This window comes from Falco punctatus, assembly GCF_963210335.1.
Source record: "Falco punctatus genome assembly, chromosome: 2".
NCBI classification, from domain to species: Eukaryota; Metazoa; Chordata; class Aves; order Falconiformes; family Falconidae; genus Falco; species Falco punctatus.
Window position 1 is genome coordinate 51,146,245 of NC_137581.1, and position 144,179 is coordinate 51,290,423.

Here is a 144,179-nt window from a genome sequence, read left to right on the forward strand (position 1 = left end):
CAGCAAGGGCTTCTGGTGAACTAGGGACCAGAGGAAAATGAAGTGGAATTTTAGTGGATAAAGAAGCAACTTATTTGGTGCTAAACCTTAGTAAGAAAATAATTTGTTAGCATTTTACAGTTGTGGGAGCTGCTGGCCACCAGGAAAAAAAAAAACATCCTGAAAATTTAAAGTACAAATTAAGAAAACAAATAGGAATGCCAAATTCACCAAAATCTTTGATGGGATGAGATTTATTAGAACATCTAGACGTTTAAAGAAGGAGAAATGAAACTAAAATTTAAAGATGATCAATTAATTGAAATATTGAGCTTATCTAGTTCAACAGAAAAGTGGGAAAGAGGACCTCCTGAAGTAAAGGAAATCTTTAACCAGTGTATCTGGGGAAAATTCCAGGTAAGGGAAAAAATGCTTTGCCTGTTACAGTAAAAATGAAAAGCGGGAGCCCTGCCTAGTTTGGATAACTTGGTCAGCAGGGCTGTGGGGGATATTCGCACAAAACCTGAAATAAAATACACTCTGTAGTAGTTCTACTAATGTAAATCTGTGTGTTTTGCCATGACAGTGACTTGTTATGGAATGCGCAGATGAAACTCTGCATTGACAACGAAGTACAAGGAATAAGGCTGGTCAGGTGCCTCCTACCGTAGTCAAGCGCAAGACTGGGTTGGCTTCTGTGTTTGCCACCAAGAAGAATCTTGAGCTCTGCTGTTGGCTGCAACCCAGTAGGTGCTGAGCGGTGCGAATATATGCCATGCTAGACCCTGATGTGAGGAATGACCCCCCTCTGTTATAAGAGGGTCATCCAGGAAGGAAGACCCATTGGGGCACTGACTCATAGTATAAATAGATTGACAAAATTGTAGGGAGAACATGAATCAAACTGGGACAACTGGAAAAGGAAATTAACCAGGAGCAAAGCCAGTGGCCAAGAAACAATATCCATTGAAGTTAGAAGACAGAAAGGGAACCGAACCAATAATTGAAAACTTCTTGAAATTGGGACTTATAATAGAATGTGAATCAGACTTTAACACCCCAATTCTCCCGGTCAAAAAAAACAACCCCAAAACAAATGGAACTTATAGACTAGTCCAAGATTTAAGGGCAGTAAATGAAGTAACTAAAACTTTGCACCCCGTAGTAGCAAACCTGTATACACTTTTAACAAAACTAAGGCATAACTTGATTTGGTTTACAGTGTTAGACTTAAAAGATGCCTTTTTTTCTGTCTACCCCTAGCTCAGGAAACTCTATAGATTTTTGCTTTTGAATGGGAATCTGTCAATAGAGGGAGAAAGATGCAACTAAGATGGACAGTTTTACCACAGGGGTTTAAAAATAGTCCCATCTTGTTTGGTAACCAACTAGTCAAAGAATCGGAACAATGGCAACAGCCACTGGGAGGTGGCGTTCTTCTACAATATGTAGATGATTTATTAATAGCAACCAAAACAGAAGAAGAATGTGTGCAATGGACAGTCTCTCTTTTAAACTTCTTGGGTTTAAGGGGTTATAGAGTCTCCCAACAGAAAGCACAACTGGTGCAATAAAAAGTGGTATACTTGGGATATGAAGTCTCCGGTGGACAACATTCCCTGGGAACGACAAGGAGGAAGCTATCTGCCAGACACCCAGACCGTAAATGGTGAGAGATCTATGAACCTTTCTGGGAATGACAGGTTGGTGTCGTTTATGGATATATCAGTATGGACTACTTGCAAAGCCCTTGTATGATCTACTGAAAACAACCAGAAACAACATAACATGGACTCCCAAGACATCAAGGAATGGCTTTAGGAGTCCTGGCTCAGCAATTAGGACCATACAGAAGAGCTGTAGCATACTTCTCCAAGCAGTTGGATGAAGTAAGCAAAGGATGGCCTACCTGCCTGAAGGGCAGTGGCTGCAGTAGTAATGAATATAGAAGAAGACAGGGAACTTACAGTGGGACAGAAAATGACTGTGTTTGTATCCCATAGTGTATCAGCAGTATTGGAGCAAAAAGTCAACCACCGGTTATCACCTTCCTGGTTCCTAAAATACCAGGAAATCCTAGCTGAATCAGATGACGTGACCATACTGTAACTCAGCTTGTCAATCCAGCTTCATTCCTAAAAGGAAGAATTCCAGCTAAACCGGTTGTCCACGACTGCTTGGAGACCATCAAAGCAGTATACTCCAGCTGCCCAGACCTTGAAGAAGAACCATTCAAAGATACAGACAACTGGTTCTCGGATGGCAGCAGCTTTGTAAGACAAGGTATAAGGATGGGTGGCTATGCCATAACCACCACCGAACAGGTAATTGAATCAAATCCTTTGCCTCCTGGGACTTCAGCCCAGAAAGTAGAACTGATAGCCCTCACCGGAGCTTTTGAATTGGCAAAGGGAAGACAAATAAATATATGGAGTGATTCCAAGTATGCCTTCGCTATCGTCCATGCCCATGGAGCAGCCTGGAAAGAACAAAGACTATTAACTGCCCAAGGAAAAGCTATAAAACATGCAAAGGAAATCCTACAATTTTTAGAAGCCGTCCAACTCCCGACAAAAGTGGCTATAATGCATTGTAAGGGACACCTGAAGGGTAACACCATTCAATAAATAGGTAACAGGAATGCTGATGCAAAAGCTAAATTAGCTGCTGCAAGAAGCAAAGAATTATCAATAGCAGCTCTAGTACCAGAAAAACTAGACACAAACTTCCAGAAATAGACACACAAGCCAGAATATCAACAAACAGACTATAAGTGGATACATGAAAATGAAGGTAAGTTATTGGACAATGGATGGGGTCAATGGAAAACGAGACAATTTGTATTGCCAGAAAAACTAGTATGCCAATTTGTAAAAGCAGAACACAATAAGACTCATTGGGGCTTAGACCCACTTTATCATCATTTAAGAGTCAGAGTGGCAGGACCAAACTTACTTACCACACACTTAAATGGTCACATCTCAATGCGAACTCTGTCTAAAAAATAACCCAAATACTGGAACCAAAATACAGCAAGGGGCTCACACTTTTGTGCATTAGTCATACAAGCAATAAGTAAAGCATTAAAAATCAATTGGCAACTGCGTACACCCTACAGACCCCAAGCAAGTGGGCAAGTAGAAAAAATGAACCATCTTATTAAACAACAAATTGCCAGAATATGCCAAGAAACAAATTTATATTGGTATCAAGCTTTACATATTGCTCTAATCAGACTGAGGCTCAAACCAAGGTCAAAAGAGAATCTGAGCCCATTTGAAATCTTGTATGGCAGACCCTACGCGATACAAGTTATAAACAGCAAAGCTCTAGATCATATAGGTAACCAGTATATGTGTATGATTATGTTGTAACTGTACGGAAACAATTAAAAAAAATGCTACTGTAGTATTAGAACACTAGCCTAAGCAACCTGATTATAAAATACATTTGTTTAATCCTGGTGATTTGGTATATGTTAAGAATTTATCAGGAGACCCTCTGCAAGAAAAGTGGGATGGACCCTTCCAGGTGTCACTGACTACCTTCACAGCAGTACGGATAAAAGAGCGACCCACTTGGATTCACTACACCTGAGTCAAGAAGGCTCCTGAGAAAGCTCCTGAGAAACCATGGACTTCCGAATGAGAAGCACCTGCTCTCAAGCCTTCCCAATGCTGGTTATTGGACTTTAGATAAGTATAACTTCATCTCAAGCTCCCATTTTAGAATGACCATGGTCCGATGCACAAATTATCAGATCACTTCCATGGGTTGGCACACTGCTGTCAATGAACCTAGAGCCTAACCCAGGTCTAGCCATTTATGTTTTAACTTAGTGCTGTCACATCTGACCTGGGAAAGCTTAAAGTTCCCTTGAGATCATCTATGCTCACATTAGCAGAAACTCAATCATTGGCAATCAGATTATTAACATTAGTAACTGATCCAGACAAATATATCTCGCGTACAACAGGATTGCCAACCCTACATACAACAAAGTCTTAAAAGATGGAATGCATGGCTGGCAACTGGGTCTCATCACACTAGAACTTGAAGAAATATACTGGGATGGATTGGCACAGGATTAGGTGTGGTAAATACCATAGACCAAGAAGTACTAATCAACAGAACATCAGGAACGCTATCTCAAGAAATAAGGGAAATAATAGCCAAAACCAGCCTCACCACTCAGTTTGAAAAAGATCACCAGGCCTGGTGGGAACTTCACCTACAACCCACAACATTAACAAATTGAAGAATATGTGCTCACAATTAGTGCAACAAAAGAACAGACAATCTTTCCTGTATTGACATTAGGAGCCATACACCAAAAAGTCATTGTCAGACCCAGGGACCATAATGTTTGAGCAAGTTATGGGATACATCTGTGAAAATGCAGTAATAGAGAATGAAGATCTATGTCTAGATATTAAAAAGGGTACGTGTACTTTTGAAATGTTTCCATACATTGAAGCCAAATCACAAGTGTTTTATGTAGGAAATGGATGTGCATGTGTTAGAACTTCCTGTGTTAACATTACTATTGATAATTGTCATGAAAAAGCCAAATGTACTAATTTTTTTATATGTAATTTTACTAGAATTGTAGGCTGTGACTTTGATTATGTTGTTCCTGTAACTACTAGACAGTTAATTGAAGCTGATTATACCCTGTATCACAATGTACCTACATTACAGATAGGCATGAACATTAGTCTCTTTAAAGCAATGCTCAGACACCCCGACATAGAAAAACTGGTCCAAGAAGTAAACAGAACAGCCCAGCACATGCTTTGGCAGGTAAAACATGACTCTGAAAATAAAAAAATCTATCTTGGCCAATGCAGAACAAGTAGGAGAACATTATTGGTGGAACATCTTTGCAGGACATTTCCCTGAAGCAACACAAGTATTCCACCATTTAATACATCCCATACTAATCGCGTTGGGAGGAATGATCCTGTTATACCTCTTGAAGGTCTGTCTGTGGTATAAACTAAATGCCATAGTTAAAAGAACACAAATAATATGGACAATGATACATACCTACCAACGCCCTTTGTCTTTGAAACTTGATGAAAGAATTCGTAAATCTTAAGAAAAGGGGGGAATGAAACAGAAAAAGGTCTTAAAAAAAAATAGGATGAGTTTGGTACAATGCTCTGGGTGATGCTCTGTTTGTGTTGAGAAAGGAATGTACTCTGAATAATTAGAAAAGGTTCCACTGAATATACTTTGAATAATTAGAAAAGATAAGGTGAGCATCTGAAGGAGATAAGGAGACCATCAAGTCAGGAAATCTTTGAATAAAGAAAACTGAAAGTTCTACTCCACCTATATCCCACCTATTGTGAATGGAATGATTGGGTGTCAAAATCAAATGAGTATGTATGTAAAGATGTTGTGTAACCTCTCACAAAAACTGTATAAAATACCTAACTTTTCACTGAAAACTTGGGAGCTAGTTTGTCCGGTGCGAATTGGCTAGCTCCTCAACTTTGCATGAATTAAATGCCTTTGTGGCTTAAAGACAAAATTGGTCTCTGAGCAGTTACTCTGTGCCGTTTTGGCATCAGGTCAGAGAAGAAAGAGGGAGAGGAGGTGCTCCAACTGCCAGAGCAAAGATTCCGCAGCAGCCCACAGAAGACGACAAAGATGATGATGGTGGAGCAGGTATCCATGCTACAGCCCATGGAGAGGACAATATTAGATCAGTTAACCACACTGCAGCCCATGCTGGAGAAGGTGCATATTCTTTGAAAGACTGCAGTCCATAAAAGAACTCATGCTGGAGCAGGTTTAAAGTGTGAGGAGGAATCAGAAGCAAAGAAAAACTTATGGACTGACCACAACTCCAATTCCTCAACCCCTTACATCACTTGGGGTGAGGAAGAGGTGGAAGAAACAGGACTGAAGGAATAAAGGTGAGCATGGCATCAAGTAGAAGAAGATGCTTTCATTTTTGTCTTTGTTTCTCACCATCCCACTGGTTGTAATTTTTAATTTAATTAGTTCTCCCCAAGTCAAGCCTGTTCTACCCATCATAAGTGATGTCCCTGTTTCTGTCTCAACCCATGAACTTTCTTTCATCTTATTTTCTCCCTTGTCTTGTTGAGGAAGAGGAGTGAGAGAATGTCTGTGTGGAGGTCTGGCAGCCAGTCGGAGTCAGCTCACTGCAATTTTTTCCTCCCAAACTGACCAATATTTCCAATTTGTGTGTGTTAGAAGTTTTTGTCTTTTGCTTAGAGATAGACTGATAGCCTTCTCAGAATCCCTATGGCTTTGCATTGTTTCAGTAAAAAAATGAAATGGCATCGTGGAGTCTACATGGACACCAAGAAGATCCATGGTTACATAAATGTTGGCTATACAGACAACGGGATCAGAAAATTAAGGTGGCATCTTTCATGATTTTCTGCCTCTTATCTCTGCAAAGATTTAGAGCTGTCCTTTAAGATTTTACACAATACCTTTGGTGGTGACAACTAAAAATCTGCTAAATCTCATAAAGTTTAAAAAAAAATCTGCCATTTGTCTAAAGCTTCAACATATTTTTTTTTTTTTTATTCATAAGCCTAGATCTGTTTAATCAAGACTTTTTTCTAGTACAGAAATAAAATAATTTGAACCCGTACCTTCATTGTCTTTTCTTTGTTTAGTTTCTTTTAAATAACATTTTCAAAATGCTTTAATTCTGTATGAACATATCTTTTATTGACAATTATCCCATTTTGGTACAGTACAAATAAACAAGAAAAAGTTTTATTCGGCATTTGAAGACCACATGCTTCTCAAATTCAGCCTCCTTAGCATACTTTTCCCCCTCAAAATAGGAAAGAACTGTTAATTACACTTTGTCTTTCTTAGGAGTTTAAGAATATATTATTCTGGTTTTGCAAGGAGATAATTGTCTTCTATCATCTAAAAGTAAGGTCATGATCATTACACAATTAAGTTTCTTTGAGCTCTCTCTATGTCCTGATCTCTCAATACTGACCTGACAGACAAAATAAAATGTTATAAAAGTTTAGGTGCTCAGTGATGATAGCAGTACCAAATGATGGAGGTTGAAAAGAGGTAGGAATAATTATAAGGAAAGACAACAAAGTTTGGCTTCCAGAGCTGTCTGGAGATAACTTTTCTGGATAACTGGTGCTGTTTCACTATTATATCTGTTTAAGGACATTACCATATAATTCTGACTTTTTTGTAAGGAAGATACTCAGGAGTGTACCTTTCTGTCAGAAATGCCTATCTAAGAGTATGGGAAGAATAATGTCTAGGGCTCAAACAAAACTACTTATCTGTTAATCAGATAAATAATTGTCATACATTATGAACAATTCTGAGCTCCTTAGCAAATTATTCCATGTTGCTGCAGTGGGAAACTCATTCCTACACCTCTGTGGGGAGAGCCATGGGCCCAGGTACTGGGGGGGGTGGGGGATGGTGTGTGTGTGTGTGTGGGTGGGTGGGTGGGTGGGTGTGTGGGTGTGGGTGTGGGTGTGGGTGGGTGGGTGTGGGTGTGTGTGGTGGGAGTGGGGGCTGGGGTGTTGTGTAGCAGAGATGGGCCCCAACATAGGTTCACCTGGGAATATCTGCAGAGATCTCAAACACCCTACTGCTCATTCCAGAGTTAAAATCAATAACCAAGATCACTCCTTTGCTTTGGTCACCCAAGCTAGTGGTGTTTGAAAGGTGATTCCATTCATTATGTGGTCAGCTCTGAGGAAAAGGACAGATAAGAACAATACTTAATAACTTATATTTAGAAGCACAAGAAATTAATTGGTTTGCTTTCTCTTTAAGCAATAGTTCTGACAAAAAAGTCCATATCTAGGTAGAGAGTTGTGTCCCCATATGGACATAGACATGACAGTATACCTTTACTAAAGCCATGACTTTTTTTATTCTTTTCTTTTTTCTTTTTTCTTTTTTTTTTTCAGATTAGCAGTGGTAAATAACTGTGATAAGAATTATTAAGATGATAAAAAATGTTGACAGCTTTGTCCTATTAAAAAAAAGATATTTTTTTTATTTTCTTGTTAAAACATACACACAGAGAGAACTCTTCAGGTGCATACAGGTACTATTTTAGTTCAGACCAGCAGTGTGCTTTTAAACAGAAACTCTTGATTGTCCCCATTTGCTATACATTGACTCACATCATGGAATGATGACTAAACATCCAAAGGCTTTTTTGGTTTGGGTTTTCTCACTTTTTATTATTATTATTTATTTTTTTAGGTGAAAATGCACAAAAAGATACACTCCTGTAGCATATGTTAACATTCTCCAGTCAGTAATTTATGTTCATCTTACAGTACTAAACCAGAGATGATTTGAGGAAACCCCCTCAGACATTGAATGGGCGTTGAGCCTTATGCATAAGCTGTCAATTTCTACAGATTTGCTATTATTTCTCCTTACTATTTGCTAGTGCAGATAAAACCTTTTCATTTTCTTTTCCATATTATTATTTTCTAAATCACCTTGCTAATGTTGTTACCCATCTTCTTTTGCTGTAGGATATGTTCACTTGAATATTTGTGAAGATGAAGAAAACAAGAAAATGCAGAAAGCTGAAAAAAACCTCCAAAAGTTCTGAGAGATCTAGGATTTACTGGTTGATGTAGCCATATCCAAACTAACTAATTTAGATATAGCCTGGATAATTTTAAAGCATATTTTAAACACAATTTTACTTTCTGCAAACAAAAATATACAGCATTCAAAATTCAGTTTGTATTAAATTTGAATTGAATCATAGAATTTTCCTTACATCGAGTCTGAATCTACCCTCTTTTAGTTTAAAACCATTGTGCCTTGTTCTTTCACAACAGGTCCTATTAAAAATGTGTCCCTATCTTTCCTATAAGCCTCTTTCAAGTGTTGAAATGTGTTGTGGTTTAACCACGGCTGGTAATTAAGTGCCACACAGCTGCTCACTCACTCCCCTTCACCCAGAGGGATGGGGAGGAGAATTGTAAAGGAATGTAAAACTCAAAGGCTGAGATAAGAACAATTTAATAATTGAAATAGAATAAAAACAAAAGAACAATAGTATCAACGATGACAATAACATTTATAATGAAAAAGGGAAGGTGAAAGAATGACATCCAGAGGGAAAGGAAGAAAGGAACACATGGTGCACAATGCAACTGCTCACCACCCACCTACTGATGTCCAGCCAGTCCTGGAGCAATGATCTGCCCGCCCTGGCCAACCCCCCAGGCATATAAACCAAACATGACATCCCATGTTATGGAATACCTCTTTGGCAGGTTTAGGTCAGCTGACCTGGCTCTGTCCCCTCCCAATTTCTTGTGCCCCTCCAGCCTTTTCGCTAGCAAGGCCTGCGAAACTGAAAAGTCTCACATCAAAGACAAAACACAGCACCTCAGTAGCTCCTAAGAAGATAATTAACTCCATCACAGCTGAAACAAGGACAAAATGTCACAATAAGGTCTCCCCAGAGCCTTCTCTTCTCCAGGCTAGACAGACCCAACTCTGTCAGACTTTCCTTATAGGAGAGGTGTTCCAGCCCTCTGATCAGGCTTCAACAGGTCCATGTCTTTATTGTACTCAGAATTCCAAGCATTTAAATTATTTTATAAGTTTATATAGTCATAGGGTTAAAACTCAACAAAAACACTGGGAATTATGATCTTTGTTTCAGAGTGAAAAGGGTGTATGTAGTATAATTTTTATGCGGATAAAATTTAGTATTGAGTGGAGTAAAATTCTAACCAATGTCTTTTGTACAGTGAAACTGACTTAAAACAAAGAGTTGCAAAGCATCTGAAGATGAGCGACAGATTTCAGCACAGTGAAGATGTCTGTCCAAAGGTGGTCTATCTATTTATTAAGGTAAAATACTGTCTTAGTCAAGGAAAAGAAAACCAAATATGCAGCATCCTGGCCACTGTTCTTCAACTGACAGGTAATTTTTAATCTTAACTTTTAGAAAATAAAATCTAATCTCATTTGTCATGGTTTAACCCAGGCTGGTAAATAAGTGGCACACAGCCACTCATTCACTCCCCCTCACTCAGAGGATGGGAAGGAGAATCAGAAAGGAATGTAAAACTTGAGGGTTGAGATAAGAACAATTTAAAAATTCAAATACAATTAAAATGACAGAACAATAATAGTAATAATAATAACTAACAGTTATGATGAAAAGGAAGGAGAGGAGAGAAGGAATGAAATCCAAAGGGAAGGGAGGAAAGAAAACAAGTGATGCACAGTACAGCTGCTCACCACTTGCTGATGGGTGCTCAGCCGGTCCCCAAGCAACAATCAGCAGGCCCCAGCCAACCCCACACACTCAGTTTATATACCAACCATGACATCCTATGGTATGGAATACCTCTTTGGCTAGTTTGGGTCACCTGTCCTGGCTGTGTGTCCCCCCCCAATTTCCCGTGCCCCTCCAGCCCTCTGGCTGACAGGACCCGAGAAACTGGAAAGTCCTTGACTGGGTATAAACATTACCCAGCAGCAACCAAACCCATCAACATTGTTCTCACACCAAATCCAAAACACAGCACTGCACTAGCTACTAAGAAGAAAATTAATCTATCCCATCTGAAACCAGGACATACAGATACTCCTGAAGGACATACTTGCTACTGATCTCCATTTGAACATTGAGACATTGACTATAAATCTTCAAATGCAGCCATCCAGACAGTTTCTTACCCATCTACTAAACTATCCATCAGATCCATACCTCTTCAATTTAGAGACAAGGTTGTTGTGTGGGGTCATGTCAAAGGCTTTACAGAAGTCCAGGCAGATGACATCCTTAGATCTTCCCTTGTCCGCTGATGTAGTCGTTGCACTGTGGAAGGACACTAGGTTAGTCAGGCACGATTTGCCCTGGGTGAAGCCATGTTGGCTGTCTCTATTCACCTCTCTTCTATATGTTTTGACATGTCTTCCGGAAGGATCTGTTCCATGATTATACTGGGCCAAAGACAAGGCTAACTGGTCAGTAGTTCCCAGGGTCCTCCTTTTTACCCTTTTTAAAATGGGGATGATGTTTCTTTTTTTCCAGTACCTATGGACTTTGCCTGACTGCCATGACTTTTCAAATATGATGGAGAGTGGCTTAGCAGCTACATTTGCCAGTTTCCTCAGGACCTTGGGATGCATCTTATCAGGTTCCATGGACTTATGCATGTTCAGGTTCCTCAGCTGGTGTTGAGCTTGGTCTTCTCTTACAGTGGGTGGAACTTCATTCCCCTAGTCCCTGCCTTGACACTGAGGGGCTGGAGAGATGTGGGAAGAGCAATTGCCAGTGAAAGCTGGGCAAAAAAGTTGCTGAGTACGTCAGATTTCTCCATCTTGTTTGTCACCACATCCCGTCTCATTTCTTGGCGGGGGGGGGGGGGGGGGGGGGAACAATTTCTTTTGTTTTCCTTTTCTGGCTAACATACCTGTAGAAACTCATTATTTTAATTCAGGCTCCCCAAGAGTCTCTTGGACTGCTTACAGCTTGCTGTGCTGCTTTTCCAGATTATTTCAGGTTGATTGAAATACCCCAGCAAGACTGAAGCCCGCAAGCATTAGGCTTCATGTAGTTGAAGTAAGAATACTTTGTCTACAGGCTCCCCTTGCCCAAGCAGCCTGTGGTGATGTCCTGGTTTCAGCTGGGATAGAGTTAATTTTCTTCCTACTAGCTGGTACAGTGCTGTGTTTTGGATTTAGCATGAAAATAATGTTGATAACACACTGATGTTTTAGTTGTTGCTAGGCAGTGCTTACCCTAAATCAAGGACTTTTCAAGTTTCCCATGCTCTGCCAGTGAGCAGGTGCACAAGAAGCTGGGATGGAGCATAGCCAGGAGAGCCAAACCAAACTAGCCAAAGGGATATTCCATACCACAGAATGTCATGCTCAGCATGGGGAGAGTGGGCTGGGAGGCACTAACTGCTGCTCAGGGACTGGCTGGGCATCAGTCAGCTAGTCTTGAGCAATTGTATTGTACATCACTTGCTTGGTTTTTTTCCCCCCTTGGGTTTTATCACTTTCTATCCCTCTTCTCTTCATTACAATTATTATTGCTATTGTTATTATTATTGTTTACAATTTCTTTACCTTTTTTCCAGTTCTCCTCCCCATCCTACAGAGCGGGGGCTTGGAGTGAGCAAGTGGCTGCGTGGTACTTTTAGTTGCTGGCTGGGGTTAAACCATGATAAGTAAACACCAACAAAGAGGTCTTCTTTGTTGGCTTGGACCCTAATATTTACCCATAAGCTCTCAACCTATTCATCACTATTTTTCAAAGACAGCTCTTTGCAGTCTATCCTTTTTTTTTTTTTTTTCACATATGGGGCAACGCCCCACCCCTCCCTCTTTCCCTGTCTCTTCTGAATAGTTTATAGCTGAGTATAGCACTCCAGTCATTTGATTCATATTACTAATTTCCAGTGATAGTGATAGTGGCTTTTCTAGCTGCACTATGCTTTCCAGTTCCTCCTGTTTGTTCCTCATGCTGTGTGCATTGGTACAGAGGCACTTCAGCTGGGCTATTGACCTTGACACCTTCTTAGGAGAATACAACCTAATTCCTTTGAGGTATTTCACAGGTTATTTCCTGTTGGTTCCTACAACAACAGCAGCCCATGGCTCTTCCCTGTTGCTCAGAACTCACTAGGTCAGATGAATTCCATCAGCTCATAGGAGATCTTCTCAAAGGTAGATTCATGATCATTTAAGCCAAAACCTTGAGTATGGCACTAGCCATGCATTGACCTGTTCAATTTGTCTCTTTCTTCCCGAACCCCTTCCTCTGACTAGAAGGATAGCAGAAAATACCACCTGTGCCTTTCAATGTTATTCCAAGGGACTTACAGTCCCCTGTGATAGTTCTAAGTTTCCTTGTCATTGTATCATTAGACCCTATGTGGAATAGTGGAATCAGATGATAGTCTGTAGGGTTCACCAGGTTTGTCAGCCTCTCAGTGATATCACAAATGTGAATAGGCAGCAAACTTTTCTAGAAAAAAAATCTAGATGTCAAATGAGTGCTTCGGTGCCTCTCAGTAAGGAATCTATAATTAGTAATATTTCATGTGTTCTTCTGATGGCACTGTTTCTGATATAGGTGGGTGGTTGGATCAGCTTTGCATGGTCAGGTTTTCTTGGATCTTGTCTTTTATTCACATACTCTTTGTTTTATATCCCCAGAGTGTTGTATCTGCTAAATAGGGACAATTTAGGGGAAGTGAGAAGGTTCTTCTGTCTCCTTAAGAAGAAACAAGAGTCCAGTCTCCTTCATCTCATAAGTTACTTGTGTCAGTCAACTGGAGGCTGAATTCAGGCTTACCTTCCCCCTGTGCAGCCTTAAGGCAGGGCTGTTGCTCAGCCTGGGACAGCACATACCATGTATCCATCTGCTCACATTCCCAGATACTACACTACTCGTTGAGCTCCTCTTCTAACATAGCTACTTGTTTGAGGAGTCCTTCTACCTGGGCACGCTTGCAGCTATGGCATCCACCGCTGCCTTCCACAGATGATTTCCAGGTGAGAAGCTCCATGCTGCCTAAGGTGTGGACAGCTATTTTAGTCCTTCAGAGATCTGCTTGGGTGGAGACATCAGCATATGTAGGCTGTAGTGCTTCTGTTTGAGTTTCAGCATCAGTCAAGAAGATGTGCTGTGAAAGTATAACATCTTAATTAATTTAGATTAATTAAAACATTTTTCTCTAAAGATTACTTGGCTCCCATCTGTCCTGAATTAGGGACAGATGCTGTCTTTCCTTGGGGGGGGGGGGGCAGGGAAGCCCCCTGACAAGTACCTCTTTGAAGCTTGGTAGACTTGATCTGGCATAGAATTATTCAGCAACTACTAATTTTATTTATTTATTTATTTATTTATTTTTTTTTTGTGAGATGTTCAGCTAACCATGACTGTTGCAAATCAATTGCCTTGTTTGTTTTAACATGAATAAACAAAATAAACAGTTTTCTGTGTTAACCAGAAGATCAAAATGGGGGATGGGGGTGGGCCTTTGCTGAGGTTCCAGTCCTATTTTCTCGAGAAGGACCAACAATTTATTTTTTTTTTCCTTTCCAAAACTGCCCTGATTAATGTTTCAAATTGTTTGTTGGTTACTAGGTAGCATATCTGTCACTGACACCTACAAGACAGCCTTAACTATGGCTTAGTATCTGTTGGGTAACAGAGAATACCAATTAGAAAAATATAAGCAAAGAAGAGATCATTATGCAAGCTGCATCTATCTCTCTGGTTGTGTCCACATGTTAAACTGAAAACAGATCAGTGGTTTGTAAGTAAAACTGATTGTCTTACATCTATGTCTGGAAAGATTAGTCCCATACCTATAAATTTATTTTGAATAAAACATTTTTGTTCAACAGGCCAAAAAGGAGGTGAGCTAATTAAGGAGTGACCTGAGAATAAAGTATTTAAAATAATCTAAGTTCTTGAATATTTGTGGTTGTGCACACCCTCAATCTTCTTTATATAGTAGTGCAGATGCACTGTCCAAGTCAAATAGGTTTAGATAGGTTCTGTGACACGAAATTTCCACATATTGTTATTGGTAGGGGAAAGGAGATGGAGAAAGGAAAAATATGATGAAGGAACAATTGAAAGAAGAAAAGAAGGGGGAGGAGATAACAATAAGAAGCATTTAGTTACTTTTTTTTACAGTTCTAGAGAGTTAAGTATTTTCTGTAATATAATTAAAACCTAAAATAAAGAATTAATTTATATATACTTCATTTTATCATTATTTTAGTCTATTCTTTGTTAATCTAAATGGAAGAACACTGAATATTGAAAGCACTATGCAGTTAAGATTAACTGGTATGCTGTATAAAAAGCATACTTGGGGCCAAAAAGATTATTGTTGCTGTAAGTATTGATAATGACATCTGATGTTTATAATTACAGAAGCTAATGCTAGGCTTCCAACGATGAATAGAAAACCACCGCTAGACCAGAAAACTCATAAAACTCATCATTACTTTACAGCTTACCTGCAACAGTTTTCTTTATTATAATGGTTAAGATATAAGGGAGATTAGATAAAGGTCAAAAGCACTCCAAATTTAATTATCTGGCTCAAATGTCACTGGTTTTAAAAGGATCAATGACCTTATTCCTTGTTGGATGTTATATATCATGCTACTTGGATAATCCCATCTAATTTTATACACTCGGTTTAGGTGTTTGAGACAGGATACAAAGAGCACTATATGCTCCTTTTATTGAAAGAGGTTTCTTGAGGGAATTATTCAGTCCCCTTGAAATCTGAACTTTTCTCTGGCAGTATGTGTCCAGTCACTACAAAGGACTGCAGATGCTACCCCAGTATTAAGTGGAGGACAGAGCTGTGAGGTGATTCGATTTTATCTGTATCAGATGGCACTGGATATGACACACCAGTCAGTGTCCACAAATGGAAGGAAAAGTGGGGACACTCCCCTCTTAGTGAATTCTCCACCTGGAGATAGCCATGGACAGACTGGTTCCTACTTTAAGGGAATTGCTGGACTGGAAAAATTAGCTGAAATGAAGTCAGGCCCAGGGTTTTAAAAATACAGTTCAATCTGACCTGGGATCACAAGCATTAAAGTGCCGTACCTATAAACCCAGTCTACAGTATGGAAGAAGAATTAGGTAGGCTGATTGCTTTGCTTAGTTCACCTGTTTGTGCTTCCTTTGTGGGTAAACTTAATGCTGAATTTCCTATATTTGTAATATATTCAGGAAAAATGCAATATCCATATAATGTTTATTTTATTTTTTACAGCCATGAGAGCTGACATATGCTTTCAGTCTTAATGTCAATATAATAAATTTTTGTGCTTGGATTATATTTAAATATGTACCAATACATTTATTTTAAAAATATCTTTCCCCTACATTACAAATTTTTCAGTTTCTCAAGAAATACTGCACCAGGCACTGACTTTCAGTGGGGTAAATAAAGATAAATAGAATTGTTGTATAAATCTGGATGATATAAAAGCTGTGTAAGAGAAACCTGTCATAAAAGTGGGTAAAATCTAAGTGGAAAAAGAAAAGTTTCAGTTACAGTATTAAGAGATGGGTGAATAATGCACATCAATGTGACACATAATTAACTAATTAATTGTATATGGAAAGTTTAATATAATAATCAAGGATATTATGTCAAAGTCATTCTTTTTATCCTTGTCTTTAAATATAACATTTTTTTTGAAGTAATAACTAACTGTCCAGAAATCAACTACATAATACTGACAGATAAACTTTCCTATATTTGTTGGTTTATGAAGAGATATTTTCTATTACATTTTAAGTAAAAATCTTCAGGACTACCTTTGACACACAAGAAAACACATATACAAGAAAGACATGGAGTTATGAGAAGGACTGCAGTGTTTTAGGCTACACAGCTGAATGCTAGTCATACTAAACACAAATATCTGTGAAAATCAGAGAAATAATTCTGGGCAGAGGAACTCCAGCAAAATCTTCAGGGGAAACAGAGCACCTGACTTGGTTGGCCCTAAAACTGTCTATGCTCACAACTTATGAGGGAAGGTAAAGTGCAAAAATTAGGTGAGACGAATTCAGATCCGGGATTTAGAAACCAATGTGACTTGGACTCACAAGCATTGAAATGCCTTAACAATAAATGCAGTCCTCTGCAGGAGGATGGTCGGCCCTGGTCTCACCCTGAGAGAAGGTGACGGGAGAGGCTCTCTCCACAGATCACCTTGCAGACTGAAGGGGTTACTGCCCAAAGGAGTATGTGACATCCTACTTCTCTGGGATGCCAGGGAAAAGAATTTAGGCACCGTGCAAATATTCTTATGGGATGTCTTAAGGGGACTGTGGAAATACGCAGGGCTTATTCTGGAGTGTTTAGGGGAAGGCCAAAGGCAGGGAAAGGGGGGGATTGAGGTGGATCAGGAATGAGTGTCGGGGAAAAGATGGAGAAAGGTATAAACGTGGCCAGCTAGGCATAAATGGATTGCTGGTCTGTAAGCTTGTCTCACTGGGCCCTGTGCTGGACCACTGCAGCCTGCACTATATTCTTATTAAATCCCATTTCTAACTATCTTACCTTCTTTGTGGGCGCACTCCTGTTCTGAGTGGTGAGGGACTGCGAACCTGAGGGGCTTGTAGATCCAGAAGCCAACAGTTGGAGTGGGGCAAGACCTGGGGCCAACACCTGGATAGCTTGAATGTCTAAGTTATTTCCGTGAAGACTAGCCACCTTCAGTGCTCATCAGCTGGAGGGGAAGAAGAGGATAAGGTTGAATGAGCTGCTGACTTCCTATGAGTGCTATGTAGGTGCCAGTAAAGGCAATGTTTCCCATCTGTGTGGCTGGTCATCTGTGCATTGTGTGTGCGCGCATCTATTGGGAGGCACAATCTCTGGTTCGCTTACTGGCTGGAGCTGGGAATAGGGAACCACAACATCCTTGCTTCTCCTGGGCTGGGAAAGGAGGAACACCCTCTGGCTCACCAAATTCAGCAGCCTCTAATGCGTTTCTAGAGGATATCTGTGAGTTAAATCTAGTCTTTTTTTCTTAAAAATAAACATGCTGCTTTGAAAACAAAATGTTTCTACTTGGCACAAAATGCTTGCCATACAGACACTAACAGTCCCCGTCCATAGAAATGTTGCCATTAGAAAAAGAGACTGTTGGAGTAATGGCTTGTACAACTGCTGTGTGAGCCCACTGCAAAAAATGCTTAGTAACCAAACATTAATATTTCTGTTCTTACTTACCCACAGACTGAAATGCATCCTCTGTTTTTACAATATTCTACCAGACTACCTATCATGGAGTTGTTTTCAGAGATACATGACATTTATTTTTTTACTCAACATTTTATTTGTACTATTACCATAATAAAAATGGGAAGAACCAAAAATGCATTTCTTCTCAGAATACTGGAAACAACAAAACAAGCCTCAAAATATAAAGGCTACAGGGTGAAGATCCCATATCCAGTAACTTTTGCTTCAGAGAGTTCAGTGACTTTCAAAGTAATAGAATAACACAACTGATTCTGAAAGCTGTTTTCCCGTTCCATTTCAAATCCCCATCAATCACACCCAAGAACTGGTGCTGTAGTGACAGTCTTTATTTATTTAAATTAGTTTAAGCTGACTATATGGTAAATGGCAATTAATGTACATACATAGCATTTGTACTGTATTACTGTTAGCATGGCTCTTAATACAATTTTGTCCTGAACAAACTAGCGTTCTTCCAAATAATTCCAGGTATGACTCAGGAGATACTATGAGCTAAAGACCTTTCTAGCAGGTAATTTACACTGGTCACACTGTTTCAGATGGGTGCAATCCAATACCAGTTGTTATCAGTGCCAGAGAATAGTCCCAAGCATGTTGATTTGACTAGTATAAATTTTGCCCTTAGCTTTATCACATTCCACTCTGCTGTCTCCTTCAGATCAATGCAGCACACCAACCTTTGTTTCCAAACACACAAGGGTGCAGCATTCTCAGATCATTTTCTTCTGGAAGTGCACACAGTGGGAAAGAGACAGTACTGCCACATCCTGAATCTCATCAGTAGCTAGGACAGTTCTACTGAGACTTGGCTGTGCATGACATGGTGATTTGTGTGGAGGGGAGGACATCTTAACAAGCACAAGAGTGTCACAAGACATTGCAGTACAAGGTTTCACTAAGCTCTTAGTGTCTCCGCTGATGTCTTAATAAATGATTGGACATCTTATTACTAGATTTCAAGCTAGCCTTAATAACCTAGTTTCAGTGGCTAGATTCATGTAAAAAGTATCATCAGATGGAAGCACAAGGGAAGAATGGAAAAGTAACTAACGTAGGATAAAATAGGTGAGGACAAAATTAAATCTAGAAATTTTATGCGATGGTACATCAGAAGGAGTGGTAAAATAAAGAATACATACAGTGGAATTAAATTTTTGCCACAATGAAATGAATGGAGATTTTACAACAGACTTCAGTAATTGCATGCTTCTACTAGGACCACATTATTTCAGAGTATAGGGAAGACTTTGCTGTGTGTTCTTATAATAATAAGAGGTATGGATTTCCATTCTTGCATGTATGCAAATCTGTACTATGTGTGTGTGTGTCACAGAAATGCATTCACTGTTTAAAATAGTATTTCATACAAAAAGAAAATTGTGAAGACCACAGTAAGCTACTCACAAATATAAGCTGGTTCTTCTAATGCAGATCAGAATAAATGGTTTGCAGATCTTGTGACATATAATTTCAGGAGGATGATCTTTCCTTAGTCGTCTATTAATATATTCCATTGCTTTAATCAAGGTACATTAACCTACCATAACCTCTAGCATCAAATTACCTTATATGGCTTATTTTTCTCCTACTCTGCCATTATAATGGAGTTATAAAATTACAGCAGAACACTTTGTGGCTTAGATGTGTGGGAAGAGGTACTTGCACAGAAAAAAACAGGTTCTAGTGTATTGGAACAGAGCAATTAATCATAATTCACTGTACTTTTTTATGCATAATTTCAAACTGCCAGACTCAATCAAATGCCATGACCACCCACCCCAGGAGATATTGACAATTAGGAAATAGCAATAAGAAAACTAAGAGGGATTTAGTAAAAAAAAAAAAAAAAAAAAAAGAGAGAATAGAATAGAACATAACAGAACAGAATAATTACAGTTGGAAGGGACCTACAATGATCATCTATTCTAACTGCCTGACCACTTCAGGGATGACAAAAGTAAAAGCATTTTATCAAGGGCATTGTCCACCCTGTCTGTAAAGAAATGCTTCCTAATGTCCAGTGTAAATCTCCCCTGACACAGCTTTGAACTATTTCCATGTACCCTATCACTGGATACCAGGTAATACCCTAAATAAATAAATAAATAAATATTTTTTTTCCCTTCTCCTACAATAATTATATTTGAATTCTAAGCATGAAATATGAAGAAAATTTTCCAAGAGATGGAATGGAAAAATGCACTTCAGCAAAGCAAAAAATTAATCTAGAGATATCTTTTCTAGCTTCCACATTGTGTTACTTCCTTGGCAGTAAGCTTTCAGAACAGTTTACCTTAGAGGCATTTGACTTCTTTTTATATTTATGCATTTATCTTTCTACCATGTCAAAAAAAGGGGAGAATTTCAGAAACGGAAATAAACACTACAGCTGGAACATTACTTAAGTCTGTCTAGGGGATTAAGAATGAAGTTACCATATACCTGCAGAACTTTTTATTTTAAGATTTCATGCATTTAATTTCCCTGACTTCTAAATTTTCATTACATAGCTCTGCTACAAAGTAGTTTTCTAAATATGACCCCCTATCTTCTTGAGTGAAATGTGCAAATTTTAAACTGTTTCAGAGATTCCTTTTATATTAATCTCAGTAACTGGAGAAGTTTGGAAAGACATTAGATGCTAATGATAATAAAAGTAGTGAAGCAGAAAATTACTGTCACCCTGACGAAAGCAATACATGAAACTTGGTATCCTACAATATCTTTTTCATTATTTATGCAACCCTATATGCATATGCAACATGTCATAGGCAAATAGAAATGACAGCAGCATTAGCAACACACAAAGAATGTAAGTAGAGAGCAGAAGGCTGTCATCTGTTTCTTCAGGCACTGACAAAGGCCCCTAATGATCTAATTCTACATCTCCATGTCTTGCTATCCCTTGAAGTCACTGACAGCTTGGTAGGCAAAACAGCTAAAAAACAATCAATCAGGTTAATACTAAGATTGGGGTTTAGATTTTTGATTATTTGTTTAAAACTTTTCTTAAATACTCTTTAAGACTGCTTTGAATAGTTTTGCAGCAGTGCTCTTTATCTCCGTCTCTGTCTGGAGATGATGACTTCAGTCCTCCTGAATGGGGAAGACTGTATTCAGAACAGAAGTTCCAACCACTGAACTAGGGGCTGAATCAGTTATAAAATGTGGACATATGAATATGGCAAATTTTGAAAAGAAAACAATTCTGATAACATTTAGTGATCCTCCTAGTAACTGGACTGGTTCTTCTTTCTGTCTAAAGAGCAAACCTGAGAAAAGCCCTCATTAGAATTTGAAAACACCTCCACTTAATTCTTTGATCTTGGCATAAACACTAGGTATATCCCCCTTAAGCCGAAGCTTACCTTCATTAGGTAACAGAGAACAGGTAACTCAGAGAACTGGGTCTAGTCAAACAAGGGATAGTCAAAAGCACTGCTACGAGCACCTTCAGGTTCTTAATTCCATTTTGGAATTAAAACCTAACAACTTATTACATTTCTTTATTGGAGCTGTCTCTAGTTAAAATAGTTTGCAGTAGTGGAGAGGCATATATCTGTACTTATGCTCATGATTGTATTTCAGCGTCTGTGGGTCTGTGTGTGTATGCGTCTACGTATATAGAACCATAGAATCCTTTAGGTTGGAAAAGACCTTTCAGATCATCAGGTCCAGCCACTAACCTAGCACTGCCAAGTCCAGCACTAAAACATGTCCCTAAGCACCACATCTACACATCTTTTAAATACCTCCAGGAATGGTGACTCAACCACTTCCCTGGGCAGCCTTTTTCAGTGCTTGACAACCCTTTCAGTGAATAACTGTTTGCTAATACCCAATCTAAACCTCCCCTGGTACAACTTGAGGCCATTTCCTTTTGTCCTATTGCTTTTTACTTGGGAGACTAGACTGACACACACCTCACTACAATCTTCTTTTGGGCAGTTACAGAGAGTGATAAGGTCCCCATTGAGCCTCCTCAATGAGGACAAGGGTTAGCAATAGTGAGACTTCCCCCAGCTGCTTATTGAATAATTAATTTTCTACTTTATCCCAGCCAGGTGGTCTATAACACAGTCTCACCAAGACACCTTCTTGGCCTTACCCCTGATTCTTGCCCATAAACACTCAACCCTATTGTCACCATTACCAAGCTCTAGACAGTCAAAACACTCCAAGATACAGGGCTACCCCACTGCCTATCTACTTCCTTGCCTATCCCTTCTGAAAAGTTTATAGCCATCCATTTCAGCAGTATAGCTGTGCAAGTCATCCCACCATGGTTCTGTGATGGCAACTATGTCATACTTTTCCAGCTGCACAATGATTTCCAGCTCCTGTTTGTTGCCCATGCTGTGTGCATTGGTGTAGATGCATTTCAGTTAGGCTATTGAACCTGCCACCTTTTTGGAAGAAGAAATCCTAATTCTTACATCACCGTTCTGAGGCAGTTCTGCATTTTCTAACACATCAATAACCCTTGTGTCTTTGCTGTCACATGGATCTCCATCCCCTACCTCCACTGAAGCGACAGACCAAAGGACCTCACTAGCACGCTGTCCTCAAACATTGGCATGCCACCCTCAAGCTTATGTATATTTAGCAAGCCTGGTTTTAAGCTTTTCCCCCTTCAAATCTAGTTTAAAGCTCTTTCAGTGAGCCCTGCTAACTCCTATGCAAAGATCCTTTTCCCGCTTTGAGACAGATGTACACCATCTGTTGCCAGCAGGCTTGATGTCATGTAAACCGACCTATGATCAAAAACCCCAAAATTCTGCTGGTGACACCAGACTCGGAGCCACGTATTAATCTGCTGGGCCTTCCTGCTTCTTTCCTCAATAATATATATGCATATATATATATATATATATATATATATATATATAATGCAATATATATATATATAATGCAATATATATATATATATGTGTATATATATATATATGTAATGTAAGTAATTTCTGATTTAACTCTGCTTATGTTGATATGCCTCAGTTGTGGATACTTCTATTCATTTAAAAAAAAAAACCCAACCAAATATTAAGATTAAATTCTTAAAAGCTTGAGATTGTTTCTATTTATGCAGCATGTAGAAATAACACCTGAAAGGTTAGGACTTGTAGTCTGCAAACTTGAAAAACTTGCAAATAATTGTCTTGGTAGTTGTAAGCATGACTGCTGGCATGTCAAAACTATTTTTTCAGAAATATGTTGCCTTTCTTAAACGTAAGCTGATTTACAAGACTACAGGAAGTATTTTTTCTTGAATTATTGCAAAAAGTCACATTTATGTAACACATACGGAACAGATAGACAATATCTATTAGTTTTGCTACTGAATGTACAGCTTTTGTTAAGTTGTGTAAGTGAACTGAAAGAGTAGTTTTCCTCTGCTGTATTAAAAAATATTTTGTATTTTTTTTGTAATGGAAGCCGCTGTTCTATACAGTTGTAAGAATGAGTATGAAAGAGGAAAATTAAACTGATAGCCCCTAAGAAGGACAAAACTGTATGGGTGAATAATTTATAAACATTTTCTGAAATGAAATATTAGCATTTGCTGTTTTGCTGAGGCAGTGATTAATATGAGCTTTTCTGAGTATGGGGTTTGCCCTGAACTGCTTGGAAAATGCTGACGCTATAAGACTACAAGAAACAAGTGATTAAATACAGAACTCAGAAAAAACTTAGATTGCTTTTAAAATGTTCAGCTTACCATAGTTTCAGTCTGCTTAGTTTTCCATTTGTTTGACTGCATGTTTTTTACTTAACATTGTATTGATCAACTTTTAACCAAAGCAATCTATTCTTACTCCAGTAATTAATGGGACAAAGAAAAGTTGAAAGTCTGTGTTGATTAGTGCTCATCTGTTTTGTTAACCTTCAAGAAAGAGTTTTAAGTAGTCATACTCCTTCTAAGCAAGGCTTTATAAAATCATGTTCTTTAATTGGGCTTTCTAAATAAAAGTTTCTTTTGAATAAACAATTTAATGTTTCAATTCTGTTTATACTTCTACGTTTACTAGATCACAGGATCTTTCAGGTTTTGCTTATTTATAGACTAGCAAATAAACATACCCTCTATTCTTAAACAAAAAATGAGTATTTTTGATAGCTAAATACACTTAGTAATCATAAAAAGTACTTCTGTGAGTAATGAAATTACATAAATGTAACAACACAGAATCCCTATGCAAAACAGCTTTTATCAAAACAATCAATAATGCTCAGAAACAGGTAACTTTCCTGAAAACACACACCCTCAGATGTATATACTTGCATATTTATTTGTGCTTTTGATAATGATCACTATCAGTGGGAAATAAATCAGCTAGATGTATGAAAAGCTAAATCAAGTCACAATCAATCCTTCTTTTTGAGAAAAACAAAATCAAAGTGCATGAAGTATGCATTTCTTTGGCAATGACATCTACTTGCAAGAGTGTTGAATATAACTTTAAAACCACCTTTTCTTTAAGGGTTGACCACACAGTATAAATACTAGAAATATTATGATAACAAATAAATCATTGAAACCCCAAAGGAAACCTATGGCATACCAAAAATATCTTATTTTGATTCCAGATTTTTGATTCAGATTTTTAAATCACCAAAATATTACTAAACTCTGGGGTTTTTCCAGTATGAGGAACAGAATCTCTCCTTTCCTTTTTCTTTTCCTTTCCTTGCCTCACCTTGCCTTGCCTTGCCTGACCTCACCATACCTTGACGTGCCTCGCCTCACATTCCAGTACCTTGCCTTGTCTTGCCTTGTCTCTTGCCTTTTGTTGCCTTCCATTACCCTGCCTTACCTTGCCCCTCCCACACCCAGGATCATTCCACCCCCATGATATTTCCCATCAGAAGTCAAAGTCTGTAAATCAACATTTCTCTGTAGAAAAGTATACTCCTACATGGAGCTTTATGGGTTTGGAGTAGAATGGGCATTGTGGCTCTCTTTCCCTGCAAAAAGGTTGTCCATGACTTAAGTGACTAGATCCTGTGAAACTATAGGCTGGTCAGTCTCACCTCAATGCTTACCAAGATCATGAAGCAGATCTCCCTGGAAACTAAGTTAAGGCACATGTAAAATAAGGAGGTGATTGGTGACAGCCAACATGGCTTTACTAAGGGCAAATCATTCCTGACAAATTTGGTGGCCTTCTATGATGGGGTTACAGTGCTGACAGATCAAGGAAGACGGACAGATACCATCTATCTGGACACGTGCAAAGCTTTTGACACTGTCCTGCATAACATCTTTGTCTCTAAACTGGAGAGGCATGGATTTGACAGGTGGACCACTTGGTGGATAAAGAATTGACTGGATAGTCACACTCAAACAGTTGTGGTTGATAGCTCAATGTCCAAGTGAAGACCAGTGATGAGTGGTGTTCCTCAGGGGTTGGTACTGGGACCAGTGCTGTTCCACGTCTTTGTCAGCAACATGGGCAGTGGAATCGAGTGCACCCTCAGCAAGTCTGCCAGTGACACAAAGGTGAGTGGTGCTGTTGACACACTGGCAGGAAGTGATGCCATACACAGGCACCTTGACAGGCTTGAGAGTGGGCCAGGGCGAACCTCATGAAGTTCAACAAAGCCAAGTGAAAGGTCCTGCACCTGGGTCAGGGCAACCCCCAGTATTAGTACAGGCTGGGAGACGAATGGATTGAGAGCAGTACTGAGGAGAAGGACTTAAGGGTGGTGCTGGACAAAAAGTTCAACATGGCTCAACAGTGTGTGCTTGCAGCTCAGAAAACCAACCAAATCCTGGGTTGTATCAAAAGACATGTGACCAACAGGTTGAGAGAGGTGATTCTCCCCCTCTACTCTGCTCTCATGAGACCCCACCTGTGCTGAGCTGTGGAGTTCCCAATATAAGAAGGACATGGACCTGTTGGACTAAGTCCAGAGGAGGGCCACAAAGATGATCAGAGGGCTGGAGCACATCTCTGAAGAAAATCTGAGAGAGCTGGGGTTGTTCAACGTGGAGAAGGGAAGGCTCTAGGGAGACCTTACAGCAGCCTTCCAGTACCTAAAGGGGTCCTACGAGAAAGATGTGGACAGACTTTTCAGTAGGGCATGTAGCAACAGGACAAGGGGTAACGGTTTTAAATTAAAAGACATTACAGCTAGATTAGGTATTAGGAAGAAATTCTTTACTGTGAGGGTGGTGAGACACTGGAAGATGTTGCCCAGAGAAGCTGTGGATGCCTCATCTGTGGGAGTGTTCAAGGCCAGGTTGGATGGGGCTTTAATCAACCTGTTATAATGGAAGGTGTCCCTGCCCATGTCAGGGGGATTGGAACTAGATGATCTTTAAAGTCCCTTCCAACCCAAATCATTCTGTGATTCTATGTAAAAGAAGCAACAAGTAATAGAATGAAGAATTAATCATACTCATTAAGTTTACTCCAATCTGTTAAGAATGCAATTAAAACCTATTGCTAGGATCATCAACTGGTAATTTGGGTTACTGTAGAGAGATTAAGCATCCTCACAACTTGCCTGTAGATCTGGAAAGTAAAATTATTTTCTCTAGTATCAATTAATAATGAACTTCTACATTTTAAACTAGGTGAAGGGAATTAAAGTTTTAGGAACTTGATATTGGTTATTGTTTATTAACCAGTGAGATATGATAAGCCATCTGACTTTCTATACCACTAAGTAATCAAGGGACAGATTCTCAAGCCAGTTGGTTTATATCCCTAATTCAGAGGGATAGATCCCCCTCACACAAACTAGCTGTCCATATTACATCGTTCTTGGGCTTGTTTCTCATCTGGTGAGGGAATCAAGGCTAAATTCACATTTCACATGAATGTCTTTTTCTAAAAAATATTTTTTCCTATGTTAAAAGTATCTGAAATAATCTGAAGGCTTTGTGATAGCTATCAGAGTAGTGTTCTATTGTATGAAATGGAGGGCATGTGTTTTATGTTTTGAAGTGTGGTATGAGTCTGTGTAAGGATGCTGCCATTTCAAAGTACAATGATAAGATGCAAGCTAGCTGAGCTGACAGAGAAAGGAAAGTTTGGTGCTTGTGTATGCAGGTTTTGGGGAGTAATCCATTAAGTGAGCTATTCCTAGAACCATGCCATATCATTATATTAGACAAAAGTAGTTGGTGTCACTCAAAAGACATTGAAGGAACACTGGAGTCAAGTTTCAGACAAATCTTAGGGTGAGATTCAGCACCAAATGAAAGACTCATCAGTTTAGGTGTGTACCTGTCTAGATGTGTAAGATGCCATTAAAGGCATCCTCTGTGAAGTTACCAAATGACAGATGTCTTGCATGATCTGAGAAGTCCCAGAGAATTTGACATGACTGTAGGAGGCAAGAAAATAAGGCAAAAGATCTATGGGACATAAATGCCTTTCTAGAGGGGTGCTGGGACTGGAAGGGATATCATAAAACACTTCAAATGCAATGGACAACTGTTTTTATGAAAGCAAATTATAGCCCTGCCTGCCATTTTCTGTGATAAAGCTTAGACATTTAGGTCATGTATAAAAAGCTGTATTCAGGAATTCAGGAAGTGTCAATGGACAATGAAAATAATATTAAGAGACTCTTCAGAGCTCCTTCACTGGAAACTTAAGTACCATAGAGGATTGTCAATGAGATCTAACTGGAGCTGAGTTTTATACACTTCTGCACTGTGCAAGTTCCCAGGGTGATGCCATAGCTACTAGTGTCAGGGGATCAGATATACTCTGTGGGGTCCTCCCTTTGTTCCTCTGCTTTCTTTGTGAGTACTTAGTTTTGTACTGAAGAACTTCATGATTTGTTTTGCTAAAGTTTATGAGCTATGTTGTCCAGCATTAATTTTCTATGTAGCCTGTGGTGGTGTGCTCACCCTGACCCCATCCTGACCTAACAATGAACCAACAACATTTGTAAGAATGACTCAAAGTGGATTCATGAGCACCATGCTCATCTCACAAAACAGATAACGGATAAGATCTAACAAGCAAACTGACTGAGTGATGCCTGGGGTGAGGTGGGGGCCTCACAGCCTGGTGTTGCCTCTGTAAAAGCCAGGAAAACCCCTGCACATCTGTAACTGTAAATCTGTACCTAAATCTATGTGTATTTAATCCCTCCCTCTCCACACTGAAGCATTAGGCCTTCCTGACCTTCCAGAACTGATAATCCTTGTTAAAAGCCAATTGGCACAAAATAATTGACTTAGTCTCACCTCACCATAAGTATAAATCTGGTATTTTAAAATCCTCTATTTTGAAAATGAGAACTCCAACTACTGGGTGGGTTGACAGGCCTAGACCTCTCTCCTTCCCAAGTAGGGCCTCCCCTTTGGTAAGATTTGTGCCTCTGACTACGTGGGATTTTACCCAGGACGGTATTGTTAACAAAACTTACTTACTTTGCTGAACGCTTAACTCGAGCTCAATTTCTGCAGTAAGTGCATTTATGAACAGCAATTCCAAACTTGTATCTGTTTCTGTTGCCTTAATAAATCATCTATTTTTTTCAACTTTGCGAAACTCTTTCAATGAAAGTTCTTAGACTGGACTCTGACAGGCCAGTGTTGACTCTGATGAGTAGTTGTACATATAAACCTTTAGAATTAAACACCGTGACCAAGTCTGAGACCAGGATTGGATCTAGACATACCTAGATTTGTCTCTGAGAAGGAGTTTAGTAAGCAAGGGGATCTTTTCTGAAGCTTGTGGCTCTGCAGAAGGTCTTTCTTCCCCCGGCCATGCATCAGACTCATAACACAACGTATCCATCTTCTAATTATTTCATTGTTTTGGAATAAAATGCTCTTTTCCTCTACCTATTTATAAAACAGTCAAGAACATGATTTTTTTTTTTTTTTCTGAGAACCTCTTCACTCCTAAAGGAGGAGATTACTCCTTTGATATAAACAAATGCCTAAATACACAGCGTACAGATTGTGTCTATTTACAAAAAATTCTTTGTAAATTATGATGTCTCTACTAAGCATTCTTCCGTATATTTTTAAACCTTGTTCCTAACATTGCAAGATTCATTGATACTGAGAATAATAAGAGGGATTTTTCTCTGATGAGACAAGGGAGAAGCAATATGCAGATGATCTGAAGGATGCTGATGCTGAAAGAGACCTTGTTTTTCAGAGGCCTTGCAAACTGTGTCCAGGAAGCTGACAGAGATGAACAGGCACTGATTGCAGGTGTGGGGTATGCCCAGGGGCTTGGCATGGACACAGGCCTGTGTAATGTCTTTTAGTTAAAGAGAAAGGACAAAGCAGATGCTCATCATCCATATAGCTGAGCACAACGCACTCGGAGACTTCATGGGGATACAAATGAGCAGCTCCCTTAAGGACTTCGTTAAGTTGACAGGACCTTGACATAACAAAGACTGTTGATGAGACTTGGAGGATTGCTTTCACCTACAGTATATGAGTGAGCATGGCTACATCTGAACAACTTTTGTTTAGATCCTTTTCGATTTAAAGTGGAGAAATAGGGAATTTCAGAACACGTATTTCACTGATATATTTTAGACATCAAAAGAAGGAACTCTTTTGTAGATATTCTTATCTTTCTTCACTAACTAGATAGCAAGCTCAAATATAGATGTCTACATTATAAAAACCTACACTTGTTTAGTTGAGTTTCACCTTAGAAATGGACAGCAGTCAGTTTGCTCAGACCAGATGCTATTGCCATAAGAAAAAATGCTGCTGTTTCTGTAAAAGTTGCCATCTAGAAATGTAGAAGCTTTCTGACTCATCTTTTTTGGCTTGAGCAGTCCATACCTGGAGTTGGACAGGAAATAATATTTCATCAATATTGTGATCATATATAAGGGCCTTCAATAAGTCATGAAATAATCTGATACTCTCCAGGAAACACAAATCTTATCTACTTGGCTTTGTTAAAGCATGGATAAAAAACCCCAAATAAATTGAGGGAACTGTGCTTTCCTTTGCACTGTCCAAGTGGTAGTCACTCTGCTTTACTGTTTCCTCTCGACATGTTTCCAGCATATCTTGTGACCTTTTTTTCCTCCCAGTCTTTGTTATATCTTTGTTCTAAAATGTGTTTTAATGGACCTCATCAGAATTCAGCATAGAACAGCTATAGCATCACTGCTTTTCCTCATAACATCTATGAAAATCATGATCTAATACAACTGTTTTAGGATGTATCTATACCGCAAAATAAGAAAGCATCATAGTCATACCCTCCCCCATGACTAAGTGGCACAGACTGATTGTGCTCACAATGCTTTGGGATGGACACTTGTAATATAGATTTCTCTTGGACAAATATACTTGGGAACAATCCAAGATAAACATAAGGAGTGACCTAACATCTAAACAACTTTGATGAGATAAGGGAACTAATGCTTAAACTCATTCCCTAATTCCGGTTACTCAGCAGTACAAACACACCCAAAAAGTAATTTGGAAAGGGATAATACGTACAATGGTCTAGTACTCACCTTGAGAAGTTTGATGTATTTTAATTCTGTTAAAGCATGTCAAATATTTCTTTGTTCTATTTTTTTTTTTTTTTTTTAATCATTTTAACTCCTGGAATATACTCCTTTTATCCACAAATAACTGCTTGGAGTAGCATATGGAAAAAAAATAATAAAAGACAACTATTTGTTAATGCTTCTCAGTGGGAAGTTACAACTCCACAGCCAAACCACTGCAAGAGAGTTTGCTTGTGTTCCTAGTCAGCTTCCAATCAAAGTAAACAAGTTAACTACAGAAGTAATTTATGTCATTTTCAGTCTTGATATTAAGCAAATTAAAATTGTAATGAGCAACCAGTTCATAATTTTTTAGATAGTCACAACTTAAGTTACATATAATCTTCAATTTAAACAAAAGCAATTGTCACTTGTCATCTGTTCTGTCACAGTTTCATATACACAGATTAACCTATTAATCTACAAAACCTATAGAAACCTATACACATTAGCCACTTTAGTATTTTATAACTGAAGAGTCTAAGAAGCTAAGATATGAATAAAATTAAATAAGATGCTAATAGTAGTTTACTGAGTTATATATTTTTCCTTAGAAGTACTTTCTGTGAAGAACAGGATGCAAAAATGTATAGTTCTATTATTAATAAATTTATTTATCTAAAAATACGATTTCTGTAAACAACATAAGTAGCCTTTTCATTTTTTACTATTGGCAATAGTATAAATGAAAAAATGAATGTGTATAGAAATATGTGTTTTGAAGCTGTATAAATATAGAACTGTGCAAATTTGTTGTTAAAATGTTTATTTTGCCAGATTGGTTGAGAGCTTTTACTGCTGAATGGACATAAGACACAATTATGAAATGAACATGTCAAGAAAGACATTTTTTAGCTGCCTGAATGCATTCATACTGACTGTAGTCAGTGTTTATGTGTTTGAGAAGATAAATAGATTAATTTGTTGGAAGCCAGTTTTTCCTTTGAGTTTAATATATGAAAAAACTTTGAATGAACAGATCTGTTAGATGCAGTACACTATATTAAAGATATTTCAAAACACTTTCAGAAAAAAAAAAAGTTGAAAAAGTTTATTTTAAAAGCAATTATCATCTGTTAAGGATTCCTTAAGCTTGCATCTTCTCTCGCAAAACACAGAATAGTTGCTCACATTTATTGTGAAAAAATATCTACATATTGTCATTTTTAATCAAGTAAACACACTTTGTAGTTTATTCAGGTACCTATTTTGTAAAGGATGGAATGGCATTTAGCAATGACTGAAAATCACCTTATTGTTTCTTAATGAATGTTTTCATTATCTACCCAGATTGAAATCTATTGATACATAGCTTTTAGTTTATCTATTGATATACAGGTTTTAGTTTGCATGGCCAGCTCCCATATTGTAGATTATATCATGGCATATTTTCAGTGAAATTATGATTTTTACTCTTTTGACAAGCAATCTACAAATTTCTGTGAATTACACTTGCATTTATGAATCAGTATAATATAATTTTCTTTTTTTTATATATTTAATGCTACTTTTCATTACAAAACACTGCTGTTGTGTGTTTATATATTATTATTATTTTCTTTGAAACTAAAATGTCAATCACTGATCCCTGCAGTTCTAGATGGTTTTGAAAGATTTAGAAATACCTGCTCACTGGTCTGTAAGTGTTATAAAGTTTGGATGTTTAAAACATCTGGCTCTCCACTCTCTCATCAACATAGAAAAATGAACTGCAATAAATAAGCTGTTCCCTGGAAGAAATGTGTTGAATTCATTAAGGAGTTCTCATGCTTATTTCAAAAATGCATAAATACAAATGGGAATAGAATTTAACTCTAAAGGCTGAATGGCACAAAACTAATAATAAAAAAAAAAAGCTTCCTTGTCTATATGACTCTTGTTGCCCACGGAATCATCAGCAACCTAGGAGAAATATAGATGTCTCGATCTGGCATCAGTGCCACTTAATATCTCTGCTCAGTGAGTAATATGAGAATAAAGAAAGCACGTTGAGGTTTTTACCTACATCTCACCATATTTTGTTTACTGTTTTTCAGGATCACAAGGGTCCAGTCTGCTGACTGAGTCTCAGAGTCTATCTAGATTAGGTATAACGAAGTGCCAAGAAAAGCTTTATGCTGTTTGGAAAATCCCTCCTAAATCTTATCTTTGTCCCTTATTTTTACCTGCATTGGTAGGTGATTCTTCTGTTTACTTCTCTGGGACTCTCATCTTTCTCTATTTTATGCCAGAGAAACTCTTATCGGTTCTGACTGACTGAATTCTAATTTAAACCTGAGTGAAGCAAATGTCTCATCTGACATAACTGCCACCAACAAAGTAGCTACTGAATGCAGAAAGATTTCATTGAAATCTTTATGTACAGAAGTCTATGTAAGTAGTGCATTACCAGATTTCCAAGGACAACATACATAAAAATTCAGTGTAAAAATTACCAAAACTTCCAAATGCTGAAAGATTTCAATGCATAAAGGCTCTTGACTATATTTTTCTGTATTAAATTATCTTAAAAGGCAAACTCTTGAAGCTGTATAATCTACTATGGCACTATTACTCAGTAATTACCCCCATCCAAACATCTTTCCTTTAATACCAACTATAAGCAATAAGAAATTAAAAAGCTGAAGAGTAAAAATAAAAAAATTAACACCCAAATTCATACAACAGAAAACCACGGGGAACCTCAACCTCGGGATCTATATAGAGTAGATTAAAGTAAAATTCTTCCAAGAACAGATAGTTCATGTAAGAGGTAATTACCGCAGTGCACTAGAAAAAGCTACTTATTGAACCATTCAGCTATGAAGCCCAGACCTGGCTACCTCTAGGATTTAAGCCCATCTAAATTCCAATCCAATAGAAAGCAAGGGCTCAAGTTCTCATTGTTCCTTTGTCTTTCCAAAACAGTATAATCTCAAAAAGTAGTAGCTGGTGTCAGCTGCTTTGTTCTTTGGGGAAGAGTAGAGGAGGAAATGTAGGAGGAAGTATTGTGCACCCAAATTTATCTTATTTCAAAATTACAAAAGTAGCTAAACACTTCAAAGTTGGGAATGGAATAAACATTCCCAATTCAAGACCATCAAGACTGTATTACAAATATATATTTATTAGTTTAATCTTTTAAATTTTCAATGTAACATACTGTGCATCTTACTGCAGACATCTTGAAAGTGCCTTTGTGAGTTAAGAGCACTAATTTCAAAGATTTTCAAATAGTTTGCCATTTTTGAAAGAGAAGGAAACATTAGCAGTATAATTATGCCTAATACTTGGAATAATTTCATTTAAATTGCCTTTCTTTTTTTTTTACCTTACTCTACCCTCCACATTTATCTGTAACACATCATACAGTGTTTACTGACCTTTATTTAAATTTTTCAATAGAAATTTCAACCTTACTTACATTGTTGATGACTCACTTATGCAATAGCCCCTTTGAAAGAAACATATGCAATAGCCCCTTTGAAAGAAACATAAGCCTGTTTCATATGAACATGAGCAGGCAAATCAGGGGTCCTCAAACTACGGCCCGCAGGCCGGATACGGCCCCCCAGGGTCCTCAATCCGGCCCCCGGTATTTACAGACACACACACACACACCCCCGCCAGGGGTTGGGAGGGGAAACCAAGCAGCCGCAGATGACTGCCTGCCACTTAATCTGCACACCAGCCCCCTGTTTAAAAAGTTTGAGGACCCCTGAGGTAAATGATACTGCCTGCACCTTCAACTTTGCTCTGTATGTGAAAAATAAATACATTTGGAAGTATTACCACAGTCTTCCTTCCTTCCTTTGTCACCATGTGTACTGTAGTTAGTCTGAAGCAAACAATTGCATACCGTGGTCAAATCTTGAGTTACATACAATTTCCATTCAACATGGGAACAAAAACGTGTAATGAAGTAGAGCTATCAAGTAGAATAATAAAGTCTAAACTATACCAAAGTGCATGGAAATCATCAGTAAATGGGGAATAAAGAGCAGAAGATGGAAAGGTCATGGGGATATCACACTTCTCAGACTGTAGAATTACTGTGTTTGAACTGATGAAAAATTATGGTCAGAATACAGTGCTGCAAATTACAGTTCAAGTAACCTCTGCTATAGGCAACAGATGACTTTGGGAAGGTGTGAATCATATATAAAATAAAGAAATCATGCTGTGCTAGAACACAGTCAAGAAAATTATCATGAATGCTAAAGATGATAGGAAACTGGAATTAATATTTGCCAGCATGTAGAAAATATGAAGGAAGTGAACTCTTTCAAGACTTGCAGATCACTCTGGTCTTGATTTTACTGATTTTTATTTTTGTTGCTGGTTCTTCTTCCTACATTAATGCAAATACAAGAAATCTCACATAATACAGAAAGCACAAAAAACACCTAAGAGCAAAACACCGCTGTGTTTCTAGATTCTTTTAGAAATATTTTTGTGGAAGGTATTAACTTTTAATTGTAGGAAAGAGCTGAGTTGTTTGGCTTTCATAAGTATTCAAGGGAAATACAGCACAGGTAAGGACCAAGAGCCAGAGCCTGACCTGGAACGCAGCTTCTGAGCACAGACATGGAAGGCCCAAATAAAACTTCACTCATATTTTCATCACGACTGCAAACTGATCCCAGGTCACCCAGCTGCCCCTTGTCAGAGACAGCCTTGGGCACTAGCAGCCGAACACTTCAGGGTCAGGGATGCTTAAGGCTGTTTCATCTTGTCCTGGCACTTCTTATCTGAGAAGAGACCTACCCCTACCTATCTACAGCCTCCATACAAGTAGTTGTAGAGAGCAATAGGGTCCCTCCTGAGTTTCCTCCAGGCTAAACAACTATAGTTCCTTCAGCCACTCCTCATACGACTTGGGCTCCTGACCATTCACCAGCTTTGTTGCCCTTCTCTGGACAAGCTCCTCTACATCCCTCTTGAAATGAGGGACCCAAAATTAAAAACAGTATTTGAGGTGCAGCCTCACCAGTGCCAAGTACAGGGAGGTGATCCCTTCCCTTGCCTTGCTGGTCACACTGTTTCTGATACAAGCCAGGGTGCTGTTGGCCCTCTTGGCCACCTGGGCACACTACTGACTCATGTTCAGCTGGTGGTCAAGCAGCACCTACAGGTCTTTTTCTGCCAGGCAGCTTTCCAGCCACTCTTCCCCAAGCCTGTAGCATTGCATGGCCTTGTTGTGATTCAAGTGCAGGACCCAGCACTGAGCCTTGTTGAACCTCATACAAACAACCTCAGACCATTGATCCAGCCTTTCCAGACCCCTCTGTAGAGCCTTCCTACCCTCAAGCAGATCAACACTCCTGCCCAACTTGGTGTCATCTACAAACTTACTGAGGGTGCACTCAATCCCCTTCTCCAGATCACTGATAAAGATATTAAATAGAACTGGCTTGAATACTGAGCCCACCTGTGACTGGGTGCCAGCTGGATGCAACTCCATTCACCACCACTCTTTGGGCTTGGCCATCCAGACAGTTTTTTACCCATTGTACAGTGCACCCGTTCAAGCCATGAGCAACCATATTGTCCAGGAAAATGCTGTGCGGAATGGTGTCAAAGGCTTTACTGAGATCCAGGCAGACAACATCCACAGCCTTTCCCTCATCCGCTGGGAGGGTCACCTTGTCATAGAAGGAGATCAGGATTGTCAAGCAGGATCTGCTTTTCATAAACCCCTGCTGGATGGGCCTGATCTCCTAGTCATCCTGCACATGCTGTGTGACAGCACTCAAGATGATCTGTTCATAATCCTCCCTGGCACTGAAGTCAGGCTGGCCTGTAGATTCCCAGATCCTCCCTTCTTGTCATTCTTGTATGTGGGCATCACACTAGCTAATCTCCAGTCAACTGGGACGTTCCCAGATACCCCTATACAATAGGTATGCGGCTTTGGAACCTGAAGGTCAGGAAAAAGATGATGTGGACGAAAGCCTGTCCAGGTTGGAGGAGTTGCCTAGGGAGAGTCAGTCAACCCCATACATCAAGACCAGCTCTGCTAGGAAGAAAAGAAAGGTGGTTGTCATCAGTAACTCCACTCTGAGAGGAACAGAGTACCTGATATGCTGACCAGACCCAATCCACTGGGAAGTCTGCTGCCTCCCTGGGGGCTGGGTAAGGGATGTTACTAGAAAACCCCCTTGTGTGGTACAGCCCTCTCGTTACTATCCATTACTGGTCCTCCAAGTGGGCAATGATGAAGTCAAAATGACAAGAAGTCTGAGGGCAATCAAGAGACCTCACGGCCTTGGGGCAACTGGTTGAGGGATCAGGAGCACAAATAGTGTTTTATTCTGTCCTGCCAGTTGCAAGGAGTAAAGGAGCATGTAACTGAAGGGTCGCATAGATCAATAGCTGGCTCCGTGCTTGGTGTCAACAGCTAAATTTCAGGGGTTTTGATCATGGGTCAGTTTACATGGCAGCAGGCCTGCTGGCAACAAATGAGGTTCATCTGTCTCAAAGGATCCTAAGTCAGGAGTCAGCAGGGTTCATTGAGAGAGCTTTAAACTAGATGTGAAGGGGGAAGGAAATAAACCCAAGCTCCTTAGAGATGTGCCTGTGAGTGACATACCAGGGTTGGAGGTGAGCTTGATAGCACAGCTGATGTGCATCTATGCTAATGTCCGAAGCATGGGCAACAAACAGGAGGAACAGGAAACCATCGTGCAGTAGGAAGACTATGACCTGTTTTCATTCATTCCCATCACTGTCACTTACAACCCCTCTATCTGTCCGCTGGTGAGCACATAGGGGAGTCTCCACTTCTTGCAATGCATCCATCCAGTGCATTTATCTCAGTGATGGTAGAGAGTGGCTCCACCAGTCTGTCTCCTTCTCACTCCCTGATAGTCCTTAACCCTTCTACTTCCCCTTTCAGCTGTGCCACCAGGCTGAGCAGATCGCCCACCTGATCATACCTCACACAGTTGTTAGCCCTGCTGCCCTCCTGTAGCAGGGACAGCCTCAGGCACCCCCTGCAGCCCGTGACCTGGACAGCATCATGTTCACACGGGAGCTCCATCTGGGTCAACACATGTCTCCTGGCACTGGCGTTTGGCTGAGTGGAAACCATGACTAGGGTTCTCTGGTGTGGGGGCGATGACCACTCCTGGTGCCCACCTCTTACAGCTGTTGCAGGGATGATGCCTTTACCACACACCCACCCTGTGCCAACTGCCACGCCGCACCCTGTTCCTGCCCTGCTCGATGAGGCCCGGGCTGCTTTGGTATGTGTGGGGGTTCGAGTGCCTTCACTCCCGGCCCCACCTGTGCTGGGTCAGTACTGCCACCTGTCAGGGCCTCAAGGCTTCGTGCTTGGGGGGCTGGGGCACACACCCCTCCACCCCCTCTGCCCTCACTTCTTGGTTTCGCTGGTTCACAGAAAGCTCGCCATGGTCCCACCATGTGATCATCTACTTCAGAGCACCTCTGCTGAAGTAGCACGCCTCAGAGACTTCACTGAAATGGCAGATGTATAGGAGAGCCATGGGGTGGCTGGCAGCCCCAGCTCTGAAGCAGCCTCTCTGGTGTTTCTTGTCCTCCAGGGCATGGCATATGTTGTGAAAAAAAATTAACACTGCAGTAAAGATTCTAGTTGCTGCCACTTGGAAATGCAGAAAGCATATGAGAAAACCCTCAAGAGAGCAAAACCAATCTTGTAGGTAAGTTAAGTGACCTAGGCATAACAGAATAGCGTGTAATGAAATAATTAGAGATGTATTTATGAAGAATCAATTTACTGGGAATTCTCTTTGAGTCATCCTTGTGGATGAGAAATGCATTCATTACTGTTTGAAGAATGACTAATAGTTGGAAAAGATACATTAATTGTAATATATATTTTTTAAGTGTTTATTCAATTAACTTCATTGACAAAGTAAGACACTTAATGTTTTTGTTTATTCAGACCTGGGATTTATATGCAATTTTATAAAAAGTGAGTGATGTGGAAATGATTATTATAAATAGTGTAAATATTATAAAAATGTCCTAACAACACTAAGAAAACATATTTGCTAAGAACATTATGAATTGAATTATACATAAAAAGGTAAAAAGGACTAATCTGAGTCAGTTCAAAGGTCTAGGCAGTCAACCAACCCCCTGTCTGACAGTTGCAAAAAAGCTTGGCTAAGGGATAATTCTAAAAAATAAGCTAAAAAATTAAAGTAAAAGAAAAAAAAATATATTCGTGTATCCTCAGATATTCCAGCAATTTAGAGGTTAGGGAATTCTGGAGCTGGAGGTTTCACTCACACCATTGTACTTACTAACTTTTGATGGATCTACTTTCCATTAATTTATCCTGTTCTTTTTTTAACACATTTATGCTTTTGGGCTCTATGCTATCTGGTGGTAAAGAGTTCCCTAATTTAAGTGCAGTGTGTAAAACTTGCTTCCCTTCATTTATTTCAAGCAAGGTATCTGGGAATTGTATCAGAAAGTTTTACATTAGGAGAAACAGTAAAACATAGAGTTGTTTAAGTTGGAAAAGACCTTTAAGATCATCATGTCCAACTGTAAGATCAAGTCCAACTTCCCTATTCATTTTCTCTGTATTCATATGCCATAACCCACCTTATTTAGCTCTTTTTCAAGTTGAGAGTTTTAGTTTATTTCTTAGTCCTTAGTCCTTAATATGGAAACCAAGTGGCAACAACTAAATTTGAAATCTTCCTTGTAAGTTATATTTTTCACTACTCATTAACTTTTGCTGGTCAGCATTGAATTTCATCTTTCACTGTTAACATGTGCATTCAAAATAATTACATCCTTCTGTATTTCATTGTGTTTTGTTTTACTTTTGACTGCCCTAAATAATTTTTTATCAACTGCAAGTTTTGTCTTTTTTATATTTGAATACTCTAAATGGTCCAGAAATTTGTTTATATCTTTGTAGAGGCCTATGAATTTCTGTTTCCATTGAGAAACCTGAGCCTTTATTTGTGTAATTTATTTCCTAGAACCTTAACTTTTCTTTTTCAAGACCTTGTTTGGAAACTGATACCACCTTGACTGAGTCACTATGATTAGCATAGTTATTGACTGCTTCAAAAGACCCACGTATGTCCTAATCTGACTGTCCTCTAAAAAAGAAAACAAAAACAGTGGGTCATCCCTACGACAGCATATTTATCATTGGCTCTACTAAATTTATGACAGTATAATTTAAACAAGGGCTTTTTTGTAGTTGTCTGATCACACTTAACACAAAAATAAAAAACAGTTCTGTCTCCAATCCTTTTGAGACTGAGGCTAATTAAATAATAAATCAAATGTGGTGACTCAGCAATTTCTTATTTTAGTTTCTTTGTGTAACATGTGAATACCATCTCATAGTGGTTTTGACTGTTCTTTTTAATATAAACAAAAGCCTTGAGAAATGTCATTCCAAGTTATAAAGAATGTATCTCTTCATCTTTATATAAATATGCATACTAGTAGTCCTCACGCAGCTATAAAGAGCTCATTCTTTTAGATGGTAAATTGAATGGAAAAATTGAGTTTTAACACCAGAAAAGGGAAGAAAAGGCAAATGTGATGAAAGCATTAATATACCTTGACTTCCATCAGGAATGTTTTTTGTTGTTTTTTGTTGGTTTTGGGGTTGTTTTTTTTTGTTTGTTTATCAACATGATGGCATTTCAGAAATATAGGCACATGTAGTCAAAGGTCTCTGGACTGAAGTGTTCAATAGAGGGAACAATATTTCATTGGTGTGGAACAATTGTTACATTTCCTGCTTTGTTCACTACAGAAAACAAATGTTTTACTGTTTCCTGTTATTTATTGCTGAAATCTGTTAAAATTATAATGATTCATGTGAAAGGGAAGTCATTGTTGTGACAAGGGATGTCTTGAATGGACTTAGCTGTCTAGAATTCTCCTCTGAGAAAGTGAACAAAGCATTTAACTGGTCACCTTCAAAAGTTTCAAATAGCTTCTGTTTCTCCCTCTCTTCAGTACAGAAAATACATGTATTGATCATCCAAGGAAAGTTCTGTAAACTAAGAACCGACAGCAATGGAAAGCACACTACTCAATAAATAAACAAAATGGCTAAAATTATCAGCTTCATTAATTCAATTGGCAGTATTGATAATACAAATGAATGGGGTTCTTTGTATATTACAAGAGATGGCTTTGCTTATGTACAAGTTATAGGCTGAATCACTGTCCTCATAGAAGACTTTCTAACAATAATTCTGTAGTATGCCTGTAAAATTAATCCTTTTGACAGAAGAACTTGTAATATAAATAACTAATCAATGCACAGGGAATAACACAGGAGGAACAATGCAACCTGAAGAACTGTCATATCTGTAACTGTTTTCCTTCTTCATCCAGTACTTTTTTTTCCTCTTTCGTGTGAATTTAGTAGGTAAGCTTTAGAATTCACATAGCTTCTGTTCCCCTGTTAAAGAGAAGGTGACCTATTCATAAAGAGAAATGAATCAGTTTAGCCCAGAATAAGCAGAATGATTTGAGGATTCAGTTAGCATATACATGAAACAAAAGCAAATACTGATCTTCTGAATTTCTTGCATAGTACTCATATTTAACAGTGTCTATTTTTCATGTGATAAGCCATTACAGAGAGTAGTCCAAAATGCATGAGCCTAGAATAATATTTTTGTCATCTCTAGATAAAAACAACATCAGTTTTCTCAAAGCTATTTACAATACCCTTCTTGTCACCTTTTTTCTACTCTCTAATTTATTTACCTTCTCCTAGTGAAGATGGAAGTATCATTATCATGGTTCAGAATTAAACCATCTAACCAAAATCACAAGGAAATTTAGCAACAAAACTAGTTTTTTTGTAAAATCTTACACCTTGTAAGATGGTAATATCACCTAAATATCTGGTTTAATTAAATTATCATTGCAAAAGAAGCAACACTTCTCTTTTCAAGGGTGTTAATAAAGTAAAACAGAGAAAGCTAATGTTAAAATCACATCCTGTAAAATATGTGATCAGTAGGAGTCAGAAATATGCTACAATGTAATATCTCACTCTTTATCACATTATTAACCTAACTCTGACTTTCAGAAGAGTTCATTTGGACTAGGAAATTGCAAAAGTCTACCTCTTCTTCAAATCCTGAAGTTGATCTGATTATAACTATCTTCCCATCTTGACTTTGGTAGTGGTTTTGACAAATATATTTTTCACTATACTTATATTTTTTAGATGTATATGTAATACCAGATAACATGGTTGACTGAGCTCCTTTAAAATGTATTAAAATTCTTTTTCATGAAGACATAAACGTTAACTTCTACATGCTACAGAAAATTGGCTTTACATCTCTCTGACTCACAGAATGGTTCATTTCACAGAGGTGCTTATATATGCAAAGCTTACATTAATTTAACAGATGGAAAACATTCTGTGGTTTGAGGAGTAAACATCAGAGCAGGAGATGCACTCTGTAGGCTTCTTAAGCAAGCAGACAGTATGTCAGCTATGAATAATATACTTGAATGTTAGGCAGACTGTACAGCTCTGTTAATGGCCTAAGAAATGTTATTACCATGCTTGAATAAAGCATCAGCCCAAACTGCTAAGGTTTCTGTCTTAGTCAAACATCTAAAACTACTTCTCTATTGTTGAGGAGCTATAAATAAAGCAGCAAGAAGAAAGCTCAGAAAAATTTTGAGGTAGAAAGTCCTGAATCATAAGTCAAACTTGCGAAGGAGACACTCATTTTTGGGAGCCATGAAGAAAGTAAAATGAACAACCTTGACTTAAATCTTGAGGAATGAAGAACTGGTGACCCTGTGAGGACCACAAAATGCTAACTTTGGCAGCCTGCTTTCCTACATCCATATTTTTTTTTTTTTTCTGATACAGCCCTGTTGAGCCCCATGGTCTTACAGGACCAAGGCATTTGCTTGACCAAAACACCTTTGGCTTCAAATACCTACAGTATAGATGATGTTTATCAGGACTAATACAGTTCTGATTTTCTCCTCTCCCATTCCCATTTTCCAGGGATTGGGTAATATACTTTAAGATTTTACCAGAAATCAAGCATTCAGGATTCTGGCTTCCCTCTTCACCCTGAAGTAAATGTCCTTGCCAAGACCCGAGACCTAGACTTGGACTCTGGCTTGATGGGCAGACTCTGTCATTTAGACTTTTCCTGCCCCTCCCTGCCAACATTTCATGGAAGATAATGTACTTTAGTTGATGTTGTGAATGAAAAAAAGGACACTATTAGAAGAAAGTGAATAATTCTTTCAGGTTTACTGATCTATTTTTGGTTTCGTTTTATTTTAATTTTTTTTTTTTTTTTTTAATATTAGCAATAAGAATCCTACCAATATGTTCTGAATTAGTTTGACAGATCTTTGATAGCTGAAGTTCATTATTCACTGATCTTCACATGACACATACAATGAAAGAGAGAGAGAGAGAGGAGGGTGTTTACGGTGAACTTTCCAAATTGTTAACCAAATCTTATCAAAGAAGTTTAAGGCAAAAGTGTTTAAATTTCAGTAATATGGATAAAGTTATTTAATAATAGTTTTTTTCAAAATCCTTTTGCTTTTTATGTTCTAAGTTGCTGAACAGGAAATTACATCAATTCGGTCCCGTTTTGTAGCATCAGATTCTGAGAAAACATTAAAAAAAAGACAATTGCATTCTTGTAAATTTTTTTCACCATAGAGGACAGCCATTTCATATAGTTTTTCTAACTTTTGATTTAAAAAAAGGAATAAGGCAATTAACTTTTGTGAAATTTCAAATGCTAGGTAAACACTTCCATTGTCATTATTTGAAGTCATTATGCCTTTTCTAGTCATGAAAAAAACCCAACAACAAAAACCCAAACCAAATCCAAAAAAATATTACAGAATAAAAATCAGCTAACAAAAGAAATCATACTTTTTTTCCCCCTAATTTTACAATTTTCAAAATCCTTCCACGTAAAAATTTTACGTAAGATAATTTAATGTCATCTTATACACAGAAATTTTCAGGAAAAGAAGTTTCTATTTAGAAGACAACTGCAAGTAAATGTAAAAGAAAATTTCAAGACATGCATCTCAGCAGAACATGCCACCTTGCTATTCTTACTCCTGATTGTTACATTTGTTGTTTAAAGGCAAGCATAATCACTACACAGTCTATAAAAAATAACACAGCCAAAAAATAATTCTGTCTAGAACATTTTATTATAACAGGTGTCTGAGCTATAAATATGTTGATGAAGCTGTTTCATTAGGGAGAAAAAAAGAATGGTTGTGCATCGTATCTGGTTTTGATTTGTATAACAGGCTGAAGAGTAAAGCACAGGAAAGACTCCTCTCTGTGGAAAGGTAAAACCCTGAAATCTTTGTTCGTTGTAACACTTTTGTATAAACAAGACTTCTTGAAATTGCATCTTTGAAAGTGAGAAGGAATGGGGAAGTCTTTCTTTTACGTTCTGTAATGTGAGTGGGTTTATTTTTTTCCCATGTTCAACAGATGAAACAGAGGGCTACAAGATTGTTCAGCTGGGTATTCAGCTGGGTGCAAGTGGCTCACACAGGAATGAGAGAAGCTGCAAGTACAGTGCCTCAGCAGAGACCCAAAGACTCAGTGCTAGCTTAAAGATGTGATAGAAACACAATGGCATGTCCTGAGGACCCAGGGAGGGCTAAATGGAGTTTGTTGTGAACAAGAAGACAGTGAAAGCTGGTGGACTAAAATCAAGTCTGCTCTTGTGTATAGACTGCAGGAAAGGGGAAGATTTGTTTACAAATTATTTTTTAAAATAGGTATCAGATAGGTAATTTGAATTGTCACTATATCAAAAGTCACCTTATTCAAATTCAAACTCTGATAAATGTCTGTAGAAATCCAATGATTTGTTGATATTACTGGACTACTCACTGTAAGGAAAATAGGCAGGTAGATCCACCTCAAACATTTCACTGCTTAGGGAACTGCCACTCTATCTATAGAGATTTCCTTCCCTGTGTAGTTTGCTACATCTTTTCATTCCAGCTTGAGCTCTAGGCAAACAGATGGTGTAATGCAAAACATTATTTGTAAACACTTAACCATTTACAAATCTGTCTTAGTTCATTTAGTGAAAGATTGAAGGTATTCATGTAAGAAAGCTGGAGAAGGGAGTGAGAAGGAAGACAGTGGTTTCTAGATGAAGGTGCAGAGGAAACCAGTGGTAATTGTGACATTTATCTGTCTTTTCAAGTAAAAAAGTTTAAAAGCCTTACTAGCTGCAACTAGGGTAAAGCAGCAGACAAGCTGCATGTATGATCATCTTGAGGATTGTATAAGATCTCCAAAATCCTGTTGGACTAATGTCTCAAGGAAATGGGTAGCAAAGTTCCTAATTTAGGAACAATTGGAGTTTAGAAAAATGTAAATGCTGAGCTACACGGATTGTCATTACTCCATCACTTTATATGTGGAAACAGATACGTACTTGCCTGGAGGAGTCTGATTTTGAAAACTGAACTATCTGTAAAGTACAGGTACCTAAATTTCACTCTGTGTTCTTGAATACCACTTGACTCAAACACATTGATTCCTGCTTCTTTACTACAATGTATAGATGCTTTTGAAACCTTGCCTTATGCTAAACAGTTATTAGCAACTATACAGTCTTTTTTTGATGGTCCCCTCAGCAGTACTTGACATTGTTTCCTTAATTATATAATTAAAAAAAAATGTTTATTTTACCAGAGACAAAGGCATAAATCAAGGTACATGGAAGTTTCTAAGCATAGCTTCAGGCGTATTTTGTTGTTCAAGTCTGGAAATTTCAAAGCTTATATAGCTGTAACTGAACTAATGAAATCTCAGTAATTGTCCATATTAATTGGCCTTCAGCATTCTTACATTGAAAGCAATTATATAGAACTATAAAACTAAAGTACAGTGTGAGCCTTGAATTATCTGTCTGTATAATTATATACAGAAATATGCTGAATATCCACTCACTTGTAAGTGAAGTGCTGCGGAAAAAGAGCTAATCAAAGGCACATATAGTGCAGTTGTAGTTCTACTTTAGCGAAGAGCACACATTTAATATTAGGAGTTCAAGAGCAGCTTGTGTACGTGTATGTCAACCAATGAACTAAAGGATAATCCAGGACTGAGGAAGTGACCCAAACGTAAAGTGACTACATTCGTATACCAGAGCACAAAATTACAGCTCATTCTTAAGGGGCTATGGCATATTTTATTTTATTTTTTCTATAGCATATGAAATTTATCTAGCATCACAATGGTTGAACATGGTATGCTGTAACAGCCAACAGATTTTTTATGCCATAAGGAATACATTTGTATGTGTGTCTGTGTGTATATATATAAATACATATAAAACAAACAACCCCCGCCTTGAAATGAAAAAAAGTAGTCTAGGTGGTTCAGTGAACTATATTATCACGGTTCGTGAAAGATTTGGATAGAAATAATTAATGCCACAGACTCTGATCTCAACAGATAGGTCTCCTTTTACAAACCTGTTTGGATTAGCTATTTCTGTTCATTGCAGTCAGAGGTAGAAGTCCAGTGAGGTATAATCGTTAAGGAAAAGATTCTTGACAGATTTGGGGTAATAAAAGTGAGGAATGAAAACTCTTGATCAGTCCAGCATGGTCCAAGACTCCAGTTCATAATTTTTTCAGTTGCACTGATTTCTTTAACTTGGAAACAGATACTCAGGTATATGTAGAATCACAGAATGCTTAAGTGTGAAGAGAGCTCTGAGATCTTTTTGTCCAACTTTACGTCAGCTAGAGCATGTTGCTCAGGATTGTGTCTGCTTGTGTTGAGTACCTCCAAGGATGGAGACTCCACAACCAGCTAAAATAGTCTCTTTAGTCATCTTTAACATACTCAGAGGAACAACCAAAGGGAGTTCTAAGACACAGCCTAGAAATAACCATTCTCATAGGTTTTCTGCAGTTGCATTGAGTAGGCTCCTCATAGAACCTTGGCTGCTCCATCTACTACATCTAACAAGTAAAACCTGGTAGCAACTACTCAGGACTTGGGTTTGGGACATTAAAGGTAGAAAAGTACACTTTATGGGCTCTGACAGGAAGTTCATTTGTTGAAGTTTTGATTATTGTGAGGAAAAGATTCTAAAGAAGGTCTCCTAGGACGAATATGCAGACACAAACAAACCAGGATTGAAGCTGTGACTACTGTAATAGTTATTAATAATTTTGCTTATATATGTGATGTTCTGCAACAGACAGAACAGTCTTTTTTTCATTTTTCTCCCTCCCCCATAAATCTAAAAAACAAAAGGAATTGATAAATTGAGTGGTAGGGTCCAATGTACCAGAATTTTCTTTAGTCACCTCTAAAATATAAGACTGATTATCTTCTAAACCTTCTGTCCTTTATGCCACTATTCTAGCCTTTCATCTATATTTTTTTCTCTTATTGTTCAGAAGAATTCAAACTCAATATACAATGTCAATAGGATACATTGATATTTCCAGTAGTACTGAATTCTCAGTGAGAAAATCAAAATTTCATCTGCTATATTTCCTTTCTTTGTAGCATCTGAAACTGGGAAAAAGAGTAAGCTTTGCTAAGCCAGCATCTTCTTAATAAAGGACTACAAGAAGTTGTTGGTGCTCCTGTTTTCTCCTGTTCTTGTGAAACTCCTTGTCATGGTTTAACTCCAGCCATCAACTAAGTGCCACACAGGTACTCACTCATTCCTTGTCTCCACAGTGGGATGAGGTTGAGATAAGAACAGTTTAATAACTGAAATAAAGTAAAATATAATAGTAATACCTATACTACTACTAATAATAATTGTAATGAAAAAGGAGGTACAAAAAGAGAAAGAGAAAATTCAAGGCACAAAACAAAACAAAACAAGTGATGCACAATATCATTGCTCACCACCTGCTGACTGATGCCCAGCCAGTCCCCAAGTAATGATCCTCCTGTGCCCCGGCTATCTTCCCGTAGTTTATCTACTGAGCATGATGTCATATGGTATGGAATACCCCTTTAGCCAGTTTGGGTCAACTGTACTGCCTGTGTCCCCCCCCAATTTCTTGTGTCCATCCAGTCTTCTTGCTGGCAGGGCATGAGAAGCTGAAAAGTCCTTGACTTGGTATAAACACTACTTGGCAACAACCAAAACCATCAATGTGTTATCAACGTTGTTCTCACACCAAATCCAAAACACAGCACTGCACCAGCTACTGAAAAGAAAATTAACTCTATCCCAGCTGAAACCAGGATGTTTCCCTTATGTTTCCAATCCAGATCCACTTGAGCCTCTGCAGTCTTAGCAGCCTCATCTACCTGCTGATTGTTTTGATATTCTTCAGTGGCCTGACTCTAAGGTACATGAGCATCCACATGACAGATCTTAACAACCAGCTTCTCCACCTGGGCAGCGATACCTTGCTGCAATGCACCAGCTCAGATGGGTTTACCTTTGCACTGCTAGTTACTCTCCTTGCTGCAGCCACCCTCACAGAGCATTTGCCACCATCTGTGAGTCAGTATAGAGGTGAAATATTTTCCATTTTTATCATTCAGCAGTGTCCAGAACCAACTAGATAGCTTTCACCTCTGCAAACTGACTCAATTCACGTTCTCCTTCAGCAGTTTCTGCAACTTGTCATAGGGGGCTCCATACAGCTGCCTTCTATCTCCAATACTTTCCTAAAATACGGCAGGATCCATCAGTAAACAAGGCATATTGCTTCCTACTTTCTGGTTATTTATTGTACAATGGGGGTTCTTCAGCATGTCACTTCCTCCTCTGGTGACATTCTGAAATCTTTGCCTTCTGGCCAGTCTATGATCACTTCCAAAATTCCTGGATGACTGGGTTTTCATATTTGAGCTCATTGTGTGACCCACTTACTCCATGTAGCATCAGCTGCATGATGTGTTGAGGGGACCCACACCCTGAGCACCAGCAATGGGCATGCCAGGAGGAGCTATGTTTCAGTACTAATCACTTCCAAAGCAGGTTGAACCCCTTTATAAGCTGCCAGTACCTGTCTTTCAGCTGAAATATCGGAAGCCTCACATACCATGTATCCCTAACTCCAAAAGCCTGGGAACTGACCTTGAGTCTCCCCTGATGCTTTCTACCAGAGGCTCCAAGTAGGGCCATTCTCCTCTGCTGCCGTGCAGAGCATATTTTTCACATCTTGCCCCATCCAGACTGGCCCGAGAGCTATTGCATGCTTCTGGGTGTTCACATTAAGAAAAAGATGGAGACAATCCATCTCAAAGATCTGGAAAACTTTAAGTACTCTTAGGCATATAATGAAGCTTTTAGTTTTTATGACAACTTTTGTTTGCTGTTGATGCATTAAAATTGTCTTCTTACCTGCGATGAGGAGCATTATATTAAAAATTGTTTTGTAAATGGTTCTGAATGGTGTATTTAGAGGATGTTTCTGCAACAGTAGAAAGCTGAACTTAAAGTTATTAGTCCCTTTCAGCTCTGTGTTCTCTTGCTATGAAACTCCTTGGAACAGTTTGGACCTTAATGCCAATTACTTCCCAAACCTTTTTACTAATGTTAATTCTCCATATTTTCAAGCATTTCTAGTCACAGTTAAGTTTATCTGTTACAATGCTGCCCACTAAATTCAAAGAGATGATATGAATGCCCAAATCACAAGTTTCCTGTATTTCTGTGACAATATACACATTGTTAATTGCCGTGATACCTAGACACTTGGAAAGGATTTTCCTTGGGGTTTGTGCTGTTTGAAAGCTAGTTCTCTAATCTAAGCATATCATACAGACTCCCTGTGTACTCAGTGGAGATACACAAGACATATGCAAAAGTATATGACCACGTGTGATTTAGTCATAAACAAATTCACCACTATACTTTGCTAAATTGATTGATCTGTACATGCTACCACAGACAGAATTATCTTGGCAGATTAAATTGGAGTAAAGCTGGTCTCATTCAAGTAATGCTTCCAAATACAGATGGGTATTGGTATCTTTTCCCATCAACGTTACAAATTGACTTCTTTACATAGTAATGAACTCGGCAATTCGCAAGCTCTGTAATCAAAATCCTAATTCCATGGAAAGCTTCATATATACTTGAAAAAATACAAATGTTCTGAGCTTTGGAAAGAGAAATCAGCCTTGATTTTAACTCCATTTTCATATTATTGCCACAGCAGAATAAATTATTTGGAAGTCCTTCTTCAAGCATATCTAAATAAATATTATTTACTTATTTACTGCCTGTGATCTCTCCTACAATTTCAATGGCTTTGTCTTCTGCAAAAATTATGTGATGATTTTAAGATCAAGACAGACCTTTCTTGGTTAAAAAATATAATTGATGCACTGGGAATTCATTAGAATAAGGTGTTTATTCTCTGTATCACTCAGCAACTAATTCAGCTCTGCATAGTTTAGGAAAGGTGTTTGGGCTTTTTTGTTGGGTTTGGGTGGGGTTTTTTTTCGTTTGTTCTGTTTGGTTTTCTCTTCAGTTTATGTTACAATAATGTTAGATCCTAAATAAAGATTGTGAATGTGCCATATGAAGAGACAGCTCTTGCTCTCAAAAGTTGTTAAACAATTTATAATCCTAAGAAGCCTTTCCTTACACCTAGCTGCCAAGGGAAAAGTGTGTTTTAGGCAAGCCATTTCATGACATATAGTGCCTGGTGAATAGCTAAAATAGCTAAAAGCTCATTACTTCATAGCTTTCTTGATTTTAACTTCTACAACCTCCATTTCTGCGCCTGTTTTGGCAGTACTTGTTGTATTTGTAATACTCTGCCTGTATCAAAGAATAGTTGTATTGCTAATAAAATGGGAGCAAACTGTACATGGGCAAAATTAATGAAAAAAAGATTAAGTTCAACTTTACTATATTATCAGCTCTTATGAGTTATGTCAAGTCTATTGCATCCTGTACTGAAAACCTTTCCAACATAAAACATTGATGAGCACATTAATTTAAGAAACACAAAGGTTTGGCTTCACATAAAATGATATTAAGCAGTAACTATAATACAGTAACAAAGTGAGAATACTTAATTCTGTGTACTGATCTGGCTGTGCAGGTCTAAATGTCTAGTCCTGTCATCACTGCCGTTATTGGCAAATGAAAATCCCCCTCCCCAGAAGGAAGGAAGACAGATGTCATAGCAAGCACAAGTTGTAACTCACCTTTCCAGTGTGCTTTATGATCTTCTTAGGATGGGTGCTATTTTGGTTTTGTTTTGTTTGTCTTTCCTGCTCCCTCCACCCACCCACATTTTTTTATTTTTTTTTTTCCTTGGAAACATTTACCAGATAAAAATAGTGATGAGAGTTTGTGAATGTTAAAGATTAACTTTAAAAAGACTGCATGTACACATTCAAGCCAGGTTACATTCTATTTTATAGAAGTGTTAAGTGTCATTTCATATGTTTTTACATGTATGCTGCAAATGTATATCAGATATGGGTATTTTTTATCAGGACTGCATTCAACACACACACCAGAACCTCCAGACCATGAACTCTGGACCTTTAGCTTGCTCTGTGTGCTAACACACAGTGAGATTAAATACAGGTTTAACTTAAACTTTCGTGAGGTTAAATATGCAACTTTTACTTTCTTTTTCCTTACTGTAGCTTTTTTATTATTATACTTCCATAACTGTCTAATTATAAAATAGAAGCAACCATAATGGTAAAAGAGAGCAAAATGAAAGTCAGCTGCCATCAGCTATCTCAAAATGTATTCAAAAGAGCTGAAATTATAGTCCTGTCATCTCCTTTCCATTCCCCCAGTTTCTGCTGTGCATCTTCACTATTTGTCTTGTGCTATCTCTAGTATTTTTCAGACCTCAATGTAAAATCACTAATGCAGCAGAACACAATCTAAAGGGCAAAAGTGAACAAAAAATAAACAAAGGGATAGGTTTGCACAATTATGACTTGGATCAGCTTCGGAGTGTCTGATGAGAGTTCCCTTTCCCTGTAAACAAAAAAAAAAAAAAAAAAAAGGAACTTGTCGCTGGAAAGAATAGGCAGGGAAGGGACGAATAAAAGGAGGGAAAGCTCAGGGACACAGAAAGCTTAGGCCATAGAAAGCTTAGGCAAAGAAAGGTTGTAAAGCCACCTCCTTACCTCTCTCTCTCCAGCTCATACATCAGATCATTTGTCTTACAGACATGGTTTTGAGTATGATAAATCATTATTCAAAGCACTTATCCTTTGTTTTGTCTGTGAAGAATGCTTAGATGACTTGTTAAAACTAGAGAAATAACTTTAAAAAAATTATCTTAGATACAGTAGATCCCACCTGGAGCCCCCTGTTACCCATTTGATTTGCTTCTCAGTATGCTCTTTGGGTTGTACCCACTCGTCATATGCTAGAATTCTTATGTACTGAAATTTCAGTAATAAATACTTAGGAATAGTAACTTCCAGAGCTTGATTACCCACTCATCATTTCATGCATATCTTCAGCAAACTTATGGATATTGCAGTAGAGAGACTGTTTTAGACGGTTATTTCAGACAACTGGAATCAAAGCTGTTCTGTTGCATTTGCAGTTCTCAATTGTTAGAATAAATATACACTTTGTGAGATAAAAAATCCTTCCTTTGGCAAGCAGCTGCAACAGTCACAAAATCATAAGGGCCAATATAAATGAAATGAACAAGTAAGATGTACTAAAACTGTGAATTCATCAGAAGTGTAAGAAGCAACTGGTAAAGAGAATGTGGTTTTGTAGTGTCAGGCATTTAACAACTGCTTGAAATGAGTGTAAGTTACACATTAGGAAGAAAATTAAAGTATAGCAAGAAAACAAACAGAATTTGTAGATTGGTAGTTACATTTATTATTTTGTACAGAATTTTCCATAGAATGGCAATTCTGGTTTAGGTCATTAATGGTATTTTAACAACATTAATTTTACAGAGAGCAGTGCGGTAAAATTCCAGACATAGATTTGAAATCTGGTAGCCACATCCAAAGAGTTGCAGTCGCTGGCTCAATATCTAAGTGGAAGCAAGTATAGGTGGCTGAGGTGTCCATATTGGGGCTGGTACTGTTTGGTATCTTTATTAATTACATATATAGTAGGACTGAGTGCACCCTCAGCAAGTTTGCAGTGACACCATGCTGAGTGGTGCAGTTGATATGTCTGAGGGAAGGGACGCGCTCCAGAAGGACCTTGACAACCTTGAGGAGCGGGCCTGTATGAACCTCATGAAGTTCAACAAAGCTAAGTGCAAGGTCCTGCACCTGGGTCACATCAATCCCCAGTATCATTACAGACTGGGGGGATGAATAGATTGAGAGCAGCCGGTTAGTGAAACACAGGATACTGGTGGATGAAAAATTGGACACGAGCCCAGCAGTGAGTGCTTGCAGCCCAGAAAGCCAACCATATCCTGGAATGCATAAAATGAAGCATGGCCAGCAGGTTGAGAGGTGATTCTCCCCCTCTACTCTGCTCTCATGAGACCTCACCTGGAGTACTGCATCCAGCTCTGGCATATCCAGCACAAAAAGGCCATAGACCTGTTTGAGCAGGTTCAGAGGAGGGCCATGAAAATGATCAGAGAATTGGAACTCTTTTCCTATGAGGAAAAGCTGAGACAGTTGGAGTTGTCTAGGTTTGAGAAGAGAAGGCTCTTAGGAGACCTTATTTTGGCCTTCCAATAATAAAAGGGGGCTTATAAGAAAGGTGGAGAAAGACTTTTTACCAGAGACTGCAGCAATAGGACAAGAGGCAAGGTTTTTAAACTGAAAAAGGGTAGATTTAACTAGGCTAGAAGGAAGTACTTTTTTATGATGAGGGTGGTGAGGCACCGGAAAAGGCTGCCCAGAGAAGCTGTGGATGCCCCATCATTGGAAATGTTCAAGGTCAGGTAGGATGGAACTTTAAGCAAGCTGTTCTAGTGGAAGGTGTCCCTGCCCATGGCATTGGAACTATATGATCGTTCAAGATTCCTTCCAACCCATATCGTGCTCTGATTCTATGATTCTGTAGCCTAGACTGCAACTTAATTGCCTCTTGAACACTCACTTAGGTTTTCCTGAGAATTCTGAACCCTTCTTTATATATATATATATATATTCCAGAAGGTCTTCTGTTCCTGCTTCTTTTGACTTACTGTTCTACAGTGATTGATTTTGACATTGGTGAAGTTCCATAGACAGCCTCTAGAGTCCTCTAGTTGTACCAACACTATCATTTGTAGGGCATTCTCTGGCATGAGGAGCAGCTCAGGAGCCTTAGAACTCCTTCTGCATCCCTATAATAAAGTGGAAAAAAGCATAAGCATTGCAATGAAGCAGCATGGTGATGCCCAACTACAGGCACTTTCACAGGAAAATGCCTGTGAAAAAAGGTATAAAAATAGTGGAAAACTACACATTTCCTTTAGAAAAACTGTATTTCAATCTCAGGACTCTTATAATATTAAAAAAAATCTCAATAAATCACAAAAAAGTCGGCTGCCATCAGCTATCTCAAAATGTATTCAAAAGAGCTGAAATTATAGTGATGCCCAACTACAGGCACTTACACAGGAAAATGCCTGTGAAAAAAGGTATAAAAATAGTGGAAAACTACACATTTCCTTTAGAAAAACTGTATTTCAATCTCAGGACTCTTATAATATTAAAAAAAATCCTCAATAAATCACAAAAAATAAGAAATAAAAAATGTCTTAATTTAAAACTTTCTAACTACAAAATCTGTTATTCACTTTGAAAATAATTATTAAATTAAACATTTGATCACAATAACAATGTAAAAATGTTTAATACTGTCATTTCCTGTAATTTTCAAGTAATTTATAAGCAGATTAAAATTTCAGAATGTATACATTTCACTAATCATTAGGAACAGATCACATAATAAGATAAATACAAAACAATTAAGGAAGACATAATTCCAAGCAATCAGAGAATCATGGAATCATTTAGGTTGGAAAAAACCTTTAAGCTGATCAGGCCCAACTGTAAACCTAACACTACCAAATCCACCACTAAACCATGTCCCTAAGTGCCACATCTAGGGGTGGTGACTCAACCACTAACTTGGGCAGCTGGTTCAGTGAAACTAGCTTGATAATCCTTTCAGTGAAGAACTTTTTCCTAATGCCCAATCTAAACTTCTCCTGGTCAAACTTGAGGCTGTTTCTGCTCATCCTATCGTTTGCTACTTGGGAAAGACTGACACTCACCTGTCTACAATCTTCTTTCCAGTAGTTGTAGAGAGCAGGTCCCCCCTGAGCCTCCTTTTCTCCAGGCTGAACAACCCCAGTTCCCTCAGCTGCTTCTCATAAGACTTGTGCTCCAGACCCTTCACCAGCTTCGTTGCCCTTCTCTGGACTTGATCCAGCACGTCAATGTCTTTCTTGTACTGAGGGAACTGAAAACTGAACTTTTTCCAAAACTGAACAAAGTAATTGAGGTGCGGCCTCACCAGTGCTGAGCCCAGGGAGATGATCATTGCCCTTGTCCTGCCGGCCACACTGTTTTGGATATGAGCCAGGATGCTGTTGGCCTTTTTGGACATCTGGGCACCCTGCTGGCTTATGTCCAGCTGGCCATCAACCAGCATCCACAGGTCCCTTTCTGCCAGGCACCTTTTCAGCCACTCTTCTCCAAACCTGTAGGGTTGCGTGGAATTGTTGTGACTCAAGCACAGGATATGGCACTTAGCCTTGTTGATCTCATACAATTGACATTGGCCCATCGATCCATACTGTCCAGATCCCTTTTAGAGCCTTTCTACCCTCAATCAGATCAACAGTCCTGCCCAGCTTGGTGTCATCTGCAGGCTTACTGAGGGTGCACTTGATCCCCTTGTCCAGATCATTGATAAAAATATTAAACAGAGCTGGTCCCCAGGAACACCACTTGTGATTGACCACCAGTTGGATCTTTCAGTAACTTCATTCACCACCACTCTTTGGGCTTGGCCATCTAGCCATCTTTTTACTCATCAAAGACTATACCCATCCAAGCCATGAATATCCAGTTTCTCCAGAAGAATGCTATGGGTGACAGCATCAAAGGCTTTACTTTTACATCCACAGCCTTTCCCTCATCCACTAGGGAAGGTCACCTTGTCACAGAAGAAGATCAGGTTTGTCAAGCAGGAACTGCCCTTCATAAACCCTTGCTGGCCAGGTCTGATACTCCAGCTGTCCTGCATATGCTGTGTGATGGTGCTCAGGATGATCTGTTCCATAACCTTCCCCAGCACCAAGGTCAGGCTGAGAGGTCTGTAGTTTCCCAGATCCTCCCTCTTGCCCTTCGATGGGCATCACAATGGTGAACCTCCAGTTAACTGGGACCTCCCCAGTTATCCAGGACTGAAGCACATATGAACATGTGAAGTTAAGTATTAAATGTAAATGTAAAAGACATGTAAAAAAAGACCAGGAAAGTTTCTAAGATTATCAAAGAAACTAAAGTTTCTGAAATTAATTTAAAGTCAGTGATCAGCAGTTTCTGCTGTTCTTATTTCTATCCTTCACAAGAATGGCCTAGAAAAGCTGCAGCCTGGTATTACACCAGGGGACACTGTATACTTCTCATCCTTCTCTTCCCTCCAAGGCTTCTTCTATTTTTCCTATTTTTCCTCTCATTCCACTGGCATTAGTTTTTTCCTCTTCCACTCCTTGGCTTCCATATTTTCTTTCTTCTCTACAGCTCCTCTGCCAGTCCCATGGGAATAATATTATGATACCAGTCTTGGAATATTATTACTCTTTTTACTTTTTCTGTTTTCAGTCATATTTCAAATAATTTACCTGTATATGATTACAGAATAAGGGGTATACATGCTCTGTTATATGACAGGGAAACAACAACAAAACCACACACAACCCCCCCTTGTATGAAATAACTAGCAGGTGTCAGTAGAAGAAAAAAAAACAACAAGGAAGTACTCAAGCAATCAACTCTCTCCCTCCTCTACCACAGAATTTACCAAGAAGTAGACTCTGAGATTGTTTGGAATCTGGGGGTGGGAGTGGTGGGGGGTTTTTCGTCTCTTTAGTAGTTTGTCTTTAGTTATACACAGAATGACTTTCCTCTTGGATATATTCTTATTAAAACCCTAATGAATTAATGGACATTTCTGTTAATAAACAATCAGACTATGATGCTTTTCAAATCATTTTTCCACCTGGATTTTCCATCTACATGGATCAGTCAGCACAACTTTGCTGATAAATGCATAACAGGTATAGATTTGATTCAGACTGCTTTCCTCCCCAAAGAGAGAGGGTATGGATATAAAAGGTAGGAACTGGGCTCTGACTCATAAAAATTTTCCATGATTTGCCACAGGGTCTTGTGCCAATATGTTGTTCTTTGTACAGCTAAGCTCAGTTTAGGCAGCAGATGGGTCCAGCCATTTTTATATGTCTTCAGCAATTTGAAGATTTATGGTTCTAGACAGAAAACTTACACAAGCTCATTAAGCATAAAATGTGAATTGAATTCCCTTCAGAACTTCAGTATATATATAAAATAGATTTCTCTCTAAGAAAACTCAAAATTAACCAGGATTTTAACATTGTGGTTCATCACTAAATAAGCCTGTGAAATATTCTTATTTAAGAAGGTATTGAGTAGTATTTCTCCTAGATATTTTACAAGTGAAGATTATTTTTTTTAAATTCTGTACATTTCCGTGGGTGAGAAAGAAATGAGATCTATTTATCAAATAGACTTAAATTAAGCTCCTTACATCTGCTTCTCATCAATCATATCTCCATCATAGGTAATGCTGCAAAATTCAATAACTCTTTCTTCGTCGTTGAAGACTGCTTGAGGCAATCAAGAGACATTTCTAAATCTACCAATACATATCCTGCATAACACAACAGGGCAAAATAGACAATCCCAGAGATATCAATTTTCTGTAAAACAGCTCAGCTGGAATTTGTTTAACCAGCTGAACTTTGTGACAGGAAGAAAATGAAGGGGAAAACCCCACAAAAAATTCCAACCCTCACACTCTCTTCAAGAAAGCTGAGACACAAATTATGAGAAATACAGGCTTTTCCTGTTAGGTTTTTTATTTGGTTTGTTTTTCTGGAAAATAAGCACTTTTCAGCTGTAGCTAAAGCAGAACCCTATAACAGAAGTACATTAACTGGCATGCCTTGAACTTAAATATAAACAAATATACTAAAATAGTGTAGCTGAAAACAGTATATAAGTGTCTCATAATACTGTGATGACATAGCTACACAGAACATCTAAGTGTTTTAGGTAACTATGTGAACAATATAACCACCAAAGAGCAAAGACTCCAGTAGTATGGAAAAGTACGAGAGGAGTAACAGAATTTTCAAGATGATGAAGAACAAAATAACAAGGGACTCCAAATGGGCAGAGCATCCTGCTAAACACTCTGGAGCTGGTAGCTGGGAAAATCATTAACAAACAGTATTGGAAACAGATTAACTCCTCCCCGCTTTTGATAGCAAGTGAAAAGCACAAAAACATGAAGCATGTAGAGGAACGATGGAGAAAAAAACATCCATTTCTCTTGTTGATGAGCTTCCAAGACTTGTTAGTCCAAACCTAATAATTATAGAAAAAGAACTAAAGAAAGCAAATATTGAAACAGAAAACTGTCTCAAGCAGTAACACTGCAGTTAAACTTGGTGTAAACATACTTCCTAGTATATACCCAGTTTCTGCTGATATGTCTATGCTTCCACCGCACCTTGGAATACTAATAGGTCTTCAATATTGGGATGGTGAGTCATCAGCATCCTGAATCCTTTGTCATGGCGGAATATCAGGCTGATGGTGATGATGAGCTTTTTTTCTCTAAAATTCATAGTTGAGTGGAAACATTTCTGCCACCACCACAGCAGAAGATTGCCACCTTCAGAAATAAATATAGAAGTTACAACATCAGTGTATGTAAAGCTTCCACACTGTTCTGGTAGGGCAGGACGATTGACTAGATTTCCATAAGACAATTTTGGGCAGCTATATCCCTTTCATGTTAAAATAGTAGTAATCCACAAGGACCCAAAACCTAGACATTTTCCATGAAGGTTTTAATATAGAGTTATTTTTAATTGAAAAGTGTTAGGAGTCTGTTTCCTGTTTTTCCAGATAACACTAACTCTATGGACGTACCAGAAAGGGCTCATCTGATTTTTATCCTCATGTATGTATTTCAGGTGTATTAATCAAAAGATTATCAACATGCACGACCATTATTCAGCAGATTGTGGAAAAAGAATGCTTAAACATTATTAAAGGGAAAACAAACCATCTCAAGGAATATTGGTCTGTTTCAAGGTCTTCTACTTAGCTTTATATAAATCCTCATGTCTTAGTTGAAGTTAATGACATTTTACACCAACCAATAAATTACCCTTTTATTATAGTCTCAAACAAAATGAAAAATGTTCTCTTTCAAATTGGATTTTGTGACTGCCATGTAAGTCTTTACTGAATGATGAAGGATTGGAAAAGTCCACCCAAGAAAATTATTTTTTCCTATGTATTTTAAGAGCATGATTTTTTTTTATGTGCACTTGCTTTCTTGCTTTGGTCTCCTAACAACACTAACGCTAATAGTGAAGTCTTATACATGGAGTGCCTTGCCTAGGGCAACTCATACTGTTATATGTTGCTAAATGTACAGTGCAAAAATGGTTAAATTTTTATTTCATGGGTGACCCTAATATGCACAGAAAGTAGTTAAAGCTACCAGATACATCTTTTTAGTGACCTTCAGGCAGCCTACAGCTTTTCTTTGCTATTTGAGAGTTATTATGTCAGAAATGTTCTGTCATTGTTTCTGGAGAGTATGAGGTAGAGTTATGGATTGTATTAAGAATTGTTCTATCCTGAAAGATCAGGCATACTGCAAGAACACTGGGAACAACATCTCCACTATTACTTCAAGGAAAGCTACAGGATCAAGAGTAAAAACTTAAACTGTGTAAATAAATAGGGAAATTGATCTATTTTCATTTGGCAAAAGAGAAAATTAAACTGCCACTATTACAGAACTCAAAGTATGCTTAAAAATTATAAGGAAATTCAGATATAAAATATGATTATATGTGAATATAATTATAAATGTTGTGGTTTAACCCTGCTGACAACTAAGCCCCACACAGCTACTCAGTCACTCCCCCACAGAGTATCAAGGGGAGAATCAGAAAAGTAGAAGGAAGAAAACTCATGAGTTGAGAAAAAGTTTAATAATTAATTGAAAGAGGAAAAAATCAAAAATTGTAAGGAAAACAACAAACAACAACAAAACAAAACAAAAACAAAAACAAAAAAAAAACCAGAGAGGACAATAAAATCCAAGAAAAGCAAATTATGCAAAAGGAAACAACTGCTTACCACCAACCAACCTATGAACAGCTAGTCCCTGAGCAATGACAGCCCCTGTCAGCTTCCACCCCCACAATTTTTATTGCTGAGCACGACATTAATTGATATGGGATATCCCTTTCATCAGTTGGGGTCAGCTGTCCTGGCTGTGTCCCCTCTCAACCTTTTGCCCACCCTCAGCCTACTCGCTGTCAGGGCAGCGTGAGGAGCAGAAAAGACCTTGACACTGTGTAAGTGCTGCTCAGGAATAACTAAAAAATCAGTCTGTTATCAACACTATTTTAAGCAAAGATCTAAAATGTAGCCCCATACAAGCTACTATGAAGAATTTTAACTCTATCCTAGCCATAAATAGTACAATAAGAAATGGAGAAGAAGGGGACATGTGGACCTTTTGTTCCCTATTACACATCTAAAAGAGCAACTTCAGAACAAGTAAGTCATGAAGGCTACTCAGTAGAGTTCAAATCCAAGGTAGAAGAATAGGAGCTAGTCTATGTGCTACTGGGGATGGGTCAAAGTTTCTCAGAGATTATGCTTGAATGTCTAATAATGTCACAATGGCCCCAAATGGACTATAATTAATGGACAGGATTTCTCTCCAGAGTCTGTTTCAGTTGCAGATATTTTCTTTCTTTGGATATTCATTAGGCACTCAAACATTTTAATGCAAGTTGAATGTCTATTTGATGGAAGCAATTTATAATAGGAAGCATTTCCATAATAAAAAGAACTGTCTCATTAGTTTATTCACCACAGAATCTCATACATATTTTCACACACACAGATACAGAACCAGGTTCTGTAGAACATGGAGACTGAATTTACCTTTTATTTACAGTTTGACAACTGCATTACTCTCTTTTACAAAGCAGAGGTAGAATTCTCCACATTACTATGTAAGTACAATTCCTCTGTCTCCCTACTGCCAAAACTCTGGCTTCTGTGATAGAGGGCCTCCAGATGTCTCTCATGTGTAGTACCTCTCTACAGAGATATCCGTTCTTGCTAGCCAGTCACTGACAGACATGTTTTTGCCTATTTTGATTAACAAACATCTCAGATGAAATTAGCCATCCAAAAACTAGTTGCTTACTTCAAGTTAAAAACGGTGTTTTCACTATTGTCAATGGCGAGATATTGGTACCTTCAAGTTGCAAGCCATTCACTCTCTTTTAGAAAACTCTTTTAAGGTAGGATGAATTGCTCTGGAAGTGTCTGTCTCTTTCTATTGATAAAAAAGCAACCAAACCGTGAGCTCAGATTCTGAGTGTGACTCAATTACCTAAATATAGATGTCTACTACCATTTCAGAAAACTCTTGCACAACTTTCTTAGCCTCTAGCTGCTGCCCCAGAAGAATTCAGGTGTCTCTTGTGTTCCTGCCTCTTTAAGTTATAAACAGCTGGAAAGACAGGTAAATTAATTTTTAACATGGTACTGGACATGCCTTGAACTAAAATTTCTGAACTAAATTCTCTGTATTGGATATAAGTATTGGCTTCAGCACATCTTGGTACTGTGAAATAAACCTCTGTGTCTGAACTAAGATGTAGAAAAAGCAGGCTCTAATCTTTCAGTATCCAGGGCATACTCATGCTGCTCATGTAATTAATTATGGAATGAAAGTTCAAGTTGTAATAAAATTTGAAGTAGCATGAATTAATTCAACAAAATTGAAACTGAGTGACCCTGCTGATATTAGTGAAATGCAGACAGTTGGTTTTAATATTTGTGTGATTCAGCAGAGAGATTTTCATTACCTGCAATTCCACAGTATTAATCCATTTGAAAGAGGCAGACTACTGGAAATTCACAACAGGAAACTTATGTAGGGGAATTTAAAAAAAGATGCCTCTTCAGTCATGCCAGTCCAATGTCAGAATTTAGTAATGCTTATTGACTGCAACAAGAACAAGACCAATTTTTACACAAATGCAAAATGCACAAAATAGAAGAAATATAATTATGAAGTGTGGGATTGATCTGACTGCTCAATGTGATATATGTCTAACTAAATGGAGAAGTCTACAATGCAAATACCATAACCCGAGACATCTCTGAACTACTTTTATGGAGATAGATTCATCTTACAATGGCACAAGTCAGAACGCAGGTTAGTCTAGTTCAAAAAGTATCTGTTTCCATTTTCTGACTAGAAAGCGACTGACAGTATTAAAATTATATGTAAACAAGCAGATTAGCCATTTAAACTTAGGGTACATGAAACCTATCACAGCAATTTAATATAATCTATTTTTTCCTATTATTATATGCATACAGATTTCACTATCTCAGACAGTCATGTAATATATCATAAAACCATAGCATATTTCATATTGATAATTGTATACATAATTTATTTTTTACTGTATTGTTATGTATAAAACATGAGATGATATACTATAAATAATACTCTTTCTAGTGATTGCTATTTGGGGAAGTGACCTTTAGTCAAAAAAAGTTGATTTTTTCCCCCGCTGTTATTCCTTTTCTTGCTTTTGCAGTGCTTTGCAGGTGTTTACATAAGGACAGGAGGACAAGCTTCTAATAAAGAAATCAAAAACCTTGGGTTTTGTAATGGTACATTACATTTTATTTAAGATTAAATGACCTAAAAGAAAATTATATTTTCAAAGTGATTTGAGAACCTAAATACAGATACTTTGTGCCATGTTAGAGGCTTTACTTCATCCTATCTGTCCTCCAGCTGCCATTCTAGAAATAACTATCTCTTGTATGACTGGTGTCATACCTATCAGCCCCAAGGAGATTTGTTGAGTAACAAAAACATTTAGCATGGTGATGGATGTTCAGATATTCAGTTTTGATGTTGATTTCAACCCTGTTACATATTTTGCTATGATTTTCCTATCATAGAATAGCAGACATGAAAAGTTTGTGTCACATTTATGGAATTTGGATTAAAAATACCTCAGACTAACAAGATGTATTGAGGCAAAATTATATTTTGTATCTATATGCTTCTGTAAAGCATAGATTTGGCTACTCAGGTGCTTCCTAAGCTGTGGAGAACTGTCTTTGATCTAATGTGCTTGTAACAAATTCAATCCATGTATGAGATTTTCATCCAAATCAAAATTATTGATGAGATTTTCTAAAGCCCCATGGCTACCTTTTCACCAGTGGAAATTAATGAGTTTTCTCACAGTGTCAGTTACAGTGGCAATCGGTGAAGGACATAATTTCAAGTTAGGTCCAGGGTCAAGAAAGCAGAAATGTATTTTAGAGTCTTGTTTTCTCACTGCTTTTCTTAGGATCCAGACAAGAAATTATTCAGGATATGGCTTTATTTCAAAAGGATTAAACGCTAGTGTAAAGGAAAAAGATAGTGATGCTCACAGTCTATGCTTGAACTACTGCTTAAGCGTCCCTCTACTTTGTGAGGTACTTTGTATTATCAAACTTTAGTTTTGGAAAGGGTTTTGGGCCATTAGAGGCAATCTTCTGCTGTGACAGATAACCGTATTTATTTTTTTTAATTCACTTACAGATCTGCATTTGTAAAGAAACTTATTTTTAGGTCTCAAAAGTCCTTTCACCAGGCTGCTCCAGAACTTCTTTAATGAGAAAGAACCTTTTGATAATCTTTTTTTTTGTTTGTTTTTCACATAATTTATTTCTATATGTACCAAAGCTGTCCTTCAGTTTAAACAGTATTTGTATATAGCTATAGATAACAATCGCCTTCTTGCTTAGCATTTGTTTTTCAGAACTGAACAAGCCAAATTATTTTATTTTGTTTGCAAAACTCCATTTCAATCTATTAATATTTCTCTGTACTAGTGAAGTTTGAGTTCGTCCTTCATGAACTGGATGACTAAAACTATACACTTATTCTATAGAAAGGTTCAGACAGACTTGAACAGAGGCAACAACCTCAGCTATCTGTTTAAATTATATTGCTGGGAAAAAAAAAAACAAAAACAAAAAACAACCAGGTTCCAGATGATTTCCTCACTCCTGAATTGACCTCTTTGTCACACTGTGATGAAATTACTACAGCAAGACAATTTTCCTCCCTAGTAATTTTCTAATAAAAAGGTCTTAGTTTGTATCAGACATTTTTTTTATTAGTTCCTTGGTCAACAATTTTACTACCTACATTGTTTCATTTAATTCTATCACCCATATTTACAAAGTTCTTTAGATGTGGTATCTCCGTCTTCTCTATTGACAAGTATTGACAATGAGATTCAAGTCTGTCTCAGCAGCAACTTTCATTGGCACATATCCAGTTGTTATACCAATGTAATTCAGGGACATACCTGTTAATTTTTACTGGTTATTTCACTTCAGGCTTATATTTCTCCTTTCAGTATTGCCTGTTTCTATCTTCCTATGAGGCAGCTGTCATTCACTCTGCAAGCTATCTTTTCCTATCCCATGCAACACTATAGCAAACATTTTACTGTGTTGGGGGAAGAAGTGATATAGCGCCTTTCCTGCAGCTAGAAATAAGTTTTCTTATCACAGAAACAAATCATGTTAGTCCATTATGATCTACCTCTGATAAACTCAACAGAATATTATAACCAATTCTATTTCTTAGACATCTGCCTTAGAGTTTGGTTGTTTTAGGTGTTTGTTTTTTTTTTTTTTTTTTTTCTTAAATATTAATGCTTAAAGTTTACACTTTACTAAAATGAGCAGAAATTTTTCCTGGTTTTATTTATTATTGTTTCTGATACTTTTGAATCATGTGGCACTACTCAGCTTTACAGCTGGGTTTAAATTTTGCTTTTGAACTTGTAAACGATGAAGATAGAAGGCACAGTGCTACCCCATTATCGTTATACTCCATTTTGATCTGATCTAGCTCACATTCAACTCCTTTGAGCTTTTGCACTGTGCTTACCACCCATTTGTTACTCACTTTCATGCTGTTACACAACCAGTGACACTGAACCTATTTCACAGACATGTGTAATGTCTCCGTTAAGAGTTCCCTAGACACCAAATCTGCTAAAGATCAAGGGTAGATATACCTAACTCTTCTCTTCTCAATGGGTTCCCTTAACAAAGGTCAAAGGCCTTAAAAAAAAAAACAAAAACAACAAAACAACAACAAACAAAACAAACAAAAAAACCCCAACCAACCAGACAATGAAAGTGGATGACAGACCAATTTGTGGGTCTAAAGCCAAGTAGTTCATATCAGTATTGCTTAGTGCTATTCCTCTTTATAGGACACCTGTCTTGGAGAGTGGTAGATGCAGTGGTCCAAAATATAAGCAAGAATTGCAGTAATATTAAAGTAATGGAAAAATGAGTCCTAGTGCTTGAGATTGCTTCCTGGACCTCTTTTATTTAGCAGTAGAAAGTACAATAAATAAGGGTAATTGGAACATAGTATTATATCTGCATGACTGATCAAAAGACTTTGAGTTGAGGCTGAGATTTTGGAATTGAGTTTAAATGCCTAAGAATGGTGACTGGGGCTGCTAAAATTGCAAGAAGGTGATTAGGACAACTCAGAGAAAGGAGCAAGGCTGTGTTTCAATGACCAGAATATAAAGTGTTAAGCTTCCAGAAAATGGCTAGAAAATGGAGTCCCTCTTTAGCACACTGCTCCAGAGCCCTGGACTGAAATTAATTTACTGATTTTTATTATTTTTAAGATAAAAAAAAATAATGAAATCACAAAAATGAAAGCAATATATGTGTTGATTATGCATTTTTAGAAAGATTAATCACACTTCCAGTTGGTGGTCCATGAAGTAGATGACAACATACTGCTTCCAAGTGTTGCTAAGTGTTGCTCTTTTAGCCCATTTAGCAACATAAAGAAATGTTCTAACAATTAGCAAGTACTTACAGAGGAACAATTTGCTTGACTGTATTTATGAAATATTTTCTAATGAATATTTTCTAATTTTATCATCCTATACTTCCTTCCTTTATAGGAAACTGCCATATTAGAGAATGGGCTGGCGGCACCCTGGGCCTGTGTCATTGGAAGTGTCAGGGGCTCTCCTTGGGGGTCCATCACGCAGGACCTGGCAGCCAGGGCCCATCCCACCACCCTAGCCAAGAGCAGGGCTGCCAATGGGTAGCGGCACAGCCCCAGTCCAGGCCATCGGTATCTCCTGGAGCTGGGAACAGGCGAAGGACAGGCTGGGGGTGGGCCCATGTGGCCAGGCAGGGCAGGGCTGTGTAGAGCTGGAGACTGGCCCTGTTGCGGTGCTGCTGGGGCAGGGGCTGACAGCCCCAGGGACTGAAATAGGGTTGGGGGGTGGTTCCAGTGGGCTGGGCAGGGACAGCAGGACCCTAACAGAACAAAAATTTATGTGTTCACTGTTAGGATCTGTACGTATATATGTTTATATGTATTTTTTACTAAGAATATCCCTTTTCCATCCTAATAACTTTGGAATCTATTGGCTGGCATCAGTTCTAGTTGATAAAGGAAGGTGGTTTTATAGTTTATCAGATGTTTTTCATGCTATAAGAAGTGAAGCAAGCAGATGCAGGAAACATCGTTCCAATCAATAATAAGTGAAAGATACATTAAGAGTGCTCGACATTAGAGAATACATTTATGAAAGAAACTTGAGTATTTTGACCAAGCATCATTTAGGACTACAGTCATCTGAAGAAGAAGACAATGACTTTTGGATGCCTATCCACGTCAGGATCCATCTGGACAATTTTCTATCGGAGTAAGAACTGAACTACAAACCTGGTAAGGTTTCTGCTTAGTAAGGGTTTTAGCTACACATGAAGTGTGTACAGCACCAAAGGGAGCCAGGGAGGGGACCAATGGTAACTCTTACAGCCTAGGAGGAAGAGATGAGGTTGGGGAGCTATGCACTTCCAACTCCACCCACGTAACTCCAAAAGCAGGCACATTATTAACACTTTGGGATTACAGAAGGGTAATCAGAAAATTTTGGTCATGTATTTACGTTTTGCAACTATGCACCACTGGGGTTTATCTGTCCTATTGCTGTTCTTGTTCCTGAATGGATAATTGTGGCTTGATTACATGTTATTAGCAAGTCAATAGCCCTCTTTAATTCTAATTTGGTTTACATAAGTTATTATGAGAAGTGTTTCCCTGTGACTTTTTGTCCTGTTTCCAGTCCTGTTTGCTTCGTTTTACCTTTCCCCAGTTCTACCCTTTTATTCAAGTCTTCAGTTTACAATACAAACTCCCTACATCTTCAAGGACCATCTCTGATTAATATATTTCTTTGGATCTTACCTAAAATCTTTGATTATTGATGCTTTTGAGTAAGAGAACTTGAGACCTTTTGAATGGCTGATTTGTGATGAAAACACTAATGAACAAAGAAACACCATTTTTTTCCAGTATTGACTCTGAATCTTTAGGTTCTTCTATTACTATCAGCTACCTAGCTTCATCTTCTATGAAGGAGTATGTGCAGCACAGCACAGTCCAGGAGGTCAAGTGATATGTGCAATGCAGCACGGAACAGCACAGGCCTGCTTAGGTCAGTTGTTATATGGGTCATTAACTCCTCAAAGTACAGCAGTCTTCCAGTCAAGATCACTGCATCTTCCCTAGTTTGTCTGAATGAAAGGCAAAGGGTTCAAAAGAGGATACTGGCAAGATGCTTCCAGTCCAACTGCTAAGAAAAGTTAAGTTACTTAGCCTTCAGCAGCTAAACTGGAAGATTTTCACTTGCTAGCCAGCTATCTTCTTTTTTCATCTGTTAAATAAAATGAGAACTCAGAAAATGTAAACACATCAAGGTGAAGTTATTGATTATATAGAAAGAAGTATATGCTATTAGAAAACAATTTAGATTATACCTTCCTGAATAGATACAGAACTAAATTCAATCCCTTCTTCCATAGGAAAGATTCTGTATCACAGTAGACAAGTCATTTAATCCTCTCATTTCATAAGTGGCAATTTATTACACAATCCTTACTTCATATGCCTGATATAATTACTGGGATAAATTATGCAGCAATGCTAGTCTTTCTGGGAAGTGAATAAAATTATTGGAAACTCCAGGGGTGGGGTGGAGAAGAATAATAAGAGAAAAAAGTACTGCAAAATGAGATAGTAAAATACTGATGATATTAAAATATAATCCAGAGCATATCAGGCTGAACATCTGTATTTTGTAAATATTTATTCTTTGTGGCATTCCTTTCTTCATACCTGATAGCCATCTGTGGAATTAGGATAGTGGACACTTCACCTCATACAATGCACTGAAGATTAATTAATTAATATCAGAATTATTCAAATTCCATACTGTTTATTACCATAAAAATCCCACAAAAGAAACAAGTGATTTTGTTTTCAGAGAAGTATTTGAGAAATACAAAAGAAATAAGCTTTCAGCCATGAATAAGAAGGAAGTAAATATTGAAGGATTAAGTAGGTGTGGTTAATTCTCTACCCTGAATTCTTCTGGGCAAAAAAGGAAAGGTATATATAAAGTCATCTAATGGAAGACTCAGACACATTGTGGATGGAGGGTGCTCTGTCCTAGCTCTTTCTGGTTTCAGCAAAACACTTGCCACACTGTGCTACAACGGTTTCATTATTACACCATCTTTTGGTTTTGATGATCCCATAGCGAAGACGGGAAAAAGAATAGAACATAGGCTGCAGCCAGGGATTTTCACATATGTAATAATCATACTCAGAAACAGATTAAACAGATTTCTTGGGATATATTCTGAAATCAGGTTTCTGAATATATTTAGTAGATAAGATGTTTAATATAAAGATTTTGCTCCTGCTTCTGCCTCTGTCTTCTTGAGCTACAACAAAGATGTGTGAGCATTTGCACACTGTGAATGTGTATTTTGTGTGTATTAATGGATGTGGGAGAGAAAGCACTACATTTAAGTTCTTAAGAAACTAGGAAGCTTGAACCCTGCTTATAGACCACAAAACAATTTGAAGATTGTTTTATTCTTGCTGAAAATTAGTTTCTTGTGAAAAAAATTATTCTGGAGAAATTCTCAGTCACTGAAAAACTATAACTGCTGTAACTAGTATGTACTAAAATATTGGATATTAATATAATGGCTATAACTGCACCTTCCAACCATCACATAAAAGCCACCTAATGGGGAAAAGTTTGCAAGGTGTTATATGACACTGTATTGTGTGACGGAAATATCAGTAGCGATCGTAAATATATGTTAGCTTGTAGAAGAAAACACTAGGTTTTGCCTTTTTGAAGAATATATGTTTATTCTAAGTGTTTCCAGATGTAATCGTCAAGTATCATAGAATGCCTTTCACTAAGCTGTTTCTGTTTATCATGGACAAAAATTCCTTCTTTACACTTCTGCAACTTTTACAGCTTTTCTAGAAATACAGTTGAATATATTTCAGTAACATTAGATACTGTGGACTGAATTCTTCTCTAACAGAAGTTAACTCTTTTCTTATCATCTACTTAAGAGGAAAATATTGGATTCCAATTTTATATGCACTTTTATGATACTGCAGAATTACACCTATGATAAAACCAGCCAGGAACATAGTACAAGGTACCCACAAGCTAGGTCTTATTGTATCCTTTCTTTATTTTCCACTATCTCCTGTCATTTAGGCAAAGGCCTGACATCCAGTTAGTTAAGAGGACTTGTCAGTATTTTACTGTCTGTTATCTAGTACCTACTCTTCGCTGATTGGGTGCTGAATATATAGAACTGCTAGAGGAATTAATACCTTTGCTGCCTGTTTCTAACCTTCATAATGGGAGCACTGTGAGGGTCTACATCATTTTACAAAGGACCTAGGAAAATACAGATTTTGACTGTGGTGATTTCTAATATGAAGTTTACTATTAAAATTAATTTTTAGAATTTGGTCCCTGTTCTGTCATTGCCAGGTCAAGCACATCCGATTTCAACTGCAGCAAGGTGCTGCAGATTTCTTGAAATATGAATGATCTTGATAAAGGTTGAACAGGATGGTTTGTATTTGGTACTACCTGTGAATGGTAGATGGTGATATGGGGGGAACTGGTTTGAGGAAAAAGTTGCAATATACAGCACTGAAAAATCAAGGCTATCTAATATAATTTTATCAGGACCAATGGATAATTAAGTTAATACTTCAATGTTAATATGATACACTGCACCCTAAACACACATCCTGACAGTAAAATGTTCAGCTTCTGATTCTTTTTCTTTCTGCTATATTTTATTTGGAATCCAAATTTTTCCCTTCGTTTCTAGCTTTGCTAATACAGTGATCCTGTGTAAAGAAGTCTTACTGTACATGACATTGTGTCCCAAAATATTGTTACTCCTAAAAAGCTATATTTATCTACATATATAAATATGTTATTAATTTCCCCTAACACTTGTAGGTATTTGCTATGATACAATACAGTTAGATTCATAGATTATTGCAATATATTTAAGTATTTCTTTGACCTTGTGATCTGTGGCAATATGAATCACTGATATTTAATATGATATAACTTTGAAAGAAAAATGATGCTAGATTCATTTATAGTTTAGGCCCTAGTTTAAGGTGACAAAGATAGGAAAAACTCCCCAAATTTCCCTTGACTAAATAACTTCACTTTAAGGTCTGACCACGGCCACTTCATGGTAGTAATAGTTGCTATGGAATGGAAATATTACTTTCAATAAGAATATTTTCTCAGGATGGCTAGGAGAAATGTACATCATATACATGCTCAGGCTCTTTTTTTCTTTACCTGGCAAGATAAACAGGTAAGGAATATTTGTAAGTCAGACTCAATTTAAAATCTGCATTGACTTGGTATTACTTAGAAGATTTATGTATACTATAATAGAACATGTTTAATTGACCAAGAGGTCAGTTTTGATGTTTCAGTGTAGCATTGCTAGTTTGGACAGATTTTTTTTTACAGCTTTGTACTATATTTGTGATGCTGATTCAAATGATGTTATTTAAGGCTACAGCAATAGGACCTTCTGAAATTACTGAACTAAAATAATCTCTAATCAAAAGAGAAATGCCCTTGGCTGTTATATTCTTATTAACCTCTCTTTAGTGTGGGATACTACTGTCTTCCTAACAGAGGAAGTAAAATGTCCTTTTTTCTTCATATTATTAGATTCTAAGAATACTCAGGTAATACATCTAAATTCTAATAATTTTGTTAAGGAATTATGTGTTTCTAAACACTATTTTTTTTATACAAGGAATTCAATGGATCGATAATGTTGTTCATTACCATTCATCAAAACTGAAAGCAGAGAAAATAAACTTCAGATTTTATCTGACTTGCCCAGTTTGTTACAGTGGATAATTCTATTAACAGAAAGAACTATAAATCAAAATTTAGTTAATAACTTAAAACTCCAGAAGTGAACCATTAGCAAACCTTGTAAATTAGATTTTGCATTGCTTTCCTATTCCTGGCAAAAGGGACATTTGGGGGAATTAAAAAAAAAAAAAAAAAAAAAAAGAGAGAGAGAAAGTTGTTTGGTTGGGTTTTTTTTTATCATTTGAGGGAATTTGAATGAGTTTTTAATCTTTTCTGCTGCTGAGAAGAGGAAAACATTGCAGTTGGTGGATTAAAAGAGGTTTGACATGTCTTTAAAATGAGAATTGAAATACTTCTACTACTTTATTTTTCAATTTTTACTTTGAAATAGTTGAACTATTCAGACCTATAGTTATTGGTGTGGTCATATGGACATTCCAGAATTGATAATTAAGAGTGTAAATTTTGGCTCCCAATACAGACATTATTCTATCTTGTATTCTCTTGCTGTTGTACAGTTGCATCATTTCTTTCCTTTCATTGTCTAGCTTTCAGTTTCATATCAAGTAAAAGAGGACTCAGACCCTTATGCCACTTTTCATAGGAAACAGGCTTGTTCATATATCGATTTATAATGTTTTTCTTAAGCCCTTTATTGTTCGTGATGCGCAAGAAAAAGATTATAAATTTGCAAATTTCTTTGCAAACTTTAAGCACAAAAGCCTGCATATAAAAATGCACAATCATGTCTGTGTCTCCATACAAATACAATACACATGCAGATAAAAGTCAGGTTTAACCTTATTTATAATTTTATTTGCATTTTTTATCTAATATATATAATTTTGATTCCATGAACAAGTGTTTGTTTAATAGTAACTATAGAATTTTACTTCATCAATTAATTCTTCAGGTGCTGTTAGATTACTAAAGAGTATAAAAATCAAGGTTATTTTCCATAATTAAGATGCTCCAGTTTGTAATGAGCTTTCATTTTCCATAGTATTTGGAGTTCCAAGCCAGTAAATTATCTCCAAAAACCAGACTATGGCAAACTGGGATTAGATGCATGGGTTACTGTCGTTACCCATATGGCAGGTAAGCACCACACAGCTGCTTGCTCAGTCCCCCCCAGGAGGGATGGAGGGAGAGAATCAGAAGGGTAAAAGAGAGAAAACTCATAGGTTGAGATAAAAACACTTAAATGGGGTGTGATGGGGTGTGTGTGTGTGTGTTTATAATTAAAAGAAAAAATAGCAAAAAGAGAGAAATAAAACCCAAGAAAGACAAGAAATACAAATTAAAACTGTTGCTCACCACCGACTGACGTCCACCCAGTCCCCAAGCAGTGTTCCCCTTGTCACCCTCTCCCCTAGCTTAATTGGTGAGGGTGATGTCATATGGTATGGAATATCCCTTTGGTCAGTTGGGGTCAGCTGTCCCAACGGTGCCTCCTCCTAACTTTTTGTGCAGCCCCAGCCTACTTGCTGGCAGGGTGCTGTAAGAAGGAAGAAAGGTCTTGACTCAGTGTAAGCATTGCTCAGCAATAGATAAAACATCTGTGTGTTACTAACACTTTTCATCACAAATCCAAAACAAAGCCCCATACTAGCTGCTATGAAGAAAATTGATTCTATTTCAGCCAAAATGAGCACAGTTACATGTCTGCTTTGATGTAGGAGTGTCATTACAGCTTTGTATATTTATTTATTACAAGTTGGGATATCATTTTCATCTGTATTTTACAGATTTTATCTGGGTGTTACTAAAATCCAGTCTGTTTTCCATTGACTTTAAGAGAATATGATTTGAAGTCTAGACTAATTATTAACATGTTTAGACTATTTTTAACTCTAACTCTTCTTTCTAATCTACCCATCTTTCTCTGTGGTGGCTTTGTCTCAGCCAAGTTTTTCATCTTCTCTTTGCTGCCAATATTCATGTTCTAGTAAAAATTTTATTCCTGATTTTAACCAAAATACATTGTTACTCTTCTTAGCAATCTCTTTAGGACTTCAATTAAAGGCCTTTTTTTTAAAAAAAAAATCTGAAGCATTGCAGTATTCCATCTCATAACTTCAGTTTAAATGCCTTAATAATTTTAACTTCAGGGAGCTCTAGCAGCACTTCACTGTTACTTGATCTATCTATCATTTGGTCCATCTATGTACTTACATATCTACAGGCAATAATACTTGCTTTATTGATAATACTTTAGCTTTATCATTAAAGGGTCCATGTAAAGCTGTGAACTTGAAAATACACACAAGACTTGAAAACTAAAGGAAGGGTAACAAATGTCAAATTAGGTTGCCATGTAACAAACACAAGTTTACATAAAGAATGAACATATAATTATATTCCTATTGACATGCTAATATCTTAGAGAGACTTCAGATGCTTAATTGGAAATTATCAAGGCAGCTGCAAATCAAGTAGTTTTAACTGCATATTTACGACTGTAGTATCTTTTATTCATTCATCTGGTAATTTTAGATTACCCATTTTCCGTAATTTATGCTCCTTTAAAGATTGTTTTGTCCCTTGGATCTTTGCAATGATGTTTATTCAGGACAATTAACACTGAACACAGGAGAAATTTTGGCAGATTAGACTATGAGACAGAGCTGTTTGCCAGCAACTTTTTTCTCCTGTATATGCCTTTTGATACTAACTAGTGATTATAGTATTTTGAAGACAATTCAAGGAGTCATTAGGGGACAAAATCAGAGTTTCAAGTGACAAGTTATCATAAATGTTGTACTTAATATGGTACTTGTGATCTGAAGCCTGACTATGAAAGAAAGAATGAGAGAGGTCCTAGCCCTTATTTTGCTTCAAAAAAGAAAGTGTAATAGAGTTCTTTAAAAGTGGGCTGAGTAGGGGGGGAAAAAACCCATTTAGTTGATTTACATTTGTGATTATGGCATATAAATAGCATATAATCTCTTAACTCTCTGAGTCATGAACTAAAATGAAGTACCTATGCAAGATTTATTAAAGTTTTCCAACTTTGGAAAAATTACAAAACTAAAGTATATGTTCTTTAGCACATGAAAAGTGGAAGACCATTCAGTTCATGTTTGAACCCTTAGAAATTATGTCAGGTCATTTTGCCCATTTCTTTTTACCTGTTTCATTTGATGGACACCACTCAGCAGATAATAGAGGGACTTTTCTGAACACATACAGACACCTTTAGGTCACTTGAACTTTTAGACATCTATACTGGAATTAAATTAATGACATGACAAACACTTTATTTCTTATTTTCTCTCTCTCTTCCTTCCTTCCTTCCTGCCTGCCTGCCTGCCTCCCCCTTCCTCCCTCCCTCCCCCCTCCTTCCTTCCTTCATTCCTTCCTCCCTCCCTTTCTCCCCCCTCCTTCCTCCCTCCCTTCCTTCCTTCCTTCCTTCCTTCCTCCCTCCCTCCCTTCCTTCCTTCTTTCTTTCTTTCCTGCTGTTTCCTTCCTTGCAGAGCTACCTGTCCTAATTACCTCTCAGAAAACAAGGATGTTTCCCTGAGAATATTGTGAGATATATCAGTGATGCTTTTTTGCCAATATACTTTTGTGCTACTGGGTTTTAATGCTCTATTAATGTTGTGGGAGGTATCTTTTTCTAAAGCATAAAAGCTATTTCTCCCAAAGCAAAAAAAAAAAAAAAAAAAAATTCTTTGTTATAATGAAACACACTATCAATATAGACTATCAAATGGAAGTGTATGTATTAGAAATTTGTTCTTTCTGTCTCTAAACCACTGCACGCAACAGAAGCAATGAAATGTAAGCAATCACAATCAGTGCCTTTGGTTTTAATAATAATCTAATGAATGGAGTACCCAGAAATATCTCAGGGCCTAATAATATTAATAATAATCTTGACAATAAAAAAGATGTTCACTTAAGAGGCTTGAATTCAATAATTACTTGAATTCAGTAAGAGAAGAAGGATGCCTTGAAAAGGAGGCAAGTGGTAACCTATACAACAGAAAATTATCTCAGTATAGAGAAGTATGAACATCAGTTGGACTGCTGAGAAATTGTCTCATTCATGTCACTTCATGAAATACACAGGAAGTTGTTGCAAGGATAAATATATTATTTTAAATCAACTGGGTTTTTTATAGCCTGAAGCATACTAATTCCCTAATTAATCATTTGTTGACTCTTAGAATGGAATTAATTGCAGCTAACTTTAGAGGTCTGTACTGTGGACATTGTTCAGCTCTGAACTTTCAATGCATGATTCACCCAACCAGAAATAGACATCCACTCTATGATGAGATGGGAATTACTTAAAAATGTGTGCATATCCATAGATGAATACATAAAGAGAACTCGGTGACTAGCTCAGTTTTAAACATCTAAATTTATTTTTAAAATCCCAATTGCACAAACTATACATCAGAACTCTGTAATATATGTTGTGGATCTGTTTGCAGTAACCTGCCTTTGAAAAAAAAAAAAATCAAATAATGCCTGGAGAGGTGAAAATATGTGCTCCTTTTACTACAGGTGAGTCACCAAATGCTGTAATCTCTTTGCTTCTTTGTAGAGTTTTTCCTCCCTCCTTTAACAATACTCAGTAAGAATCATCAATAACAGTCAATGCTTATAATATGAATGCTTTGAATAAATAACTTTGTATGAAACTCACATTTAATGTTTGTTCTAGATTGTATTTGTACAGATTGTAAGAATATGTATTTTCTTTGTATTATTTCTACAATAATATTAATAATAATTAAAGTACCTGTGGAAATCTACTGAAAACAAGGACAAATGGAGCTAATAAAAGTAACTTCTACTTAAAGAAAATAGAATTGTACACATGTTTCACTAGATCAGCTTATCATTGAAATTTTCCTTCCAGCCACAGTGTTCAGGGTTTTGATTATAAATTAAATCAATATGTTTGCTTGGCAAAATTTCAGTAATTGCAACACCACTCTTTCACTTTGTTATGGTAGCTGTATCCTCATAGTACAAAGTGGAGTCTGATAAAAACATCTTGTTGACTTAATTTGAAAAATAAGGCACCTGCAGGAATAAACATTTTGTTCACATATGGATGTTATTATATAATTTCTCTTTATAATTTATATATCTGTAACCCATTATTACATTTATCAACTTTATATGTGTGTGCGTGTGTACATATATATATCTCCCTTAGCTTCCTAGCATAACATTTTCTTGAACTAACTTCTCAAATGATGTTAGTTACATGAAAGTAATGGATAATCACATGATGTACAAAATGATATTATCTTTTATTTTATCTTCTCTTATTATGTAAATAGTTTGTGGTTTTATTATATATTTACATTATAAACATTCCTAACATGACAGGTTTTCTTCTTATTTGCCAAGATTCAGGGAGCTAATGATAATTTTCAGTTCAGGTGTAATACTTAACTTCATCTACTTTCTTAAATATATTATCTGCTATTGCACATGTTGATAAAAACAACACTTCTTTATTTTTTTCTCTTTATTTTTCTTTTTCTTTTTTTTTTTTTTTTTTTTTTACTCAAGAACTCAAGAGGTGGTGCTGATTTGAAGACTAATATCAAAAGGCATTGTTGGTTTATATATTTGACCATAACCACGGAGCCTACATATCTTAAAGGTTCTTTTTTCTAAGAAAAGAAAAGAAAAAAAACCAGTGAAAATTTCCAGAGGCTCGTTTCCTCTCTCTGGACCGAAGTATTTGAAATGATGCAGGCTCAGGGATTGTAGTTTAGAAATCATTATGCCAGCCCTGTTGAAAACAAAAGAATTTTTCTTAGTTTCATTGCCATTACTGCAGTTGACTAATCAAATTCTAGGGAACTTTAAATGAGAAAAGTAACTTAAAGCTAGGCAAATTCAGCATCTGTTGACTGCAACATAAACTAAACCCAAGTAACAATTCTCAAAAAATTTTGTACACTTTCTATAGGCACTTATTATTATTAGTTTTCCTAGTGGTGAACTTGGTAATAACATACTTGTTCATATTCAGCTAATCTGCTAGTTGTGCTACCTCTGCGTAAAAACTGGTCAAAATAAAATTTTACTGGTGTCATTTCTATCACCTGTGATACAGTAATGTAACTGCTAGATGTAAAGTAAAATATTTTAAAAGTAAATTATTTTAAAGTTGATAGACTTTCAAAAAGCAAACTTTTATAAACTCAGTAGATGTATATAAACTCACATTCTGATTATGGTTCCTTTTGTTCTTTGCATGACCAAACCTTTCAAGGGTAACATTTTCTTGTTGTCTTGTATTTGTTATCAACTTTCATAGGCCACTTAAATTATGGAGAAAAATTACTTTTGCATAGATAGATAGATAGATAGATAGATATACACACACACACAGAGGATGTGCTATGCTATTCATTCAAAAAGAACATTTGTCTATCAAAAATCTGTTCTTGTCTTGTAATGTTGGTCAAAACTCTAATTCTGTAATGATTAAATAAATGAGATATCTATTTTTACCTCAACTAAGAATGTGGTTGAGATACTAGAAGAAGTAATTCTAATCTGGATTTGTTTTATTTCAACTTCTAAACCCATATGGCTATAGATCTATATACTCACAGAGACCTAGGACCAGTAACTCAAATTCATTCAGTCCATTTGCACTATGAAATTGCAATAACTTCTTAACTCAGATTTCTGAATTAGGAGAAAAGGTCTATAGGATTCCTGTGCAGATAAACAGCTGTCAATTTTTTTTTGCTTTTAAAGAAAATCAAGAATTTATATTATGCCTTGCATGAAAATTTAGAATAATTTTTCTCTGTCTTTATATCACAGAAGAATCATAAAGGACATCTTTATCACTGCGTTTTACTCTAGAAGAGTTATTTTTCTTTAGCTGTAGAGATGGAGAAGAAAGGCTGAAACTTAGATCCCAATACTTATGTGTATATTTAAGTACGGTTTTCACCACCAAGCCACCCAGAGCCCAGGCCCCACAGACAACAGTATTATAGAGGAGGTACAATACAGAAAGCACTTCAGCTTCCTCCATGACTGTATGCTGCTGCACGCTTAGGTTTAATTCCAGAAGAATCACTGGAGGCAAGTGTTGGGAAGCTTGAAAGGCCCTTCCTGACATGTCTTGAGTGTAGCCATGATGGGTCCTCTCAGGACTGGAATTCAAAAGACTACCATTCAACTTACCTGCTCCATTGTATTATGCAGTCATTATTGATATTTTCCTCCAGTACAAATAGGATGGAAACAATGATTTTCTCTTTTTAAGCATCTCATCAGAGATACTGTTTTATTTCACTGACAATGAAACAGATATTTGAGCCCTTTTTCACCGCTGCAGTAACTTAGAATTCAGCCCACATAATACTGTTGATACCAGCAAAAGCGTTCCAGCATGTGTCATGGCATAACAGCAAAAATGTCCCTGAAGCATGATACAGAGATTGATTACTGGAAGTCCTAAAAACAGAAACCAATTGTTCAAATGTTTCAGCAAGCAATTATTGACTTTTTTAATCAGATCTGTAATTGTAATTAATTGTATCTTGGAAGCTGTAGGATCTGGCTTATCAGTAGTTGCATAGATTAAACACAAAACTGATTTCACTTAGTTGTTCTGCACTTCACTACTCCGCTCAAAGGCTGTTACTTTTTCTATCAGCTGAGCACTCTTCTCCCATCCCATACTGTCGTTGCAATGGTTAATCTGCTTAATGTTTTAATGTTTCCAATTTCACCATTGTTTTGATAACTTCCATTACTTGTCATGTGCCTCCCTGAAGTACTAATGATTGATATGATAGTTGAAAACAAAGGAGTCAACAAGCAAAACTGATTTCCACTTATGTTCTGAATTATATTATAATATTGTATTTATTCAGTCACTTCTTCAGTCAGGTGTTAATTAGTATACAGGCTGTTCATACAGTTTGGGTCATGTTCTTAAGATGCCTGAAACAAGTGTCTAAGAAATCCAGAATTTGGCTACATAAGTAAAGAAATAAACAGGAATGCTGGAAGTCTGAAATTCTGAAATGTGTTCCTCCTGACACTGGGAAGCTTCAGGTCATCTACTATCAATTCCACCAAAATCAACATAAATGGAGCTTATCTCTAAGTTATAAGACTCCTATATTTAAGTGCCTGAATGTACAAATGTATTTCAACCCACACATCTAAATACAGAGCGACCTATTCAGTCGCCTAAATGTAGGCATCTAGTGCTTTTTTCAGATGATATATGGTACTATCTGAGCTCAGGCTGCATATTCAGCTGGACTAAGATGTCTAGTACAACATCTGTAATATTATCTGCCAGCTATACATAGCTGAAGCTGTCTCAGATAACCTAGAATATGTAAGAGGTGAACAGACTCTTATGTTTAGGCACCTGATTCAGTGCTTGAGATTTAAATTCCCATAATAGTCAAGATAAACCTTGTGCTCAATTTATTTGCATAGATTTAGTACCTTGTGCCATTCCAGACAATCTAAGGTATTTCACCTCACCTGCAGCTGCCCCTGCTCTAGATCCTGTATCATATTGTCAGTACTGTCTGGATGTCTTGGATATCTTAGAAAGTATCAGGGATAACACGACGTAAGTGCAGAGGCAGCTGAACTAAATGCTTTCTACTGACTTCAAGAGTTTCCAAGACCTGCTCATCTCAGTGGTATGATATTCCCAAATGATGTCTGAAAAGTTGAAAAGTCCCGTAAGGACAAGGGCTACCAGTCCTGAAATTCCTCCTAGTTGCATATAGAATAAGTTATCAGCGCTATCATCCTGGCTGGATGATCAGTAGCAGACACCCACTACAGCATCTTTTGTTTTAAATCCCCCTAATCCTCACCTAGAGGCTCTCAACCACGTCATCACTTACTGTAAGGGCTGTATAGTCAAACCTCTCCCTTAAGTATAGTGCAACACCTCCACCACACCTGCCCTGCCTACCCTTCCTGAACATCCTGTAGTCCTCCATCCCAGCACTGCAATCGTGGGATTCAGTCCATGTCTTACTAATACTAATGATATTGTAGCTCTGGGAGCTGACCAACTCTTCCAGCTCTTCCTGTTTGTTTCTCATACTCTATGGGTGGTGTACAAGCATTTCAGACATGCTCCTGAGCGCTCCGTGCTCCCAGGAACAGTGTAAATGTTCCCACTAGCATTGCCATCCTTGGACAATGCCTTGCCACCCTTTGGCTTACCTACTGCAATCCTGTTGGTATCCCCATCCCCCACTGATTTTAGTTTGAAGCTCTCTCGAGCTTCTTGAGGTAACCTGTAACTTTCTATTCTTCCAAAAGAATTAAATATTCTGCAGAAAGAAAAACAGCCAAGTAAAAATTCAGCTCTCTCTATCTGCTCTTCAAACATTAACAACATTTTAGGAATCTCCTAAACCATATCAATCTGAGGAAAGGTACAATGTTCAGCCTGCTGTGGGAGATAGATTTTTTAAAGGTATATTCAAACCGTTCATTTGAGCTCAAAGTTCAGATAAAATGTAACTGATTACTAAATTGCTATTTTTGTGCAGATCAAATTCCATTCTTCAGTTTCAGTTAGCTTTGCTACCAAGTAGGTTTGCATTAGCATTACAGTTTGTAATTCATAAGGGAGTTTTAAGAAGATGCGAGCAGATGAAGTAAAACCACATTGTATTCTTTGCACTTAAGTTCACCTCATATAAAAACTTTTAAATCTCTTCTCTTATTTTGACCTCCTTTAACAGAATTTGAAACATATTTACAGTAGGTTTGAAATAGGTTCTAAGCTTGACAGTGGTACAATGAGGGCAGGACCATGTTGGTATCGTAACCATATGAATCTGACAGTTTTCTAGTGTTACTGTGTATTGTGTCCATTTTGTGACTGAATTCTTACAGGAAATAGTTCTTTACTTCTATGATCCTTCCATCTAACTATGCTGTCACTAACCAAAATACACTCTACTCCTCTGAAATCCAGAATTACATGAAAAAATTACTGCCAACTTTGATGTTATCACAAATCACTGTGAGTGTCTGGCAAATTCTTATCTTAGCTGTGTATTGTAAACTAAAGGGAGCTCTGCTATCTTCAATAAAATTGTCCTTTACTGGTGCTGCTTCAGATTGTATTTATTTAGCGTATGATTTTTTTTCTTATCAGCTGCTTTAAATTATGTTTTCTTTTGATCAACATGAACATTTTAAAAGCAACATTTGTATTTAACCTGCATACTAGAAAACACACACAAGGAGTAACTGCAGAATTCTAAAACTGTTCAAGACATTTTAATATTCAGGGTGTTGTGTTATGGACTGTAATTCCACACATGCACTGCATTTAAGACCTGCAATATTTCTCCTGAAGTGAGTTTCCAGTCTTCCTTGACTCTGTATTAGTTAAACCACATCACAAACATCATTTTCACATGAAAGTACATTTTTGAAAGATATTCTCAACACAAAGTAATTTTCTAAGAGTTAAATCAAAATTGTTTTCAATCCATTTTATTCAAGAAAAGCATGGAAAGACAAATGATGGAATAAATAGACCTTATAAAAACCACTGAAAACTCAGGTGACTCCTAATGATATTCTTGATCTGATCCCTGCCTTCATAATGGTCTGAACCAAAATACCACATCTTACTAATTCCAAGTATTGAGATGCTGAAATTTAGAACAAAGTTTTGGATATTATCTAGTATTAACATAAAAACTTCATTATCTCAAATTATGCTCAAAAGTATTTTAAATTAAGTATTAATTTTGCTGTTTTAAAATTATCATTCATTCTTTGACTTATAGATTGTTTAATCATGCTGCACTCCTGTAACTGAGCAAACTACACCATCACTGTTCAAGGGGTCATTTTTTTTTTGTTGTTTGTTTGGGTTTTTTTTCCAAATTTACTCAGAATGCTTTTCCTGGCATTCTAATGTATCATTTGATCACTTAAAAAGAAATCTAAATTAATTACATGATTCTCTTTTCAAATTCAACCCTTTGGGAAAAATCATTTACTAGCAATAAACCAAAAAAATGTTGACCTCAAAAATTGACTGTAGGAATCAAAAACACTGGGGACTTGTTGTGTAATACTAAATTTTACACAGTTGCTAAGCTCAAAACTAAATGATCACTCTCCTATGTCTAATTTTATTAATCTATGCAAATCTGAGTACATATTTATAAGTCAGCATTCATTAGTTTAATTTCTCCTAAAAGCTCTACAGTTTCAAGTGAACAAATGAACTCCAGAAACTCTACTTGTTCATAAAACACTGTGAGTGAAATTCCTGGTGGCAGCAACCATTCCATAAAATAAATCCACAGATGCTTCCTTCACAGTATCACAGAACTACTAAACAAGAAATAGATTATGAAGTGTATTTTGCTGCTTCTTAAAGAAATTATTATTCAGTCATAACTGAGAGCCACTTAACTGTTTCTAGTGACTCTACCTTCTGTTCAAGTGAACTGGATGTCCCTTGCTGTTCACAAATTCCAAAATCCTTTCAGAAAACATTATGCCTAATTGTTACTACATAGTAATAAACAGAGCTACCATATATAAGAGTTTTTGATAATAGGAGAGAGATAGTAAATAAAACCCATTAAATTAATTAATTAATGAGCTTGCCCTGAAATAACAATTTGATGTCTTCACTTCAGACCAATAACTTCAGCTCCCAGGTTAACAAGTTTCAACAGTAGTGTAGAATATCCTGCTTCCTACAAAAGCATTAATCATCTAATTGTGTCATTGCCTTTGATCTTTTGCTTTATTTCTGTGGACACACAAGGGAATACATATATATTGTTTTCTGACAGTATTCAAGTAAACAGACATCAAATAACAATACGTAAAATGAGGGAAGAAAGAACATTTGAATTATAGTTGACAAACTTTGCAGTAAAAAGAATTGAATCAATGGTATTGTAGGATTTCCAGGCAGGAGTATGAACCACCTATGCATTTATTTTAAAAATATATTGGAGATATAAAGTCAATGGAGCATAAAGAGTCTGGTAAAATCTTCCACTCTTAAAAAAAACAACAACAATTACCAAAAAATCTTGATTAATGTAGGTAAGTGAATTATAAAATGGAATATGTGTATGTGTGATGGCAACACATTAATTTGGTACAGATCAATGAGATATGAAATTTTCACTAAGTCACCTATAATATGACATTTTCCTGATGTTGCATGACTTGATGCTGGCTAAAGGGAACAGAATGAAAATAAAACTTTTGTTTGATGACAAGCCCTTCCCAGATAAAAAGAAACTGAAAAGAAAAATAATTATTCACTTCCCATTTCCCTCACTCTGAAACAAATCTGTAAATGTCATCTGTGGAACTCTGATCTCACTTTCGTCTGGGATCATGCTAAAACTGCATAATTTAGAACTTGGTTTATGAAAAATTAGAATTTTTGCTAATGGAATTACTACAATCATTTATGTAATACCAAGGTTCACACTAGTGTGAAAGTTTCTGCTGCTCTTATAATATATTCAAATATCACAAATATTTATTCCACTGAGTTGCTAGCATCAGAATGAGCATGCAGAAAGGTATATATTCAGCATGTGTGTTTGATTTCTGGTTGGGTTTTTGTTTGGTGGTTTTGTTTGTTTCTTTGTTTGTTTCTTTGTTTGTTTTGTGGGAGTTGACTCCACAATGATCTTAGCAAAGAATATAAGTAGTGAACTAGTACTACCAACACTGCGGTTGTACAACACACAAACTAATCGAGAGGGCATGAATTCTTGGAAAAACTATTCACTCTTTTTGCCTTGCTAGGATGAATAAAGTCGAACAGTTGTGATGTAGTAATGTGTAACTGTTATTATTATGGGTTGGCTTTGCTTGAGAATATTCAAAAAGCAAGCAAGAAAAATAAAGCAAGCAGAGAAGAATCTGATCTAGGGAACTTGATCTACGTAATTCAAAGGGGGGAAGCTGCAAAAAGAAATTTTCACAGCTGAATATTTTATTTTTACATTGTATGCTTTGACTAGCTTGCTTTACTGTCAAAGACAAGTCTAAAAAGAAACAGTATTATAAAAAATAAGACAAGAATCCGAAGTACAAGCATAACTTTTGCTAATGGCAGTTAAAGGCAGTTTGAATGAAACTTCACTGTTCTTTACAGAGGAGAAAACTCTAGTTTCACTGCAGCTGAAAAGAGTTAGATTTTGAGACTTTTTTAAAAAACACGTTAAAAGTATTTTTTTTCTGCAGATTTCTGACAGTTCCAGGACAAAACTAACATGAGAAAGGAGGCCAAAATTCCCTATGTTAAGAACAGTTCTCTCATATATATTGCCAAGAATGTCTTGCTCTAAATCTCATGTTTTATCTTACAGTTAGGCAAATTTGAATGCAAACAACTCCTTATTGCGTCCTTCATTTAATTAGTTTCATTAAAAGTTCATAAATTTCATATGTAGACTTATTTTGAGAAATGAATATGTATATTGAAAATTAATATAAACCAAAAAAATAAATTTAAAAAAAATCCTTTATTTCTTTTGTCCTTTACTACTTAACATCCTAGGTGTTTTCTACTGAACATCATCAAATTTAAGTCTTCTGGAGAAAGAGAACAAAACCCCACAGAAACATTAACTCATTTCCTTATATCTTGAAAGAGAGTCTTTACTTGCTTGTTCTTTATTCAGTGTTTAATACCTATCTGCAATAAGAGCTTATTGATGTTTTAAAATTATTTTTAAGGGTTGTCATTGATCTGTGCATTTCCTTTGCTCAAGATATTGAGACTAAGAACTTAACTGCATTTTAAAAATGCTAATAGTCCTGCAAACCTAATCTGACCTGGAAAAAGCAGACATATATACTCCTTGCAAAAACTAGATATCAGATCAATGTGCAGTACTTTAGGACAGAAATACTGACTGTTTCATCCTCCTTATTTTTAAGTTTGATGCATCAGTAAATATCCTATAAAAATCCCTGAATAGGTAATACATAGAGTAAAAGCCTGACCTCCAGTGAATTCCATGGGAATTTTACTATTGAACTTAGTATGGTCTCAATTTCAACATCCCAAAGGGGTTTTCAATATACAAAACTGAAAATTTAAAGATAGGAAACACTCCTTAAGATGATATCATCACTGGGACCTGTTAACATTATTCACCTTATTGGCTATGGAGCCAAAGCCACAAACTAATCACTGTATTCTTGCAAATTCTTATATGTGAAACAGCTGATTTACAATGAGCCAGAGACAACATGTATGCTAATTTTTGTTTATTATGTTTGTCCTTTCTTCACACCTTCTCAGAGAAAAAAATGGAAGAAACACCCAAGAAAAAGTTAAGCATAGTAAGATAAACATGGGTGAAATCTTTCTTATTACATTTCATGATGTTATTTAGGTTATGAGATGATTGTCCTGAACCAGATACTTATTGACAGGGAAAAAAAGGGGCACACATAACATGTTACTGTGAGAAAAGAGGAACACAAATTATGACTGGCTTAAAAGGGCAAATAGGTGGGACTGCACATGGAGCCAAAGCAAGTAAATATTTGAGGAGTTCATCCCACAGGCTGCAAGAATAAGATTGTGTGAATACATACAAGGGCATTACCATGTGATTTGCCAATATTCCTCAGAAAGAATATTTTGGTAATGTCATGTAAAAGATAAAGTCTGAAGTAAATTAAGACTGCAACAGAAAATACTCACAAAACAAAAAAGTAAATCTTAAGGCCTCTCTACAGTTCAGAAATCCAAACTATGCTTTTGAAAATCTGTAAACCTGTTTGGTTACATGTAAAATTTAGCAAGAACATTAAAGCCCTATTGAGATTTTGGGGTGGGGCTTGAATTTAAAACTGAAAATAAAATATGACTCTAAGCCGTGACTCATATCTGTATGCAGTCCCATGCAGTATACACCAATAACCTCTTGTAAGAATATTTTATCCCATACAGAAAAGCCAGAATACATTTCAGAGTTATCTCAAGACTCAAGTTACACTCAAGAAAGCAAACACAAATGCCCCAGATGAATGGAAGGTCTTCCATCTGAAAACAGTTCAAGCAGAGGAAAATATAGCTTACTTTACTACCAGTATAATTTTACTCCTTGATAACAGTGAAGATAAAATGTTAGATGTAATGTTGAGGCATAAAAAATGCTGAATATGTTTTCCATTGCACAGAACAAGGTCTTAAAAAAATTAGCCAGGATGAGTTTGGTACAATGCTCTGGGTGATGCTCTGTGTTGAGAAAGGAATGCACCCTGAATAATTAGAAAAGGTTCCACTGACAATGTTAAAAGAATGTACCTCTGATGATGTCAAAGTAAAGGAATGTACTCTGAATAATTATAAAAGATAAGGTGGACACCTGAAAGAGAAAAGGAGACCCTGAGTCAGGAGATAGTTGAACAAAGAAAGCTGAAAGGTCTACTCCACCTAGATCCCACCTATTATGAATAGAATGATTAGGTGTCAAAATCAAATAAATATGTATGTAAAGATGTTGTAACCTCTCACGAAAGCTGTATAAAATACCTAACTTTTCAATGAAAAGTTGGGAGCTTTTGTCCGGTGTGAACCACCTAGCTCCCCAACGTTGCATGAAATAAATATCTTTGCTGCTTAAAGACAAAACTGGTCTCTGAGCAGTTACTCTGTGCCATTTTGGCATCAAGGACTATAAATATTGTATGATCAGGGATGCTGGAGAAGGCTAAGCCAATTGCAGTGGAAAGGAAGAACCAGTCAGCTAAGATTTAATTAGGTAATGTTATGTAAATGTCCATCTTAAGAAGAAAATGGACAGGTTAGTTGATAATTATAAAATTTAGAAATAGAACTGTTAGTACTTGGAGATTTGTCCAGAAACCCAAAACCTCTTTAAGTATATGTGAAACTACAGTATTAATTGGAAAATTCATCTCCCAGCACTTTAGTTGATGAGCTTCACATAAGATTGAGTAAGATACTGAAGCTGCAAGTAGAGCAGATCTGTGCAATGATTCACTTTGAAAATGACGTCAAATTTCCATTAACTATAGTACTGTACAAGTACATTGATTAGAAGAAAAGTTAATTTCCAGTACATAAAATCCAGCCTTGATATCCAGTTGATACAACTGGAAGGTCAAATTACTGAGGTCAAATTCATATTGCTTTTCACTTATTAAAAGTTACAAGGATAGTAACAACCTACATTCATTAGCAGTATTTGCTCCATTAAATTTTCAAATGATTTTTTTAAAAATGACTATTGCTCTGTCGCCAATATAATCAATTTGGTTCCTATGACAATTGTCATCTATTAACACCATGTCAATACTGTAATATTTTCTCACCATCCAGCAATATTTTCAAACATTCTTGCCTTAATTGACAGGGTATTGCTTTTTGCTGTAATCGCATATTTGAAAGGCTATAAAAGTTTTGGTATGAGGTTGAGTTCAGTTTAGGCCATGATAATTACATTACTGTCAAGAGGTTTGTATGTGGCACACTTGAATGATCATTACGGTGACGTTTTGAATAGCTACTTGTTTCTGTCATTGTCATTTTCCAAGGCTTCACTAGAAGTGAATTCTTAAATGGACTTTCCCAGACAAAGTATTTGATACATACCATCCAGTATTTTCCTCTGACAGTATTCTATATCATTTTTTTTGAAGATAGATAATTTCATTTCAGTATAATATAAAAATCCAGATTCAGAATGTAAATTATGTATCTATATTTCACTCAGCACAAAGTTAGAATACTGATTTAAAGATCCTACCTAGTGATTTAACTGACTTAGATGTCAAAGAGTTTGTTTACCTTCCTTCCCCCAGGAATTGTATGCAGGTAACAAAAAATTATATTCACAGAATCAAAGAAACATTGAGACTGGGAGTGACCTCCTGAGACTACCTAATTCAACTGCACCTGCTCGAGCAGGAGCAGCTAAAGCAGGTTGTCCCAGACCATATCCAATTGGGTTTTACATTCCTCCAAGGACAGAGACTCCACAGCCTCTCTGGATAGCCTGTTCCACTGCTCTGTCACTCTCAGAGGAAAAAAAAAATAGTAATTTTTACTAGGATTGAATTTAATGTTTTTTCCAATATTTGCTCATTGCTTCTTGTCCTGCCAGTGGGCACTACTCAGAAGAGTCTGGCACAGTCTTCTCTGTTCCTTCCCATCAGGTACAAGAAGATCTCTGAATTCTCCATGTTTATAGTCTTGACCAGTCTCCAGAGTTCTCATTTGGTGATGAGTTAGCACTAATCACTATAAAAAATAGCCCTGTCGAAATCCAGAGGCTGTATATAAACTTGCAACAGCTGAAATGAGGTAGTACCATCTGCTTCTAGTTCAAAATTTGAATGAACTCAGGGAATCCAACTTTCTACACCAACAAGGATTCACAGTACTCAGTCAATCGACTCATGATGCTTTAAAAAGGGAGGAAACCCCCTTACTTTAGCACCAAAAGCAGGCAAAGTGCTGCAAGTATTATTTTCAATTTGTCAGCATAACAATGGTGATGGAAAAGATTATTCCCCTCACATGTAACACAGTTACTATTGAAAATTTTATAAGCTAGCCATCAGGTAAGGGAACAATCTACTTCCCTCCAATATCATATAGTTTAGACATTGGCAATCATTCAGCATGGCACTCTCCCAATAAAGCACTCAGTTGTCATTGTTCAAAGACCAAAGTATTTTCATAAATCATGGATAGATTGTCCTGAAGAAAAGACAGAGGTTGACTGTGGTAATTTTGTCTCAGGTGAGATAGAAATATCATACAATTAAATCAAAAGATTTCAGAGAAAAATTATTAAAGTTTGTTTAAATATGTTAAAAATAGCCTTTGAGCCCCTGAAAAACAAATGAGAATGAATGCATGTGCCTAAGAGAGATACAACCTCACCTAAACACTTTGGTGATACTTTTTTTTTTAATTAATTTTTCTTCTTCCCTGTTTTTGTTTGGTTTTTTCTGTTTTTACTTCCCCCTCCCCCGCCCCCCCCCAACTCAATATAGAAAGCATCTAATGTAGTAGTGAGCAGAGATAAGGAAAACAGACTTCTCTATTTTAATTATGTAATGTAATGCGGTGGGTTAGCCTTGGACAGCTGCCAGATCGCCACCCACCATTTAATCACTCCCTCTCCTCAACAGGACAGGGGGATAAAATAAGATGGAAAAGCTTGTGGGTCAACATAAAGACAGGGAGATTGCTTACCAATTACTGTCACAGGCAAAACAGACTGAAATTGGGGTAAATAATTGAAATTATTATAAATTAAAATAAATAACCCCTCAAAATTAAAACAACATTTTCTCCCACCTATACATCCAGCCTCAGCTAGGCTCCTTCTTTTTCCAGTGCTCAATGATCTTCACACAGATATTTATTTTTTTTTCCCCAGTATAACCATTCACAACCTCCTGTTTCAATTTATGGGCACTGCCTCTTGTTCTCTTACCATGCATTTCAGTAAAGAGGCTGGCATTGTCAGTAACCTTCTTTTACACACTGGGAAGCTGCTCTCTGGTTTTCTCAGAGCCTTCTTTTCTCCAGATTAAGCCTTATCCCTTAGTAGTATTTCCTCACTGTACAAGTGCTCCAACCCCTAACCATGTGGGTGGCTCTCCAATGAATTCATTCCAGGTGACCAACATCCTTCTTGTATTGGTAAATCCAAAGCTGGTTGCAGTATTCTCAATGCAGCTAATGAGTGCCAAAGAAGGGGCAATACTCATTTCCTTTGTTCTGCTGTCACAGCTTGGCATGCTGCTCCTTCATGACCACCAAGGCACACCTTTGACTCTTGTCTAACATACTGTCCACCAGGATTCCAAGATCCTTCTCAGCAGAGCTGCTACTTAGCCAGTTAGTCTGTCTTTCCACAGTACTCTGTCAAAAGCTGTGTTACGCTGTATTTGTACATGATCCAAAAGAAAAGCTGAAGTGCAAAACAGTGCAGAAATTGCCTTTTGATAGCTTACTGGTTTCCGTATTGATGTTTTATGTAAGTCTGTAGTAACAGTCTCAGATAACAAGCAGCACAGCAATTCATACATCATTAGTTAATAAATGCTAACACAATTCTAACATGGAGGTTAACTCCTTAAAATCAAAACGCTCTTTTAACTAACTGTTACATAAACACAAAATATAGAAAGATTCAGTCAAATTTTAAGATAATCTGCAACAATGTGAAACCTCACAGGATTAGTCAACCAAAAAGATTTTCTTCCCAGAACTCTTTGCAGACTAGATGTATTATTGCCTACAAAAGTTCCAGACTTACAGTGTACAGGAGGAATAACATTCGAGAATTATGTAAAAATTACTGGGGAATGTTTTAAGGACATTGTGGGAATGTAGAAGACTTATAGGATGTTTTGGGTAAAGAGGAAAGACAAGTAAAGGAAGAGACTGAGGTGCATCAGGGACAAACAAGATTGGGAAAATGGAGGGATAAGGGTATAAAAAGGGGCTGGCTGAGTGTTGTTAGTTGGCATGCTTGTTTCAATGAACCCTACGTAATCTATGTTTTTATCAAGTTCCATTACTGACTATCTACTGTGTGGATATCTACTCTGTTCTGAATGGAAACATGTTAATGCTAGTTCAAGCTGGAACAGATGGCAAATAGCCTAAGAGGTCTAAGTGTAGCAACTGCAGTGGAACTGTAAACCTCTGGGGTTCATATGTCCAGGAGCCAGTAACGTGGGAGACTACAGCATCTTGGGACCAGCTACTGGTTAGATCCATAGATGTGCTCCATATTGTGTGGATACATTCCCCCAGCAGACTCCAACCCTGATCAGCTGGAAAACAGGAACAGGACCAGGCCAACCATGACATTCGTGTTTGTTGAGTGCTATGTATTTATGGGTGTGTTGGTAAGACCCTGTTCTCTGCCTGTGCTAATTCATGTAGCCCAGTCATGTGTGTATATTTTTTGTGCATCTGTATGTGTCTATTAGGAACCTTGTACTTGCTGAACCTAAGGACATTGGTACAGAAACTTTACATCATGCTACCAGATTCAGAAACCCAACTTGGAGTTTCAGAGGGACTATCCTGCCAGTTGCACAAGGGCAGAAGATCTTTTAGGCAAAGAATTTATATGCAGACAAGCATCCTTACAGCAAGCTTAAATGTTAGCACTTCTGCTACTTTAGAAGTATTATGAGTCAAAAAACATTTCTTCAGTTAATCTTAACCAGAAAATAGTAGCACTCCAGCAATGATCCTTCCTGTTCCTTCGTACTGAAACTATGAATGAAGGACAGGGACATGGTAGCCAGCTGAAGAGATTTTTCCAGTTCCTGGCTCCTTTGACTCATGCAAATCATAACAGAGGCTGGGCTGGTAATGTACAAACTACTCTCTGCAAGACAGAAATTGATTTAATCAGTTGCACTTAAAATGTACATTCCATGAAATTCTCAGAGAATATATGTTTACTGATTTTAATCAGTGAACTGTACTATCCCATTTATGAGGACATCTCAGGGGTGGCACATCCATTAAGACACATTTAGGGTACAAATAACTGGACATTTATTCCACTGTTGCTTTTTCACCCTCCTTCCAGCCAGGAAGGGGGTGAACCCTTTTCCTGCAAGCACAAAAGTGGAAGAATGTATGCGTTGCCAGATGAAATGTCTTTAATGCATGAAAGGGCTCAAAGAAACTATGTTTATCTATGTGTTATAGAGCTTGGCAGTATAATATAAAACAATAATGTGTTTAACTTGGTGTATGGCTCAGTTAAATAAAATTTTGAGTGTGTACCCGATAACAAACATATTTCTTCTACACAAGAACATTTTGCTTACAATTCATTCAGGTTCTTTGAAGTTATTTTTACTGAACAGGTTTTCTTGCAAATGATCTGCTGTGTAAAAAAGGACAGCATATCTGAATCTGTCATACTTGAACTGGACCTGAAACAAAGCATTTAAAATAAGCAATACTGATTTGAAATATCAGGGATATTTCAATTAACTTCCTTTTAAAAGCTAAGGGATAAAAAATGCCAAAACTTTGCCTTGTAGGTTATACATTTTGAAATACATGGTTCTTCAGAAAAGGGCATCTATTTTTCATGTCCAAGCAAGCCCTTTTGTGCTTTTAAGTGCTTTTAAGACTACATCATTTGTTACAGCCATGGTGTATCACCTTTTGCACTTCCAGGTAATGTAGTGCTTGGTGTTCTGCTGTTTAGGCTGTTAAGGCCTGTCTGTGAGAGGCTGGATAGCTTTTACTGTAAGAGAATAATTTTCAATTTTCTGTGGCACTCTCAATTACCAGTTTTTCTGAGTGCTGTTGACATTTCATTGGGAAATTTTACAAAACAAAGCTATACAAAATAGTAAATAGTGAATTGTCATGTTGAACCTTTGATTCATTTAAACAACCAAATATTGAAGCAATCACTGCATATACATTGACAAATTAATTCTATTATTTTTTCTTTTCTTTTTCTTGATTCGGATTTTTAATGTGGGTGTGGCTGCATTTCAGAAGATGACTGGCTATTCACACAATAAATCTGAAGAACTTTTTGTCTCTTGCTTGAGCTGGCCCCACCATTTTTGTAACAGCATTGACTCTATTTTAAGATTAGATTTCATAAGATAACTATACGCATAGTGATTTGTCCTGGCTCATTTACATCCTTTTAAGTTTTTTTTCCTACTATTTTTCTGTTGTCAAAATTGCTGTCAGCAGTTATGGTCATTGCTGTAGCCATAACAGTCTAAATAGAGAGAGGAATTCTATCTCAATACACAGTTATTAATATGTTTTGGTCAGATATGGGTCTTCACAAATCTTCTGGTTAATTGTTGAATCCTCTGACATTCCAGTTGATAAAGACAACAATGGCATCAACAAAGAAGTTACAACCAAACATATAATAGTTCAAACTCACACTGCCTAAATTGTTAGCTCTAACCATGTACAATCCAGTATCTAATGTTCCATTTTTGAACATGGCCATAAAGAAGCAAATCAAAGGGAACCTTCATGCTCTTCTAATAGAAAAGAAGTAGCATACCCCATAAGAATCTAAATCTAGTGTGGATGTCTATTTGAAATAGTATTAGCATGCTGCAGGCTGATTGACTTACGTCTGCAAATTTAGGAAAGGTGTACATTCTTATCTTCCTGAATCTCTCCAACCAACTAAGCATTATCAATCATAAACTAACTTGTTCTCACATGGATTACACAGCAAGAAAACAGGAATGAATGTTAACACTTTCAAAGAAACATTCGGTACCTTGGAATAGAAAGCATGCTTCTTCTAAAAGACTTTTTAACTGTAGAGTGTTAGAACAATTTTAACTTTGATGCTGCTTAGTATTTACCTAAATAATTAATGATTTAGAAGAGACCTAAATGCCAGGCAACTGCAGAAGACAGAAAACTACGTCTCTTTTTTAATACATAGGAGTATATTACTTTCATCAACTTGTCCTGAATCTTTACAAGATCTTTCCAAAAATGATGAATTGATGAATAGCTAACTGATGCTATTTTCATATTACACAGAAAATAGGCTCGTAAGAAGAGGGAAATATCCTGAAGGTTGTACAAAGTAGGTCAGCCTTCTTTAAGATCCCTACCTGCAAGAGATAATCCCATTCAATTCCCTCTTTGACTGTAGTCAATTACTTACACTTTTGCCGCTATTCAGATGGAACATAGCAAGTTCTGATATATGTGACTAGAAGCATTCATGCTATTCATGCTCAAAAAGTTCTGATCTGTCCTTTTGTCTTAATATTGTCTGGTTAGATTATAATTAAAGGAAAAGTAAGTATTCCAGTAATAATAATAATAAGTAAGTTTGACAAAATAAAATGTTCAACTTCTACTAGGAACAAATGGGAATTACAAGTTACTGGTTTTCTCCTAGCCAGAGAACAGGATGTGCCAGAAGAGGCAAGTCCTGAAATCAATTCAAGTTAAATTTCTGTTTTAATCACACAAACAAAACAAAATCAGTATTTGTAACAGAAAAGAAGTTAGCAAGACTGGGTTTACATAAAATAGTGTGAATATGCAAGTCAGAATGTTATAAACTAGTAGTTTCTTTTGATAGCAAAATACGATATTCAGTAAACATAACCATGATGTACATGTTCTTGAAGCTATAGTAACTAGTAGATTATAGTATTCCTACTTTATTAAGGATCCTATATATCATATATTGTTAAATAATAATATGAACATTACTTAACATAAGAAAAGAAGGTTAATACTTCTTGGGGTCCTATACCCAAGGACAACACATTTAGCCATCTAGCCTTCTGTTCCTTTTGTTTCTGACATATTTGGGTTGTAACTATAATATATATATATCTTAGATTTACCTTACACCTACTTAGCACTTTTGAGTTTGAGCTTTCTTAAATTTATTTATTTTCAGGCTTTTAGTAACATTTTTAAGGTATTAATTTGTCTGGTTTATTTAGATATACTTTCCTTTGGTATTTTTAGTAAGTACATACAAATGTTTGAACATATGAAAGAACATATGAAAGTTTAGTAACTATATATAAAGGGTGATGTTAAGTTTAGTAACTATATATAAAGGATGATGAGTCCTTTAGCCAAAGGACTAAAGAAACAAGTAATTGGAACCTGACCAAATAGGTGCATACAGGGATTGTGTCATACTTATTCTCTGTTGCCTAAATATGATAGACAGATTAAAATAATTTCAAAATCTTTGGCTTAATCTTCAAGAAGCTCAGTAGTCTAGCCTTTAATTCTTAGGACTGACTAAAATGGCAAGGGTGAAGAAAACTAGCAATATGGTTTTTGTTTTATTTTGTGTTGTTGCTTTTGTTTGGGTTTGTGGTTTAAGACAACATTATATGAAAACAGAAAACATCGCTCATGTATGCAATGTCTTCTTATATTTTATTGAGGTACTAACTAGCATGAAGACTCTAAGTAAATTAAGATCATCATTAAAATTTAACCTTTCCACCTCAGATTGATCTTGCCTCCTATAACAGAAACAAACATAAAGTATATGTTGGTTTTTTGGTTTTTTGGGGTTTTTTTGTTGGTTTTTTTGGGTTTGTTTTTTTTTTTTTTGTTTGTTTGGTTTTTTTAAAATCCAGTGCATTGCATTGTATATATTTTGTCACCAGGGAAAGAGTGAGACTACATGTATGACAGAATCAGTGTGATTCTCAGCTACTACAGTGATTGTGGCAGAGAAAGGGATAAGGGAAAACAGAATGGAAAAAAGAACAGAACTATGTAGAAGAGAAGCTTATGCAGACTTCTGCATTGAAAATTCTCTTCTAATCATTGATGCCAAGAGTTACACAAAGAACATATTCTGCCAGAAGAGTATACCTTCTTTTAATCAACTGGCTTTTTAATCAACTAGGGTTTAGAACTATATCTAAATTCCTAAGTTTCTTCGTTTTCATGTTTTCACACACACATAGATATATATCTTTATTCACCTAGGAAATGTATATTCATTTATACTAGAAAATTTATGTTACAGTATCGTCTGGTTCTGTAAAAGTGGCATTGTACAGTGATCATGCCTTAAATTGAGGTAATACAGTTGCATCTAAGTTAACACAGTTGCAGATATTCATTGAACAATTTTTTGAATTCTTAGGCAAGATGTAATGGTAGAATGAGCAAGTAATTTTCTGCAGGAGGAAACCAATAAAATGGAATTGATGCAATTTTAGTACGTTATATTAGTGGAACAGCATATCAAGTTTCAGAACCAGTACTGCTTTCTATGACTTTTATTGTTGACTGTATACCAGAACTAGGTTTTCATGCGGCAAGGAAAACTGTCCTCTATGCAACTGCTAGAAGGGTAGGACACTTAAACAGGTTCCGTGAACATACACTCACAAAACAGAACTGTGTGAATTGCAGTTCATCTGTTCGCTAGGTAAGTTGTAGAAATATTTTCCCTGAACAATTTTACTGGTTGGTTGGAGGCAATCTCTTCTGAAAGTGCCAAAACATTGGACCTATCTTGAAATGTTGTGGCCAAATCAGATGCTTTATTATTGCTAGAAATGAAAATAATACTAAGGTCAAAATTATTTTCTTCATAGATACCCAAACACATGTTTAGGAGGGTAAAATGTGTTTCCACACAAATTTATTCCCCAGTTACAAAATAACTTAGTTCGCTGTGACAGAAATACAATCCTCATTGTCACTTCCTTAATGTCCCATTAAAAAAAAAAACAAAAAAACCAAAAAACAACAAAAAAAAAAAAACAAACACAAAACAACTGTTCAGTTACATATGCCCAGACTTTGGACAATTACCTTAGACAAAACTTGGGAAAATATGGTTTTCTACTGCTGTTATAATTATCTACTAAGAAAAATAAAATCATGCTACAACTGACTCCTTTTCTCTGTTCATACTGTTTCAGGAGAAAAAAAATAATCATTTGAGTGTTTCTGCTAACATGGAGACAAAAAAAAAAAAAAAAGAAAAAAAAGAAAACTTTAGGTAAATATCTTCATAAAACTCAAATTATTTAGTTAATTCTTCTAGGAGTATGGGTTTTTAAAAGCACTAAGGTCACTGACAAGAATATTTGTACAATTAACATAATAAAGTTGCTTCCAATTCTCCAGAAGATCCCTAAAAATAATAATGGAATAGACTGCAATCGTGTTTTCTATACAGTCCAATATCCAGAAACTCTATAATACTTATTTACAGCTATAATGAGGATGCCAACTGCATTCTTGTAACATAGTACATAGTAAGAGTTTGATGCCCTGCAAAGAAACACCTTCAACAAAAATAAAAGTCTAGTAAGAAACATAATATATTCCTTTCTTTTATTTTTAAATTATTTTGGTTTCATGTTTGGATTGTTTTTAATTTTCGTCTGTTAACAATGGCTTTGTACATTTTGCTAAACAACACAGTGGAAAATCTTAACTATTAGATCAATGAATTTTCATATTTTTAAAGTGCTAGAAAGCTCCCTCGCACATGTAGCCTGCATCACTAAGGCTTCCGAGACAATGGTTCAAAAGACAGCCATGGAGAGGAGCTGTTTCTAACACTCCATCAGGTTTGTCTACTCCACCCCATACAGTGCTTCAACACTGTTACAACCACCTCCATGTTATTTTCATGTCACATGCTAAAGAAATACAACATACACCAAACATTTTATGCTGTGCAAACATCATTCTGGCAAGCAGAAACTTCACTTTATCTCATAGACTTTGAGTTGGAAAAAAAGACAAGTGTCTTAAACGATGCTAAATGTTAGGGCTGGAGGGCACCAAAGGAACCACAGGAAAGACCCATTGCCAGGGCTTAGACAGCATAAATGTGTGTGGAATGTGCCACTTAACTTGTGGCCAAAGAGTAGTCTCTGGCCTCATTTTATTTGGTAATACAGACATACTTGGTCATAAAGTAGTTATGAACTGGTAACATTTACATTATTTAGTGTTTATATAAGAAATATATAGTCTATCATACAATATAGTTCAGTGCAAGGTATATGTCACGCTGAAACACAGCAAACAGTCACCAAAGGGAAAAATAACCCTATTTACCTAAAAATTAACCTATGTAAAAATGAGTTTTACACCTCATTGAAATACAGGTTTACTTGTTAGCCATTTAAGTGCAGGTGACTGCACTTCCTGACTAACAAAAAGACATCTTCTTTCCTAAAGACATAAACCAGTACCTACTTTAGCTGAGAAATTGGCACAACTATCTCCAAGATAGAGAAAAGAGGAAATTTTAGATGGAAGACTACATTTTTGTGACCCACTAGAAGAATTCAAAGGGGATATAGGCTGTAAGAGATTAATAGGATATTCCAAAAATAATGGGAGAAAGGATATGATTTAGGATTCAATTCTTCTTGAATGTGGGGTCTAAGACATGATGCTGAATGTGTTCCATGACAGCAGCTCTTCAAGACAGGCTCCTAAAATTATTTTAGGATAAATATTAACAAATAATTCAAACTGGGACATGTAGCTAGGAATCCAAATTACTACCTCCTTAGGAGGGACACAACAACTCATTAGAACAAGGAAGACTGAGATATCTGATAAGTACTTCCTGTAAATAAACAGATTTTCTTTCATTTCTGCACCCTTTCCCTCTTACAAATACTTATATTAGTGTTGACTATTCTGAGTGTTATTAGTAAAGCATTATATCTACAATGACCTTAAGCTAGCTTGAATTTTTTTGTGGTTCAGCAGCAATTATGGTAACATGATATTCTACTCTTCACAAGGGTATTCTGAAACTGTAAATCAGTCCTTGGGTAACCTTAAGCAGTCAGTACCTTAACTCTGCAGCACACTCGATGTTCTAAGATTAAACCAGTACATTCCTTCAGAGAGTTTGTGTTACACAAATCAGGCTGAAGGAAAAGTCTTTCAGTAACTTCGGGTGACACTGAAGGCTTTCTGGCATGCAAAAAACTCTTTAATATGCACACGTAAGTCCATGCATATACATGCAAATCATAAGGAAACTCTAACAGTTTTTAAAATTTCCACATAGTGATGTTAACCTATTGTAACAGGCAGCTGTACCTCCAGCTAATTTTACGAGTTTGTTTTTGCAAGGATTCCTGTGACAAAAGTTTTATCTGCTTATACAGTGTCCTCCAGAAGCATCAAATTCAATTAAGACAACAGGGTGAATAAATGGACATACCAGGTTAATATTCTAGCTGTGAAAAAAAGCTAGCATGTTCTTACATCTAATGACATATGACATTTTGCTGTGGTGAGGAACTCAATAAATGAGTTCCAGAAATAATAATTAAAAAAGCACACTTCCTTCATACCTTGTATGTTCTTAGAGACCAAAGTCACTGAGCTACAAATAAAAGTCAATGGAAACCAGGCTTTATAATCCAGTGCTATGGATCTACTTGTTTAATTTATTGAATGAAGATCGCTACACCTTAATACCAACATTATTCAGACAGCCTATACTACTCTCCAGAAATTTGATACTATTTATTGAGCATGAATTAGAGAGACTATGCCTGAACTGATGACCATGGTAGAACATCTGCATTCCTCTGTCCAAGGGAGTACTCCTGCTACCTTTCAATCTGTATCATCCAACCCACAAATATATCACACTTTCACAAATATATCATAAATATATCTTACAGTTTTGTTTCTCAAGAGGAAAGTCTAGGAGAGATCTCAGAAGGAGATTGTGGCACATTCTGGACAGGAAATATGCCAGGCACTTGAGTGATCATAATGCTGGAGTTCAAACACTTTGGTGGCCCACTTTTGTTGTTGTTGTTGTTTATATTCATAAATAATTGAAATGGGAGACTTTTCACACTGTTCTGTTTTTTCACCAAGAACTGAAATACCCAGACATATAACCCTTTTATGTTTTCAGATGATCTTCCCAGGCTTATAGTAGGACAATATTCAGATAATCATGCAAGCTTCCTTGCTTGAAGCTGGAAATGTTGTAGCTAACACTGCTGAAGTGCCTGGTATCTCTTCAACTCTGGATCTGTCAAATATTTTAAGTTTGCTTTTATTTTATTTCTCTTAATTCCTGTATGTATGAAAATATGTATATTCTTAGTTGTAACTACAGGTGTGGTATCTCCTTTCCCTCAGGAGGGATTCCACTTAAGTAGTAAATATCCAATTTATCTAAAGATGCTTATTTATCATTCATGAACAGAGCTGGAAAAAAATTTTACCCAGGAGGATGACAATCATGTTCTAATACATATCTTTAGGTAGTTGAGGTATATGTAGATATTTAAGGCAATCTAAGGTTTCCTCATAAAATTCCATCTATTGATAAATTCAGAATAGATCAAATTACACAGTTTTGCTTTCCTCTTAGAATATCTTTATACAAATACTTAAGGCTAAGGATAGACGTTATCGATTTACTTTTCATTCTGATTTTGTTGTGACACTGACATTCTCCAATGTCTAGATATTTCTCAAAAGCTAAGTCTGACACAGTCCTAAGAATCTATTACCCCTCTTTAAAATTATTTTTTTTATCTTTTCCCTGTTTCTGTTTAAAATTTGGCATTCACTTAAAAACAAAAATACATGCATTGTACCTCTAAAATCAGAAGGAAATATTTTCTTCTAGATGTTTCTCATAATGCTAAATCACCTTAACCCCTATCTGAACCAAAATTAGTGATACTGTGGCAAAGTAACACTGAACAGGATTTAATTAAGTAAATGCATTCAGGAATTAATTCATGTCCAGCTAAATTACTGGTAGCTTATGAGTGACTACATTCTTAATTAATGGAAAATATTCCATCTTACAACATCCCCTGGCACACTTCTTATTTGACTAAATGCACTCTATTGCCTTTTGAAGTATGAAATCAATAAGGTCTTTGACAGCCTTTTTTTCAGTTTGGGAAAGCCTACAGCTTTTCGAGGAAATCACGGCACACTGAAGCAGTTTCATTTCTGTTCCTTCATTCAGCCTCTTCCTTCCTCTACCTTTACCAGGTACATTATGTGTATCTACCTATCACAGACTAAATTCTTGCAATGCAGCTTTCAAAAGTATATTAAGTAACATAATTAGCATACTTCATATAGTTCATTCCTTCTGTTGGGGGCAGAAGGTGGAAGGCGGAATTGCAGTGGAGTGTAATACTAACTCATTATTTACTAGGTAGTTATCATAAACACTACACTATTGCTAGGCAACTTTATAGGATCATGAAGTTACATAGTTCCTTTGCTGTTGGTTTTGTGTTTTCATTTCTCTTGGCTGGTTTTTTAGAATGTTAACACTGCTTATGTGTTTAAACTGAAGAAGACAAACAGTAGTTTCCCATAGACCTGATGGGGAAACAGCTTATAGTGTTTTCCAGAGGCTTAGTCAGAAGTGTAGACAGGTCCACAAAGATTATCTACCTATTGTAAACACTGACATATAACTACAACACTGAAACATTTTTAGATGAAAAAAAAGGGGAAACCACATCACAGAAACACAGAATCACAGCTGAAGTTGGAAGGGACCTCCAGAGGTCATCTGGTCCAATCCCCTTGTTCAAGGGCATTTTGATTATCTTCAAGGACAGAGACACCATAACATCCCTGGGAAACTTCTTTCAGTGCTCTATCATTGTTACTGTTAAAAAGTGCTTCTACATTTTCAGAAGGAACTTCCTGTTCACAACAGCCTTCTATTTGTGCCCATTTCCTCTGGTCCTGTCACAAGGCACCACTGAAAAGAGCCTGACTCCATCCCATTTCCATCCTCTCTTCAGGTATTGGTATACATGGTTGAGATCCTCCCTACGCCTTCTCTTCTCCTGCCTCAACAGTCCCAGCTCTCTCAGTCTTTCCTCACATGACAGATGCTCCAGACCCTTCGACATCTTAGTGGCCCTCTGTTGGACTCTCTCTAGTATGTCAATGTCTCTTTTAGTGTGAGGAGCCTGAATCTGGACCCAGGACTCTAAGTGTGGCCTCACCAGTGCTGAGCAGAGGAGAAGGATCACCTCCCTTGACCTGCTGTTAATGCTTTGCCTAATGCAGCCTAGGATACATAGTTTCCTTTGCACTGCTTAATTTGGTGTCTACCAGGACCCTCAGGATGTACCTACTCCTCTCCCTTGCTCCAGCCTTTTCTATGGTCTCTGGCACTTGGGATGCCTGAAGACATGCTTTAGTACATAGAGCTAAAAGCTTATTATTATCAAAGGAGAAAAGAGCAACAGAAAAATTAGTACTTCCTGGAACCTCCACCCTAAAGACAGATTTTTTTACAAAGCTGGAGCTTAAATTCTTGATTAATATGTAAAATTAGTGATGTACAGATCTAAGAGAAAAGTTAACATCAAAAGTTTATCAGTATCTGGGCTAATATTGGAATCCTAAAATAAATCACAAGGAAAATAATTAGTATGATCTTATTTTGTTTCCTTCAATATGTCAGAGAAACTATAAAGGTTGAAAGGTTCTTCTTAAAAAAAAAAAAAAAAAAAAAAAAAAATTCAAACTAACCGTAGAGGTGGGAATTGCTGTTCCATGTTCAATCACCTGTAGGACTAAAGTCTAAAGTTTCTTGCTCCCAAAACAGGATGGTGACTTCCAAATTTCACTGAGGAATACTTTTCACCTGTGCTAAACTCTGGAACATACTTGGTCCTTCCTGGGAGAATAATTAGAACATCTTAAAACCACACCAGAGACTATGTTAACAAAATTGACAGACAGACACATACTTGGATCAGGGACCAGGTCCTCCTCAGTTTACTCCCATAGGTCAAGCCTTAATGAATGCAATATAATTTTCAATTTATTTAAAAATATTTCTACAGCATTTTTTATGACAAGTAAAACATCAGAAATTACTCAAAAAAGGCCATAAAAATGTTTAACACTATACATATAATATGTATGGCAAGCCTTTGTGTCAAATATGATTCAACCTTTTCAAGTAACAGCTATGCGTTTACTTGCCCGCAGCCAACTTCTTAGAACATAACAGTAAGTCTAATATTGCACCTTACACTCAGCAGATTTAAAGGTTACACTTAGAGCTAGCTAAACAAAGCTCTTTGGCTTTCTGCCTTCATTGCATGCACATATGGACATTGCTTTCTGTTTTACTTAACAAACTAAACCTTCTAGATCTAGTTTTGAAAGTCATGTGGTAGTTTTTACACTCTCAAATAGCTGTTCAGAATAATAAACCTAGTTCACCCTTACTGTCATGTATTTGCAATCAACAGTGTTAAACCAAGGTTGAATTTGGCATATAAAATAGCAAAGGAAGAAAGTTAGTGCTGTAGTTAGCTTTTGTCATTTCATCAAAATCAATTCTATTAAAATAGGCAATCACCAAAGACAGGATTACTTTACAGCGTAACGAAAGTAACGTACTTCTGTATCAGGTTCCAAAAAATGGTGCAGGTAAGAGGTACCAAAGCAGAAATGAGAAAATTAGTGACTCCTTTTTATTTAGGTGCATCTACAGCCATCCCATCACTCTTTTAAAATAAATGCTTGCATCCCCTGTAGAACAATGCTCAAGGCTGAGTGGCATGACAGACTATATTTGCTTACAGAAGAAAGCTAAATACTAACTCAAGGGAAGCACATAGAGAGAAGACAGGAGAACACATATATGAAAAGTAGAAAAATGTATCAGACAATAGGGGATTTGAATTAAATTAAATGTAATTTCTCTCACTCAGAATATGTACCATGCCAGCATCATGGAGGCTTGTGCCATGAGAGCACAGGCTATGTAGCCGACAGCTGAAGGTGTTCTAGATTCATCTCAGTACTCCAGTAATGCAACAGAACAGCATCTGTCTTAGAACAGACTCACTTCAGGCTGGACTGGAATATAGATGGAGCTAGAAAACAACTTGAAAATTACTGTGAGGTGTGAATTTTGAATATATATAATCACAGCGTGTTTTTCTGATTAGCTGTATCTTTCCAGCCTGTACTGGTTTTGGCTGCAATAAGAGTTAAATTTCTTCATAGTATCTCATACGGTGCTGTGTCTTGGATTTGTGATCAAAGCAGTCTTGATAACACACCAATGGTTTAGATACTGCTGAGCAGTGCTTACACAGCATCAAGGCCTTTGCTGTTTCTCACACTGTCCTGCTAGCAATTATGCTGGGGGTGCACAAGAAGCTGTGAGCAGACACAGCTGGGACAGCTGACCCCAACTGGCCAAAGGGATATTTCATACCATATGATGTGCTCAGCAATAAAAGCTACAGGGAAGGAGGAAGGGAAGGAGGATATTCAGAGTTATGGCATTTGTCTTCCCAAGTAACAGTTATGTGACGGAGCCCTGCCTTCCTAGAAATGGCTGAACACCTGCCTGCCCATGGGAAGCAGTGAACAAATTCTTTATTTTGCTTTACATGCATGTGCAGCTAATAGCTATTAAAATGTCTTTATCTGAACACATGAGTTTTTGCATTTCTGCACTTCTGATTCTCTTCTCATCCCACTGGTGGGGAGTGAGTGAGCAGCTGTGTTGCCGACCACAACATAGCCATAATAGTTTAATTATTAAGTGCAAGGGAATAATGATGGTTGTTCTTATGTACATACATACCAGATATATTACATGAAGTCTTCCAGAAATTCATTAATATGTGCAAATGGTTTAGCTTCTGAAACTCATTAAATCAATTAAATTTTTGGCTACTTTAGATAAAAGACCTTCTTGGTTTTAGGATAAAGAGTATATTGTTTCATCTTATTTAATCTGTTCTACTTCTGTTATTCAACAGTGATTATATTTATAAAGCAAATATTATTTATATCACAGTTTAGTGTCTCCCCAGGCTATATGAGATAGTGTGATTTCTTAATAGTGATGCTTAGGTTAAGACCATTAGTATAGTAAGTACACTTCTTAGTTGATTCTCTGTGTAAACATTAAACACTAATTTTGACTTCTGAGCCTCTGGGCTGATTGATGTGGTATACATGAACATTGCTTATTCATACACTGCATTTTAAAATGTATCTGCTATCACTAAAAAAGCCTAAAACTCAATGATTATTTTGAAACTAACCCACTAGAGACTTGCCCTAGATTGACCCCTTCGATCTCACATAACGCCTGAACTGCCATTTCTTGTGTATAACAAAGAAATTTTTAGCATTTTGCTTCTGGAAAGTAGCTCATTAAGTCATTCATGCTACAAAATTTCTGTCAAAACAAATGAATAAGTTCATGAAGGAGGAAAAAAGAGAACAAAGAGCCTTTCTTTCTGCTAAAACCTGGAGATGTCCCCTTGTCCTGGCTTCAGCTGGGATTGAGTTAGTTTTCTTCTCAGTAGCTGGTACAATGCTGTGTTTTGGCTCTGATGTGAGAACAATGTTGATAGCACACTGATGGTTTTCGTTGTTGCTGGGTGATGTCTATACTCAGTCAAGGACTTTTCAGTTCCTTGGGCCCTGCCAGCGAGAGGGCTGGGGGGGCGCGGGACATTGGGAGGGGACACAGCCAGGACAGCTGACCCAAACCAGCCAAAGGGATATTCCATACCATATGAGGTCATGCTGAATATATAACTGGGGGAAGAAGGAAGATGGGGACATCCAGCATTATGGCATTTATGTTCCCGAGTAACTGTTACACATGATGGAGCCCGGCTTTCCTGGGGATGGCCGAACACCTGCCTGCCCATGGGAAGTGGTGAATGAATCCCTTGCTTTGCCTTGCTTGTGTGCACGGCATTTGCTTTACCTATTACATTGTTCTTATCTCAACCCTTGAGTTTTACGTTCCTTTCCGATTCTCCTGCCCATCCCTCTAGGTAAGGGGGGAGTGAGCGAGAGGCTGCGTGGTGCTTGGCTGCCAGCTGGGGTTAAACCACTACACCCCTATACCGGTGGGTGATGGTAAGACTTGTTTTCTTCCATGTTAATTTCTCCTAAAGACTAGACACAATTCTGTAAACCTAAGTCAAGTGTGCAATTACTATGACACTAGACAAATTATTTCCCTCCCAGGCTAAAATCTTACAAAATATGAAATATATTAATATATATAAATATTTTTATATATTATGTTATATATACATATTATAAAAGTTTATGCAGATTAAGGTGGTTTTAGATCACAAGCACTGAAATGAAAATAGCATAGTCAGAATGAATCTGTATGTAACAGAATGGAACTTCCCCTGCTTACCACAAGTAATCTGTTTCTGAGAAAACTCACTGCAAAGTACCTTGTACAGGAAGAGATACCAATCAATTGCAGCGCAACATCGTACAGCGATCTTCCTCTTGACTATCTGTTGGTGCTTGACTACCTTGTGTGTCTCAGAGGAAACTGTTGCAATAACTACTCCTTTTAAAACTAAAGTTCAGAAACAGCCTGATGGAAGCAGCAAGCTAACTTCTAGTCCTGATGATGTCTACAGATTTTTCTTTTTTGTGGTCTGTAGTTCAGCACCTTTTTAGAGATTAGTAACTATAACTATCAGAACCTCTCCAAAATTTTCTAACTCTTCAAACTACAGCTTGTAGCACACTGTATGTGTCATCTGTTTGTTCCTATTTTACCTGATTTTTTCAGTGAAGCTGTTTCTGAGTTCTTTTCTATCCTTATATATCTCACTTTACCTTCTTCATTACCAGCAAGAGACAGGTTCAGAACAGACATCAATGTCCATTTGCTGTCCATTCTCCAGTTGTTTCATGTGCAACAACTAATCTAATGCCCCAAAGAGCTGTATCAAATTAATTAAATGTATAGACATATTTTCTGACCTGACCTTGAAAAATGAACAGGTTAAACTGTATTTTCAGAATACAATTTAGAGTAGATGAGTAAATACACTAATACTCTCCTAGCAAAAATTCCCACCAAAAAACTGCATAAGCTTCTTTTTTGGGGTTTTTTTTTTTTTTCCTTCCTTCTCAGATGAAAACATTAATAGCACAGCACCTCTGAGTATTTTACAGGATAAATGATGTAACTAAATGAGGTATCTGGAAGTACAAGACATCCTGATATTGAAGTAGACTCTCAAAAAAATTCTTCATTATGGAATCTTTACTGGAAATGATGATTTGCTTTGTTTGGGGGCTTTGTTGTTTGTTTTTTATTATTATTATTATTTATTTATTGGGGGGGTTGTTTTTTGGTGGGTTTTTTTAAGACTTCTAAAAGTGACTGGCTTGTTCTACTTTAGCATTCACAATGACAGACTGAAGAAATGTAATGTACACTGGGGAGAAATTATCTGTTGATATAACTCCATTGTTATCAGTCACACTCTAACAGAAGGCTAGGACTTGTAACTCAGACAGAGGTGTTTTGCTTTAATCTATCTAAAGTGAAAAGAATCCTCTGCTCAATTTGTTCTCAAGGGCATGACAATCCTGTGGCAAAACCACTGAAGAACTTGTTAATCACTCACAGCTAAGTGATAAATGGCATTAACTTCCACAAAGAAATTGGTACCTCAACCATTTTGTTCCCCACTCCCCGCCCCCCTTCGGTCTAGTAATGCAAACAGAATTTAAGCAGCAGTGATTCTGAAATTTGTAGTGGGTAGGAAAAGATAAGAGAGAAAGTCAATCAGCAAGCTTTTTTTTTGCAGTTCTTTCTTTGCAAGTGGTAAAGTAACTTTTCTCATTGCGCAGTGCATAGCCATATTTTGCTTAGGTATATTACTTCTAATTTTCATATATGTGCTAACTGAAAACTGCAGGGACAGATTTTATGGTTTGTTTTGTTGTGTTTTTTTTTTTTTCCAGGGCTTCAGAACTTACTTGGTAACTGTGAAGTGCCAAATAAATACCAGTGAAGTTAAATAAGTGTTGTCCCAGGGTAACGGTATTAGCAGGAAACCAAAAAAGTCCCAGCAGAAGCAAGCTGTAATAACCAAAGTCAAAGGGTGATTTTTATAGATAAGCCTTACTCTAGATAACAATAACTTTGCCAATGTGAATGCAAACTGGTTTAAATCATGTTATCTACAAGCTGAAGTGAAAATTATATAGTACAAACATGCTGCTGAAAATGCTTTCCAAACATAGAGGTAGTAGGTAATGGAAAGACGTTATGTAAAGAGGTTAAGGAATACTTGTCAGTGGAGATTTTGAAGACCAGGTCAAACATGAAGAATAGCTTAAGCACAGAATATTTACCTTTGGGGACGTCAGTGGCTCGATGACCTTTTAAGAAAACTTCATGTCATTTTATGTGGTGCTGTGATTCTACAGCAGGTAAGACTCTATACTAAATGCTCATTTAAACAAACTGGATTTGTCTTGATTCAGGATGAAGAAATTAGAGAAGTCAGAATTTCTAATGAAATAAAGTGATAAAAAGAGATACAAATACATTTTGTTTTCAGTAAGTCTTACACAGAAAACATTATAAATATATCATAACCATTACAGTGATGAAAACAAGATCAAAGGCTTCAAACTCATCAAAATTGAACATACTAATGAAAATGTCATCTGACATGACTGTTCTTATGAAGAATTTTGTTCAATAAAATCAAAATATTTATTTAATTAATTTTACTGGAGTGCTGTAAACCAGTCTTCATAGTTAACAGAGAAAAGATAATCACAACATCAGACAAGATCAAGAACCTAGAAAAGGTTGACCAATCAATAATGCTTGGGAGATGAAATAATTTCTCTTAGTAAATTATTTTTTTCATTCAAGGAATTAGGGGGGGAAATAATAGAAAAAGAATAGTGAGGGGTTTTTATCTTGTCATGGTGTTGCAGATTATTTTAAGATTTTACTGAATCTTTCTGTATTTTGTGTTCATGTAACAGTTACAAGAGCATTTTGAATTTAAGGAGTTAACCTCCATGTTAGAATTATGTTAACACTTATTAACCAATGACGTATGAATTGCTGTGCTGCTTGTTATCCAAGACTGTTACTTGAAGTCCCTATGCTATAGACCATAATACCCTTAGTCCTTACTCTCCAGACAATAACCAGAGCACCTGGGTTCTATTGTGTATAGGATGAGTTATCGGACAGCTTGGCAAGGCCAATATCCAGCTGTCCAACTTGGCAACAAAACTTACTTTTAAGGTGTCCTGAAGTGAACTACCTTCATTATAATACTAAAAATCATGCCCACAGGTCAAGAAGACCCTTGACCAGGTGAAGACCTTTCCCCTGTGCATGTGTAGTAAAAGAAAAGGATGACACAGCAAATATTACAATTATATGCAAATTACTAATCAATCATTGTAACTGGGAGTGTACGACCTTGTAATTTTGTGTATAAATGTAACAGTAAAATCTACACAGGTGTGCTTGATTTCTGGAGATGCCACTGAGCACCCAGCGCTGCAGTAAAGGAGTGCCTGCTTCTTAATACTGCATTGGTGTTAAGAGGTTTGATTCCCGATTTTGGTGACAATGGGACCTATAAGTGATATGTGTGAAACCTTTCAGGCAGTTGCTAACTACATAATAGGTCAGCATTCTGTTCTGTTCTACTGACTCCTTACTACATTATCTTTCCAAGAACATCACTGTTCCCAATATCTGAAATTTCCACATCTGTATGGTAAGAGTAGAGATAACACAAAAAGCTTGAAGGTGGAAGAATTCCAAAAAATTGCATCTTAAAAGAAGAAATATTATAATTTCAGTTATAATTAAATTACCTGCTTTAACTGATTGAAGTACACATTTTACTTTTATTCAGCTTTTCAAGAAAATATATATATGTGTTTATAGATATATATACACACACACATATATATAGTGATCAAAGCAGGACACAATACTACATAGTAGTCCTGCTAGAGAAGGAAAGACAATATTGAGACTATTTAGATACATACCAATAGATTGTAGGTAAAATAATTTAACATTTCAAGAATCAAGAATTTTTTAACAGTTCAGGTGAAAACACTTGTTTTTTATAAATCTATACAACACATTACACTCTTACTGAATATCATGTCATTCTATGTGTTGTTTATGCCTGTCACATCTATAGTACAATAATATAAAGTGAATGAAATCAAGAAGAAAAAATAGAGCTGAATCTAGTGCTAAGTAAGGACACAAGTTGAATATTGAGGAGAAAAAAATGGCAATCATAGATCTATATAATGTCAGTGCAATATTAGCATACTTTTTCTACCATTCTTTGACAGAAATTTTAATATTGACATAGAGAAAAATAGAAAAAAAAAGCTTTGAGGAGGAAAAAAATTATGAGGAATCAATTTCTTATGTGGGAAACTGAGAATCTGAGATCTGAGGCAATCTCACTTAATATAGGAATTTGAAAAACTACAAAGTAATACAGCTTTCACATATATCTGTTTAGATCTGAAGGAGTATCTCCTAATTTAAGGAATGTATATTTTGTCTGGTTTGTGGGGTGGAAGAAGGAAAAAAGCTTACATTAATTCTCAGCAAATAGTTTATTTGCATTAATAGAATGGATTCTCAGGTAAGATTCTTTGAATCTTGTGATACAAAACTATTCATATGGATATGGAGCTTTCCAAGGACATTATCTGCTTGCAAGTGATTGTTACCTCATTTCCTTAACTTCGAGACAATTCCACTTATTCTTCATTTACTACTTAAAAGAGAACATAGAAACTACCAAAGTAATTGAGAAGCTATCTTAAAAAGGTAAAAGTAAACATAGTCATACAGTATCTGTTACTAAAGTAATCGGAATGCAATTAAACTACTTTTACATGTGTGAAGAATTCAAATTCTATCAGTGCAGTCACAAAATTCTGACTTCACTGAAATCCACTTCAGCCAGAAGCAAAACGTTGTCAGCAGCTTAAGTTCCCTTTTGTATAAGATTAAGGAATTAAACATACCTCACTTTCATTTTCTTTCTCCTATGCAAATAGCTAGCAAACTGTCTTCTTGAATTACATTTTGTATTGGATTTCTATGTACTGGTATATCAAATACAGAACTACTTCACTTGTCTTCTTGGAGCTATGGGATTTTTAATCTGACCTGTTCTGTTAAAATGTTGATTTATCTCTATGGATCTTACAAAATACAAGACCTCCCATATGTGAATTTTCTTACCAAAGTCAGGTATGTCAATTCACAGAGCTTGTGTAGCATTACTTGAGATTTTAATTTTGTTTGGCTTGGTTTTCAAACAAAAACATATCTTCACTTACTTCCCTTCCTTCAAAAGTATTCCCCAACTTTACCTGTAAGCTTATCTAAACTATCTCCTACTGCACCCCTTTATCTTAGAACATTTGAATACAACTTAGGAACATCTTCTATTTTCAAACAGACCTGATTTTTTTTTTTTTTTTTTTTTTTTTTTTTGGTTTTTAATTCTTATCAAGGAAAAGGTTCCCCAGCCACATTCTTTGTTCAGAAAAGTTAAATTTGATATTTAGGCCTGCTGGAGGAATGATGAAAACCAAAACAAGTACTGGAAAGCTGTACATTGAACAAAATTAATGTGCCAGTGCAGTAACAGTAAGAATTGTTGAAGTAGGTCTGTGAGATTCAAAGACCTTGTCAGCTGTTGAGCCTGATCCAAAGATCACTGAAAGTCAGAAAATGTCCATTTCTGTTGTTTAAACAGATTTTGAAACATTCCTTCTAAAAGTGTCTGGAGATGGTAAGTGTCATAACACCAGTGTTATCAGAAGCTGCTACTGGATCTTTTTTTAATGTGGTATATTGCATGTTCCATTATGTCAAGGGTAAGACTGAAGTCATAACAAATCATGCCTAATGATTCAGTCACTGTCAGCATTCTCTACAGAAACAATTTTGTAACCTGAAGGTAACTAGATAGATATAAAGATTTAACATATACTATGAAGAAATCCAGGGTCAAAAAACTATTGATCTTATCACATCTTTTACCTTGCTTCCTGGAACAATGCAACTGCAAGTCTCATTATTTGAATCAATAGCATAAGGAAATGTCTCAGCATTTAAAGTTCTTCATGTGAAAAGGTACTTTTTGTTAATAGCTTACATTACACTTACTTACAAAGTATTAAATTTCTTCTAGGTATCTAATCTTATAATTAGCATTATACATTATACTTCCTTTGTACTAATCTCATGCATGCTATCAAAATCAGATACTAAGTACATTAGTGCAGGTTTATTTACAGTATTTTAATATCCCATGGGTTTCATTTTTCACTTGTAGATACATTTTAATTAAGTGGTACAGGAAAATAGAATCTCTGCATTACCTAAATGACAGCCTGTCCTTTTAAGGGTTTTAAATGACTATATTGTTAAAAATAGAACTAAAATATTACAGATTACAGTTTATTGGTGTTTATAAAATTATTTATAATACATTTTTTCGAGCTCTTTTATTTTGGATTCATTATTGTTTTGCTGTTGTTGTTTTGGTTGTTGGGTGTGGTTTTTTCCCTGAAAGCTTATTTTGTGAAACAGTCACTGTTTTATCTGTCAGTGTTTGTTGCAGGGTTTGATTATCTAACACACTGACTCCTGTCCTTTGGGCCACGAGATGAATACTGAAAACTTTTTTGTGCTTTAAGACAAACTGAATCCTTCTGCGCCATCCCTACAAAGCCTCATGTATCTTAAGACCTAGTATTTTGTGTAATTCTATTTAATCGGTATTAGACAGTACTTTATAGCCCCCACCCCACCACACCCGTTTGTATATGGAACACATGCCATGTCCAGACCAAAGTGCTGACCACCCTCAAATCTGTGACCAGATTTCCAAGCAAACGACCTAGTCTGAAATAACAGACTGGAAGTTAATCTGTACACAGTGTGATGGGCAAGTAACATTCCAGTATAAAACATGTTAGAACGTCACACAGTATAGATATACCTCTATCAATCTTTTGAAATACACAAACCCATGAACTACTCTTTTTACTGGTACTTTCTCCTGTCAAAGCCTTAAACAGTATGCTTTAATGAGGCGTGACTGTAAACAGAATCTGATTTGAAACAGACAACATGAAATATCCCCCAAAATGGGAATCCAGCCTTATTATGTTATCATTTAGGTATCCTTCCTTAAAAAGTTTAAAAACCTATAAACAGTCATACTGCCTCCCCTTCTGAAGCATTCTGCCCCATGGAGCCTGTCTTACATTTCAGCCACAACTCCTTCCTTTGCTACCCTGATGCTTGTGTTCAGTGATTTTCAACCTAGAAAACCAAATATTTTTCATGACAACAAGCTTGCTTTTCTTTTTGACTTTTTATGCGTCCTCTAGAAATAACCCACGGGCTTTTGACTATATTTCAAAAACTATTTTAGCTTCTCCTAAGAGAAAAGCTACTATTTTCTTAAAACCAACTGAAAGCAGGCTAAACCTTCAAAGTTCTGTGTCTCTTTTTAACTATGTATGTTTCAAAATGCCAACCTGTTTATTTATATCATAAACTACCACTGATAAACATTGACGAGGAATGTTGCCCAGCATAAGAGCTTGAGTATACATGCACTTTAAAAGGTTAGAACACTGTCAGAGATTTCGCTTAGGTCAACTCTCCCAGTCAGTATTTTTCATGAATTTAGAGCTGGCTTAGAGCAAGAAACATTCCCAATAGGCATTTGTGTATGATCACCCTGTTTTGAAGAGTTTTTAACAGAATTAATGCAGGTTGTCCAACAACAGTCAGTCCCAATGCCATTTAATCTGCCAATCTAAATATAGCTTTTCAGCCCTTCAGTAACAGAAACGGAAAAGATATATTTCAAGAAGGACATTCTTCAAACAAATTTTCAGAATACTATATATATTAAAATAAGATTTGTAAAATACAGCAAACAGAGAAGGAGACTAAAAACACTTTTAAAGACTCAACTGCAGGAGGGTAAAAGATTGAGAGCTGCTTAAGTATGAGTTAATATGAGATGGCCCACAGTCAAAAATACTGCTGTAAAACCAAGCATCTTGTTTCATGTCTGTTTTGCAGCAAAGTATAACAGAGGTTTGTAAAACGCAGTTGAGGACAGTTTTCATGCCCTGAAGATATTACCAAGAAAGTATTTCAAACAAAAAACTCTTCTCCAACTGACAGATACAATTGCAGTATAGAATGAAGGACACTCATAAGTCCACTTGGATTTAAGCAACTGACATTTTACTAAGCAAACACCTTATTTTTTCTTATAGGAAAAAAAAATTGTATAAGCTTTCTTCAGTCTTATGAAGGACAATGCTTTGAATGTATAGAAGTAGTGTTAAAATAAATAGAGGACATTTTACTCACTGGAACCAATACTTACCAATAATACAGTATTTGTATAGATGCTGCAGGAGTGAGAAAAAAAGGCGTTTTTTTTTACAATGCTGAGGTGTGTCTTTGAACTTAATATTATAATCAATGAGTACATATATTAATGGTATAGAAACCATACAATTGCCTCACATCACTCACATCTGCATGTTTGAAATTATATAAGAAGATGACAAACAATATTTGAAAAAATTATAAACTATTTAATGACTATACAAATAACTTTATTTCTTATTTTGGAAAGGTTGTTTTGCCTTACTCAGTACTAGATACTGTTGTATGAAATTCAACAAGGCTCAGTGCCGGGTCCTGCACTTGTGTCACACCAACCCCACACAGCCCTACAGGCTGGGGGAAGAGTGGCTGGAAAGCTGCCTGGTGGGAAAGGACCTGGGGGTGCTGGTTGACAGCGCGCTGAACATGAGCCAGCAGTGTGCCCAGGTAGACAAAAAGGCCAACAGTACCCTGACATGTACAAGGAATAGTATGACCAGCAGGATTGGGGAAGTGATCAACCCCCTGTACTCAGCACTGGTGGGGCTGCACCTCAAATACTCTATTCAGTTTTGGACCCCTCACTTTAAGAGGCATGTAAAGGTGCCGGAGCGTGTTCAATGAAGGGCAACAAAGCTGGTGAAGGGTCTAGAAAGCAAGTCTTACCAGGAGCAAATGAGGGAACTGGGGTTGTTTAGCCTGGAGAAAAGGAGGCTCAAGGTCCCCCTTGAGGGGGGCCTTACTGCCCTCTACAACTACCTAAAAGGAGGCTGCAGGCAGGTGCGGGTAGGTCTCTTCTCCCAGGTAACAAGTGACAGGACAAGAGCAGACAGGCTTAGGTTGTGCCAGGGGAGGTTCAGATTGGATATTAGGAAAAAGTTTCTTCACTGAAAGGGTGGTCAAGCATTGGAACAGGCTGCACAGGGAGGTGGTGGAATAATCATCCCTGGAATTGTTTAAAAAATGTATAAATGTGGTGCTTAGGGTCATGGGTTTAGCGGCAGGCCTGGCAGTCATGGGTTAAAGGTCAGACTTGATGACCTTAAAGTGTTTTTCTGACCTAAAGGATTTTATGATTCTAAGCCCCATTGATTCCATGAATCTGGATTAGGTTTTAGCTTGTTAAGGAATAGTTAAACTGATTTGTATACCATTACACAAAGGAAGGATTTTAACTGACATATTTTATATTCTTTGCATATTGGACTTCCTCTGGGGATTTGAAGCCTGGGGGAAAAAAGTACTCTTGTATAGGATTAAGTTAACTCAAATATCTACAGTAGAAATATCTATGAATACAAAATGTACAGAAAGACACGCTATACACACCTATTATCCTCTAAAGATTATCCATAAGTAACTATGTTTCCTTTTTCATATTTCATCTTCTCCATTGCTTTTTCCTGTTTGCAGCTCAGAACGGTTTATAATTAATATATTCCTAACAATGGGGGATCACATAGCACTGCAAATTATCATTGAAAACACCATGAAGCATTTAGCAGTAACTGCGAACATGTTCTTTGGTCTTTTGTCTAGTTATATCTTTTCCTCTACACTCAATCTCATAACATACATTTTAAGCTCTCAAAACTGAGGAAAAATTGTTCCTTTTCACTTTTTCCTATAGTATATATTTCAAGGTACACCACATTTCAATAGGACATCTTGGTATGCTAATTTAATCCACTTAAGTTACATGTGCTTTCTGATTTCACACAGTGTTCTTTCCTTTTACAACATAACTTTACTTGAGTGTGCCCTTTATGAAATTATGAAGAAAGGAAAAAAACGAAAACAAAACAGAAAACAGAAATAAAACCAACCACACACACACAACCCACAATAAAAAAAACAGTGAAACACAACAAAAATAAAAAAAAAAAATCCTAAACTAATTTTAATTATTTGGTAATGTATCTTGAATCATATTCAATTATTATAGGTATACTCTCTGAATTTATAAAAATAATGTCTTTGTGGTTATTTAAGATGAAAACTGGAAGCAGACTTCATTATGTTTTAGGATTAAGAACTGACCAGTGGTACCTCATATAAACTTTCATTATAATTTAACAAAGTTTCAGAACTTCAAAAACTTAATAAAAAGATTTTATTTCATATATAAATTACCCAAGTAGGAGTTCAATTTTCCACAAAGAATTGGTTATTTAGTTAAAGTCAGGAGTGTAGTTCACAGGAAAAGATTAACCAGATTTTAGGGAAAACTGTTACGAACATCTGCAGTGAAGTATGCAGTGCTGCACAGAAAAAAAAAAAAAAAACACCCACTAAATTTGATGGCTCTGGATTGTTTCTGTTCTTAAAGATCTTCTGCCCCAAGTTCAACATCCTGAGCTATCATGAATCAATTCATTTCAATTAGTATCATCTAAAATACTGCCTCTGATAACTAAGAAATCAACACCAAATAGATCAGGAAACCATAAAACAATTAATAATTTTAAAACAATGTGAGTAAACATACCCTGATAAATACTAAGTTTACTGTTATGTAGAATGTTGAAGGATAAATAAATAATAAAATCTTAGGACACTTGGCTTCACATTAAAGGATTCCCCAAGGGCCTGCATTCCATTTTACCAAGTGATCAACTTCTACAATTATGAGAAATACTAAGGTAAAACTTTCAGCTGAAATTCGGAATAAATTTGGGAGTGTGCATTTGACACGCTTTCAGTGTGATTTTCCATAATATTCCTTTTATCACTCCAGTGTAAAGGAACCAACTCATTCAAACCTCTACTTATATGGTGTTTAGTATAATTTCAACCATGGTAACAGTCATACCCATTAAAGGATATCTAAGTCCTTAATACGAAACAACTATATTTATTGTTATAATCTCTTTCAAAGACCACATAATTTCTTCAGAATATATCTGATAATTTGTGGATCATCAGCCAAATATTCTAAAGAAATTTATAATCCACTGCGTTCCTTGAAAGACTATTTCTAAGATTTAAGATAAGTTTGAGTATGTTTCAATGGCAGTCACAGAATCTTATTTCTTAAAAAGCTAACATTTCCCTTGTGTTATATTATAAATTATCAACGAATCCTTTTCTTTTTTTTCTCTTTTTTTTCTTCAGGAGACTTATTAGATTAAGTTCATTCTGGAGCATCTTTTCCAGATAACCAATAATTCTTTAGCTCCATCTGATAAACTAGGGTACAGGCATACATATTTAAAGATAATTTCACAATATGCTGCCAAATCCATATGTAAAAGAGGTGACATAAATTCAACTGCATTCAAACTCTTAAGCAGCCTTTCTCCTTTTAACAGCATTTAAGCATTTGGATCCAAGACTACCAAAATAAATGTCTCTCTTCAGTTACACAGCTAGCTACAGTGTTACTCTGCAATCACAGGGTATTTAATATAGTAGCCAGCTGCTCATTAAGAGCATATAGTAGAGTTTTCACAACATTTGAGTTCCCCCCCTTAGGTACTAGAGAAAGCACAAAGAGAATCCTATCAGCTGACCATAACTTTGACTATTGTATTACCTGCTACGTTGTGCCGGCAGGGCAAGGGAAGTGACCATCCCCTGTACGCAGCACTGGTGAGGCCGCACCTCAAACACTCGGTTCAGTTCTGGGCCCCTCACTTTACCAGGCTGTTACGGGGACAGCCCGGCCCGGGGCGACCCGACGCGACCCCCGCGGCGCGGTGCAGCCGCTCGCGCGGCCAAACGCCGCCAGGCGGGAAAGTGCCTCGGGGCGGCGCGTCCGTACGGACACAGCGGCGGGAGCGGGCGGGAAGGGCAGCGCGGGAGGCGCCCGGGGGACGGCGCCGCGAGGGACAGTCACCGCCGCGGGCCCAGCGGCGTCACGCGGCCCCGCGGGTCCCCCGCCCGTCGGTGCCGGGGGGCTCCGGATGCGGCGCGCGGGGAGCCCGTTTCCCGGGCGACGGCGCCTACCGCCCGCCCGCGCACGCGCCCCGCCTGGGCGCGCCGGTGCGCCTGCCTCGGCGGGCCGAGGCGGCCGTGGGTGCCCGGGCCCACCCCCCGCGCGGGCGGGGCCGCTGCTGGGCCCCGGGCGGTGCCCGGTGGCGGGTGGCTGTTTGCCCCGGGGCTGGGCACCGCTGCCGGGGGCGGCCGCACCGCCGGGGCGGGGGGAGCGAGCGCTGGGGCGGGCAGCGTGCGGCGCGGCCTCACACAGGGACGTTGAGGTGCTGGAGCGTGTCCAGAGCAGGACAACGAAGCCGGTGAAGGGTCTGGAGCACAGGTCTTACCAGGAGCAGCTGAGGGGACTGGGGGTGTTTACTGTGGAGCAAAGGAGGCTCAAGGGGGACCTCATTGCTCTCTACAGCTACCTGACCTGAAAGGAAGCTGTAGGCAGGTGGGGGTAGGTCTCTTCTCCCAGATAACAAGTGACAGGACAAGAAGCAGCCTTAGGCTGTGCCAGGGGAGGTTTAGGTTGGATATGAGGAATAGATTTCTTCACTGAAAGGGTGGTCAAGCATTGGAACAGGCTGCCCAGGGAGGTGGTGGAAAAATAATCCCTGGAAGCATTTAAAGGATGTGTAGATGCGGTGCTTAGGGACATGGTTTTAGGGATGAGCCTGGCAGTCCTGGGTTAAAAGTTGGACTTGATGACCTTAAGGTGTTTTTCTGACCTAAATGATTCTATGATTATATGTTCTTATAAAAAGCAATTACCATCGAAACAAAGGTGCATTAGGTCAATACATGAATATACTACAGAACTAAAAGAAAATATTTAAAGAATACAATAACAGAATGATATCTATCACACGCAGATTTATTTTAAAAGTACTAGAAGCTTTATCCTTCAAGATTCATACTTTTGGTACAATTAATGAACCCGGATTTCCTCTGAATTCTATTCAAAGTCTGTAAAGGAAGTATGTGCGTAAACTTTTGGAAAGAAACAAAACCTTTAAGAATTTCAATGTTTGGCCTTTCCTCCATTTACTTTTACCATGCTTGAAATAATGTCTGCATTTAGTTGATTTGCATTTTTACTTTTTTTTTTTTTTTTTTTTTAACATAAAGAGAGAAATAAATTGAAAGAACTAAGAATCCACAGCAAATAATGCATGTAATACAATTTGGAAAAGAAAAAATCCTCAAAAACTCAGACAGATTTTATTTAACAATGCAAATCCCAATTCCTAATGATAGCAGTTCATTGAGTAATTTGTTACAGTATTTTGGATTTATTTGGTGATGTTGAAGAAGCACTCCATAAATAGGTTTAAATGGTGTGTTTAGTACCAGTATGTTCTTTTACAGGTACTTAGAAAAGACTTCAAAATCTTTCTCATAAGGTAGTCACAAACCGCCGTAAAATTCAGCATGTATCTTTCAGTAGATGTTTAATGAGAGACATGCCATCCTGTGTGTATGAGAAACCTGCAGTTCTGCTGTGTGAACTAAGAATGATCGTTATGTTCCACACTTAATTAAGCAAGCTACAAGATCTTTCACTACCATATGAATATTTCCCACAAATTTGGCACAAATGGTACTTTTGCTAACAATGACTGTGCTGTTTTCTTCAGCAGCATATTTTAAAGCATGACCAGCTTATTCCAATAATTTTCTAAAGCACTATTACTTGTGATGAAATAGATACTTAATTTTAAGTGCTCACTCTTGGGAATCAATAATGCCTTTTTCTAAAGGTTGTAACAAAAAGGAGTATCAGGAACTGTGGAAACAATATGGAAAGTCTATCTATTTCACTTTTAAGGGAAGACTAATTATTCATTGACTGAATAACCTTTTTAGCTTTTCTAAATGTACAGTTTCAAAGAACAATCATTTCACATTTATAAGGAACTGCTTCCACTACTACTTTATCTGCTTTCTTTTAATTAGTTAGGACTTTGCAACAACAGGGAAAAAATGTTTACCCTTTCACTCTCAATAGTGCACTTATTGATTTTAAGATTTGCTAAATGTTTTATACAGACTTATTTAACAGTACATTTTCAAACTACCATGTTACTTATTTATTCCATAGTTGTATGCTAGCTGTGTGGTCTAAGACTAATGAAACAGGCTAAATGTATTTTAGTATTTATGTTGGTAGAATTCCCATTTAGGGATAGAACATCATCTCTTAATTAGACTCATCCAAAGCTGTGTTTCTTGAAAAACAGAACTGACAATTTTAATTACATTTGGAATAAAATGTTTATAGATAGTGCAAAGTGCTACTACAAAATGGACAATGTTGCTAAAAAAGTTCTGTAATGAATTACCATCAGAGCTAATAAGGCCATGCAGATTACACAGAAATTTATTTGAACAGATCTCATAAACTACTTTGATCATTGCTGTTTGACACCTATGGATCAGGGAAAAATTTATCTGACCATTAAAAGCACAAACATAAATTTTGTTAGCTGACAGAAGGTAAAACCACAGACATTTAACAGTATTACTCCAGACTTCACACCAATTTACGTGGCAGAAGAATTTATGATTCAAAAAATTAAGTTTATGTGTGTCTTATTTAATAAAAAGTCATGTAGGAAATTAACTGAGTTTTTTTAATCAGTGTCTTCATAAAGATGACACTTTCCTTAGCCTGGAAAAATCTACTGAAGTTCTGAAAAATAAATATTATATCAACTGATGACAGCTTTAAAGAAGAGAAAACAGAATTAGAAACCTTGGGCTAATAAAATATGACAAGGCATGAGATTGCAACCAGAGCTCCTGCAGCACATCAAAAAGAGAAAGAAATCAAGCAAGACAGTCTAATAAATATAATATGTTTCCTCTTCTCTTTCTTCTCTGTGCACAGGTTTTATCTCTTATGAATATTTAAAGATGAAAGCAGTAAAAGTATCCCAGTTGCCCATGTTCATAGTTACATATTCTGAACAGTTATTCAAAACACAGAACTCTTGAAGGTTTAATATGAAACACTGCTGCTTATACAATTTTAAGGTGACAAAATAAAGGGAGTTAGTAACAAGGAATCGGTCAATAATTTGATCATAGTTGGACTGATGGGTATTATGTTGGTTCTTTTTTTCTTTTTTTTTTTTTTTTAGGTAATAAATATATAACTTCCTTATACTTACCTGCACATTCTGCTTAGATCTCTTATCAAAATTTGTTGAAACTTTTAGTAAAAATAATTTGAAAGAACTTAACTGTCCATCTCTATATATTCTCTCTTCTGCTTTTACTTTTTGATAAATTATCTCTTTGCTTTTCTTGGTTTTGCTTTCAATTTGGTATTAGGAAGAATTCTTTTTCTAAGTTTAGCAATTTCACTTTTCAAATGCTTTTCCCCATAATGTATGTTGATCCACAAATAAAAAACTACATGCTGATGTACTACTGTTTAACCACTTGAGTTTTAAAATTTAAGGTTCAGATTCCAAAACCTATATAGGTTAATATATTAACTAAAGATTTGGTATTTTGCTGAATAGGAACTTAAAAACCTGTGACTTATTTTTGTGCAGTTTGTAATATTATATTTTGATCTAGAATGTCTGTTAGAATTACTTATTCTGTAACAGGAAAGGACAAAACAACAAGAATCATGGCACACATAGTATTAAGAAGCCCCTTCATGTTTCATGTATCCTGTTTATTCTATGCCTTTAACACTGAGACTTCTAAAGCAATAGTTCTTTCTTAAGGTCCTCTCCTAGGATCCTAGCCATGCAAGATCCTGAGAACCTCTTATGTGCATATGTAACACAAAGACAGAGCAAGCCTTTATTGAAAAAGGGCTACACTGAGGTAATTCTTTCATGCACTGGAGTGTTAGAAAATGCCAGAATTTAGAACACACACAACATGGAATTGCTTGCTTTGACATATATGCAGTATAGTTCACTCTTTAATAACATAACCATCTATTATTATACCCCTCCCCAACAGAAGATAAGCTTCTATTCATATGCAGGCTGGATTATGTTTATTTAATAAGAAGCTATCATATTTTCTTTTCAACTACTCTATAGCTGGCCCCAGGCATTATTATTTACTCCACACTATTCAAACTCTTGTTTAAAGACAGGACTATTAATTTTCTTATCAATCTTTAAGGCACTCATTTGAGCATCCGATTGCTTCATAAACATTAATACATCTCCTTTCACAAGTCTGTGAGATCAAGTGATACTATTTATCTCCACTCTGCAACCTCTGGGTGTCAGTTCCCATATACATTCCTTAGATATATAGGTACATCAGATATATGGGAACATGACTTCATTGATTTCAGTGAAAATTAGATTTTTGAATGCTCAAGGTCAAGAATTGTTTACCACTGCTATTAGAATTGATAATGAGTTTTGAGACAACTTCCTTGAATTAAAAAAGAATTAGAAAAATCCACATCATATGCTGTGTAATATAAAGAAAACAAAATAATGACAATTTTTTAAAAAGCTTATTCCTATGCAGTTTTACCACAGTACTGTCCTTTGACTTAATTTTACATTATCCCTGGAGCTTACCTGCTTTGTTACTTTACGGAAAGAAACAATACCTTCTATCAGTTTTTTATATATTACATGTGTATCTGTGTGTTTGTGTTTACAGCTTAAATGTATATGCAAACACACCTAGATACCTGAAATGCAATATCTATATAACGATACCTAATAGCATATACAGTAAAATAGATTGTCTTTGAAGAGACTGATTTGTTTAATGGGTGTGCATTTGCACTAAGCAATATCTTTAAATGTTGCTTATATAATGTACTCTTAATTTCTCTGATCATCTTTATAGATCTCCATCTGGCCAAAGGGAATGGTTGATTAAGCTGTCCACTTAAATGCGAGACCCCTGTACAGGATTAGTAGATACACAAGATGTATTGAGAATCCAGATTTCCTGAGTCACAGCTAAAGCCACAAAAAGTAGAGTAACTCAAATGGTACCAGATATTTATGCGTGGGCACTTGAGTCAAGGCTTGTTTCTCCAATACCTACAATGTGAAGGTGTATAGACATCTTCCTTGCATATTAACACAGTCATTTCTGTGTCTACATGTAAGTACCTAGAGTGTATGTATCTGCAGTCTAGAACGGAACTGTGCTATTAAGATGTTTTTGATAGCATTACAAATGAATATATTGGACTGTCAGTCTAAACACCATTCCTTGATAAAATCCATAGGTAACAACTCTGAACCCTTCTTCTGCCATCTCTCTTCTAACCAGTTATTTAGACAGCGAGAAAGTCAATGTCAGAAGAGAATTACTTCTTTCCAAAACTTTTAGAGTTCTCAGCCTGATAAAAATTAAAATCTGTAATTCCCAAAATGAGTTAGGAAAAATTAAAACCAAATATTTCAGTGGTAAATGGTGATAAATTTAACAAGCAGTAAGAAATAGCAGAGCTGTCTGCACCTGACCATACAAACAATACCTGTCACAGTCAAAATTTTGCCATAATTAATAAAATGTTTGGCTTTAGACCCTTCATAATGCCTCTATCTTTAGACTCTGTAAGACTTAAAAGTAGTTTTTTTTTTTTTTTTTTTTTTTTAATCACAGATGTTAGTCCTTCTTAGGGTAGCTAATGGAAATGTCAATTGATTACTAAGACAGTGATACCATCTATTCCTGGAACTGAGCCTGAGTTGTCAGAATAACAGATTATCTCCTCAGAGTTAAAGATAGAAGTCAGTATATTGTTGCTGATAAAGTGTCTATCAGCAATCTTTTATCAGAGCTAAATCCATTCTCACATTCCATTTCCATTTCAAAATTCTGATTTTCACATAGTTTGGGTATAGAAGATGTATGAAGAAATGGCAGCTACATCTTCCACTGCAAACACAAGTGCTAGGATAATGGAAACTGAATGGCACTTAGACTTTAATGAAAGATAAGAAAAACTTCATGCAATTATGTGCCCAGACTAGACATAGTACTGGGTGAAATCCTTGCTCTCGTAAATTAGAAACAGAAAACAGAAAAAACGTATTTCCCTTCAACAGGACGAGACTATATATTATGTCAATGATTTAACCGTTTTGGAGTATTGTCTAGATTCATAAAGTCCATTTCAAACTTCCAATGGTATCCCAAATGCATCCATACAAATTAACCTTTCTAGGAAAATCAGTAGTTAGTATTTTTATCAGAACCTAATTTTCAGCCACTGAAAAAAGACACACAAACCCACACATTAATACACAGGTCTAGGACCATTGGATACTATATCATGTGTACCTATAGAGGTTGAATAAAGACAAAACATAATAAGGATCGAGTGCTTTGGAATGAAAAATATCAGAAACATTTATGTGCAAAAGTCACTACAGGCTTCTTTTCAATACCAGCAAAAAATTATTATTGTAAATTAGTAATTATGACTGTAGCCATAATATCCAATTTTAAATACCAAAATGCTAATTTAAAAAAAAAAAAATTGAGTTACATCCCTGGCTTACAAATAAAATAATCAACAAAAACCTCAAGTAATTTTTAAAAATAGGTTACATTTTAAGTATTTCAGCTTTTAGCCATCTTGATATCTGCTGGAAGGACAATGTAGCATGGCACAAGCAATCCATGAGTTTTTTGGAGTACATTGATAAAACAAGGAGGAACTGGTCAGGAATGTGAAGGCTGGGGGCAGCCTTGCTACAGCGATTGTGAGATGGTGCAGTTCAGAACCCTGAGAGGAAGGAAGAGAGGAAAGAGCAGAATCACAACCATGGCCTTCAGAAGAACAGATTTCAGCCTGTTCGGGGTCCTGCTGGGAAGAATCCCAGGAGGTATGGTCATGGAAAGCATTGGGGTCTAGGAGAGATGGTTGCTTTTCAAACATTACTTCCTCCAAGCTCAAGAATGGTCCATCCCAATATACATGAAGTCAAGCAAAGGTGGCAATAGGCCTGCATAGGTGAACAGAGATCTCTTGGCAAAACTCAGACATAAAAAAGGAGCAAACAGGAGGTTAATGAAAGGTTAAATTCACCCAGGAAGAATACAGAGACACTGCCTGAGTGGTCAGCTGTGCAGTCAGAAAAACCAAAACTCATCTGTGTAGAGTCTGGCAAGTTATGTGAAGGGCAAGAACACCTTGGATAGATAGTTGTATCAGCAGCAAAAGAAAGATGAGAAAACGTGGACTGGCTGCTGAATGGCAGATGTTCTAAAAAAGGTCATGGAAAAAGCCAAGGTACTTGATGCCTTCTTTGCATTGGTCTTCACTGTAAGACTGATCTTCAGGAATCCTAGGCCTCTGAGGTCAATGAGAAAATCTGCGGCAAAGACTTTTGATCAGTATAGAGGACCAAGTTAAGGAACATTTACAGAAACTGAACAGACAAAAGCTTATGGGACTTCAGTGCTGAGGAACTTGGCCAATGTCACTGCAAGACCACTCTCAATTACCTTTGAAAGGTCATAGCGATTGGAAGGGGTTCCTGAGGACTGGAAGAAAGCAAATACTACTCCTGTCTTCAAGGAGGGCAAGAAGGGTGCAGGAAACCACAGGCTGGTCAGCTTCTTTGATCCTTGGGAATTTGATGAAGCAAATGATCCCAGAAACCTGGTTCAAAAATATAAAGAATAAGAAGTTTATCAGGAGAAATCAGCATGGTTTTATGAAGGAAAAATCATAGTTTACCAACTTGAGAACCTTCTACGATGAAATGACCAGCCTGATGGGTAAGGAGAGAGAAGTGGATACTATTTATCTTGACATTAGCAAGTTGACACTGTCTTCCATAACATGCTCACTGACAAATTGATAAAGCACAGACTAAATAGGTGGACAGTTAGGTAAATAGAAAACTGGCTGAACTGCTAGGTTCAAAGGACTTTAGTCAGCAGCACAAAGTCCAGTGAGAGGCCACTCACTAAAGCTATGGCTGGGGTCACACCAGGTGTTGGCAGTCTTTAGAAATTACCTCAATGATGGGACAGAACACGCCTTCAGCATATTTGTAGATCATACAGGACTGGGAGGATTGGTTGATACACCAGTTGATTGTAGTGCCTTTTTGGCAGGACAAATGGGCCAACAGGAATATCAGGAAATTAAAGAAGAGCAGATTCCATCCCTGCACATTGGGGGAATAATCAAGACAAGGCTGAGGCTGACTGGTGGGAAAGCAATCTGGCAGAAAAGGGTCCTGGTGTTGTGGTTTAACCTCGGCCAGCAACCACGCACCACGCAGCCACTCGCTCAGTCCCCCTCACCCAGAGGGGTGGGAAGGATGGTTGGAAGGAATGTAAAACTCAAGGGTTGAGATAAGAACAATTTAATAGGTAAAGCAAAAGCTGTGCACGCAAGCAAAGCAAAACAAGGAATTCATTCACCACTTCCCATGGGCAGGCAGGTGTTCAGCCATCCCCAGGAAAGCAGGGCTCCAGCACGCATAACGGTTACTTGGGAAGACAAACACCATAATGCTGGATGTCCCCCCCTTCCTTCTTCTTCCCCCAGTTTATATACTCAGCATGACATCGTATGATATGGAATACCTCTTTGGTTTGGGTCCCCTGTCCTGGCTGTGTCCCTTCCCAATGTCCCGTGCCCCTCCAGCCCTCTCACTGGCAGGGCCCAAGAAACCAAAAAGTCCTTGACTTAATGTAAGCATTACCCAGCAACAACTAAAACCATCAGTGTGCTATCAACATTGTTCTCACATCAGAGCCAGAACACAGCACTGTGCTAGCTACTGAGAAGAAAACTAACTCTATCCGAGCTGAAACCAGGAAAAGATAAACACAAGCTGACATTTCTGCCTTGCAGCAAAGGATGAGAGCATCCACACTATGGTACTGAGGAAGCTGGTGAAAGTGCTTGCCGAGCCACTTTCCATCATTCAACAGTCCTTGCTACCTGGGGAGGTGCCAGAAGACTGGAGGTTAGCTAATGTAATGGCCGTCTACAAGAAGGGCAAGAAAGGATCCAGGGAACTACAGGCCTGTGAGCCTCACCTCAGTGCCAGGAAAGGTTATGGAGCAGACCATCCTCAGTGCCATCACATGGCACGTGCAGGACAACCAGGGTATCAGACCCTGTACCCAGGGAAATAGCCAAATTATTCAAATAACCTGCTGATCATCAAGAAGGGCAAACTTTCAGAAGTATCCTGAGCAAGCAACAAAGGAGAAAGCAAATCAGATAACAATAATGCAATTGGAGTGGACCAGTCACCAAGGAAGTATTGTCTTCCAAATCCTGTAACTAGAGAACTAAGGAGAAACTCAGGGAACCCGGAAAAAAGAAAACCTGAGAGACTCTGAAGGAGCCCCGCAAGCCTTCTCCAGGACTACGTAATGCACAGCTGGAATGACTGTGCTGAGCTGCTGAACTGTTCTTCTGGATTGTGACATCTTTTCCACAGAAAGGGAAAGTCATGTAATCCATAAAATTGCATGTATTTGTGATTAAAGTGTTTTGGTTTTCAAACTCTTCACACTATTTTGTCTTAAAAAGCAATGTGAGAGTGTTAAAAGGATTGATGACAAGAATCCTACCATTGGTCTAAAGCATCCATGGGCAATTTACAATGATGCTCATGTTTCACACAGTCTAGTGTTCAATTTTTTTTGTTAATGTAGGGTGGAGGTTCTACTACACTTCAGAATCCATAGCTCAGATAAAATACTATCATCCAAAACCTAATTTCAGACTGAAGTACACGTTTTGTTCTAAGCATGTGAATACCTTTTAATCAGTAAAACTTCCTTTCATGAATAAAACATCAGTAGTGTTATGTGTTGTCACTTTTTCCCTTTTCTACCAATAGAGAATAAATAATTTCCTGCCATAGAGAAACTCTCTGGACAAGAAGTCAGAGTTTTTAATGAAAATGCCTTGATCCCTAAAGTGAAATAGAGCCCACTTAATTTCCTTAGTCATGCTAAGGATCATCAGGGATTGACTATTTCACCACAGAAAAGAATGAATTTCATACTATATAATTATTTTCTTGTATCTGCAATTGGTTTAAGGGCTGAGGATACAAACGTTGTTATCTAAGCCATGTCAGATAAAGGAGTTGGCACAGGACTTTCACTATTTCAATTATAACCAACAATGTTATTCCAGATTTTAAAATTAAAACCAAACATCACAACACCATTTCACATATTAAAAATCTTCAATTTTTAGCATGAAATGCCAAGTGCAACAGAAAAGTGTAAAGAGAATATTTAAAGAAAATCCAAAACATCTTCCTGAAATCTTGTTACCCAGGTAAGGTGCTCAGACTTGGACAGGGATTGTGCTGCTGCAACTGACATTGCGGACAAGGATTGCTTACTTAAGAGGCAGCTCTGCCTATTTAAATAGCAACTTTTTGACTTAACTGTAAGTGGGATCCAGTCCTTGATCAATAATCAGTCTTGATGCTTAGCAATCTCACCTTTATGTAGATAACTTACTCGTTCAAAGATAGTCCTTACATTTTGTGGTGGTACTTTGTTGCCTGCTTTTTTAATCAAGAAGAGTGGCCTGTGATCAATACCGTGATGTTTTTATGCTAATCATCTGCCATTTATTCATAAACCTGCAGATGTAAGTCTTCTAGAAGCATCATTTGCATTTTTTTCAATATATGATAAACTGGGTTGAAGTAATTTCATCCTTCCTTAAAAGCTGTAAAACTGCTACACATATTACATGAATATTACAAGGACACAGTCTTACGGATGTGTTGTTTAAAAATCATACAGTTTAGTTATTGGCAGTTGTTGGATAAGGTCATTTTCTGATAGCATTGCTTTGTCACTAGAAATCTAATTTCACCCTCTGACCACGTGCCCTAATATATCCCACAGTTGCCTATTACCATGTGCTTTCTTAAATGGTACCATGTGATGTGAAAAACAGTCAAGCTCTTTTTTGTGTTGTATTGGGTCTGGCGGAGCCCCCCAGCAGCCATCACAGTGCTGTGCTTTTATTGGTAGCTGGAAAGGTGTCAATAACACACCAGTTTTTTCACTACTGCTGAGCAGTACTTGCACAGCATTAAGGCTTTGTCTCTCCAATGCTCCCTGCCACCACCAGTAGGCTGCAGGTGGGAAAGATCTTGTGAGAGGACATAGCCAGGACAGCTGACCCAAAGTGACCAAGGGGATATAACATCTTCTTAGATATAAAAGCTAAGAGAAAGGAGGAGGAAGTGGGGGCATTCCTTATTTGCAACCACTATGATTACTGAAGCCCTGCTTCCTGGGAAGTGGCTGAACATCACCTGCTGATGGGAAGGTAGAGAATAGCATCTTTTGTTTTCATTGGCTTCCATGCACGTGACCTTTGCTATTGCTTCATTAAACTGCCTGTCTCTTGACCCACAGGTCTGGGTTTTTTTCATCTTATTTTCTTCCCCTGCTTCATTCTGCTGAGAAGGGGAGTGATAGAACAGCTTGGTAGACACCTGGCACCCCACCAAGGTCAACCCACAACATATTTCCATACAAAATAATTTATGAAGCCTTGAAAACTAAAAGAAAGGAATTCAGAGAAAACCAATTACTTAAGTTCACATTAAGTCAGTAGAGGCTCAAACACATTTGCACCAGCTTTTGCCATACACTTAATGTGTATTTTGTTTAGATAAAACTTGCCAGCTCAGTGGTCAGGCCCAGGGTGTCCCATGTCCCATCAGGCACAGTGGGAGAAGCAGGCCCTTTCAGGGAAAGAACCAGCCTATCAAGCAATGGCTGGCAGGCGCCATTACAGGCAGGAGGTTTCTGAATCTTTCAGAAGCAGCTGGTACCAAGGGTCCAGATTTAACAAAAACAAACTCAAAACAAATAAGCAAATTATTAATCCCAGGAAAAAAAGAAATAAAAAAACAAACAAACAAAACAACCAAAAAAACTACACCAAAAAACCCACCCAAAACAGCCAAAACCCAACTGCTTGGGCAGGAAAAGCATTTTATTTTCCTCCCCACCCACCTCCACCAATTATCCCTGCCTAAATACATAAAATTAACCTACATAAAACTGCCAAAATCCAGGATCGTTCTCCTCAACCTGCTGAAAGCAAAGATAGGCCAAACAGACAGTGATAAAACATGTGGAAACCCCCAAAATGGAGAATACTGGAAAACAACACTGGAGACAAACACACACTCCCCCCCAGCAACAACAGGAACTAGTGTTGGGTACTCACATTTAGAAACTTGGTGTGCAGGTAGCTGTTTAGGATATAAAAGTCATCATTTCATCATTTCTAATCCCAGCTGTACTAATGACCATCAGAAAGTCACTTCACCTCCTGTAATCTTTGTATACAACCTTTTCACATAATAAAAGAATCACAGGATGGTTGAGGCTGGAAGGGACCTCCAGAGGTCATCTGGTCCAATCCCCCAGCTCAAAGAGGAAAAGCTAAAGTTTGTAGGCCAGGATCACATGTACACAGCTTTTGAATATCTCCAAGCATACTGGAAAACTCTATCAGCACCCCATCATTGTCACAGTTAAAATGTGTTTCTTTATGTTCAGAGGGAACATCCTCTGTTTCAGTTTGCACCCATTGTCTCTGGTCCTGTCACAAGGCGCCACTGAAAAGAGCCTGACTCCATCCCATTTCCATCCTCTCTTCAGGTATTTGTATACACGGATGAAATCCACCCCTACGCCTTCTCTTCTCCTGCCTCAGCAGTCCCAGCTCTCTCAGACTTTCCTCACATGACAGATGCTTCAGACCTTTCAACATCTTAGTGGCCCTCTGTTGGACTCTCTCCAGTATGTCAATGTCTCTCTTAGTGTGAGGAGCCTGAATCTGGACCCAGGACTCGAGGTATAGCCTCACCAGTGCTGAGAAGAAGGATCACCTACCTTGATCTACTAGCAACACTCTGCTAATGCAGCCTAGGGTACCATTAGCCTTCTTTGAAGCAAAAGCACACTGCTGGCTCATGTTCAACCTGGTGTCCACCAGGACCCTCAGAACCCTTTTCTGCAAAGCTGCTTTCCAGCTGGGTGGCCCCCAGCATATATTGGTACATGGGGTTGTTCTGCCCCAGGGTGCAGGACTTTGCACTTCTCATTGAACTTTGAGGTTCAGCCCATTTCTCCAGCTTGTCAAGCTCTCTCTAGATGGCAGCACAACCCTCTTATGTGTCAGTCACCTCTTCCAGTTGGATATCATCTACAAAGTTTCTCAGGGTACGCTCTGCCCCATCATCCATATCATTAATGAAGATGTTAAATAGGACTGGACCCTGTATTGATTCCAGGGGTATACTGCTAGTTACTGGCCTACAACTAGAATTTGCACCACTGATCACCACCTTTTGGGACTAGCTGTTCCACCAGACTTTAACCCACCTCACTGCCAACTCATCCAGCCCACACTTCAACAGCTTTTCTGTGAGGATCTTATGGGAGACAATGTCAAAAGACTTCCTGAAGTTCAGGTACAAAGTATCCAATGCTCTCTCCTTATCTACCATGCCAGTCACTTTGTCATAGAAGTTTATCAAGTTGGTCAAGCATAATTCCCCTTGATGAAGCCAAACTTACCTCTCGTGATGATTTTCTTTTCCTTAAAGTGCCTGGAAATGGTTTGCAGGATTAGCTGTTCCATCATGTTCCCAGGGACGGAGCTAAGGTTGAAGAGCCTGTAGATCCCTGGGTTTTCCTTCTTCCCTTTCTTGAAGATGGGGGTGACTTTTGTTTTCCTCCAGTGTTTGAACACTTCTCCCCATCACCATGATCAGTGAACGATTATTGAGAATTGCCTTGCAGTGACATCTTCCAGCTCCCTCAATACTCATGGGTGCATCCCATCAAGGCCCATGGATTTATGTACGTCCAGTTTGCATTAGTATTCCCTGACTTCCTCCACCAAGTGTAGATATTTCTTGCTTCAGCCTTTCTCCCTGGTCTCTGGGACATGGGATACCTGAAGACTGGTTTTATTAGTAAAGACTGAGGCAAAGGTGGCATTCACTTTAAAGGTAGGCTTAGTATTGTTTTTTGCTTATACAGTAGTTTGTGAAATTGAGACCTAGTCTAAATTGGATTCCTTGGTATTAGCATAGTGCAGAAAACTCCCATAATGCTAGTTCTGAGTTGTTGTTCTACATCTCTTAATAAAGCATAACATTCATCCAAAAATGACAAAAATAAAAAACGTAGATGTATTGGTCATATCTACCTGTAGATATCAACAGCGGAACTATATTATAGTACTTCTCAGGTAGTATCCTCAAGCACCCTTTATATTCAATGAAGAGAAAAAAAAAATTTGGCACAGCCCATCTGCAAAATGCAAATATGTACTTCAGAATGCATTCCACCTTGGGTGATTACTCAAAAAGAAACCATAACTATCAAACTGTATATAAACTATAAGCATAACCATGGACAGTACTGCATTACACTGAATAATAGTGAAGGCTTTATACTCCAAGATTCTTAAGTTTAAAGCCTTTCCTTTAACTATACACAAAAGAAATCAATGACTTCATATCACTTAAATTAAACTATGCATTATAATTTCTTAAAGGTTTCAAGACATTTATAAAAGTCTAAAATTTTCTATTGCTCTACAAAAGTCTACTGAGTAAGCTACTAGAAGACCATGTAAACTTTGTGGAAAACAAATTGTCTTCTGGAAATTATATCCCTTTTATCCTCTCAAAACATTCAGAATAGTCATGGTGATCAGGAACTGATACTTTACTCCTGAATTTCTTTTTAATGTTAAAAGTGATAAATTACTAACACTTCTCTTTAAAGACAATTTGAGTCACTTAAAAGAGTATCTTCATTATTTAATTAAAAAGAACATTAATCTGAGCAATCTACTTATCAGCTTTTCAGAAATTATTTAACATCTATGCAATTAACAAAGCTCTATCTTTTGTTTGGTGCCTAAAACTATCATCATTCTTACAATGTGATATAAGACAGCCTAGATTAAATCTGCAATGTGCCATTTCTTAGTCATGTATTCATACATTGGAGTATCAGAGAGTTTAAAAGAACTGAATACTAGTGTTTGAAATACTGCTGAGATCTTTGGAAACACATTCAACATCTTGTACTAGGTAACTTCGTTAAAAATGTGCAAAATAGTTGAGGTGCTTCTGGAAGCTTTTTTCCCTAAAGAAAGGAAAAGGAAACTCTTGCATCCCCATGCAATTGCCTTGTGATGTCCTACAAAATTTGATATACTAAAGCAACATCAGTAAGGTAAAGAATATAGCATTAATTTACAGTAAGAATGAATGGTGTCAGTCTTCTCAAGGCAAAAAAGTAAGAAACAAAAATAAAAGCTTGAAGGCAGCTAGGTATTCTAATAAAAAATATTTACAAGAGTTTCCTCCTCACTGTAGATTCAGCAGATTGCTTTGAGTTATAGCACTGATGTGAGGCTTTGCGCTCCAGTATTTATTTTAGATAACTATAGTCTCAAAGAAACAAGTCAGAGAGATTACTTAGCTCACCTAATAGCACTTTACACTGATAGTGTACTATCCTAAATGGGCTATAACCGTTACTCAATGTGAGTGTATTTGCACTGGTATTTCAGAAATACCAAAGAACAGCTTCTTCCTCAAAACCTCAACAGAAGAGGTGAAGGAACCACTTCCCTTTTACCTTGAGTCCTATTTTTAATCAGGACCTGAGTTTAAATCTTCCCTGGGAGATCCCAGAAAGAATATAAATTGTGAGTAGATTAGAAGTACCGCAAAAAGAACTTGTGATTTTTGGTAGCACTAGGTAAAACTTAGTAGGGATGAAATAGAGCTTGGTGTTTCAGCTCTGACACCTAAGTCATGTGTTTGGTAGCTTACTGGGTTTATTAATCTGTCAGTTAGTAATGAGAAGTTTTATAAAATAAAACAAAAAGGTAACTGCATAATTTGCATCAGTATAATATGAGGTGGTTTTAACTTGTAACTATAAAGTGTGAAATGATTAGTTAAACATTCTCCTAGAGAGAAACAGAGCAGGTGGCATCATCATGAGTGAGCTTCCTAAATACCTACACTGCTGTTAGTTTGGTATGACTAAGAGGTATCACTCTGGTGAAATGTTGTCTTGTTAAAATGCATATAAGTGTTCCCTAGAAAAAGGAAAACCCTCTGATTTCTCATTTAGTAACTTTAGTGAATTATGTTCTACCTGGTATTCAAAAGAAAAATTGCTCTGTATCCCCTATTGTCTAACACAGGATCACAAATGAATTAATCTGTCTTTTCCACTGGTTTGCCTAGGTTATTTGCTCGTCTATTCTACTGAAAATAAATTGATCTGATAACTGGATATTTATATGCAGTCATCCTGTCCTTACAGGATGACTTACATCCCTACAGGACAGGACAGGACTTATTCAACTAAATTTAGACTTCTGTAATATGCATCCTTATATTCAGGCTAGTTCCCCATGGCTTCCATTGTCCTGACTGAAAAGAAATAGGTTTTTTTTAAAATAAAATTCACCTCATCCTAAAAATAGATCACATATATTGCTCTTCAGAAGTGCCCATTTCCCTTCATTAATTATAAAGGAAGCCTTGGCAATTAATTCAGTTGAAGACATTTAGGCCATAGATATTTGATAGCTGCTTCAGTTACCTAAACATAGGTGTCTGGCAACATTTAAAATACCCTAGGTTATCCAAGGGCACATGCACAAGGCTGGAAAGTATAACACAAGGCTCATGAGAGAAGTCAGCCCTACTAAAGTGAGCTGGAAGCCAGGCAGGGTGTTTTAAGAAATCTCACAAGCTAGTTAAGAAAATTTATCAAGTCCTATGGGTATTTTCAGTTCCAGATTAGATGCCTGCATTTGAATACTTACAGTATACGGGGAGTAACCATTCCACTAAAACTAGTTTTGTTAAGTATACTTTATCAGCTCTACAGTTTTCCAGACTCCACAGACTATATTATTAACTATAATTTATAAATCTAATATAATGAATTATAAATTATTAATTTAAAAAATAAAATAGCTGAAATTCCAGTTACTTGCATTTAAACACCTAAATTTATGTGTTGACAATCTGGAAGTAAATCTAAACCCTGAATTGTGATAATATTAATCTCACTTCAAGTGCGTTGATTACAAATAGATCAAACCTATTTAAATACATAAATCTATCTTGTATACATTTCAAATTAAGCTAAATAAATATTTTCCAAAATATCTCTGGAGAATTCCAGCAAGTTTTAAGTAGGTGGTTCATTGTTCACACATTCACGTGCTGGAACAGTAGACACAAGCTCTTAAAAGCTTCCCTTCTGAATTAGAATCTCTTTAAGGTCATGGAGATACGGCTCAGTTGAGACAAGCTCTGAAAAATCACCTTTATTAACCAGTGACACCCAGGCAATTAAGAAAGGGCAAACACAGGTGATGAAAAGAAAGTAGGTGATTTAAGTGGGCACTGGAAACTATATCAAGAATTATTTAATTAGCTAGGTAAACATAACTAATCAGGCTTTTCTTGCAGTTTAAATCTCCTTCCTACAACCTTCTGCCTTCTCTTCAGCCCTTGTTCTAGTTCTCTCTTTGCTTTTGTATATTCATTATCTCTCTTTTCTCACCATTTCTTCATACTTTACAACCATTTCCTCTTCCCTTATGCTCCTGGGAACTCCCATATACCTCTACATTTCAGCTTTCTCCTTGTTTATTTTTTGCAATATATTACATTTCACTCTTACTCTCAAATATTATAAATTGCTTTTTACTCTAGCTTAACAATAAGGTCTTCCATTGCTTTTTCTCCTTTGTTTCTTGCAACTCTGACACACCTTTTTCATCGTTTTATTCAAATGCTTTTCCCTTTATTCCTGCAATCTTTCTAGGTTCATTTCAACCATTCTTTACTAACACCTGATCTTAATAACCTGATCTTAACAGATAATACTGTTTGATGTGGATAAGCAAATCCTTCCCAGGAAAACAAAATGTTTGAGAATCCGGTTCTACACTATAGCTTTATTACTACAATACAACTGTTTATTATACTGTTTTTGTCAAACTCTCTATATTAATAAATGATAAAACAGCTAGGTATACCTCTCTTTTTTGAAGCTAAGGATGAAAAATAGCTGCTCTTGAGATGTTATGATCTGTTAACTTATAGATTCCTTATTTGTCTTTAATAAAACAATATTTATTTTTTCCCCTCTTTTACACACAAATACACATTTGTGTGAGAGAATATATTTATTTAACTGAAGCCATCTGTCAGCAGCAGAACAAAAATCTAAAACCAACGAAGTAACACGTGCTTTAAATATAAGTAGCATCTTCCCTGATGACAATGCCATGCTTTAACAGCTCTGAAATATTTTTTATGTGTACTAAACCAATAGTCTCAGAATACTAAATGCTGGGAAAATGATACAATGCTAAATAAATCTATTTTTTAAAGATAAGAATGCAGGGAAAATAACACAAAAAGCTTAAATTACATTGAAGTAAGTTCATGGTCTCAAATGAATAGCTAGACAACTATGTTACCTCTTGTGGGCCAAATTGTGTTCAGAGCTACTCTAACATCAAATTGAGCTAATCCCCAATGAGTTCAACAGAGCTGCTGCATTAAAAAATTGAACAAAAGAAAACAAAAACATTATACTACTTTGGATTATTAGTGAATTTCATTTTACCAGAACACATTGTAATGAGTTTCTCCCTGATATTCTCACACATAATTTCATTATTTTTCATGAAATATGAAGACTGGATTCCCTGTCCTGACTTGAATTTGAAAGAAGAGTCTCAGGAGTTCAGATATTGTCTCCATTGCAGACTTTATGTTCAGTTTCAGCTTCCCCCCAAAAAAACAGGTACAGGTTGTATATGTGTAGAACTATAGATTATCAGGTTTTAAGAAATACCTTAACAAGACCCAAATCCCTTTTATTTCTCATGAAAAACTAATTCTAAAGTAGTGTTGCTTTGTTCTTACCTTTTTCAACCACTGTATTCCTACAGAAAGTTATTTGTCTGTCAAATATTAATTACTGAAAGTTTCAAAGGGAATGCTTTCTTTACCAAGGGCAGAGATAGAACAGAGAAGCACTGGCCCATTATGCACATGCTTTGAGTATGCCTTAAGTCTTTGGAAAATGTATCACAATATTAATAGAATAGAATCATGGAATGGTTTGGTTAGGAGGGACATTTAAAGGTTATCTAGCTCCAACCTCCCTGCCATGGGCAGGGACACCTTCCACTAGAACAGGTTGCTCAAACCCCTGTCCAACCTGGCCTTGAACACTTCCAGGGTTGGGGCATCCACAGCTTCTCTAGGCAACCTGTTCCTGTGTCTCACCACCCTCACAGTAAAGAATTTCTTCCTAATACTTAATCTATCTGTAATGTCTTACAGTTTAAAACCATTAGCTCTTGTCCTATCAATACATACTTAACAGGAATCACAGAATGGTCAGGGTTGGAAGGGACCTCTGGAGATCATCTATTACAATCCCCTGCTAAAGCAGGTTCTCCTAGAGCACGTTGCACAAAATCACATCCAGGTGGGTTTTTAATGTCTCCAGAGAAGGAGACTCCACAACCTCTCTTAGCAGCCATTTCCAGTGCTCTGTCACACTCAGAGTAAAGAAGTTTTTCCTCCTATTCAGATGGAACTTCCTGTGTTGCAGTTTGTGCCCATGGCCCCTTGGCCTGTTACTGGGCACTACTGGAAAGAACTTTCTATTGTTGGCTCTTTTTAGTGGTATCTCAACGACTTCTCTTAGTAGAATTGGTATATGCCAGGGGTCCTCAAACTACAGCCCGTAGGCCAGATACGGCCCTCCAGGGTCCTCAATCCAGCCCCCGGTATTTACAGAACCACGACACACACACCCCGCCAGGGGTTGTGGGGGGAAACCAAGCAGCCGCAGATGACTGCTTGCCACTTCATCTGTGCGCCGGCTCCCTGTTTAAAAAGTTAGAGGACCCCTGGTATATGCAAATAGAATTGTCTCACTTAATTCTAGTTTTCTGTGGTACTAGTATTTAAATCTAAGCTAGTCACCCTAAGATTCCTTTTAAATAAAAAAAGAAATATAATCACTTTTGAGTGTGTGATGATGAATCTTTAGATTACTACCTTAGGAAGAAGTTAATTTGACTCTAAAGCTAGACATATGCTGTTGACCAGCTAAATCCCACGTAAGAATATATGTGATAACTTTTCAGTTAATATGCCTAAACTTTTTCATTATTATTCTTTCTCAATGTTGTGTTTCTGTTATCTGAAAGTCTACTAAATAGTATTGCCTAACTTTTATTTGGATTCATTTAGCAGCTCATTTTAAAGATGAAGAATTCTGAATTACTGAGTTTACTTCTGAGAAAAATTTATACAAAAACTAATCAACCTTAGAAAGATATCTAAATATAACTGAGACCCCAGCACTGAACACAGAGATGTAGCAATATCAGCATAGGAATTCCAGTGTAAACTTTATTTGTCCTGTATATTGAAAAAAGTTGTACAAATACTTGCTTGGCATACTATGTCAGATATTATATATCTGTGTCAGAGTCTGAAGTCATTAGTTTAAAAAAGTGAATTTGGAATAGTGAATATATTTAATTTACAAAAAAAAAAATTCCCACAAAAAAAACCCCACTAATTAATGAAAATTACAGAGAAATCACTGCTGAAAGTCTGATGTAGAAATATGTATCTCACAGCCTCTTATTTGAAGTCTTTGTTGTATCAAAACAAAAGGTCAGTTATACCTCTATTTTTTATTCTATTGACAATTTCCGCAATGCAGATAGTTCATTTTTCTAGATCTTTGCAAGGTAAGTTTTTGAGTAATTAGCTTTTGAGAGGCCTAGAGTGATTACAAATATGAACAGCATGTATGTAACAGGAAAATACATTTCCATTTCCATTTGTTGTGTTTGACTCCAACCACCACTGTGTTTGATACACTTGTGTTAAACAGAGAATTGGTTGTTCCTATAGCTACTATAATTTCTGAGTTATCTTCTGTAAGAAATACTGTGTTATCATTCTATACCAAGGAGATTGTTTTAATAAAGGTGTAGTCATGTAGGATAGTATTTTAAGATTAAATGCATTACACAGGATCACTTTATAAAACAAAAAACAAACATACCAAACCAAAACCAAAACCCAGAAACCAATGAATAAACTTAACCGGAGATAACTGTATTTAATTTTGTGCTAAAGATGAGCATCCAGGAGACTAAACATCAATATATAAAACTAATAGACAAAATAAACCCCTACCTTGAAAAGAAAAATTATTAATTCTTGTATGTGTACAATGAAAAGACATTTTCATTGTCTGCATACCAAGTGATTCAGATATTTATTCACCATTTATCAAAGCATTTCTAACTATATTTGAAAACAGGTTTGATTCTCCCTGGAAAAAATAATCCAAAACCCCAAATAAGGATGAATCTTGGTACTGCATCATATTTATATTGTAAATTATTTTCATTTTACCTGTAAAAGTGGAAATATGTATTCTATTTATCTATCTATCTATCCACATACATATGTATGTATATAAAGTCCAAACTCCCAGGGAATGGCATCTCAAACATTTTTCACGTTAGTAAATGCCAATCTATCTCAGCTTTCTATGAATTAACAATATCCTTGCAAACATAAATTCTCCTATCTAATCTGTATGATGACATTTACAGTAAAAGAAGCCTTTTCAATATTTAAAATAATCCTGAACAAGTATAGTTTTAATTAATGTATCAAACCATTGCTTTTTATCCACAAGCTTAGTTTTCATAGCTCTGCAGGAAAGCTACCATAAAGAACTATGGATTTTGACTTTAACCTTGGGACACAACTACAATATAAATATTAAAGAATGGAGTTCTAATTTCTCTAACATAGACATGAAGGAGAACAGCAAAAAACCCAAGAATTCCTACCTCCTTCAGATGTCCAGAGGTTATGTATTTCTCAATTCAGAGTGCTTAAAAGAGTAGAAAAATCTGATGCAGAAGTACTCTGCTGTGAAGAAGGGGGAGGAAGTGTATTTGTGTTCCTTGCAAAAGAAGAAATGTTTTCTCCTTTGAAGTTGTGCAGAGAACAGGAAAATTTTGAAGGAACATGCAGCTTCTGTTTCAGATAATCTCAGATTATGGCTTTCTGCATGTGAAAAGCACACAAAGCCATTCTATTTCAGAAGTCTGACACCATGTACTGTATCTCAGCATTCTGAAGACAAATATCTCTGTAATTGTGGTTGATCATAAGGGCACAGCTTAGCCCTATACATAAAACATAATATCTAATCACTAGTCTCATAAATTATTTTTCTCTCCCTTTCCTCTTTCAGATCGTATTTTATTTTGCTATGACCAAAAACCATTCAGAGATAAAAATGTTGTCTGCTGTTTTCACATTCTCAAGCTCATTTAATTTGCACTCTATTTTTCTTTGAAAGTCCAATGACATAAAATAAAAACCGTCATGGTTCCATTGCATGGTAAGTAAAATAATACGGGCAATAAGTCTCAGGTATTTGCTATCCTGTTTGATATTCCAAAAGAAAAACCAGTAATTATCAATATTTAACACTTTGTTATTGTAGTATTTTACTTTGCTAATCAGGCTTCATTAACAGTGTAGCTAAAAAGATAAAACTCTCATTGTGTTCCCCTGTAGTGTGCTGTTACTGGAATAAATACCACATACTCTCTATAACAAAGTAAAATCTAATAATTATCATATAAATATTTTTTCTGTTTTTTTGTTGAACAAAACAGTGTAACTTGCCTCTATAAAGTTAAAGTCTGCTGGAAAAATTACAGTATTTTAGTAATTTAAATGTTTGAATTTCTGGTAGAAAAGTAAAAAATACTGACTTTTAATGACTTGATGTTTCTAAGAGATGAGTTCATTATCCTTTTGTTACTGAATAACTGAATGATGACATCATGTATGCAAATATACATATGAATGACATGGCAATAATAGCGTATTTTTCTCTTCCTCTATTTCTGAAAGAGGAAGAAAGCTGTTTAGGCTATTGATCTAATACTTTTTGATATTGTGTTAGCTCCTGGTTAAGATTAATGTGCAATGAATAACTTCTGTGTCAATATGTTTGCCTTAAGTTATTTTTAACAGGTATTCCCTATAAACAATTGCAGTATGAAGGACAGACTTTACAATCTCTTTACCTCTAGAATATACTTAACTGTCTACTATGCTGACAGTTTATAAATGGAATGGTCTTTCAGGACCAGAAAAAAACCTACTGTAAGGTTGTCCATATTAATCTAATCAGCATTATGTATTTTTACCTGATGAAAAGGTTTCTTCTGTTGAATTACCTAGTGTTTTGGCCTCTCGCAGCTCCTGATTACTCTGAAGACATACATGGAAAAACCTCAGCAGATTAAGATGGAAAGCAGCACAGTGGTGCCACTTCCCTGGATATCTCTTTCCCCAGTTTGTATTTTGCTTCCTGATACTTACTCTTGACTTCCAGGTAGAGCTGTCACACTTCTGTTTGGTCCAAATTTTATAAGCAAAACAATTTTTCTCTTCACATATTTCTTATTTGATAACATTGGCAATCAAAAGCAAATAAAAAAGCTCCAGGGAATCAAAAATATTTGTGCAGTTGACCAAAATTTTATGATGTTTGATTGATAAGAAATATTTTTTAAATGAGTGTTTCACTATTTACTTCTAGTAAGTGTACTTTTATAATGTTTTTTAATGTTTTACTGCAATTCATAGACTTTTTTCCTTGTAGTTATTTTTTAAAGAACAGACATTATTCCTTAGAGTTACTGTTAGGATATTATGTCATCTTCATTAACATAAAGGAAATCCTCACCTCCAGGAATTTCTTTCTATGATGTTTAAATTTAACATAGCTCTAATGATTACATAACTGTTCTAATAGGGGTTGTGCAGATACAATTTTTATGAATCAGGTGCAGCATCCCTATACAGAAGGGGACAGTATGCCCTATATCAAAGTATGTGCTAGTTTTAAGGACAATCCTGGAATTAACTCAATTTTATCATCATAAAGCATTGTTAAAGGCTTCTGGGTTTTGGGGAAATGTTTTTTTTCATCTTTGATAGGGTGGGATATCGATTAGCAGAATGTATTAAGTGAATCTGTACCTTTTATCTACTGCTTAGCATCCATAAACATTGACACATGCAAATAAATTCTGCAAGCATAACTTTTTTTTCCTTAAATTACCCTCACCAGGAAATAGCTTGAGCTTCTTTGTAAGTCTCCTGCCTATTGATAGGATTCATTTAACAAAAAAGAAAAACATGGAAAATGTCAGTTGATTTTAAAATGCTTCCATTAAGATTTTTTTCCCCTGATCGTACAAGCTATAACAAATAACTTTAACAGTTTGAATCCTATATGACTGTAGTTTGGATTAGTGCTGTTCATGCACTTAGATACACAGCAACTTTTCCTTTTCTGATTCAGAAAAAACAGGAGTTGTCATTATCTTGTCTGAGTGCTGAAAAAAATCTTCTTTTAGAAAACTGCTTCAAAAGTACATGCATTTGTAGGACAAATAATGATGCCTTAATTAAGAGCTGCTGTTACCACAGTAATCCTTAGGAAAATCCTAATACTTTCTGTATACACACATGCATAAATATACACAGACAATTCCTCTCTTTCTCTCTTTCAACGCATAAGTAAAGATAAATAGAATTTGTGTGTACATCACTCAGCAGAAGTCTTAACCCCTGCTTCCACATTGCAATATTCCTTCTTGACACACAAAAATATGTTCTGGAGTTTTTCATAGTGTGTATAGGTGTACAATTGTCCATTCCCCCTGTTATGGAAAAGCCTTTGCCCTTTGTCCTGTCAAGTACAAAACTTCCTGTCTGAGAAGGTTTAAGGACAGTAAAGGTAGTTTAGATGTGAATGAAGTAAAAATTCTAGATTTACTCTCACTTTTATCTTTCTTTACATTTTCAAAACTGTGGAAAGAGATGTCATTGGAAATGAGTATCAAACATAAAACCATTAATCTGAAAGTATTAATTTGTCCATTAAATGTGTGAGTCTTATTTTGTAATTGACTGACAATAAAATGTTAATTTGTCCATAATTGGAAGTCAATCAAATGGAATTAAGGATAAATATAATTTAAAAAACAAAACAGAACAAAATGAAAGAAAAAAAAAAACAAAACCCAAACACAGAAAAACATCGTTTAATTTGAGATCATAGTACAAAAGCTTTCATAACTGATTTTATACTATGCATAGAAGCATGGCGCAAAGAACCTTGAATGAATACAAATACCTATAGCTTCACCTGGTGAAGTACTAACTGAGGTATACTCACTGCCTGTGTTCCATCCGCCACACAAGTGCACGCTCAAATTCATCTTACAGTCTGGCTACTCCAATCATCCAGAGCAGAAAACTTAACAGAAACTTAACAGGTGCATTGCACCTCCCTTTTCTGCATTTACACCAATGCTAGGAAAAGATAGTGTATCTTCTGTGGACACAGTCTGGTACATACATATTTTCTCAATAAAGTCAGTGGAAAGTTAAGGAAGATGCCATGCCACTGTTGTTGAAACATAATGTACTATATACTACAAAAAAATAATAAAAGTTGCTCTTTTTTTGTAAGAGATGGTATATGTCATACAGTGAACAAAACACAAACAAGTATTCCTGTGATCCTATGATCAGGGACGCTAATCATTAGCAAAGACACTTCACTATTTATGTATATATCTATCTCACTGTATGGCATATACCATTGTTTAAAAAGAAAGAACAACTTTTATTAATTATTATACATTGTTTATGTGTATGCATATTCCTGTGAGAAAACAGTTGTGCATTTTGTATTTTTAATGCATCTGAAAATCAAACAAATTTAGCAAATTTAATCTTTCAAGTGATTTTTGGACATAGATATTTAGTACAAGAGCTGATTTGGTTTATCCAGTTCAGAAACCACTGATAAACTGTTTTTGTAAATTGAGGAAAGAACTTGAAAGGACTGGAATAATATTAAGCTCATGCAAAATATATAAACTTGATATAACTGTGCTGGTTACTTGCTTTTTTTGCTTTTTAGTTAGGGAGGGCAATTGCTACTTGGTAATTTTAATTACTTGCATAATACCACCTTGCATTGAAAAATAACATTTTTCTAGTTTGTTTTTCATTTGAAAAACACTCATATGTTAAAAACTAGATAGCAAGTGGCCTGCAGAAAATAAATATTCAGAAAGAAAATAAAGCACACTATGTATCTGTATCTATATGTCTATATAGCTCAAGTCAATCTAGTGATGTCTCCTCTGATATCTTTTTTGTTATAGTCATCTGTCTGAACAAATAGCACAGATAAATGTCCAAATGGGTAACTAAATCTGGAGGCAAGAAAAAGCGTTATTCTGTGCAAGGACAGTGTTACTTTACATAGACTCTGATGAGCTGAACTCTTAATGCGTTTTGGATTTGGTTGGCTACCAAGGTCAAAGCATCATTATTATCAAACTGGTTTAGCTCAGCAGCCACAAGAC